This window comes from Nanorana parkeri, unplaced genomic scaffold (genome assembly GCF_000935625.1).
Source record: "Nanorana parkeri isolate BGI_ZX_2015 unplaced genomic scaffold, ASM93562v1 scaffold119, whole genome shotgun sequence".
Taxonomy (NCBI): Eukaryota; Metazoa; Chordata; class Amphibia; order Anura; family Dicroglossidae; genus Nanorana; species Nanorana parkeri.
The window spans coordinates 813,794-934,564 of NW_017306387.1; the positions used below are offsets into that span (position 1 = coordinate 813,794).

At 43.1% G+C, this 120,771-nt stretch overlaps 2 protein-coding genes across 3 annotated transcripts; one reads left to right on the forward strand and one right to left on the reverse strand.

Moving 5' to 3' along the window:
• Positions 1-3,909: 3,909 nt before the first annotated feature.
• On the reverse strand, positions 3,910-19,907 carry ACTR1A (ARP1 actin-related protein 1 homolog A, centractin alpha). The gene is made up of 11 exons (XM_018553424.1): positions 19,758-19,907; positions 16,450-16,514; positions 16,289-16,364; positions 16,059-16,184; positions 14,366-14,490; positions 12,515-12,731; positions 11,462-11,554; positions 9,596-9,770; positions 8,389-8,450; positions 6,404-6,444; positions 3,910-4,435 (listed from the first exon to the last, which is right to left on the reverse strand). Exons 1-11 carry the CDS (start codon positions 19,803-19,805, stop codon positions 4,333-4,335), a joined length of 1,131 nt encoding a protein of 376 aa, XP_018408926.1. The 5' UTR covers positions 19,806-19,907; the 3' UTR covers positions 3,910-4,332.
• Positions 19,908-22,195: 2,288 nt separating this feature from the next.
• On the forward strand, positions 22,196-58,652 carry SUFU (SUFU negative regulator of hedgehog signaling). Of its 2 annotated transcripts, none has more exons than XM_018553405.1 (12): positions 22,196-22,532; positions 28,541-28,675; positions 37,921-38,057; positions 42,740-42,882; positions 43,813-43,898; positions 44,223-44,295; positions 46,255-46,411; positions 47,546-47,657; positions 49,666-49,800; positions 52,543-52,681; positions 55,393-55,461; positions 58,345-58,652. In XM_018553405.1, the coding sequence occupies exons 1-12, from the start codon at positions 22,390-22,392 to the stop codon at positions 58,432-58,434; spliced, it is 1,419 nt and encodes a 472-aa protein (XP_018408907.1). In that variant the 5' UTR covers positions 22,196-22,389; the 3' UTR covers positions 58,435-58,652. The 2 variants fall into 2 exon arrangements, with proteins under 2 accessions (XP_018408907.1, XP_018408908.1); XM_018553406.1 differs by having other exon boundaries at positions 46,258-46,411.
• Positions 58,653-120,771: the final 62,119 nt, after the last annotated feature.

Below are 120,771 nucleotides of genomic sequence, written 5' to 3' on the forward strand. Positions count from 1 at the left end.
TTTTTTTTTTTTTTTTTTTAAATGGCAATGCCCAAACCCTTTGGCCTGTTCTTTTATTTTCCCAGTTATAGGCATATTTGTGTATTTCTGAATTAATTACACCTGCTCCTTGTGAAGGAATAACAATGGTAAGATTAATAGAGTACTTTGTGCGAGAGATTATTATATTATACAGGATTTATATAGCGCCAACAGTTTGCACAGCGCTTTACAATAGACAGATACATGAGATAGAAAAGGTGTCAAATACTGTCCATGTCTCTCCTCCATCAAGCTGCTCAGAATACCAGTCTTGGCCAAAGCTAGCTGCCATAGTAACACCAGCACAAAAAGGCACGGGCCAAGCCTCTATGCACAGCTAATAAGTTTATTCATGTATTGCTATGCAGTGCTTTGAGGGCAGGTTCACACCATTTTCCGGACCAGATCTGGTTCTGAAAATGGTGTGAACCTGCCCGCAGTTCCAGTGCACTCTAGACCAGAGATAATGACTTGTGCAGTATTTTTCTGGTCTGGAATGGACTGCACTGGTGTGAACAGAGGCCAGAAATACCACAGGGATACATTAGGATGCATTTTGGGCCCAGAAACAATCTGGTCTGGAAATTATGTGGTGTGAATGGGCCCTAAAGGAGACTGTTCACTTTGAATGGGTCTTGAACAAGCCTCAATACACACACACAAAAAAAAAATCACTACTGCACTATATTTGGACATGACATCTGTGCATTGGGGTGTGCGGTAATGCCACTAAATGTTTTGACATAGTATATGTGTACTTAGGAGCATATACAGCTCATTGCAGCAATGTGCAAAGATACCCTCTGTGCCACCAAATGTTGCATATCGTTTTGTGACCTAATATAGCAGATATTGAAGGGGTAGGCAACCTCAGCACTCCAGCTGTTATGGAACTACAAGTCCCATGAGGCATTGCAAGACTGACAGCCACAGGTATGACATTGAGACAGATGCATCATGGGATTTGTAGTTTCACCATAGGTGGAATGCTGAGGCTGCCTACCCCCGTAGGATTGGAATATTATCATCCTGTACGGATGTCATCTTACTTCCAAATCTGTTACCGCACAGACAAAGGTGCAGATCCACCCTTAACCTTCCACAATCTCTATCTTAAGCTAGCCATACACCTAGTTTTTTTCCATCAGCCTATGAGCAGATGGAAAAAGTGCAACAGATTCCTCCATCTAAACTAAACTGTGTGGCTGGAGGAATCTCCCCCTGGGCCAAGCTTCAGTATCTTGCTAGTCGGCCCCGCTGGCTGTCAAAAATACCTGAGCAATCTGATTGGATGCAGGCATAATTCAGGGCCGACTAGCAAAATACTGAAGCTTGGCCCAGGTGGAGATTCCTCCATCCACACAGTTTAATGTAAATGGAGGAATCTGTTGTACTTTTTCCATCTGATCAGAGGCCGATAGATTTTCTATAGATTTTTTTTTTCTATTAGGTGTATGGCCAGCTTTGGACTGGGGTCAGAGATAGAAAGTCCCGTATAAGCTGTTACCAGACAAATGAAAACACCATTTAGCATTATAGCTTCAATTACCCAATTAGTATAGCAATATAATGACACTGCAATAAACAATCCACTATACAGTTGAGTTAAAGGTATCATTTAGTGTTGAATCATTAAAGCAGTAGTTAATAAATACAAAAGACAAATCATATGCAGCTGTAGACCAGAGAAGAAAGGGATAGTTCTGAACCCAGGTTTTCAGCCTCTGATGTAGCAGCATTTTGGTTTCTATAAACAGTGGTAAAAGTGTCAATTCCTATGTGACCAGGACCAGCGATCAAATAAGCATAAATATGTTTCTGCAATTATTCTTGTACTGATGGTAGATTTACCGGTCTCCATGCAAGTGATTATGGGTGGAAGAAAAGTGTAGATATTACTTACCACTGCTACCTCTATCTGCAAACTTAAAGCATCTTGTACTCTTGTGTGGTATATACAGAGGTAAGTATATATACCTCTTAAGTGTATTACATTTATTCAGTAAGACAATGCAACAAGCAAGAATGATATGCAACGTGAGCAGAACCATAGTGATCAATCGGCTTTCTGGGTATGGGAGCGAGATCAGCTGGAGATGGCTGAGGATGCTTTTGGTTACTACAGATACTAACATTATTTTGCTTGTTGTTTTTTTTATAGGTTTGAATTGTAAATCCGATTAATACACACAATAGGTGGAGTGCTCACTATAACTGCAGTGGAGATAAGCAATATTTACATATCAGTTAAAGACCCCTCCCCAAAAAACACACTTGGATGGAGTTCTCCTTTTAAAAAAAAAAATGATTGAACAAACCATTAAAAAGGGACTGCTACAGACATTTTACGTTTTGGACATGTCTCAAGAGCACTTATAAATACAAGCTGTTAAGCATTCAGAAAATGGAGAGCAACGTATACTAAAAAGATCTACTAAGAATCCCAATGGGTGACACTTCTAGCAGGTAAGATACATGCCGACTAGGAAAGAAGCTGGGGCCAATGCAAACCATGTCTGTATAAAGCTGTTCTACCTCTTACCTAGTACGATATTAAACTATGTTAGAATTACACCACACATGTGGCTCCCATATAATAAACAGGTGTCCACAACAAGTTTAAAGTGGGGACAATCCTTTAGGAATCCCCTCTCTGCAACTGTATAAAAAAAAAAATAATAATATCAGCACACAACTCAAGTGAACAAAATAATACAAAAGTAGACACATATATACCGAGACAGAAATGTTAGACTTTATGTAGTTTTGCTTCAATTTATAGTGGTATTCAATGTCATTTCCTTTGTAGGGTAGGCAAAAAAAATGTAAGAACAGAAACTAAGTTAGGACTATGACAATTGGCTCCTGATCCCAGGTATACAAAAGATGTAGAGACAGGGTTACCTAGTTGCCCCCTTCCCCCTCAGATATACAGTGACCCAAGGATAGAGGGTTACCTGGTTAGCTCCTTCTCCCAGTTATACAAAGACCCAATGATGGGGAGACAGGGTTACCTAGTTGCTCTTTCCTCCCAAATATTTAAGGATCCAAGGATGGAGAGGCAGGGTTACCTAGTCGCTCCTTTCTCCCGATTATTCAAGGATCCAATGATGGGGAGACAGGGTTGCTTAGTTGCTCCTTTCTCCAAGGTATACAAGGACCCAAGGATGGAGAGGCGGGGTTTCCTAGTTGGTCCCTCCTCACAGTTATACAGTGAAGCAAGGATGGAGAGGCAGGGTTACCTAATTTATCTTTCCTCTCAGGTATACAAGGGCTCAAGGATGGAGAGGCAAGGTTTCCTTGTTAGTCCCACCTCCCAATTGTACAAGGATCCTATGATGGGAGGATTACCTAGTTGCACCCTCTCCCAAGTATACAAGGACACAAGGATGGAGAGGCAGGGCTACCTAGCTGGCCCCTGTTCCCAGCTATACAAGGACCCAATGATGGAGAGACAGGGTTTCCTAGTTGCTCCTTCCTCCCAGGTATACAAGGATGGAGAGGCAGGGTTTTCTAGTTGGTCCCTCCTTCCAGGTTAACAAGGCTGATGAAACAGGGTTACCTAGCTGGCCCCTCTTCCCAGGTGTACAAGGACCCAAAGATTGAGACAGGGCTACTTAGTCCCCTTAGTTTCTGCATATAAAATATAAAACACAGAGCAGACATTACAGGTTACCAGACTAATAAATCCTATAGGTGAACATCCTGGAACCTACACTGACCTGCAGACAGGCTTTGTCACAGGGATACTTTACCAAAAAGAAATAAAAATATTCCAGATGTCCAACTATATAACTATACTGTTCTTTTATTATCATGCAATAGAAACATTTCCAAAATCCATGTCTTTAAACTAGTCTGACATATTACAGGTTCAAGAAACGTTTTTTGTTGACTCAAGTAAACGTAATTCTGAAGGCCTGTGTGGCGAAGAAGTGCGGGGGTCACATACGTCACTGAACAGTTCATTATGTGCTGCCAGCTAGGTTTTTTGTCTTTATACTTTATGTACGGTAATCTGTTAAGGATAAATAGGCTATAATGCGATAAAATATTTTCGCAACAGACCATTTACAGACCCTGGTGCAACGTAACACATAAATAGGAATGGGATAAAGGCTTTCCTCTCCGATGGGTTTATTCGGCTGCCCTCTTCTGCCCTCGTTTAACCACTTCTTGGCATGCTGGAGAGCGCATACAGACACATACATTCACACCCACCCACCAGTCACCTCCCAACCACACTCTCATACTCAAAAAGCGAGTTTTAAACTGAAGTGGACTGATACAGAGACTTGGTCTTTTGGGACGTTAGAAAGTTTTCCTGTGGATAGCTCGGGGCCCGTCTTCTTCATATTCCTTCTTGGAGACCCACATTTTCTTGAAGGTGTCCAAAGAAGCCAAAATAGATCCACTGAAAAGGTAAAACATGTGTATTTGAAACTGAATCAAATGGGGATCCCTGTAGTAGCAATGGTTACATCTATTTGCCATTTCCCTCCAGAGTCCTCTAGTATTGTTACAATGTATTGCTGCTACTAAGATGTATTCATTTTCTATGATCCTCAGCTCCATCTAGAGGCCATAATGCAGTATTTTCCTGATTCACCCAACGAATTAACCTTTTTTTTCATATTTGATCATCAACTATTCAATTTGCCCCATCCTCACAGAACAAACGAACCTACAGTTTCACTGAATAGCTATGCAATTTTTTTTTTTTTAATACCCTTACTTGTAATGTTGTCAGGCATTTGGCTGGTTTGTCAGATGCTACTTAAAGGGTATTTCAGCTACAGTCCATTGGGTTGAATAACATCACTTTGTCTCCCCATGTCTAGCCACTAATAAAATGTATTTTCTCATTTGCATTAGAGGGAAAATACTACTTGTGTTTAAAGCTAAGCTCCGGGCAACGCACTAAATACAGATGAAATACGTACACGAGAAGAGTTTGGCTAACCAAAGGATTATTATTCATGTCCATAAAGGGGGGGGGGGGCCTTTCACTTACAGGTTCCCTTCCCAATCTGTGACTAGACTGTTAAAAGGAGAAGGTGCAGACACTATAAAGCGCATCTCTCTGTCACTCTGCTCTCCCCTACTATGCACTACAGCACACCTAATTGGCTCTTTAAGCTGCTTCTACATCCTCCTGCTGTCCAGTCCACTGCAAGAGGGAGATACCAAGTCAAATTCAGGTACTTCCACTGTCTGCATTTTATAACTGCCTGGGAGTTCAGCTTTAAAGTCTGATAGAGGTGGAGAAATCCTATCACTGAAGTAGCCAAAAATACACGAAGCCAGTGTGTAATTCTACCCAACAGCATTCATTTCAAGAGGTATTAAATCAACTAAATACAAAATCAAGGTGCATCAAGACAACAGACGTGCAAAGAATTACAGTTCACTTTGTTTAGAAAGCAGCCACTGCCTAAAAAGAATTGCCTGGCCCCTGCTAGCCTGGTCTCTCTGCAGAGGTCGGAAATGCTGACTGATGAATCAGACCTATAGATCTGCAATCAGCAAAGTTCATGCTCTCTGTTGACAGAGAAAGCTCTAGCTCTGACTTGGCAAAGGGTTGCAGAGAGACCACTGCCCCCATTCAGAGAGCAAGGGTCCTTCTCACCAGCCTGCTGGCAGGGAACAGGCTTTTCTAATCAGGCTGTGACTGCTTTCTATGAACTGGGAGGCTTTGCTTTGTTTTCTTGATGCACCCGACTGTTTTTAAGCTAATATTACACATGCGATCATGATGTTGGAGAGTTACCACTAGAAATTGCTTATTAGTTTTTATGGAATGACTCCTTTTCTAGCTGGGGCAGTAAGATGTCCCTCCCTCGCTAGCCAGGAAGATTCAGAGTGTTCTTGGCCAGCATGTGAGCGATTTCAGAGAGGTAACTAGAATACTATCATGTCTCTCGGCGGCAGGGTCCCCCAGGTGACATCACCTTTATATTAAAAGTTCAACTGGGCTTTTTAAACATATTGGGAACTCATATATGGTTCTTTTATGTCAGCAAGGGTGGCACCTGCTAATGTTCCTTTCTATTTCAAAATCTACCTGCCAGTAGTAAGTCAAAAGCAAAAGGCATAGTGCTAATGTTTTGAATCCATGGGACAGAAAGGACTGCACCTGCCCACATATATTGTACAAGAGTAGCAATATATGTGCAACAATTCAATTAGCTGATCTCCATTAATCATTTATTCTTCATGTACGCAATGAAAAGACAACAAATTCAAGGTAAACCTGTCACAACACCTGAGCAGTATAAACTGAGCATATGCCTAATTAATGTATTACCAGGAGGAACCTCTCCTTCTTTAAATCAAAGTCGTATTTATGTTAAAAAAAAAAAAAAAAATCTGGGTTACTTACCCAATCCATGTAGAATATAATCGTTCTTGAGGAGCAGATATCTAGACAGAAAAATAAATATTGTAACACATTAAAAGCAAATCCTTAAATGATCATCTAACCTTGAATACCACTTTCGTGGTACCCTCTCCATTGTTCAAAGGTTTTCCAAACAATCCATTACTAAATCTAAAAAACTGATATCCAGGTTACAAATCATTTACTAAACTTTCCACCCCTCATGATAAATGTACCTCTCATCTCATCTGGAGAACCCTGTAGGGCACATGTACCAATGGTCTATAACCTATGCTGTGCGATCCAAAGCCGGTCCTTAAAAGTCTGACCCCAAACAAAAGTATTTCTTTTTATTTTAGGGCTTGTTCCACCATCTGTGGTGACCTGCATTCATTTGCACAGATCAATGCAGGCTCACAATTGTTTTCTAGGTGCCGTATTGACACAAGGCTGCACTGAGGTGGGTTGTGGTGTGAAAAAATGCCGACATGCTTTTTTTCAGCAATGCACCTCCTCATGTGACACCTGCCAGTGCTGATCACCGTTCTACAGCTCCTGGGTGAAATGTGATTTGTGACATTTCAGTTAAGTTAAACAGTGCCTGGCTTTGTAACAGCACAAGGCATTGCCGCTTCACACCAGACAGCAGGCTAAAACGGATTGTGAACGAACCCTTAAATTTAAAGAGGGTGGTAAAAGATAAAGAATTAGGCCAGGCTTTATTTGTACCAAGGCAGATTTCTTCTCTCTTCCTCCGTGGTCATTATTAAGGAGAACTATGGGGTTAAGGCTTTACCCCATTAGTTCTCCTTAGGGTAACGGGAGGAGACAAACTAGCGTCCTCCCGTCACCCTAGGCTCAGTATACCGCGAGCTGTAGCTCGCGGTATACTGAGACGCCGCAGCTGAAGCGGATCCCGACAATTATGTCTGGATCCGCCCAGCTGCGTGACTGACAGCTGGCTCTGCCTATCTAGAGGCAGAGCCAGCTGTACCCGCCCCCTCCCGGTCTGCCAGTCAGCGCTGGCGGATCGGAGCGGGGGGAATCCAGCCCCTCCGGTCACGGCAGAGAGCCATGACAGGATCGAGAGGTGAGCGAATGCCGGTATGTGTTCGCTCACCTCCCGATCTACTGAGCCGACCTGTGACAGTCTCATTGTCACAGGTCGTCTAGAACAAGGAGGTGAGTGAAAAGCACTCACCTCATAGTTCTCCTTTAAGGAAGCAAGGAGATCACAGATAGCAGGAAAATCAGAGCCTTTATTGCCATTCCTATATTTGTTGGAGAGATTCACTTTCTGTCCCAATAACCGCACAGCAGGTGAGGAGGAATCTCCCCAGTGGGGTCACAAACAGCAATTTAAACAAGACAGGAAATTAGAAGATAAAGATGGGGATCCCTGTAGTAGCAATGGTTACATCTATTTGCCATTTCCCTCCAGAGTCCTCTAGTATTGTTACAATGTATTGCTGCTACTAAGATGTATTCATTTTCTATGATCCTCAGCTCCATCTAGAGGCCATAATGCAGTATTTTCCTGATTCACCCAACGAATTAACCTTTTTTTTTCATATTTGATCATCAACTATTCAATTTGCCCCATCCTCACAGAACAAACGAACCTACAGTTTCACTGAATAGCTATGCAATTTTTTTTTTTTAATAAATAGACCCCTATGTAAATACACGCTAATTTACTAACTTTGAATCATAAACCTATACATGAGCCTACTAACAGTGCATGTCACTAATGTCTAGGTTGACTAATCTGCATCCTGTAATGTTAACTACCCGTGTGGATACCTGTGAGGAAAACTTATATGTTCCCACTGATGAGATTTACCCTCATTTTCTATCCAAGTAGCTGAATCTCCCCAAAGTGGATACAAACAGCAAACAAAAACCCATGAGCTAACATTTCTCCACTTTACAAAAAACAAAATGATGCAGACAAAAACAATTAATAAATGAAAGAAAAAGAAACATACCCTTATTTTTACATCTTTTGGTGCTAATTTTTTTACTTCACTCAGAAGTCTGTCCCCAAATCCTGGAAGAAGATGACACATGGTTACAGAGCAGTCCGAGTACAGTGAATAACAGTAAGTGGTCTCAGTGACCTTCAGTATTAATGCAGTGTTCATCATATAAACAATAAATGCAAAATCTGAGTTGGAAACTGCACATGAATGCCCCATATGAACTTGGAGAATTTAGGTTGCACTGTTTGTAGGGTCTGTGTTAGGCTGACAGTACCAAGGTTCCTACTACCCATCCTTCCTCTGAAGAACACTGTAGTGCATGTGTTACTATGCAGGAAAGCCAGATGATGAAAGGTCTGTGTTAGGCAGGCGGACACTACCAAAGTTCCAACCACCCATCCTTCCATGTAGAACACTGTACTGCATGTGTTACCATGCAGGAAAGCCAGATGATGTAAAGTCTGTGTAAAAGGTGCCCATACACTGCACGATTCTCGTATGAGAATCGCGGGAAATGGAAGGCGTGCGACCGTTTCTACTGTACGGTCGCACGTCTTCCGTCGTGCCAGCAGGCTAGAAAACCCGCCGGGAATCGTGCAGCATGGACAGCGAGGCGAGAGGTTTTAGTTTTGTCTAGGAATACAGTTATAGTTAAACTTAAAAATACTTTTAAATAAGATTTAAAAAGTAAAATGATAATATGTAAACCTTGGCACCAGCACTTACTGTATAGTGACCAGTCCCCCCTGCCTGCCTCAGACCACTCTCTCATCAGACAGCAGTCTGAACAATTTCAAATGATAGAAGCCACATCCTTGTCTGTATTCATATACCACATCCTTGTCTGTATTCATATACAGGGAATGAGTAGAGTGCATGGTTGTAACACCTGTTTTACTTACACCAGGGCCTCGGCTGATCACCTTCAGAGAACACCGCTACATACAGAGAACCAACTACTGTGACGCCACCATGGTAAGTAAAAATAGACTTTATACATCAAATCCAATCTGACACTGAATTTTCTCATATTAGGTGAGAAGTGCTTTAAGGATACCAGCAGTAACAAATGAATATACTATAAAGAACATATGATTTAGATTTGCCATTGCAAAGTATGACTAATGATTTGGTTACCGTACTTTGAAAATCCACGTGGGATGCACCCAAGCTTTCTAATGCAGCAGAAAAAAACAATGATATTAGTCAGCACCTTTAAATAAGGTGGATCCTCCAGAGAGCACTATGTTGGAGAACAAGGTCCGCCTTAGGTCCATGTCTGACTTCTGAATGGCGAATACTAACACCTCGTGAATTCCTTCACACTCCTCTCCAATAAGGTCTGGTCGGAACAGCAGCTCAGGTGCCCGGAATCGGGCTGGGCCAATCTACATAGAAGAAGAAACATCTGTAAGATTAACAAGACAACAGAAGGTGCAACATCTGAAACTTCAGAAATGTTGGCACTACTTGTCTACCACACCCAGAGATCACACACGGGTGAGTCACTCGGCACAGCCATCCCAGAATGCCTTATGATCTGTATAAAGGACAATGCAGAGCTAAATCAGGAGGTCTATGTAGTCCAGGAATGAATACCCTTACTGTGCTGTTATGGCATCTTGAACACATTCGTATTAGGTTTTTGAGGATGTCCAATTAAAAAAGAAATATGAACATAATGGTCATATGAAAGGCTTGGCTTTCTTCCAAAAGGGAAAAATAAGCAACTATAAATATATTTTTCAAAATGTTCTGGCTGGGCAAAAATATTGACTTTAGATGTACTGTATTCCTTACTAGTATGTGTTAGGGCTCATACATACCATGTGGGGTGACCTATATTACTCTGCACAGATCAATGCAGGCTCACCGCATAAGGCACAGAGAGAACTGCTCCTCATTCACACCACAACGCTGCCTTCAGGTGGGTTGCAGTATGTTGCATAAAAATGCAGACATGCATTTTCCCATAATACATCGCAGCCCACCTGAAGTCATGATTCATTGGCGGTGAATAGAAATTAATAAAATGTCATTTTGTGACATTTCAATAAAGTTTAAAAAAAAAAAAAAAGGTAAATAGTGCCTTGTGTTGTAAGTAGCACAAATCGACAACCACTGCAGGGCACAAAACACATTAGAGCCATACCCTCATTGACTCAGTGACCACACAGAAATAATCTATCCAACCAGGACCCAGACGGGGATTAAAAGGCATGTTAAAAAAGTCTATCATTGCATTTTATCCAAAAGAACATAAAGTGCAGCGTCAGCCAGAGTTTAACAGCTCTATTGCTTTGCACACCTCTCAGTAACACTGTAACCATGTCTACAGGAGGAGGGAGCAGAGGGATGACCTCATCAATATTCAGCTACTCATGCTTTCTCCAGAGACATGAAGGGTGGGTCCTGGGCCAAGCTGTACCGTTTCACTATATTATGAATTTCAAGGAGGTCCAGAAACTGGTTGTGCCTTCTAGGAAGGTAGCTTGGAATGTAAGACTAGCTGAACAGAGATACAAATACTTTGACAGTCACAACAGCTGACTGTAATTGAATCCTGTATTTAGCTATTTGCCCTGCATCCAAGCATTAATGCCAATTTTAAGTGTACCTTTAAAAGGAGAATCCACAAAACATTTAGGAGGTTCACACTGACTTGGTATACATAACTTTTGACATGAGCTATCCTTGGGAACTTCACAAATGCTATAAAACTAAATTCTGTGCATCTAAAGCATTAACAAAAACATAACCTATATGCAGAGTAACAAATATGTGAAACTCTTCAGTGAGACAAATACAGCATTTTAATTACGCTGTAAAAAGAATGAAAGTCACCAATAAAAAAACCTAATATATAGTAAAGCAGTCACACCCAAAGAGTTAAGGATACTTGTCATTGAAGCATTGCAGCAGCCCTACTACTGCTATTACTCATATTACAGCTGCCATGTCATTTATGTGTACTAGCGCCCTGTCTAGACTTTCCAAGCAGTAGTTTCCTATTTCCCAAAGGCCTGAGTTAGTCAATGCACACTGACATGTCTATACAGTCCACTGCTTGAGTACATACCTCAATGGTGCTTCCGTCAGGTAAGTAATACTGGGCCTTCTCTGTCTCCAACGTCTCATCTTTTTGTGGATTTATGGACAGGTAACATGCACGCTACACAGAACAAGAGAGAACATTTGTAAAAAGCTCACAGAGTGCAGTGAAATCACAGTAAGCCGCTTCAGTAAAGGAAAGGAGCCAGTACAACTGTACAAGAGTGAAGATAAGACTGGGGTTCAGCTTTAACATGTAATAAGAAATTTGTTTTAAATATGATTTGCTAGATGGACACATTTTCTATCCATCATACAGTCTATAAAAATGATATCTGATCAGGTAGACCCTTACAATATGCAGTGGGAGCAAATCAAACCTGAACCACAATCTGACTGCACATGGCCAACTATAATTACATCTGGGAATCTGCCCACAGACATGACCATCTGGCTGAACCAATCATTTGTGTTCAGGAGGATGTCCCACCATTGCAATGTTTGATGGTGGTCAGATCATGCATGCCTATCCACCCACCTTATGACTTCAATTAGGATTGCACAGATACCAAGTACAGTACTCGGTACAAGTACGAGTACATGTACCGATACTTTTGCGCTCCAAGACTAGACTAGAGAAAAATTCAGAAGTTAGGAGGCAGCTGTCATTTGTAAGGAGCACACGGAGCTCCTGGGATTTGTACATCTGTTTTAATGTACGATTTTGTTTTTATAAATATAAATAAAGGGATGCACAGATACCAGTTTTGCGAGTACGAGTACTGGTACTTGCCGAGTACTTACAAGTACGAGTACCGATACATTTTTGTTTATTGTCATGTGACAGTTTTTCTAAAACAATACAGGACTAATGATTTCAGGACAGTGGTGGAGTGCCAGAGCCAAGTCCCAGCTGCAACCGCTGCAACCTTGGTAGTTCTTGTGAAAATGCCAGGTATCTGCACTGGTACTCGAAAAGTATCTGTGCATCCCTAACTTTAATGCCACTTTAGCTGTGTTTTAAACCCATACTCCACGTTTTACCACTTTTGTACACCTCAGAAATAAAAGCACTACAAACCTCCTTAATGGTTTTGACAATTTCAAACTCAGCTGAGGTATGGAAGTCATAGCCCTCTTTCCGCAAATAAAGCCGGAGGAAGCGGGAGACATCTCGGCCAGCAATGTCAATCCTCATGATGGAGTGAGGCATGGCAAAGCCTTCATAGATGGGCACTGCGTGTGTTACTCCATCTCCGGAGTCCAGGACAACCCCCGTTGTTCTCCCTGTGGCATAGCTGGATGGAGGAAGAGAAGATATTTATTCATTCTTTTATTGAATATAGAGAGAGATTTTTTTAGTGAAAATCACAGCAATAAACACCAGTCTGAGATTGTAAAAAAAAAAGAATAATCATAAAATATATATCTATAGCTTGCCTCTTGGATAAACTCTTAAGCCTGACCCACAAAACAAGCAGCAGTACACAGTGTAGTTTCAAACACCCTCATAATATTTTAAACTTGTATATTACATCTCCTCCACTGAACAGCAGGCTATGCCACATACCAGACCTTTCACTCTGGATGCTGAATGGTTAGCAAGGAGACAGACAAGGGGGGCTTACTACGGATCAGTATATTCAAGTGCTGGATTTGACCATTCACTTATTACAATGACATTGTAATAAGTCTGAGCGGACACCGTGCTGACATTTTTCCAAGAGGATTAAAAACTACCAGAGCATAATTTTCTCTTTGATATGGCCCAAGCATTGTGTATGCACACAGTTATTGTGCAGAGCCTCCGTTGTACATTCTCAGCTCTCTATGGGGGCATATCCGTCAACTGCCTACCAGGACAGTAGACCAAGATCCTTCTATCTAATATAGGATGCTACGGGGACTCTTCCACCTAGGGTGCTGTGCTGGAACCCCACCCGATTTCAGCTATGATTACATCTCTTTAACCTCTTCCTGCTGGCTGTATGCATATTTATGTGGCAGCAAGGTCTTGAGTTCTGACGCCAGGTTACCACATATATGCGTACAGCAGGCACTCCCTGACTGTCACTGACAGCTCTGGGTCACTGTTTATGTTCAACAGCCAGTGGGAAAAGCTCCCAATTAGGTGACCACTGTGTCAGCCAATCACAGTGATCCCCTGTTTGAAGTCCCTCTGGTGTTCAAAGCATAATAAAAAGGTAAGCTCCCGCTGGCTGCAAGAGGTTGAGCGGACTGCAGAAATGGATCTGCATTTGAAGCGGATCCGCTGCCTCAAGGTTTAGGGCATGATCACACGATTTTCCGGTCCAGATCTGGTGCAGATCTGCAGACGCAGTGCCATGCGTGCAGTGCGTTTTGACGCTTTTGTGCCTTTCCGGACAAAAATGTGACATGCAGTATTTTCTCTGTCCGGACCAGAACGGACTGCGCACGCAAGAACTGTAGACCATAAAACACATAGGGATACATTGGCATGCATTAGCGCACGGTTCTGGTCCGGACACAATCCGGACGTCGTGTGAACAAGCCCTTAATCAACTCTATTAAGAAAGTATATCAGTCCAGAAGGCCCAGGCACTCATACAGATGAGCCTTTAGTTATACACCTATTAAATCAAGATAGTTCATAACTAGGAATAAATTAATCCTGCGTGTGCAATTGCAATCTTCAAAAACCATGGACAAAAGATTAAAGCAAAGGAATATCCAAGGAACAGAAATGAAACTCATGTATGAATGTATAAATAAATAAATGATGTGGAAGGGCCGCCTACAGCATCTAATCAGATTCCAGCTGAAATGTAGTTTGCAGATTAAGAAAAAAAAAGAAAAGCAATTCACTTTTACACAGGAAGCCTGAAGTCAATAAGAAAATCAATAGAAAAGTAGCACAGAAAACCATACAGACATATAGTGAGACACTCACAGGCTCAGCACAGCTTGCATGGAAATGAACAGTGCTGGAACATTAAAAGTCTCAAAGAAAACTTCTGCCGCTCGTTCGCGATTTTTCCGGGGATTCAAGGGCGCTTCTGTTAGCAAGACGGGATGCTGTGGAAAAGAATTAAAGATTATCAAGCCAATCTATATTGAATGTCAGTGTTTTAATACTTTGCCCTAAAAAAAGGGGTTAATATCCGTGGTATTTGCTTAGCAGAGTCGAAAGCTTTTAAAAAAATAATAATTTAAAGGGTTAGTTCACCTTCCACAAAATTACAATGCAGTCAAATGGCCTTAGTTTAAAAATCATAGTGCTAGTTCCAAAGAGGGAGTGGTTATAATTCCATACCTCTCAGCCAACCGCATCTTCTGAAAAGCCTGGTCAAAAAAGTAGCCTCCCGAGCAGTCCATGCTGTCCTACGTATAGGCTAGGATGAAAGGCCCTATCTGAGCTCAGCGGAGGTGGAGCACAATGCACATATGCGGATTTGTAGATGAGGAAGAAACTCGTTCCTGGGATGATGGTGGTGTTCTCAACAGACGCAGCGTGGCGCGGATAGCTCAGAATGCTTTTTTTTTTTTTACAAGGCTTTGCGGAAGCCTGCAGGTATGGAATTTAAACAATGCTCAATTTTAAAAAAAAAATCACCATGACTGTAATCTAATGGGGCCCCTTGACTGCGCTGTAATTTTCAGTATAAAGGTGAACTATCCCTTTAATTTGAATGTTGTACATGCAGGGTGCCTCCAAAGGCTACCAATACAGGGCATGTTGGGCTTTCAACATAGAAAGCTCAAAAACAGGCAAATCGATTTCAGGCACCCAGGCCAGGCATCAGTTCTAAAATGAGAAGAGAAAGGACACAGAGGTGCTGTTTGTGTGACAGCTTTCCAGATCTATTTATAAATGTTTTCACTCAGGGCTGGTTCAGATTTCGGCAATCTTGGGACCGTGCGAGCGTGTGCGGGTGCATACAGCAGTTACCACGCAGCCCCATTGATTTCAACGAGGTTTGTACATCGTACAAAAAAACAAAAAGGGTACAAGTTTGGCGACATGCACCGCGCAGTTTTTTAACCCGCGATCGTGTGCAACTGCACAGGCGGTATCTCAGTGGGAAACCGCGGAAAATGCCTGGGGCGACTGGAGTGCCATTAAATAAAATAATTTCGTGCACAATTGCTGCACGGTCACGGATCGCCCAGGTGTGAACCTGGCCTCGGGAATCACACATTTGAAGGTGTTATCTGCTTTCTTTTTGCCATCAGAAAAGCAATATGCTACACATAGGGGTTCATTTATCAATGTTTTCCTACAATAAGCACACAACTTTCACCCAAGATTCACACATTTTCCTACGAGAATTTAATTAGAAAATGTGTGAATCCTGCGTGAAGCTATAAAACAAACCCCTATGTGTAGCATGTTGTTAATAAAATGATTTAAAGTGTGTGGCTTTCCAATGCCACCAAAAAAGCAGAAAACAGCTTCAGTTGTGTCCCACATGGACAACAGACATCGCATTTGCGGCACAGCTTTAGCCTTGAAAGCCTAATGCAGGCAAACAGCTGATTGTCAGAAGAAAACTGACTACACCGTTTAGCATATGGGCACTCCCAAACAGGTTTCCTATTTTCTTTCAAAGTGGACAAGCCCTTTAAGGATAACTCCACCGTACCTCTTCAGAAAACGTCTGAAGCTGATCTTTTGAATAGACATACTGCCAGATGCGTTCCATGTCATTCCAGTCCTTCACAATGCCGTGTTCCATGGGGTATCGGATAGATAGTAAGCCTCTGTGTTCCTAGAAGGAAAATGTTACAATATGTCAGTATTACATTGGAATATATCCCCCACAGGTTAAACACTTCAGGAAATATTCAGTGGCTACTTTACAAAGAGCCTTACCTCTGCCTTTGGTCCAATAAATAGATCTCCTTCTAAGGCACCAGCCATGACTCGAATATGCTTTGGCCGCCCCACACTAAACAGAAACACAACAGAAGGTTACAAGCTTCACCTTGTACAGCAGCAACATAACAGTTCATCAATAAAGGAGGCGCACTTACTAGTTAGGAAAGCAATACTTTGGGATCTGATCACCAGCAAAGCCAGCTTTAATGACTCCAGAGCCCTAATGGGAGAAAAGGTACAATGTCATAACAGTAACTATATTAATATAGCCGTACAATGTATAATACCAGAAGGCGGGGGGGGGACGACACAATGGGATTTTTCAGTTAGATTTTTGCATTTCTAATCCCCGGCTGTTCACAATTCCAGCAGCCTTCAGTTAAAGAGGTTCTCCAGTTTTCATTTCTTGCAAAGATTGTTAAGCACTAGTCACCACTTCTACAGAAATACCCCCTATACCCAAGTGGTAGATGACCCTACCCAAACACAACCTCTGTGCAGCAAGTCTTCTAGGATCTTGCTGGGTAACCACCGCCAAGGTACCTCACTACTATAGCGAAGCTCTCAGGTCTCTATTCCTAGGAATATAAACATCACTGACCCTGCTGGACTGGATGAGGCTTCTTGTGTTCCATCTCAGAACACAGGAGATAAAGCCATAGCTGGCAAGTGAAGCCAATTCCTAGGAATGCCCAATCCCCTCCCGGCATCTCACAAAAAGAGCTACACATGCTTTTCCGTGCATTGTTGGCCTGTTGATCTGCACTGACGCACAGTGTACCCTTTGGTAATGGTCCTCGCATTGCCACTGATGGCTGTCAAAGTCTGCTGGGGACAGCGGATGTAAAGATCTGATTCTCACAGATGTTTAAGGTTACCCATAGGTGGATGCTGGGTGATGGGCTTATCTTAAGGCCAGGTTCACATCATTTTCCAGTACAGATCTGAAACACGGAGCGGATTTTTTTTACCTAACATGGGCTTTCCGGTGCATTTGCATGCGTTCTTCATGTGGTCTCCATGTGTTCCAGTACAGACCAGAGAAAATGAGACAAGCTGTATTTTTTTTTTTTTAGTCTGGTCCGGAACAGTCTGCGCTGGTGTGAACAGAGCCCAGAAATACTATAGGGATACATTGAGATGCTTTGTTGGTCTGGGAACAAACTGTTGTGGTCTGGACATGATGCGGACCTGGTGTGCACAAGCCCTAAAAGGCAGACTGGAGCCGGAATGCCAAGTGTGCCACACTAATGGAAGCAAACCTGCTCTGATCAATCTGTACACAGATTACTAAGTGAGTAGTGACAAACTAACCAAGACCACCATGACAGATTGCAGGATATGCAGCCACTGCAAACATCACTGGTGACAACTGCTTGCTGCACGGGTTACTGTAGAAGGCAAGGATGTACATGCAAAACTAACAAAGCATTTAGCAAGGATATTCCTTTACTGAAAATCCACGGGTGATCGGTCATTGGTAAGCGTGGTCACATGACTGCACGGGCCGATAAGAATCTCCTTTCTTCAAGGTCGCCATACCAGAAGGATAAAATGCTCTATAGAAATTCACGTGACCGTGCGGACCAATGACAGCTCGCCATTGCAAGAATGATGTTGCTACACAGCCTCCAGGACTGTGTAGTGAAGTTTTCAAGTATCAGGACCATTATTTGGTCTGATATGAGCAGAGGGAGATAATCTTCCTTGTTGCTAAGTGCAGTGGATATTGGGGGGGGGGGCTAGTCTGGTGTTGGGGAACATGGTGTGAGTTTGTTCATCTTATTTTTTTTTTATAATGAACCAATCCTTTAAACTTTTCATACTAGAAATCCAGGTGATAATGGATAGAAAATCCTTTGTATCTGATGGAATACATGGCATGTATATGCTTATTGTACAGAGCACACCACTATGGTGGACAACCATCTGGGGTCATGGAGTATGTTCCTCTTGCAAACCATATGCCAGAATTTTCCATATGGTTAAAAGGCTGACTATGGTCCTGACTGGTCAGCATGTATCACATGAATAAGATCATGGACCTTATTTGATCAATGACTTTGACCTAATATGACCATATAAGGCCAAATTATGTCACCAGCCTCCCGCCCCTTTGTTTACATGCAGCTGCAGGAAATGCCCGGCCACAGCTGATTGGACCGGGTTCCGGTTCGGCCTGAACCCAAGTTGATACCTAATCAGCACTCCAACAAGTTTGTATCAAAGTGCAAAACTCTTGTTTATTGAATGATCACATAGAAAAACTATTGCTTCATCTGCCACAGCACAGGGTGGGGGGCACTGACAGCTTTGCCTTGAATGCCAGAGCACCCTATCCTGGCACCAATTGGGAGACCAACGTCTGCATCCCAAGAGATCTGCCAGGCTGGGAACTTTGATCTGAAAGTGCTGGCAGATCATGGATGACCAGCATGATGCTGAACATCGGATGTACTGAAACTATTAGATCTCGGTGTAATTGTGTCATTTTCAGCCTCATCTGGGGTCTGTGTGATCACTGATTGGGAAGAAGAGCACATCATTGGGTTTTAAAGGATAACTGTACTGTAAAAGCTACCATTGCTGACCTCATCTGAAAATGCCAATTCCCTGGCTATGTTGGTCGAAGCACTCCAGTACATTTGCAGATCAGGATTTCTGACTTGTTCCAAGTCTGTGACTTGACCTGGTGCAAGGCAACTAGCATTTTCCAAGGAAGGCCTGCAATGGCAGCCCAGCCATCGACTGGAGGTAAGAGCCTCACTCTGCCCCCACAACACAGAGCACGGATAGGGATTGTGCATCGCCGTTCTCTGTTTGCTATGAATGCTCAGCTGTTCTACAATCACCGCCACACTTCACTGTGTTATCACATCCTACCCAATCTAAAGCCAACCTAACCCACATAATGGGCCAGCCCCCTCCCCACCGCTCCGCACCCAATCGACAAACCCCGCCCTTTCACAATGGCTCCAAACAGAAATCCAACAGCAGCTGCCAATCAAGCTAAGGCCCAATCAGAACTGCGGACAAGGGACGCCATTCATCCCCGCCTATTATCTGCTAGCTGAGCGGCGGCGATCTTGCCCAATGGGAATGCAGGTCCCGTCGGTTTACCACGCCTACCTGGACCCCAAGGCGTGTTCTGTGGCAGCAGCAAGTTAGATTGACTGCTCGCAGCCCCATCGCCCCCAAACACCTAATTGAAAAATAAAAAATCCACAGTCCCCATCTATAGCGGCTTCCCCTGTCACAGTCCGTGCGCATAGTGTGCAGGCCCGCAGCGCCGCTGAATATTGTAGCGGTGCTGTCAGTGTGGCAGGAGGGCGCGGTTGCAATAATGACAAAGGGAAAATGTAATGGCAGCACCGCTTCCACCCTCGTTTGCTGTACAAACCCCCGGCCTAGCGAGACATAAGGGAGCTGTGTGCAAATGCCTACTGTGTGCAGCGCTACTTACATTATCAATCACCACAGGCTGGTTCGCGATCACATCGTATGACTCCATGGCTGCTTCCTCCTGTCCAGGAGATGACGGGCCGGCTACAGCTGCGCCTGCGCAGACCACTAAGGGACGGTACGGCGCTCAGCCTCCTTTGCGCATGCGTGAAGGCCGGCCGTATTTTGCACATGCGCAAATAGGGGAATGGGCGTGGGCAGGATGTAGACGAGACAAGCCAAGTGAGGCTGCGCTGGCGAAGGCAGCAGTACATGGAAAGTGTGATCTCATCAGATGTCACTACTTATACTCTACATGAAGAGCCAGGCAGGGTACAGAAGACTCAGACAAAGCCTAGACATACATAGGCAGGCTTTGTTTCAGGCTTCATCTCAGACATCAACTTTAAATTTAATTTGTAGCTGCTGGTAAATTCTGTCCATCTGACAGATACAATTTGTATCAAAATCAGGCAAAAATCAGTGATCCCAAAAATGCGGCACAATGGCTAAAAGTGGCCATTTACGGTACTTGCCTTCAACTGACCCTTGGGGCGCTGTTATTCCCACTGATGTCAACAGTGCGATACTATTCCTCCTGCTAACATCAGTGATGGGGCACGTTTCCTTCTATTGACACCAACAACAGGGCACTACTCCTCCCGCTGACACCAAAAACAGGGCACTATTCCTTTCCTTCCACTGACACTAACGATGGGGCACTTTTCCTCCTGCTGACACCAACCATGGGGCGCTATTCTTTCCATCGATACTAGCAATGGGCCACTATTCCTACCACTGACACCAGCAATGGGCCACTATTCCTTCCACTGACACCAGCAATGGCCCACTATTCCTCCCACTGACACCAGCAATAGCCCACTATTCCTCCCACTGACACCAGCAATGGGCCACTATTCCTCCCACTGACACCAGCAATGGCCCACTATTCCTCCCACTGACACCAGCAATGGGCCACTATTCCTCCCACTGACACCAGCAATGGGCCACTATTCCTCCCACTGACACCAGCAATGGGCCACTATTCCTCCCACTGACACCAGCAATGGGCCACTATTCCTCCCACTGACACCAGCAATGGGCCACTATTCCTCCCACTGACACCAGCAATGGGCCACTATTCCTCCCACTGACACCAGCAATGGGCCACTATTCCTCCCACTGACACCAGCAATGGGGCGCTATTCCTTCCACTGACACCAGCAATGGCCCACTATTCCTCCCACTGACACCAGCAATGGGGAGCTATTCCTTCCACTGACACCAGCAATGGGGAGCTATTCCTTCCACTGACACCAGCAATGGGGAACTTTTCCTCCCACTGGTACCAATGACAGGGCACTATTCCTTCCACTGGTACCAATGACAGGGCACTATTCCTTCCACTGGTACCAATGACAGGGCACTATTCCTCCCAATGGTACCAATGACAGGGCGCTATTCCTAACACTTGTACCAACAATGGGGCACTATTCCCCCCACTGGTACCAATGACAAGACACTATTCTTCCCACTGACACGGCACTATTCCTCCCACTGAACTGTGAACTGTGTCAATTAAAAACAATGGCTTTCATCTGATCATTATGTTAGTTCTGCATTGAGCAACACAGCCCAATGCACATGGTGAGCCCTTGAAGGGCAAACAAAAAAAAGGACTCTTACAGTTGGGCTTTCTCTGCACTGCAAGGGCTAGCTAATTGTTCCCTTTTGTTCAGGGGGCCGAAGTAAAGCAGATTTACTTACCTGATCTGCACTTTCGGCGGCTCCCTCCAGACTGTTAGACTAGTACCCTCAACCTTTTCCTCCCTGGGCTTCAGTGGTGTATATACCACTGACATCATCACATCTAATGCAGAATTCATAGACCTACCTTAGACATGAGGATGTCTAGCGACATTACACCAGGTAGAGTGAAGGGAGTGAAGAGGAGGTCGCTGACCGCCAGGAGCGAGCATCAGGAATGTAAATCTACTTTACTCCAGCCCCTGAGAAAAATGAACAGCTATCTTTTTCACTGTGAGCATACTTATTTATTTGTCCAGATATGGGCTTTAAGAATGAGTGGCAACACTCCTGATAATGTATGCAAAGTTCTACCATGGTGAATGTGATGTACAAAAGACGCCTACAAATGTGTGCATGGGACTTAAGTAGTCATTTTTTATTAATTTGCATTTCTACTAAGCAGATATCGTTACAACACTCCTTTTACATTTATTATGTTTTATTTGTCACACAAAAATGGGGAAAGGAAACTAACCATATACTACACACATAAAAAAACCCTAAATGTATCCAACCAAAAACATGGCGGAGCCTCGTTACTGGCGACATTCTTTTTCCGCTCGACGATTGGGTGAGACACTAGCCACTGAGTTACTTGGAGAGGGACCCTGTGGTTACGGCACTCGGCCATTGGTTGGCTCGGTAGCCAATGGGACCAGACTGCTAAAAGCACCATCTACACTCCAGCAGCGAGCTGTGTGGCCGCCTCTCCAGAGATTTCTCTCAGGGGTTGCCGGGAAGGAGGGGAGGAGAGAGCTCCGCCGACTTCGTGTGAGAAGCGGACTTTTCCCAGCGGTGGCCCGGGCGTCCGCCGAGCTTCTTAGCGCTGAGAGTGTGCGGAGGGGATGGAAGAGATGAGGCCTAGCAGCGTACCCCAGCCCTTCCCGTCCATCTTCCCCCCGGGGCTGCATGCCATCTACGGCGAGTGTCGGCGGCTGTACCCGGAGCAGCCCAACCCCCTCCAGGTCACCGCTATAGTCAAGTACTGGTAAGCCTCCATTAGGCCGCACTGCACTCATACCTGCTATAGGTATATATATCATGTCAAGGGAGTGAGGGGGGACCGTCCTCGGTACTCCTCACCCCCCATAGTCCGCTTTACTTCACACATACTGAAGAGGAGGAGGCGGCTCTTCATATGACTAGAGGAAGCTGAGGTAGTGAAGTACAGCATGCTATAGAGAAATGAATGTTGTTTGCTGTGTTTCCAGGGACCGGCTATGCACAGTAAAGCTGGCCACACATGGGGTCTGGTTCCTGGTGATTCGGTCCGTGCGTCCCTGTCAGAACACCCCCCGGCTAAACGGTGACTGCAGCCAATCAGATGTCGGTGCTGTGCAGTATGAAGCAGCCGCAGGCACTCTGATTGCTGAATACAATGGCCCGCCGGGGGAAGAATTGAACTTTTTGTTCTTGTTTCTCTCATCCCTGCGGGCTAGAGGACGAGTGTGTGTCAAGCATGACTATCGTGTTACGGTGTGCTGCATCTGAGGTATGGGGCTGGAGTTTTATGTTTGTGCTTTCTGATGCATTGAAATGAATGGACTGTCTATGGGTGCTATCAGACGGATGTACTACTGTAACGCAGGATCTTCATGGCCAAAGCTGGAAGAAAGCTCCTGTGTCAAACATTGTGCTATGTTTACATGCGTACATGGACCCATTTAGCTGTTGCTGCTGAGGGCCATTGTGCCAATATCAACAGTGTGTAGCCAGTGGTGATGCTGCCTCTGCTGATAGCATGTCACTAATGCAGAGTGACCTCCACCGATTATGAATGACTGAAGGCTTGAGGTCACCCTTTGCATCCGCCGCCTCATCAATGACTAGTGTGTGATCAGCAGAGGCAGCGCTGCTGGATACACATTGTCAATATTGACATGTCAGCCCTGAGCGGGAGCCAATAGGCTCCATGTACACTGTACATATGTAAACATTTGTACGTTACATGTGTACTGTACTGCGTTTTATCACAACTGTGTGAATGAGCTCTGAAAGTGTGTCGAGTCAAAAAAACTTTTTTAGTTTTCAGATGTGGAAGCATTAGAAAGCCTCATGGGTTTGTATTAATGCTCCGTGAGAGAGCCTTCCCCTCACTTCCTGTCCTGCTGACAACAATTTACAAAACAGGAAATGAGACAAAATCTGCAACAGGGACACAGACAGAGATATGAATGTGATTTCTGCTGGTGCAGAACCTCTGTGCTCCATCCTGAATGGAGGATCCACATACATAGGAGCTGCCTGATCAGATCTTATTACACGTAGTCAGCTTCTTCATCTATGGTGGTTTTGTGGTATTCATAGACCAGACGTTGTTCACTGGTTGTTCACCTGTGGTCTGTTAATGAGTGTATACATATTCCTGTACGGTTGGAGTTCATTAGTCTCTGCTCATCCCCTTGAATAAGGAGGCTCCCCGCTCCCTGGAAACGTTGGTGTTATGTTCTGATATGGAACGTCAGTAAACTATCTGGATTGTAAGTTGGAATGTTGGCTTTTTGTACATTTAGATTTATATGGTAGTCCCATCTAGCCGGGCGGAATGGTTATAAATCTAATCCTTCCTTTATTCTTGTAGAAAATCGTTTCTAATGTCAAGGTCTTGTATTGCTGCTAGAGAATTCTTTTCACTTCCTGTCTGGTGAAATGTTGTCAGCAGGACAGGAAGTGTGGGTAAATCTCTAATAGAGCCCTAAATAGCACTAAAACCTGGCAGGGGTTCTAACCCTTCCCTGCCCTACCAAACACTAAAGAAAACCTTCGGCTGCACATACTGTACACTTTAACCTTTTTTATCCCATAGTTCTCTTTAGGGCCTCAGGAGGACATATACTAACCTCCTCCTGTGACCCAAAACTCGGTATATTGTGAGCTATTGCCCTGCTATATATTGAGAGATCTGCAGCCGGGACAGATCCCAACAATAATGTTGAGATCTACCCTGCTGGCTGTTTGACAACGGGCTCCCTCCCCTGTCCGTCCCTTCAGTCAGCGCTGGAGGAGAGGGGAGGAGGGAATCCCTGTGGGAAGCGATGACTGACAGTCACCACTCTCTGCAGGGAGATGATCGGGGAGTGGCGAGCGACGGTATGTGTTCGCTCACTTCCCGATCTATTGAGCCGACGTGTGACAGTCTCACTGTCACACGTCGGCTCTAACTTTGGGATGGGTGGTGTTCACTCCCCCTATTGTTCTCCTTTAAGGGCCAGTGAACACTGTTGCACTGCAGTAATGCACATGTGTCAACTCAATGCACTGCTATTCATTTCCTAGGGCACTATGTGTGCTGCAGTGCACCATAATGTACTACCATGCCTGGTGTTGCTATGCATAGCTAAACTTCTTAGGACATTTGATCTGAAACTCATTCCTCTCAGTGGGCTGCCTTAATGCAGCACGTTAACACTAAGGAAAAAAGTGCATCAGCATAACTCACTAGGACAACAAGGTGTGAATGGTCCCTCAGCCAACATGATAACGGACACTTTGCTCTATGTACTGATTTATAGACCAGTGATGTATAGGTGACTGCAGTGGACAACATTGGGACAATGCTGTTGTACTGTCTATTCTGCTATATTGTGACTGTAAAAATAAGATCAGTTGTGCAGATTACTGCGACAGGCTGTCTGTACATGCTTGTGCCGTTCTTTGGTATTCCAGCTTTGTATTGTATAGACTTGAACGCTGCATGTAGTTTGTATTGTACTCTTTATTGATTTAGGGTGTACTCACACCAGGGTGTAGGAATCCTGTCCAAGCACATTTGACCCTTTAAAGTCCAGTTCATTTGTGTAGTGTGAATGCTTCGGACAGTACTTAGTTCAGGATTGGACAAATCCCAGGAGTCAGGTAGCCCATGCGCCTTAGAAAGTACTGCTGACAACTAACTTTTGAGGTTTTCTCTAGTTGTCCATGGAGCTGGTTTCTGGGGGGGAAATCCTGCTACCCGCTGGATTGGACAGGCTGGCTCATGAATTCCATATTTATTTGTCCACCGCTGGACACCGTTCAGCCCACCACTTGTGCACTGTTCACCATACCATACCCTGGCCCCGCCCCCTGGGGACACACATGGTTCAGTTGGACTCAGGCAGTTTATGCATATCTGTGATCGCAGAACTTGAACACTGGAGCAGATTGGATCCATTTGTGCCCACTCAGATAGTGAAGGGTATATATGACGTAACTGAGTACAAGGTGTAAGGCGACTGTGCCTAGTGTGAATACACCCTTAAATTGCTTCACAATTAGATCACCTCTTAAGGCAGTGGATGTTCTTCTTCATCCAGCACCCATGTGAGCCTATGCTTAGTAACTACTATTGATTTCTTGTAATATCCTGCACGGTAGGGCTGGGACTGAGATGAGGAGGAAAGCATTCTGATCAGTTATGGTGCTGTCAGTCTAACACTAGGACCTTGCTGACAGGCAAAGGGAGTAAAGTTTAGTCAGGAGGCTGATTGCGGTTGAGTGAGTAAGCTATATCACAAGACTGAATAATATTACAGGTTAGCAGGTGGAAACATATATTCCGATGGTTTAAGCCGTTTTACTCCTTTTTAAATATAACTTTATCTCTGTAATGAAATGCATTTTCAAGACCTTGCAGATGCCTTTTTTTTCTTTTTTTCTTAATGCTCTTAATGTGCATTGCAGCGTGTTGGAACGCACGGAGTATAAATGCCACATGTCTTATTATTTTTCAGTGCACAGCAATGAAGCGCAGTTGTACATAGGACAGCTTAGAACATGAGGATATTTGTCTTGTCCTTACATTGGGCAACACAGCCCAACAGAGATGGTGTGAAGGAGCCCTTGACGTAGTTGCTGTGTTTGCAGATATCATCAGATTAATGGACCGTGTCCATGTTGGATCATTCTCTATGTGTGGTCACCTATAATCCCTTCCTCTGGCTTTCTTTAAACTTCTTCTAGAGGCGCTGTCAGTCCTGAAGCACTTAAATTTTACACCATAACAACAGTTGTCACAAATAGAGATTAAACAATGTTATTACCCAACACTAGAGCTCGTGCACACAATGTCCGTTGTAAAACACACTAGGGCACTTTTATGCACCACAAAGCAGCTCATTGCATGACACACTTCTGTACTTGGAGGTGAATCTGATGTCATTTTGTGACATTTCAATAAAGTTTCAAGAAAAAAGGTAAACTGTGTGATACATTGTAACATCGCATCTCACTGCCCCTACAGAATGCACACTTGTGCGTAGGTGGAGCATAACGCATGTAGGCTGGTGTCAACAAGCCCTTACGCAACAGGCTTAAATATCTGGTCACATGACTGACACTGGGTCAATAATAAAATCATACTGCAAGAGATGAGCCCTTATACTCTACTCTCTAGTGGCCTGTGTCTTCTACCTCCCCTTTGTTCCAACATATCAAGGTTTCGGGGGGTGTCAGACGTCTGTGCCCCTGCTGCGTGCTGTGGTTCCTTCTCCATCCTCATTCTTGCTGTGTCCCTGTAGTGACGTGAGAGTCGGAGGAAAGAGACACAGCACAAGGCAGAGAACACGGACATCTGACATTCTGGAATTGTATGATGCCAAAGAAACTGATGGAGGCCACAGCGCTGGAACTGACACAAGCTGTTGGAGAGGTGAGTATCGGGGTTCTTCTCTTGCAGGGTACTGCGGGTACGATTTTGTTTATTAGAGGCTGACATTGGCTGTTCTGTTAGCGGATATTTAAGCCTTTTCATCAAGTGTTGGGTAATAAGATTGTTTAATTTCTATTTGTGACAACTGTTGTTAAGGGATGAAATGGAAGTGCTCTCCTTATCAGTACAGATTAACATTGTTTAGCAATAATGAAGTGTAAGAGAAAACACAATCACTCTATGAAGTTGTGTAATAGGTTTTGTAGCCTTTTTTGTTTTGCCTCTTAAGTCTTATTGTGCAGGAACAGGTATTCACGTGTGCCATGCTTTGAACTGTAAATGTGTAACAAGGGATCATACGTGATTACAATGGGTACTGTGACCCAGCAATCCCTGCCATGGCCAGTACTATCTACCTCTGGTGTGGGCACTGCTGCCCCCGGAGTGCCACTCAGCTCTAGAGCTCAAAGTTATAAGTGGCCGGTGTCTTTACATCAGGGGTGGACCAATTGTTATGGAATTAAGGAGGCAAAAATAATTTTGGAAGCCATTGACAACTAGAACAAAACCCATAAGTTAGGTGTCGGCTGTAATTTTTAAGGCGCATTCAGTCCTAATTTACCTGACTGGTATTGTAATGGCATCAAATAAAAATATTTTGCAGGGAGAAGGGTAACATTACCAAACCTTGTACCCAGAATAGGTTTTCCCTGATGGATAACTAGTTATAAGTACTCACAAATGATATTTCAGTTTTTGACAGATGTAGGTAACTTAATTCTTACACCAGCTTCTTTTTTTTCTTCCTCTGGGACTGTGGTGCCAATATCTCCCCCGTCATAGTTCTCAACTCTGTCCTTTCCTCAACTACATTTTTAACATCTCTCTGGTGGCTTAAAAAAAAATCTTCTGCCTGCCAGTCTGGAGCTGTCTCCCTCAGTACCTCATTTCCCAGCCACAAAATGTCCTCAGTCCTCCGTGTTGAATGATGCTGTGCGTACTGACCATGTATTGACGCAGAAAGTGGTGCTGATGTTGTCTGTACCACTCTCTGCATCATTGAAGACCACCAGGACAAGATGGAAGGGACCCTATGTGTCATATTACTGGCCTGAAGACTTCTGGTGTGTGTATCCAACAAGGAGAGTAAAGGCTCTTATAGTGACATTTGTGGGTTGGAGAACTTGGCAGTTTAAGTACGGAGGTTTAGCCAATGGACCTCCAAAAATAATGAATCAGATTGGTATTGTACCGCAATGTGCCTAAAATGGGAAAATACATTTTGGTAGGACTCTAAAGGCCAGGCACTATGAATGTTGTTCATTTCTTTTTATTTCTATTGATGTATATATGTTCTTCCCCTTTAGGTTGGGTGGACCAGACCCCCTAGATTATGTGAGCATGTACAGAAATCTTGGCGATTCGTCACTTGGTGTTACTGAACACTGGCATTACGTCAGCTTTGGACTCAGCGATTTGTATGGAGACAACAGAGTACACGAGTAAGTGTTTAATGTTTCTGTCAATTAGAGTCAGTACACTAATTTGTAGCAGATATTTGTAGGCTGAACTACAAGGAGAAATAAAAAGACGCCCATCAACATTTATTCCTTACTTTTTTTGTTCTGTTTTCCCCATGCAACAGTGTAAGTATCTTAATTGACTTGGTATCACTTATGGCAATCTCTACACAGCAGGGCTCAGATTTGGGGAGGAGATGCAGCACAAGGATCAGCTGTGAAGTCTAAGGGCCTGTTCACATTATATCAGGTCCTGATCAGGTGCGGATCTGCAGATGCGGTGCTACTGATGCAGTGCGTTTTTGACGCGTTTTGCATTTCTGGACCGGACAAAATGTGACATGCAGTATTTTTTCTGTCGTAACCTGAACGGACTGCGCACGTGAGAACTGTAGCCCATAAAACACATAGGGATACATTGGGATGCATTTTTAGTGCAGGAGCGTACGGATCAGGTCAGCACAGAAAACGGACGTCGTGTGAACAGGCCCTAAGGGTCATGCTGAAGGGAAGAGAGAGCAGAGTGAGAGGGAAATAAACTCATTATTTTGCGGCTTCTCCTTTTGCTGTCAAGTTCTACTGATCTGATGTATAAAAAAAGACGTCTTCTGACCTGCCATGCTGGGTTGTGCAGTGTGACAGCTGTGCAAGTCTCAGATGGACAGAAATTCTCATCCTGTGGCAGGTAAAACCTCTACCTTGTATATATCTGTCATTTATAGCTGGAGGTCGGCTTTAACACCATTCATCACTTTATATTAGGGATACACCGATACCAATATTGGTATTGGTGCCGATACCAAGTATTTGGGCGAGTACTCGCCCTAATGCTCCGATACCAGAACTTCCAGTCAGAGGAAGATATCCCACTGACCCGCAGTGCCGAGGGAGCATGGAGCCGCTCTTCCTTTCCAATCAGGAAGCCGGGCGGTGTGTTATGACCTGCCTCTAGGAAGCCGGCTTCACTTGTTGCTAGGCAGCTTGGCTTCCTAACGAATCAGGAAGCCGGACGGCACGTAATGACCTGGCTTCCTGATTTTAAAAAAAACTGTATCGGTGCATCCCTACTTTATATCATTTAGGGCTGCAACCAACTAATCGATTAATAATGATAATAGATGTAAACTATTCTCATCGATTAGTTGGTTGAATCCCTTAGCTCTCAACACCAACAACCATATCCAGCCTGCTATTGGCTATTGCAATTTGAAATGGCCAATAGCAGGCTGGCTATTGCACCAACCCACTACCTGCCGTATTTACATTCAGCTGCCGTCTTCGGAATCTTGCCACCGGCAGCTGTCATTCCCTGGCTGAAGCTATTCAAGCGTCATGTGCTTACAACTAAAAATAAATAAATTATAAAAGGTGGGAAAAGTAATTTTTGGTTTTGGCCTGACAAATTCTGCTGCGGGAGGGGTGCATTTATTTCAATGACACCACAAACGGGCCTTCCACCCACAGTGTGATCGCCCGCACTGGAACGCACAGCACCACAATGCGGTGTGATTGCAAAAATAATTGTGCATTCAGTTTTATTCTGACATAAACATTGTTTATAACACTGCATTTGTGTATTTTACTTTAAATTAAGGATGACACTAAATTTTTTTGTCTGATCGAAAAAATAATCGGCTAACTAATCGATTATGAAAATAACCAGTTGCAGCCGTAATATCATTATTATTATTTTCTGTCACAGAGTGGTCAACGTTCCACACACAAATATCACATCGGTGTGGGATTTGGTTTTGTATGAAATCATGTTTTCAGACTTTTATATACCGTGTTTCCCCGAAAGTAAGACCTACCCCGAAAGTAAGACCTAGCACTATCTTCAGTGATTTCTGTAATATAAGACCTACCCGGAAAATAAGACCTAGTTCGGTGATAGGTCTTATATTACAGAAATCCGCTAGGTCTTTCTTTCGGGGTAGCTGCACATAAACTGAATTTTAAATGTAAAGACCGGCCGCAGTTCCCGCCCTGCCCACACGCCAGCCTGCCGTAGCCCCCGCCCACATGCCCGCCCACACACCAGCCGGCCGCTGCTCCCCCCCGCCGGTCGCAGCTCACGCCCGCACGATGGAAGCGACATGTCATCCGCCGAAACCGGGACCGGCAACAGCACGCCGCCTTCCGGGACCTTGTCCAGTCCTCCCCCAGCCAGGTAAGACATCCCCCGAAAATAAGACCTGAAATTCAAGTGATCCATGCTCTAATTCCCTTTGTATATTGGAAATGTAAAAAGTAGCAAATAATGCACTTTGATCAAATCCAACATTGTTTATGATTTAGTAAATGTTCCTCATTGTCCTCCTATTACTTGTTTGTTGGTATAGAGTGTTTAATAGTCAGCAAACTCCCTTGTGGGTGGAGTGGCTACTTAGAGATGTGGAATGTTGGCACTTTGTGTACACAATTAAGCAGGATAGGAGTCTGCAAACATTTTGTGTTTATGTTTAATAAGCTCTCACCACCTGTCAGTGTAGGGAGGGTGAGGAGGAGCCGCTGCAGTGTTGGAAAGTCTCATACTGACAGCATTTTGAGAGGGAATGGTGTGTCCGCTAAGGCCTCATGCACACAGGGCCTTTCTGTGCATCTGGGGATTCTTGTGGTAGGAGTCCCTGGTGGGTCAGTACAGATGTGACCGCTGTGTTTAGTAATAAGGCATGGTAGCAGTCCAGACAGCCCTTCAGCATGATTTCATTTAGTGCAGATGTATCCAGTCCAGCAGTAAGCTGGTTTAGGTCACATACTAGGGGACATTATCTTAAAACTTCTACACAAATGTAGTTCCATTTATTAACATTTCTACTCTCTCAGATCACATGGCATGATTATCATCTGGCCTCCCTGGTTGATTCTAGCCTGTGTTCGGGCTCCTTGCACATGTTCTCCTCAAGTTGGCAGCAATGCAGTCATGTCAGCAGATCCAGCTGCTGGTCTGCCAAGTGTTGTATAGTGCTTTGAGGCTCTGTAGGGGATTGTATGAGGGCTCGCCAATTCTAGGCCTTTTATTCATACAAGACCTGGACTGCTCTGTGTACATCTTGCTCTGTAGGAGACCTAATGTTTCTGTGCCAAGAAATGTTATGCAATGTTCTTCATATACATACAATCCATTCTAGTGTTAGCACTGCTCTATATGTTGGGTTATCTTACTTGGTCACGATATTTATATACTGTATATATACTGACTTTATATTTCATTATGTTATATGAAACCCAACTCGCCTAAAAAAAACAACCATGTAAGCACTGCTTGTAACATCCTTTAGAAAAAAGTCCAAAAAATACCCGTAAATCTGACCAGAAATCCAGTGAGCTCCTAATTTCCTGTAGTGAACTGGTAACGCTGCTTCGTCTGCACTGAAATCTCAAGCGGTGTTGTTGTCTCTGCCTGAGTTCTTTTCAGCGGGACTACAGAACACCTCCCCATGACGGAGATGAGAGGCATAGGTGTTCTGTAGTGTAGAAGAGAAAAATGGGGCAAGGATGACAAGTATTCCTTGGATATCAGTACAGCAAAGGCAGCTTTGTCAGCTCAGTTAATGAACACACACACCAGGAAAATAGAAGTCTATGTTGCAGATATTTTATTTTCAGATCAGAAGAATCCTTTTCTTAGTATTCATATGATTGTCACAAATGTTTATGCAGTTGTGGAATCCTGTGCTCATGGCTGATAATGAAAGACTGATGCCTGAGCCAAGAACATTGGGGGCGGCCTTTTGGTTCTGCTCCAGAAATGGAATGCCGGGGAAGATGGAATAAATGAAATCGAATGTATCTGTATAAACACCTCTTTTAGAATGCAGAGGAACCTGTACTTTGCCCATCTGATAGAACATTATCAAATCACATTATTTTGATTGAAAAACATGTTTTTTCTTTCCTTGGATAACAATTCTGGCCGATCCCTCATCCTAAGAAGCCTAGACAAAAGATAACTGGGTCCCTAGCTGCTGGGAGCATTGAGCGTGTTTTCAGCTGCAGAGTCTGCTTTTGATAAAAGCCAATGAGAAAAGACGGCGTCCTCCTTTTATACATTGATAAATACTGAATATGAATACAAGATTTAAAGGCTGAACTCCAGGCTAAATACAGATCTAATGTAAAGCCTTCTATATCCCAGAACTGGATTTGTCATCCTGTGTGGCTAGTTAGGTGATGTAGGCACCCCTGTTATACCTCCTCTACAATAGCAATACAATCTTGGTTTCATTACATGGATCCTAAGCACTCCTCCAGTTTAAGTGGACCGTAAAGGAGCAGCAGTACATGTACATGGTCATCACCCTGTTCTCTTCTTCTGTCAGTATGTTCACTGTCGGCACAGCAGAGGGGATTTTTTTCCGAGCTTATATGAAGGCAAATGCAGGTGGCCACACTAGTGGCATCAAAAAATACTGCATTCATTTGATGGGTTATTTTTATCGAAAGGGGTCTGTTTTATAAATGTTTTAATCGAAGAGTCACATTTTTCCCAATGGAATCAAATTAGAAAATGAGGGAATCTTGGGTTAAAGTTGTGTAAATCTTAGGTGGGAAAATGTGAAATTGACCTCCTAAAGTGTGTTTCTAGCTAAACCTTCTTTTTTGTGTGTGTTTAGGTTGGAGCAGGGAATAGGAAGAACCTCTGTCAGGTGTTTATTGAAGTCTCTTTGCCCTAGTTAGCTCTGGAGAACACCGCCTCATAGGCCACATTCACACTTCTGATCACATGAGTCTCTCAGATTCCTCAATGAGACGTATGATCAGCTGCGAGCAGGAGGCTCTGTACAATACAGTAACAGCTGCCACAGCCATTCGCAGGCCGGCCGTATGTGATCGCAGCATAGAGGAATTTGTGAGACTCATGCGATCAGTCCTTTGCACAAGTGTGAATGGGGACTTAGCCCTTTTGCATGATCTTGAGTCTCGTATCGCTGTATCTGCTGCATGTGGCCTCATGTCCCCTGCTGCGTGTTCTTCATTTTAAAATCTAACAAAGGGAAGAATAACATTGTACGTTCCAGCTGACTGGTACTTTAGTATTCACCTGTTTAAACATTCGGCCCTGACAATCCTCAGCTGCTGCTCTGTATAATAAACAATGTGATACTGAAAAGACATTGAAAGGCCAGTATATAATACAGAATTGCAGGCTGCGTCTAATGTGTGGTCTCACTGCAGGCGTATTCAATGATATAGATCAGGGTCTGTCAGCTAGTGCTGTGCATCCCTCTAGGGCTACTACTACCGCAAGGCAGACATTGAAAAATCCTATAGAGCAGCATTAGGAAGTGCTTGCAACAGCGTGAGGCAACCGTTGGAAGATTATTCTTGGCGCAGGCAAAGTGGAGAAAAAACACCCAGCAATTTCATGATCGGCTTGTTTTTGCCTTTTCAGTCTTTTGATGGAATAGCATAGGAAACTTTCCACAAACATATCAGGGTCATGTGAGGCTAGAGATCAGACACAGACGAAGGGTTAAGCAATTTGTGGCATTCAAGGCACCCATGGAAATTGGATGTCCGTTCTCTTATGAGCTGGATTTCTGTAGGTATCAGACTATTTATTTTGGGGTCACTGGAAAGGAGTGCCTGGAAATCCTACAGCCCAGAGAGCTTGTTCAGGCCTTTTTTCTGCCACCTTTGTGCTGGTGTCTGGTCCCAAGTTGAGGTGTGTCCTTAGTGTTTCTGAAATCTGAGTATACAATGCTTCATTCCCTTTCCTCTACACTTTATTTATTACAGGAATTTATATAGCACCGACAATTTACGCAGTGCTTTACATAGTTGCACATTCACATCAGTCCCTGCGTTCAAGGAGCTTACAATCTAAGGTCCCTATCTCACATACATACAGGGCCAATTTAGACAGGAGCCAATAAACCTACCAGCATGTCTTGGGAGTGTGGGAGGAAACCGGAGTACCCGGGGGAAACCCACGTAAGCACAGGGAGAACATGCAAAATCCTTTGCAGCTCGTGATCTGGCCGGGATGCTAATTCATTAAAACTGCTGGCCAGTGGAACCCCCTAGGCAGTCAGGACATAGGGAAGATTGTGGCACAACAAGGCAGGAGGGTTGTTGCCTGAGGTGCTCAGTGATTTCCCTGGAACCCAACCCTTCTGCTGCCAGAAACATTTTGAACCTTAGGATTTTTGATATGTACAATTGTGTTTGTGTCTTTGTACCTGAATACCGCAGACCTTCTAAACTGATTCATTTGATGTGGGCCAGTTGATTAGGAAAAATTGGAGCATGCAGCATTTTCCGCTGCTTCTAAAGTTGCCTGTTAAATGAGGTCCTTCAGAATACATCAGAGACACCCATAACCCAACACTTGCGTTTTCCAAACCTTTGAATGTGCATGAAACCCGATGACATGTAATATGCAGCTGACAGTAATTGCTTCCAGTGCTTTAGAGGTATTGGAGGGGCTTTGTGTTCTATTCGGCATTGTTGAGGGTGCTGCTGGAGGAGAGTTGGCCTTGTTTAACTTGTGAGAGTATTTCATCAATAAACCCGGAGTAAATGAATTCTTTATCTCAGGAAGAGCTGGGGGGGCCCGGCAATGGGGAGCTGCTGTCTGTGTGCTGGAGGTAGACCTCCCCTGAAGAAATAGCTAACATATGGAAACCTTTTCCTACAGCGTATTTGGTTTCAGATTGTGATTTGTTTGAGCTAGTTAACACCATCAATAACACAGGAACACGGAGGCCACCAACAGAGCCAGGCTGGCTTTCTATTCAGCAACAAGCTCTAATCTCAAAGGATAACACTCGCTCAGTGTATACACCAGGCACATTTTTCTGCTGATCACAGATTCACAAATCTTGAGTTATTTCATTAGTTTAACATTAATGACGAGGCCTGCACTTTTATTTCCATTTTTGTTACCAGCGCCACTGTCATATTGGTGAGAAGGGTGATCATGCAGCTTTTGTATCGGCAAGAAATGTCCATAATGACTCATTTTTCTAAAATTATATTCAGCGACACTTTGTTGATGAGCTGGATTATGTGGGCTCGTTACTCATGATTGTATATGTTAGAAATCTGCTAAATAATTGCCGATTGACCTTTTATTATTTACCTTAAATGCCAATAGGAAATCCTGAAAAGAAATTGCATTTGATGTGGAAAATAAGAGACTATTTTACAGTTTGTTTCTGGGGCAAATCTCCAGGAATCATGGCGATTGTGAGAGATATATCTACATAATATATATAATTTAATGTTTTTAATAAAGCTTCATATTGGCCATATAAGAGATTACTGTGGTCTCTTACCAGTAGAAACTTTGGAAAGAAGGGTTTGATAAGGTATAATTCACTACTGATGAGTGATGCATTTTTGTGTGTAATTGTTCAGCTTGAGCTACTGATGTCTGTACAATTGAGCTTCAGATAAAGCGCCACCCCCTGGCTAATAAAGAGAATGCACAATATGTACATTCACTGGAAGTATGTAAGGAAAAAAAAAAGATCGAGGGGAGAGTTTTCTCTTCCCTTTCATGCTCGTTCCTTTTTCTGTTTCTCCTCTAATGGGACCACACACATTGATCCTTTAGCTAGCTGTTAAGCTTTAGGGGTGGATCTATATTTCTATAGCATAAAGTGGTCTGGCCTTGGTGGCCTTTAATGTTGTAATTGTTACTAAAGGAAAAAGTTATTATGTAAATAACCTCTGTTAGTGTTCAATAGATTGTGAACTCTGATATTTAAAGGCTTTTTTTCTATGCAGAATATTGTTTTAGGAAGTCTGGACCAGCTTATAGTTTAGAGCCTTGGTTCTCAACTGGTGGGTCGTGACCCAAAAGTGGCTCACGGCATGCTTTCCACTTTTCTAGTTTCTAATTTCCAGTTCTCATAATGTAGGGAGTCTGGGTGGATCTTAGAAATAAAAAAAGAAATACATTTTTTTTTTTGGAGTGTGTTAATGTGTGTGTGAGTTTGTGGTTGTGTGTATCGGTCAGCGTTTTTGAAGGCCCGTTCACACTAGTACAGTGCATTAAATGAACAGTCCTGTGCCATTAACGCGCACTGTACCACGCAATCGCACCTACTATGCATTCTGGTGTGGAAGGTGCACTGCCATTCATTCCCACCTCACGCCCACAGTTCAATTGGCCGCACTGCACGGTACCACAACGCTGTGCATTCATTGCAGTGCGTCTTGGGACGCAACTTGATGACCATGGACAAATATGGGTCCTGAGGTTACACAGTTTGAGAACCACTGGTTTAGAGGACAGTTAGCTGGACCTTTGAGCCAGTAGATTGGAGAAGTTGTGCTAGGTTCATTGCCTGGATGCTGGGATTTGTGTAGCACTGCCTGCCTCTGGTCTTTTTAGGTGATGGTTGGATGGGAACTCTTATCTGACCATGAAAACTTTGGAGGGCTCTGCCACCAAACAGACAGTGTTGTGGAATGAAAGGGGAGAAACAGACCTTGAGTAAAAATGGTGATCCCTGCTTATCTGAGCAGAAATTGAGATAAGGCCGACTCTCATCCTCCCTGACTGAGGGTGACCTAGAACAATTCAGGACAAGTGTCTGTCATGCCATGTCTGGGTAGCTGTAGGCTTCATAGATACAGATGGTGGGTGGTGAATGCATTCAACACCCGTGTGACAGAAGAAATAAAAAAATGTTTTATCCTCGGTTTTGGATGCACATGTTCTCTGGTAAAGCTGTAGATAATTGTGGATTCCAGCATCAGTGTGACACAGGTGTCGTACATGTCATCTACTTCATGGCTTTCTTAAAAGATATGTGCACTTCTCCTTTCTGCACATTTGCCATGACCTAAGCGAACACATTCCTTTCCCTCTCCAAATGCATACTTTCCTCCTTATGACTGCCATGGCCTCCAGTGATTGTTTACATCTTGACCATACCGCCATAGACTTCTATTGAGCCATCTCCCTTCGTCTCCAGGTAAACAAACATCGGAGGCCAGGGCATGCCGTGTCTAGGCAAGTATGTATCTTTGGAGGGGGAGGGTGGGTTTCATTAGATCAGGGCAGAGGCATAAAGGAGTAGTTCCTTCTTTTCTTAAAGTGCACTTATCCTTTAAGAGTATTCATTCAATATACACTTTTTTTGCAGTGGACGGCAAGAAGAGCTAATTGAGCATCAGCATTACCCGCTGCGTGCTATTAATGTCTGAGTTTACAAAGCTTTTTTAGTGAGAAACAGTCATGTGCTGATTTGCAATGTTTCTTTTCACAGATACACAGGGGTTGATGGACCCAGTGGGTTTGGTTTTGAACTCTCCTTCAGACTGAAAAGGGAACCAGAGGAATCTGCACCACCAACATGGCCAGCAGAGTTGATGCAGGGACTTGCTAGATATGTTTTCCAATCAGGTAAATACACAAAGAAAAACATAAATACACGATATATCTATTCCATTGAAAGACACAAATGTTGTAATTCTTACCCATTTGGACACTGGCAAAAAAATAAATAAGCCGGCCCTTGTATACCCCATCTCCAACCATCAAGTCCGTTTTTTGGGAATTTCCTAAGATCGGCACCATTTTCTTGAGTTCTGCTGAAATTAGGTCTAACTATAATTTTGTGCTGGCTTTTTCTACTATTTCTTAAATACAGATACTTTATACACCATATATTTTTTTTCTTTCTTCAGTGACTTTAAAAAAAAAAAAAAGCTGCTTGTCTGCTAGTCTCTGCACAGCGGTTATCAGGATTGGTGTATAGATTTGGAGGCCGTACCTGAACCCCACTGGAGTGGAAGATTGCAGGGCAAACCTGGATTGTGACCTTTGGGCACTGGGCTTTGCATTGCCTGTAGAGCTGCAGCTAACGATTATTTTCAAAATCGATTAGTTAGCCGATTATTAAGTTCGATTAATCGGATATGTTGGGCTCAAGCACTGAGAGCCACCTCACAGTGGGTACCGCAGGGGGGCATTTTAAAATGGCTGCCATCATACATCGGTAATATTTAGGGGTAGAATTGATGTCATCCGCTAAGTGGAGTATTGCACATGATCTACGCTCTTGCTTCTCCCATTCAGCTTAGTGGAGGCACCATGCCCCGCTGCTTCTGTTTTTGAACTTATAGGCGAGCAGTCTACCTCCCACCTCAACTAACACATCTCAAAGCCAGAAGTCCTCTGTCTCCTCTGCTCAGCCCTCTGCATAAAGGTACTCCTCCAGTTCTGCAAGTGGATGTTGTGTTTTACCTCCTTGCAGTTTGGATGCTCAGGCTTCCCCTCATAGCACTAGACGTTCTGATTCCTCCTCTCATAGTACCCTTGAGAATGCTATCCCATTCATTGTCGCACTCCTCTTTACAGGGAAATCCTTTTCCATTGCAGATAGTTACACCCCTTACAGTGCTGGACTCTTCAACCCTCTCCTCAGGGTTCTTGTGGTTTGTAAGATTGCAGGGATCAGTTCCTGCTGCTCCTTTACATTGTAAGGACCTGACTCTTCAGTGTCCTCCAGTGGGGTCTGAGCCCTACCCAGGGCACTGACCCTTATGTACACTCTTTTGTGAAGTTTTTCTGGTGTCCCCATTGTGGAATGCTCAGATCTTCACTTAAGTCAGTGTCCAAGTTTCTTGTACGTCAAGCTTAGCTGAGGGTCCTATCATCTACACTGCCCCTGGAACTTTCTCCCTTGCTTCTTAGGGGGTTTATAGAAACCTCTGTTAATTCTATTTAACATAGACCCTCTTCTCGTGCTGTCCCTTAATCCTGTTTAGATATTTTTTTTTTCTTTTTTTCTTCCCCTGAGTTAGAGAATCTGGAATGGTGGCAGGCACCAAGGTGGTCCTTTGGACCAGAAAGACCCGCTATTTGCCATGTTCTGACCATTGTCAGAATGATCCCTTTCCCCTAATGCATGTATCGGCTTGCCTACTCCTTTGGTCCGGTTTTATGGAACAGACAGGATCCCAAGCCAATGGGGAATCCCTTTGTTGGTCAGTCTTTTATTATGCCCTCTGCTGTTAGAGGTTCCAAGAACTTCAGCTCCAGAATAATTTGGAAATCCCCCCTGTATCTGACTGGGTGACCTATTACCCTATGCTGGACAGTCTTCGGTATGTAATTCATTACCACACTGGTGTTTTTGTTTTTTTCCCCTGTAGTTGGTATTAGCTTCCAGATCACCGCATCTGTTGCTCCCCACTTTGAGGAGTGAGGGTTCTGCATGTGAGTGTGCCTCCCTTCTTCCTTGCTAGGAGGTATCCATTGCTAATGTGTCATGTCATTTATTGGAGGCTCAGCAGGCAAGACACTGTTACCCTGCTGTAGTATTCCCATAGATAGGATAGTGCAAGTCTGGAGGCCTTTTGTGGGACCTGGTTACTGGAAGATTGGCCTGCTTCTATGACCGGGCTGTGGTCTACTAAGGAAGTCTCCTTACAATTCTCCTCCTCTTCCCTATTAGGATAATATTACTAGTGTTTGCACTATGATTTCTACCTCATGGCTCCTCTATGGAGGATTCAGGGCAAAGTTTATGATTCCTAGAATTATATATTTCATAATTGGTCAGACAGGTTTGCAGTGTGGTTATCACACTGCGGCTATCATTTGGAAGGACTCGTTCTCATCTTTCTGGTCCTGATCTCCTTTTTTGCCAGTTTGTGTTACGGCATATGCTGACCCCTGCCTACACTTATTTTATACAGGTTTGGTCCATCACCCACCCTCTTTCTACTTTAACAGGATTCAGGGTTTCAACCTTTTCTATTTTAAGGGTTGCTTTTTCAGCTTGCCTTCTTGTATTCTCTGCTGAGAGGTCTCTCACAGCAATGGTAGTCTGTCTCTGCTGAGAGGTCTCTCACAGCAATGGTAGTCTGTCTCTGCTGAGAGGGCTCTCACAGCAATGGTAGTCTGTCTGTGGATAATTGAGGCCCATCATTCTTCAGGTAGCGGATTCCCATTACAGTCCTAGTCTGGAGTTCTAGGTTGCTCCTCTGTTCCCTCCCCCAGGACATGGCAGTTTGCATATTTGATTGGCCCTCCTTCATCTAGCCTTCGTTTAGGTGTTGATTCCCTTCAGATAGTGTTTGTAATATAATTTCAACAGTTGTTGGATCTCTCAGTAGCTATTGTTCAGCCTTCAGGTTTTGGACATCCTGAATGTCTTAAGAATTACTAAATTCCCGTGTCCCTCAATGGACGATAAAGAACATAAGATTTTTGTAGTTTGTACGGTAACATTTTTTTTCATCAAGTCTATTGGGGGGCACAGGTCTCGCCTCTCTGTGTTTTGACCTTATGTATTGCTTACTCACAAAACTGAGTGATGGCCGGAGGTGAAATTATACAGGGGATGGCTTAACGCTTTTTATTGGCCAGTATCTGAACCTCTAACCCGAATGTCTTAGAATTAGTAAATTCCTGTGTCCCTTAATGGACTTCAAGAAAAAGTTTACAGAAAGTACGAAAATCTTATTTTATATCATTGTGTGTTTGCATGTGTACTGTATACATTGTGCTTTAACCTAACTGAAACCTAGAAGGAATATTTTACTCTTCAGTGTACCCGTCACTCATGTACCCTTCAGGCAGCTATGTTATGGGCTGAACTAACATTTAGCTGGTCTAGTCCCTACAGGTAGTTGACATTGCATAGTGTTGCACCAGTGATTTTACTTCCGGGTGACAACGTAGGAAGAATTTTGGTTTGCCCTACTAATGGCAGCGGTGTTCAAGCAACTTATTGACCTTAACCCCTTCATGACTGAGGCCTTTTTTTCATTTTTTGCACCCATGTTATATTCCACATTTTTGGCCTGAAAATGACTTAAAACCTCCAAACACATTATATATTTTCTGAATGCCAAGACCCTATAGAATAAAATGGTGGTAGTTGCAAATTTTTATGTTGCATAATATTAGCGCAACTCCTTATTAAACCCCAACATTTAGTGAAAAATTTAATTAAATGCCCAAAAACACAACAAAATACCAATTTTCTTAATGAATATAAAAGATGCGGTTACGACGAGTAAAACGATACCCAACATGCCCAGGTTACAAATTGCGTGCGTCCGTGAAACGGCGAAAAACTGCAGTACCCCAAAAAGTCCATAGAAGAAGCCGACAGTGCATTCCTCGTCACATCACGTTTGCAATGGGCATCAGCCGATTATTGGAGCAAGCTGCACTCCTCTGGCTCGTTGCTACTTAATAGAATGTGATGTGCCTGGGAGCCATTGACAGTCTAAGACCATACCTTAAGTATTAAACTCTTGTTGAGCATGTAGAAAATATGTTCTGTTACTAATGGATGTTTTATAGTGTAGACTGTAGCGGACTATAATCTCTGGTACATGAGTTTTCATGGCATGGTTGATTAACGAGTCCCATGAAAGGGCATCCTCTATGCAACTCCATAGGAATCCACAACTGCAGCATCTATATACTATATACTTGGTTCTCTCAGGACATTTGCCTTGATGTGACTGTAATGTTTGATTACTTTCAAATCCTTTTTTATTTTTTCCTTCCCTCAGCCAGGTACTTTTTTTATAAATTCTTTATTTAAATTCTTTTTTTTTTATATACAAAAAGAAACAGTTTCCCAAAGGGACATCCAGATATGCAGTACATACTTAGCATCAGTAGCTCTAAATTAACCTCAGTTCTGGACGAGGGGTGAGGACAATACAGGTAAAACATACAGTCAAACAAAGAGAGAAGCATGTGTCGGGATCCAGATCCAGCCCGTGGCACAGGGGCGAAGATGCGAGACTTCCAGCGTCAGTCTCCAGTGTGCTAGGGTTTGGGGCAATATCAGGCATGGGGGTGGGACACCCAAGGCCCTCAGGAGGGAGCCAGGTACTTACTGGCCCCTAAAACCCGTGTAAAAACATGGCCTGCCTACCACCAGTAGCTCTTTCTCTGATGGCCCACCGGGCAGCTAGGCCTGATTGCTAGAGGCAGCAACAATACTTCTCCCTTTTAAGCCACCAATAAACAAGGTTGATTCTTACAGCTGACTAGATATATAGTAAGGATATTGGTGAAGGTATTTACCTGATCACTTGTATGGCTAATTACAGAGAACACCTTCTGCAGCGGCGATCATGTGTCATGGCACAGTCCACTGGACAACAGCGAGTCCCGTATTCAGCATATGCTTCTGACAGAAGACCCCCAAATGCAGCCAGTGCAGACGCCGTTTGGTATTGTGTCCTTTTTACAGGTGAGTGAACTACAGGATTTACTGTCTGTCAGATGTTTCATTTCTCCATATACTTGCCCAGGATAGTGCATATGAAAGAGTTAAAGTGATTGACAGATGGTGTATAAAACTATTCAGATCTCAGCAGAAAATAAAATGCGACTCATTTAAAAAGATCATCAGGCATCATCTATGTTGTCAATCACCCCATAACCCTTGTACAGGTCGTGTACCTAATCATTAATAGTCAGTCATCAATGTGTGGAGGAATGAAAACATCTCCACCTGTCATACACATTATTAGTGTGGTAGGCACAGCCTACCTCTCCTACATATTCCCACTGAACCCTGTCATGAGCAATGTTTAGCAGCTGCTGCTGTTGAAAATGCTAGTTACCTGGCTGTTGTGCCAATAGGCTTTCGTTCAAGCAGGTCTTGTATTTCTATACAAGTATATGGTGCAGGTCAAAGGCACTTGTCCATGAGTTCTGATCATCTGACAAGTGTCTCAAACTGATGCCATTGACCCAAAGCCTGCCAACACAGGCTTTAAACACTGAAGTGTTTCGGGGTTGTTCCAAATTCCAGTCGGATCACTACCTGCATGGAGTTTGCATGTTCTCCCTGTGCTTGTGTAGGTTTCCTCCCACACTCCAAATGCTTGAAGGGTAATTGGCTGCTGTCTAAATCAGCCCTGAATATATGAATGTTAGATGGGGACCATAGATTGTAAGCTCCTTGAGGGCAGGGACTGTTGTGATTGTGCTACTATGTGAAGCGCTGCGTAAAGTTGTAGCCGCTGTGTAAATACCAATCGTAAATAAATAAGCGTTTTCATGTGGGAGCTCACCTCTATGATGTGATTGCATTGTTTGCAGGTGCCGGAGGATGTATGGCCAGTCTTTGTGTTCGGCATTTGTATAACCTTTCGTATTGCTTTTTTTCTGTTAGATAGTTGGTGTTTGCACTGAGGAATTGCATGCAGCTCAGCAATGGAACGGACAGGGAATACTAGAACTCCTTCGAACAATACCAGTGTAAGTAAGATTGTTTTGCAAGTCTGCAGTAAAACAGGACTCCTAAGTGTTTTGTGTGATAAGTTAAACATACACGTTACACATATACAAGTGTGGTGAGCTTTACAACAACATATATTGCATACATTTAACTCGTATATACTGTTCTCTCTCTCGTTCTCTCTCTCTCGTTCTCTCTCTCTCGTTCTCTCTCTCTCGTTCTCTCTCTCTCTCGATGGGTGGTGGTGCGTGTTTTTACTTTAGGCCCACTTTAACTTTTGATTTTGTCCTTTTATCTGCTTTATTATGTAATAGACACGTCCAATAAAATATTTCTTTACTCAGATCGGGTGGACCTTGGCTAATAACGGATATGAGAAGAGGAGAGACCATTTTTGAAATTGACCCTCATTTGCAGGTATGTCTAAATATGAAGGTCACAAAAAATGAGTGATGGTGTACGCTAAATGTTTAATGCATTTGTATGTATGGACTAAGCAGAGGTACTCCGACCATTGACAGCTGATGTCTGAAGCTCTGCAAGTATACAAATGTAAGGTGCAAGTTTGGATGCACCGACTGATATTTATTAAAGTGTTTGCATTAGACAAGCTCTTAATTCACGTTCATATCACGTGTGTAATGCCCCTTGCCCCTTAGAGACTAATCAGACCATCAAATGGTAATTGTCTTTTCATCCACCATTTATTAAAGCTTCCCTGTTATAAAGTGTCCACTGTAGCGCTCGCTAGTCCTTATCACTGACCACTGTGTCCTATAGTGATGGGGGGGAGGGGGGGAGATCGACACTCCCAAAAGTTTGGATTTTTAGAAGAAGCTTGATCTGTCTGTTCCTCTTGATCAAAGCAACATGGGCGGAAGGAGAGGTAAATATTTGGCTTTTTTTTGCAGGGATTTCATTAGAAATTGCAGCGGTGCTTTAACACTTTACATAGGAGAACCCCACGGCAATGGCTTAAAGAACTGGCACTCTCAGAACACGTTTTTGGTCCATTACAGGAAACTTGTGCTGAGGGAAACACAAGGGCTTCCATTACATTTCTAAAAATGCTATTTTCCTGACTGCTGCATCCTGAAGCTCTGGATATCACTCCACAGTTCTTTCCTCTTCACACATTCCTGGCCTTAGAATGCAGCTATGATACAGGGAGGTAGGCCAGGGTAGGTCTCTTCTTGCTTTTTAATGACCAACTGCATAGTTAGGGTGTGCAGAGGGTGTACACAACTGGGCTGCAACATGAGGTATCCAAGGCTTTAGGCTGTTACAGGCCAGGTGGTTCTAGCTGTTTACACTAAAGCTGGCTGGATATACCAGAGAGCAGTGGAACATATGGATTCTGTCTGACAGCATCTAGGCACCTTTCCCAGCCTCTGCTTTCTTAAACATAAATGGTCACGTTGGGCAACTGTTGTGTTTTTACTTGCAGAGTAGATGCACAGGAAGTGCTCTGAAGACAACTCTGGTGTTGTCTTATCAGGAGAAACTTCTATTCCTCCTGATGAGCCTTGGCCGTCAGTGTATTCAATTTCAGAAAATAGTTTCCCAATCCTGCCATTGTCAGGAGTTCTGCAGTGTGTTAGACGTTCACTTCTCCCTTATCCGTGCTGCAGATCCAGGGCTGATGGAAGTGGCAAGTCTGTGAAATGTATGTATGGATCCTAAGGACCTGTTCACATGATATCAGGTCCTGATCAGGTGCGGATCTGCAGACTGATGCAGTGCGTTTTTGCCGCGTTTTTGATGCGTTCAAGTAAAAAAAAAAAAATATATATATTATTTTTTTTATTTTTTTTTTGCTGGAGTGGTGCTGTTAGTATGTTAGCTGCAGTGCAGTGCGTTTTTGATGTGTTTTGGACGCGTTTGCGTTTCCTGACCATTTCCGGACCTGACAAAATGTGACATGCAGTATTTTTTCTGTCGTAAGCTGAACGGACTGCGCACGTGAGAACTGGAGCCCATAAAACACATAGGGATACATTGGGATGCATTTTGAGTGCAGCAGCGTACGGAGCCGGTCAGCACACAAAACGGACGTCGTGTGAACAGGCCCTAAAACTGAATCCACACAAATGTGATGAAATGCATTACAGTTTCATTAACAGATAAAGTGACATTAATCTTTGTGTGCAGGTTTATAAATGGACATTTATATCTTTATCACTAAAGGAAACGGTATTTTTGTTTTTTCCATTTTTATTTTTAACCTTTCATTTCTTTTGTGTGTTTTTCTTTTTTACAAACGTGTCCTCTGTGATGAGCGTCCCCAAATCACCATCAAGGAATTCCATGATTTAGACGCCTCTGATTTTCGAGAATACAATTACAAAGGAATTTTTTTTCTCTTAAACTTTCAAGCAGGAGAGTGTTGATAAGGGGATTGAAACGGAAGGGTCGAACCTCAGCGGAGTCAGTGCCAAATGTGCATGGGACGATTTGAGTCGACCACCGGAAGATGAGGAAGACAGTAGGAGTATATGTATTGGAACGCAACAAAGACGGTTATCTGGCAAAGGTCTTTACTTGCTTGCACCCTATTAAATACCAGTGCTTGTTTACTATATACAGTTAAGGAGTTGACAACGGAAATGTGCCTGCAGAAAATACTGTTTTGGATGTACGTGTCAATCAGAATCCTATCTTGTAATGTAGTATGGGACAAAGGGAACTGGCAGCTGGAGCGATGAAAACCGTAGCTTTTCAGACGCCTTCTGAGGTCCATTGCCTTTTAAAAGAGAAGAAGCAATGGCTTCTGAAATCAGATCCCCGATCTCTGTGTAAATCTTCATTTATATGTTCCTGTTCTATATTTTCTATCAGCATAAAGGCATGCAAGGTGTTAATCCAGCCATCAAACTAGCGGCCTTCACTGAATGTATATTCATGAGATGATAGACGGGTCAAAGTTTATGGGTACCTGGCAGGTTTCCAGCTGGGCTCTGTTGTATAGAGATTTCCTTACGCTCTGTTCTGATGAAAATGAGGGCAAACTCTGCCACAGGGACATTAATGGCAATAAAAAGCCGACTTTGTTCTAACCTGTTCTTCCACTTCTCCAAACTTCCTGTTTGGTAAAATAATTTTCACCAGCACAGAACAAACCTTATTAGAGGAACCAGATAGCAGTAAAAAACAAAGCAGATTCTAACCCTTCCCCACTCTAGCTCAAAATAAAAAAACACGTTTTGGCTGAATAAACTTTAAATGACTCGGTAACCCAGGAAAACTCCTGCTGGTAGCTTTTTGGGATCATAACAATTTCTGTCTCTTTAGGGTATGTGACAAATATAAGATGCTTAATACCGCACGGGAAGAATTCCCAACTTGTGTGCGAGGCTGAGCCCATCGCTCTTCTATGGAGGGGAGTGAAGGGTCAGAACAACCACACATGGGCTGCTTTTGTCATCAGAGCAAGTCTTGCAGCAGGTCCTGTACTAGCACAGCTCATTGGAGGGTGGCCAGATACCTCCCTGCTTGTCTTTGTCCAGTAGATATTGGGCTGTCTATGGCCACCATAACACATGCTCATTTCCTGTCTTCCAGTCTTTAGACATAAGAACCACTGTGTTCTAATAAACAGGCTGCAGTCTAACGTTTGTTCAGACTTATACTGTGTAGTAAATGTAACTCCTTTTCTGTGTTCTTTTAGATACCGAGCAAATCCGAGAGGCTTTACGAAGAGGCCTTGAAATCAACAGTAAACCTATCCTACCTCCAATCAGTATGCAGCGTCAGAATGGCATGAACCACGATCGAGCGCCGTAAGTATTTATTTTGGGAAAATCTAATGTTATGGAAATCTTTTCAAGGTAGTTCTAGTTGGAATGATCAAAGAAGAATTCTACTTGGATCTTTTTCCTGCTAAACTGACCATGCAACCAAATCCCAGCGCACTTTTTATTTATTTTTTTAAAGAAAAAAAGGATGTAAGGACAGATGCCAAATTGCTGTAACAAAGCATTCATTGCATTACATGAGATCACACAAAGATAACATTATAAGAATAAACCCGGGACATTCTGTCATATGTAGAAACAGAGGACATTGCATAGTCATAAGTCTCTGAGCCTTTTATATTTATGCTCTGTAGTTATGTGGCGGTAGCCAGAGTCCCAGGGTGAGTGATGGGAATTGTTTTCTAGTTTAATGTTTAATTGCAACAGGCAGGTTAACCACATTCCTCAATCTTTCACCTTGATATTCCAAGGAGCCAGTAAGATCCTCCATTTGTTTCATTTCATTCATTTGAGATGGGGGGGGAAGACATTTTTTTTCTAAAGGGCGCTGAAGCATATCCCGGCTGCATGCCGTAGGACTATTAAAGTGTTTAAAATGGTACGGCAAAATAAAAATGGACCCCTATCCATAGGCCCCTCTCACACGTGCTGATCAGGAGGGGATCCGTGCACGGATCACAGCAGTACAGAGTGAATGTCAAGGCTGTGACATCCGTCTCCGTACAGTTTTTTACTGAAACTACCGGGCCCCATGCCCATCTATGGGGAATCGGATGTAAGCAGACAAGTCCGTTTACATCAGATTACCCCGTTCCGGCACAAACCACTCTGGCGAAATTGATCTCTGATCCTTTGTTTTTTCGGAACCATGCTGGAGTTGGGGTCAACTGTGTGTAAACTGACGCCCGGCCATTTACACACAGCTGCCCATAGACTAACATTGGGCTACCTGAAAAACTGACAGGCGGACCCGATTGGACTGCCCATGTGAAAGGGGCTTTGTTTATTGTTGGCACTAGGACAGAATATAGCTGGTCATCTCTGTATATGTAACATTAAGTAGCAGGTTACCCTCTGTTCATTTGGTGGCATTCTGAATGTGAATAACGGGCTCTATGTAAATTGCACTTACCCGTTTCTTAGACATATTCCGAGTGTCTCTGCCTCCAGCTCTGTCTGCACAGGCCGAGTGGCTCCGTTACTGCCGCCGGCAATGCATGTCACAATGGTCTCTTTCAGACTTTCACATTGCTGGCTGCAGTGGGAAGCTGTGCCTGGTTCTGTTCATCACTAATTACTAAGATCCTGTAACAGAGGAAATATACAGAAGTAGAGTCAGTGTTGGTTAGTAGTTGCCATTTCCTTATGCAAGTTATAAAGTGCTTGTACAGTAGTCAGACTAGCCATGTCTGGCACATCAATCCGTTTCTCTCACCAGTCAGGTAGAAGGGGCAGTATAATGGCTCCGTGGAAAGCACCAGGTACTTGCAGTGCTGTGGTCCTGGCTTCTTCTCCCGTCAGGGTACCATCTGTTTGAAGTTTATATTTGTGTTCACATTGAAATTCTTTTAGGTGGTTTCTGTTCTTCCCACAATCCTAAAACATATCTGGGATTATTAGTAAACCTGTGCAAGGTATAAACCGTCTCTCTTTCTTTAGAGCTGAATATCTGCACTTGGAACCAGTCAGACAATGAAGTATAAACCTGGTTGCTGTATAGCAGCATTGGCTGGGGCAGTTCTATCCTCAGGGACTTTTGGAAGTTCCTGGGCTTCTGGATAAATTGACCATAGTGTGTGGTTGGGGACATTGTATTGTAAGCTCAGCTGGGGCAGGTGCTAAGTTCTCTGTAAATATCTGTCCCATACAATTGATTGATTGGTGTCAGCGGTATCTATGTATCCTCTATCAAGGCGATGACCACGTTTGCCTGTGCATGGGATCATTAGGCTTCCCTCCTGATCTTTTGCCTTGTGATTACCTGACAGACACTCTCTATAATGTGTTTTTCCTTTTTCCTCTATTTTCGAAGGAGCCGCAAAGACAGTCTAGAAAGTGAAAGTTCCTCGGCCATCATTCCTCATGAGTTAGTACGTACACGACAACTGGAAAGTGTCCATCTCAAGTTTAACCAGGAGTCCGGCACACTCATTCCACTTTGTTTAAGGTGAGAACGTGTATGGCAAAGGAGATCTTCATCTAAGGGCAAACAATCTCCTATCGCGCTAAGGCCCAAGATTAATATCAAGAAAACCTCCAGGCAGGAATATTCCTAACCCTTGCAGTGGCGCTAGTTTTTGTGTAAGGATGCAAATAAAGAACGTTCTATTCACCTGAACCTCTGTGCTGGCTGTTAGATGGTCCCTGCAGCCTCCGCCCCCCCGTTGTCCTCATTTCCTATACACTGCATAGCATGTGATGACTCCCAGAACCTTGGACCACCAGAGTGGAGGAGATGCAGGGACCAGTTTAGCAGCCAACCAGCGCTAACGTTCATGTGAGTACTTTTTTTTTTTTTTAATCCCTAGATGAAAACGAGCAATTAACCCTTGCAGTGTGGGGGTAGCCTGACTGGAAGGGTTAAGAATATTTCTGCCCAGAGTTGTTCTTTAAGGACTGGGATGCAGTCCATGTACATTGCTGTAGTTGGATAGAATGAGGGATGATGTGTATAAAGCAGGGGTGGCCAAACTCCGGACCCTCCAGCTGTGGCGGAACTACAAATCCCATGAGCCATTGCAAGATTCTCAGACATGACTCCCGGAGAGAGATGCATCATGGGATTTGTAGTTTCACCACAGCTGGAGGGCTGGAGTTTGGCCACCCCTGGTATAAAGTGATGGATGTCATTCTTCCTGGCACATTAATGATTTGTTTCTCTGGAGGGATACCCGTGTGGTTGCAGGTCCTATTGTTGGCAGGGAAAAATATACATTGCACATTTGTCAGTAACTACGAAGTAAACAAATTGGGGGATGGTTGTCAAACCAGTGCAGCATTGAAGCTGGTCAGTTAGCGTCATTTACTGAAAATATGTATTTGGGAATGTATTTGCATATAAAGTGTGCAGTTGTGCGTAAAAAAACCAATGTACTAAGAGCAGATGTGGTGTAGGGTTCAGGTAGGGTTCAGGTAGGGTTCAGGCTATGCTAGTTCTATAGGTGCCCTCCTACTTCAGACTTAGTTTTTTTTTTTACTTTTGTACATACTCTTCCCCATTTCAGCAAGGTTCTCTTGATTGGAGCCAGAGGGACCTCTGCTGGTCACGGTCAGTAGTGTTCTGAGGCCAAGTGTTAAAGGATTTGTATAGGCATGACCCAAGTAACATGTCCCAGCTTATTTTTCTTGTTCTTTTACCCTGTAGTGGGAAACAGATTGTATTACTCCCTGGCTGCTGGGAGCTCGGTTCCTATCAATGAGGGCATGCCATGTAACTATATCTGCCGAGATCCCTTTCCCTATTCGCAGTGTTTTGAGCATCATTGCAGTATCATTGTGCTGCTGAGGAAAAAGATCAAGTAGGGCAAATAGAGGGGAGAACATGGAGTTCTGGAGTTCAGCAGGCAGTGTTGACAATGCTTGTTGGGATTTCAGTGCTGAAGCTCTGTGTTGTCAGTTTAGACAGGAAGTTATGAGCATGCTGCATTCCTGGCAGATCAACAGGTATCTTTCTATACTTTGCACTTTCAGCTTTTTAAATGGGATGAAATGGGGAGATGTATTTTTTTTTTCTTTCTTGACAATGCTTTAAATACATTTGAGAAGATCAATGATCAAAATATGTCGGCTCCGTGTGCTGTTTTTAGAGGCAAACTCCACTGCGCAGTGAGTCACAGACCTGTAAGAAGTTTCCAGGTAGACGGAACTCCATCCTCCATGCTTGTGTCATGTCACTAACTCTGTAGTTAATAAAGTAGGGATCAGGATGATAATCCTGAGTGTAAAAGCAGCAGTAACCAAAGCCAGTAGTCACAGCTTCACTTTATAAGTATCTCTGTTCAGAGACCTCGGCTCACCTCCATACAAACACGTCTCACCAGTTGGCTGTTTTTACTCCCTGGTCTGGGAGCTATTAGCCCCTTCGTGACTGACGACGTACAGTGTACGTTGCCAGCATCGGGGCTGTTTAAACAGACTCCCGGCGACTTTTGCCGCCAGGAGTCTGTTTAAATTTGTAGAGCCGACTGTCAGCTTTACAACAGAAGCGATCCTGGCGACTTACCTGTCACCAGATCGCTTCTGTGTCCCGAAGAAGACTACTATCACAAGTCACAAGCCCCCCCATGTGATAGCAGTCAAAGTAAAGTAAAAAAAAAAAACAGTTTTTAAAATGAAATAAAATAAATCTAATAATAATAAAAAAAATGTAAAAGTCCCCCGCGAGCACGCGCGTCGCCACGTAAACACACGTCGGGTGCGCCTACGCATGAAAACGACGAACGCGCTACACATGTTGGGTATCGCCGCGCACGCCGGAGTGAGAGCAATAATTCTAGGGCCAGTATTTTGGGGTATAATAAGGAGCTGCGCTAATATTGCGCAACATAAACATTTTCAACTACCACCATTTTATTCTATAGGGTCTTGGCATTCAGAAAATATATAATGTTGGGGGGTTTTACATAATTTTCAGGCCTAAAATGTGGAATATAACATGGGTGCAAAAAATGAAAAAAGGGCCTCAGTCATGAAGGGGTTAACCCGCCCATTCTGCAGCTTCAGTAGATAGACATTGTTGGGTTCTCTGCCATGCAGTTAGAGGAAGGTTCTGGAAACCGAGTCCTGAAGTGGCTTCAGCTGTGAACTTACACTTTCGGTTTATATCTAATGAAGAACAATTGATGATTTCATATCTTTCTGTATCATCTGTAACGTTCTTGTCATTATTTCTTTTTCTCCTCCTGTCCAGGGGTAGACTGTTACACGGACGGCACTTTACTTATAAAAGTATTACTGGTGACACGGCCATCACTTTTGTTTCTACGGGGGTCGAAGGAGCATTTGCTACAGAAGAGCATCCGTATGCAGCACATGGGCCTTGGCTGCAAGTAAGTAAATCCATTCCTAATAGCTCCCTAGACTAAATCCTGATATCTAAGCAGAGCTGCAATCTCCTAGTCATAGTGCAGAGTGCAAAGGGTGACTTTTATTGTATGGTCACTACTGCACATCCTTTTATTGAGAAGACACTTTCTCCTGTATCAAGAGCTCCCAATGTAAGCTCAGTTTGTCACCTCATGGCCATTTGGGTGCTAAGCATGCTGGGAGTGCCAGGAGGGTTCCAATGTACATGTACTCATGTTCTGTGCCATATATTGAGTTGGTAAGACTCCTAAAAGTTTACATCCAACTTGCTCCTTGCAACTTTATTAAAGGTAAATGACGGGAGAAACCATACAACCTTAAAGCTGAACTCCAGGGAGCAGTAATGACACAAGCACAACTTCCTTCCTGATTATGAACCTTCTTCAATTCAGAGGAAACTTCCACCAGAAAATTCCTGTGATGTTAGTCATAAAAGTTCCTCTTCTCGGTACCAGCTGGGGATAGGTCTACATGGCTGTGTGTCCTTCAGAGTATCTTCACACAGGCATTCTGATCAGGTCCATCTGTCCGTTTTTCAGTCCAGTGTTAGTCTATGGGACGCCACATCAGAATGAACGTGCGTCCGTTTACATCCTATTACCCTCGGCTCCAGCCTGGTTTGGAAGAGCAAACGGTACAGAGTTCCCTTTTGGGCAGACCTGATCCTGGCGGATCTGTTTACATTCGACTCCCCATAGACCAACATGTGGAGTCGATTTTTTTTTTTTTTTTCTCCATTGCAAGATGGAGGGAAAAACATGGATGGATATGGATGTCACAATGGTGACATCTGTTCTGAACTGCTCCAATCGTGGATCCCCTGCTGATCAGAAATGAAGAAAGGGGCTTTAGACATGCCCTGTAAGATTACATATCCCTTCTGCGTCCATACAGAGGACCGTATCTAGGGTGTGAACTTGGCTGTGTTGTGAGCGGTGATAGGGAACGCATGTAGTGTACGCATACCAGCGTTGCTGGTTCTTAATCAGTGACGTGTGATGTGTTCATACTGTAACACTGCACATTTCTGACAGCTGAGCAGTAAAGTGGGGCAAAGTAGGTGAAACCTCCACTGTCAGGAGGGTGCAGAGGCTTTTCTCACTCGGCCTTTACTCATCCGCTGTCAGATGTAGGCAAAGTTTTCATAGCAGCAATCTCAGCAGTCTCACAATTCCAACAGTCTGTTAGAATCACATTTAGCACCTTGTACTGGTGAAGAGCAGTAAAGCCTCTGTCAGCATCTCTTCCCTGCGTCACTGGAATCTCAGCACCTTGCTGGCAGCAGAGGTTTCACCTTTTCAACTCATCAGCTATCACAGTGTGCAGATGCTACATAGTTGGGGAAAGGGGGGTACTGTGCAGTAGGCAGGGACAGGCAGAAAACATCCCGTCTTGCTCTGGAGAGGAGCTCCTAGTATAGGCAGTGATTGCACAGAACTTCTAGGGGCAGTACTGCAACGGTTCGTCTGAGCATAGGCAGCCCGCTGGGGTGACTGGTTGTCATAACAGGAAGTGCCTTGATGCTGGCAATTTCCAGCCCCGTGTTGTGCTCCTATTACAAGCAGTAAAGCAGAAGTGAAGTGGGGTAAAAAAAAAGGGTTAACTTACCTTGTAAAGTGATCCCCTCCAGTGCAGCACTCTCTGCTCTCCCCTCTAGCACCGGTGCTTCCACCTTCTTCCAGGTTCGGCATCTTTGACCTCTTAAAGTTAACATTTCTGATGGCAGTCAGGTAGGAGATTTTTAGCAGAAGAGACTTACACAATCTCTTCTGCCAAAACTGAGCTGCCTGTCGGGAATTGTTTTCATCTTTCACTTTACTTTAAAAAGAGATATAGTAATAATAGACTTCAGATTAACGTATATTTGCAGCTACACACACACCCTCACGCACACACACACACACACCCCCTGGAGTTCAGCTTTAAATACATACGTGCTGTTCCTGCACATGCCTAATATGCTGCAATGCACAAGCAACAAGTCAGCTTTAAGGAGACATTGTCACCTTCCCATGCAGGGAAAGGTGACCGTGTCTGTCTCTGAAAAGGTGCTCCATGATCCCCCGTATACTCTCCTTAGCAGCGTCAGTGACCCAGAACAGTGGTGACATCACTCCTGGTCATGTGACAGTGTTTAGGCCCAGTGATTGACTGCTAGGCCCAGACACTGTCACAGGTCATATGCTCCTCCATACATGGATGTGCTGGGTATTCTTGCTGGCTGTGGAGGGGAAAGAAGCTGCGTGGGAGCACTGGCAAGGCGAGTACAAGGTAACTAGGTAGGCTCTTTGCAGAAACACTGTCACTTTTCCTTCCATGGGCAAGGTGACGATGTCTCTTTAAATTTGAATGCATGCTCTGAGAGCCATTGTGTGCACACAGCAGTAGCAGACATGCTAAGGGGTCATATAATGATATCCTGCAGCATTTTGAGCTAAATTGGCTGCAGGCTCCTTATTGCTGAATGGCACAAAATGGCCTTTGTTTGTCAGAACTCTGAGAATGCTCCGTGATGTATCCACAGAACCATATTCTAATTGGCAGAGTCTAGCAGCATTTTGGAGTTTTGTGCAGATAGGTTTATGTCCTCCCTTGCTGCTGAACCTCAGATCAAATAGTTGCCAATTACATAGAAACCTGAGAATAAAAGGCTGAAACTGTTTTATCTCTCCAGATTTTGTTGACAGAGGAGCTGGTGGAAAGGATGCTGGAAGACTTAGAAGATTTAAGCTCTCCAGAGGAAGTAAGCTCTCATTTGTCTAAGTGAGGGGGAGGAAAGGCTTCTCTAAACCGCCAGCCTTTCTGCAGTCACTGCAGCCCCAGGCCTTTTCTTCAAACATGGGAACTTGCTGGAGTGTGCCGTTTCTCCTGTTCAGTAAAAGGGTCACGCATTCGTAATTATTCATTTATTAACCCGTGTTAAAGACTCGTAAGCCTGCAAGCTGAATACATAACAAAGTAGTAATATCACTGGAAGGTTTGATGCCTGCTATGTAATGGAGCCTCATTTGCTCTATTAAAGAAATTAGAACTTAGAAAAATGATGTTGCTGCTAAGGGTATTAATATCACTGCTGATCTGCAATGAATTGAATTACAGAACGCTCTGAGGGTTCGCACTTGTGTCAGCGGCATCCACTCCTATCAGAGAACACTCGTGGTTTGTCTGTCCCGAGGATGGTGGGGGTTTAAAGACAATGCAGAATAGGTGCATTATGCAATGAGAGGGGGACAAATGTGCTCACAGTTGCGGTGAGGTTCCCTCTAGTGGTCAGAGATGGCACTGCGTCTGTAATGCATGAAACAAAAGAAGATGATCACCCTGGAGAAAGTGAATTAAAGGCTACAAATATGCTGATTAATATCTATACAAACATATAGTAAAGCTTTCTGGCCCCAAAGATGAATTGCACAACGCTTTAACCACTTGCTGGCCAGGCCATTTTTCAGTATTCAGCGCTGCGGTACTTTGACTGACGTTTATTCCGTCATGCAACGCTGTACTGAAACAAATTTTATACAATTTTTTGGGGGACAGATAGAGCTTTCTTTTGGTGGTATTTAATCACCACGGGGGTTTTATTTTTTACTATATTTAGAAAACATTACTGAAAATTTTGGGGGAAAAAGTGTTTTTTTACATTGTTAGGAAACATTCATTATTACCCAATTTTCTTGTAAAATATAAAAGACGGGGTCAAGTCGGGTAAATAGACAGCAAACATGTCAAGCTTTAAAATTGCGCGCACCCGCGAAATCGCAAAAACTACCATACTCAAAATGCTACTACATCCAGGGAGCTCCCGGCCGGCTGTTTTTTTACAACGGCCGGCCGGGAAGCGGTTAAAAGATAAGTTCAACTTTTGCAAAAATTAAAGAAATGCATAATAATATATGATAAAATCTGCATTTCTTTAATATTGGCATTCAAGCCTGAAAAGCATTGCAATAGTGATCACCTGATCCCAGCTGCAAAGCTCAGGCTTCTGCACATTCTCTCCCAGGCAGAGCTCCATACTGAGGTACAGAGTTTCAGTTAGGAGAGATGGGGAAAAGGACGGCTGGACTTCAAACTGCATTACGTCACCTCACACAGCGTCCAAGCGTCCTCCGTCTAGGTAGAGCTGCCCATATTCCCGCATCTACCTGGACCGAGGACGCTTGGCGCCGTATGAGGTGATGTAATGCAGTTTGAAGTCCAGCCGTCCTTTTCCCCATCTCTCCTAACTGAAACTCTGTACCTCAGTATGGAGCTCTGCCTGGGAGAGAATGTGCAGAAGCCTGAGCTGAGTGATCACTATTGCAATGCTTTCCAGGCTTGAATGCAAATATTAGAGAAATGCAGATTTTTTTATATAATAATTTTGCATTTCTTTAATTTTTGCAAAAGGTGAACTTCTCCTTTTAAGGACTAGAGAATATATACATTACAGATTTGTTGTATAAACATTTTCAGTAAAGGCCTACAATCTGTTCCTATGTTTGTAAACCTCCCTCAATATGTAAATATATTTTCATAAATAAAACACAATTGTTATGTTGGTGTGATAAATACAACACGATTTGTCACTTTGGATTTTTTTTAGTTGCAACAATTGCATATAAAATATACACGGACTATGGAATATTATACAGTATTTCAAAAGGGGGAAGGGGGGGTTGCAACTCAAAATTAATGCCCATGGTTTTGTAATGGGATGTCTAACAAACTCATATTGTTGTGATGGACAGGTTGACCATATAGTATATAAGGAACTGTAAGAAAGGCTAGTTTTTTTTAGTTTGGATTAGACTTGTGCGCCGTCAAAAAATGTGTTTTGTTTCCGAATATCCGTTATTTCGTATTTCGTAATTCGTGTCCTAAACTCAATTCGCATTCGTACGAATTTTCGTTAGTTTTGGCACATTTTCATAACTTTACGAACATTCGTTATGATGAAGGCAAAAAGCAAAAATACCATTGTTAATATTTGAGTCGATGGTAGTTGTTTTTTTTAACCAAAATACGAAATTCCGTTAGCGGATTTCGGATCCGAATTTCGTATTTCGTATAAAAAAAAACTACTATCAAGGCATCAACTCCAATATTAACAAAGGTATTTTGCTTTTTAACTTCATCATAACGAATGTTCGTAACGGAACGAAATTCGTAACGTAACAGTTCAGTTTATTTCCTGTGCTGTCAGTTTGCATGCTCTTTGTGATCTCCCCTTTTACCACTTACCCATAACTGCTGCGCTGAAATGTCCCAAGGGGTGCCAACTGATTCCTGTTATACACAAAAGCGTTGGCATGGAGATAATGGATCATGACCGTAGGTGTCGCAACTCTTGCATTCATTTAAGAAGGTGTCTGAAGGAAGATGCACCAGTCTGCGCTTCCTCAAGGCAACCAATCACATAATTGCTTTTGTTCTCCAGCACTGTAAAGAGAGAATCTGGATGTTTATGGGGAACTGATTATCGGGGACAAGTTCTAGATGCTGTAAAGGAACCTTGGCCATGGGATAAGAGGGCACATGTTCTGCGGTGGCACTAATGTATTATTTGCTTTATGAAATTCTCTTCCTCCCCCCCCCCCAGTTTGAAAATTGGTATCTGACTGCTTTTAATGTTCTCACCTCCCAGATGAAATTGCCCAAGGAATATAGCTGGCCAGAGAAGAAGCTGAAGATTTCCATTGTCCCAGACTCTGTATTTGATAACCCGCTACATTGAGGGAAAGGTCAAGACTGGCCGTGAAGGAGAAACACGATGAACTCTGCCGCTTTCAGCACCGTTTCTGGCTGTAAACCAAAGGAAAGCAGTTACTGCACAATCATCACTAGAAGAGACCGAGAACACAACACTTGTGATATTTCCCAGCTGATCCTGTCTAGAGGAAGTGCCGGGACTGTATCCTTACCTGCGTGACATGCTGAATCCATACAACACTCTTCTGTCAGTGCATGGCTTCTTGTGACGGTAGCCCTCACTTAACAAGTTAGTGTTTAGCTAATGCTGAGTACATTGATTCTTGTATGACACTGGAACCTGCAAGTGGTCACAATGCTGGCTACAGGATTGTTCCTTCGACTGACTTTCCACAATCGCAGTGTTACTTTTCAGTAGTTAAATATTGATTGTGTGATCCAGATAATATATACAGAAATGACTGACTTGTGGGGGACTTTATCAGTATTCTGATTTGTTTTATTGTGACTTGATTATATATTTAATACACATATCTCCTTCTCTAGTATGTGGAGAGGTCATTTTCTTTCCCAACACGTCCTTTTTTTTATCTGGTCTTACAGTTATGATTCATATTCATTGTATAAGATCAAAGTATGGAGCAGGATATGGAAGATTGTGATCCGTGACCGGTTGCCTCATAAAAGCCTGGAATACTTTATCTGTTAATGAGACCGCAGTGGACCTCTGTGTAGTGCTGAGCCATGGAAATGTCCTATTTGCCTCTTAAACCATTACGTTCCAGTGCCTAATGGAGCAAGTCTGTGGAGCTGGGTGAAATGGCTTGTTAATCTTTCACTCATCGCTTCACATCGGGAAACCTTGAGGTTTGTCTTCAGTGCCTACAGTTATATGCTCAGATTCTATAGGGTCGGTGTTGGGGAGTGCTGCTGTACATATATCGCTGCCCCAGTTTAGCTTATATTCCTTTATTTAAGGCAAAGAGCAGGAAGCTATAGCAGCTGCCAGGATCTGAAGACATTTCGGTCACTAGTTACTAAGCGTTGCTGCCCTTTTGTCTTGGTGGATGAGCCTGATGGCTTCAATTCTGAATAAACAAATCAATATATTGGGGTAACCAGAGCTGGAACAGATGGCCCCAGTAAGGACGAGTGGGCTGTAACTGTCTGAAGGAAGGAATGTCTTGCAGGTATTTCTTTGTTCTCACAGCAGTATAAGTGAATGGAAGGGAGACCCTTGTACAAGCCTTCTACACACCCTTTGGTAAAGTGCTTCAAATGCATAAGAGGGACTGAACTTGGATACATCATAAGATGGTTAATAAACCAGAACTCCAGCCAAAACATTTCCATTTTTTGGATAGAGTGGGAGATCATTAGATGTTTTGTCTGTGCTCATGTTAGAGATTTCCCCTCACTTCCTATCAGAGGCACAGGAAGTTGTGAAATGTATTCAATGTGTAAAAAGACATCAACATTAGTGAGGAAGGGATAGACATGACAGTGGCTTTTAATATTCCATCCATGTCGGGCATTTTCCCTTCACTTCCTGTCCTAGTGATTTGGGTGTAGGGATAGATTTAACCTGAACTCCACAATAAGTAAATATTGTCTAAATACAAGACACACATTTATTCCTCAATCTTGGTGAGCTTTGTGTGTTTCTTCCAGATTTCTATAGTAATCCAGTGGGAAATTCTGCCTCTGCTGCTCTCTCTGTGCAGGGTGACTGGTCTTGTATCCACCCCCTTTTGTAGTTTTCTGCAGGCAGGCTGTAGTGGGTGGGGCCTACTGGGTCCCTCCCACAGCACTGCTCTCTGTACAGTGATGATGTCACTGCTACTTGTATCTGGTTATCTGGGTTTGTCAATGTATTTGGTGCAGACACGGTGGATTTCTATCCTCTGTGGTTATTCAGGAGTATATTTAAGTGAACATTTTTGTGCCCGGAGATAAGAGCACTCAGATCATGGCGGCGGGTATTTGTGGCAAATTGTTCTTCCCACCACACACCTCATTGAGTGAGGATGCAGCTGCCCTACTGTGTGTAGGGGATGGATAGACGTTGAGGATATAAAATATTAACCTTGTGCAGCTCTTGGTGGTAACCTCCTAATGCCCACAGTGCACAGAGTAATATATTACTGGAAATGGGTTACGCCTGCTGACTTTGTGATTGATCTTCAATAAGCTCAAATCCCACAACTGAACTTTTCAATCACGGGCTATAAAAGTACATTGTTCACTATTGCAGAGCGAGAGAGGAATGTCAAACTGTTAAATAGTAAAGGATTAACTCCCAAGTAATAAATGGCCCATTTAGTCAGCATTATGGGATGCAATCCAGTTGATGATCATGGCTGTGTATGAGCTGTGAAGACTAGCATGCATCTCCAATGCTGACCCAAGTACATCTCTCATCATGTAGCATGTGGTTATAAAAGGGATTTGTGTGTTCAGTGGTGGTATTCAGGTATACTTCACTGATCCACTCATCTGTTGAAGCCCTCAGAAGTACCAAGCGCTTCTGGGTAAGGGGACCTTCTTCCCAGGATGCATTGCTCAGGCCTGGCTTGATTACTCACACATAGCGGAGGGAGCCAGTCATTAACCCTGTGCATGTTGTGACTGAGCCAACACCAAGCATACAGAAGAATTGCACTCCGGGCTCCAACAGGCACATGGAGCAGTGGCGAAGGTGAGAATACACCGGGGTGAAAAATTGCAGATACATGGGCGTCTCCATCTGTAGGACCCCCAACATCAGATCTGCTCCAGTAAGCTGTTTTAAACAGTTTTTCAAAGCTTTACCAAACAGCACCAAACATTCTAGCAGCCACCAGGCAATACTCATCAACTTAAAGAGCAACTAAGACAGAACGTCCATTGTCACTGGGACAGGAAGTAAGTGGAAATCCTCCCCAATGTAAACACAGACAGAAGACCTAACCCTTCTCCATCCAAAGCAAAGACATGCTGTCTAGAGTTTCACTTTAAGACCATTTAATGGCAGTGACCTAACTACAATACAGTCACTGTTCAGGGAAAGCAAAGTTTGATGAATCGTCTGCCTATAAATTGTGTAAGTCTGCTGAAATATGAGTTGAGGCCATCAGTAGCTGTGACAACATGATCTGTAACTAAAGGGTGAAGAGTTTGGAGAAGGCAGGAGAAGTGAACAATCTAGGACAACATTGCTGAGCTGGAAAGTGAGCTGAATGGAGAATTTTTCCTAATCAGCTATGTTGTCCTAGATTGTTCACTTCTCCAAACTCTTCACCCATTTGTGAATACCCCTGTGTCAGCTGACTGTAAACCAGTAAAATCATTCCCCAGCTGGATTCCCTTGATATGGCTTCTCCAGTGCACAGACATATGGGGAATGGTACTTGGACTGTATGCCGGCCTCTACTGATCATTGGGGAGAAGCATTCTAATAATGGCCTTTATAGCTCACTTTACATTTGCTCTGAGCTGTAATTTCGGTGATCAGTTCAGGAGAATGTAAGTGTTACTAATAAATACATCTTGACTGAAAACCATTGTTTTTTACATACTTCTGTACCCTAAAAGTCACTTGTGCCCAGTTTTTGACGGGTAAGGTCTGAACTGACCCAATGTGCTCTAGACGCTAAGGACACATTTGCTGAAATATTCGTGAATGGTATTAATGCCTACTTTGCATACATACATAGTTCTGGTCATGGCAGGATTACTGCAGGCCTTCTAGGGGTTAAATCGCAGGAAAATAAATGTTCTATTTCACATACAAGTTCTCTAGAAACATTTCAGATACATTAAGTGAGGCTAAACTCCAACTATCTAATGAGGTTGAGTGATGTGCAGCATTATGTAACCCACAGCAACCCATCAACGTTCACTGACCCAATGACAGGAAACTGAACTCTGATGGGCTGCTGTGGGGAATCCCACTTTGCAGTCATTTGCTTTGCAGCACCTTGAACTGAATAACGCTGAAAGACTTTGTACGGTATATCATATAGTCTGACTATGCATACTCATGGTGTTCAGTAAATCCTGTTTTGTATACACCAGTAGAAAATAAATGGGCATAATGTAAAGATCTCAAATCTTTTAGCATATCGAATTTTGTAACTTATCTTTTTGGTTTTGCTTTTTTTATTTTGTATCTTTTGTTTGTTTACTGTAGTTTGTATTGTACATTCTCACTGGTTAGGATTGCAGGTAGTTGAGCTTGTGAATTACTTATTTGTAATTTGCAAACCACTAAATCTCTTTGTCTTTACCTAAAATGCATTAAAATGTATTTGTACAAAAGAGCCGTGGTTGTGAAATGTGTTTGGATGCTCCGTGTGTTGCAATATAATACCGTACGTGATTCTGCTGCTAAAAATTCTCGTCCTCTGTATGAAATAAGAAAAAATGCAGTTGTCCAGCGTTGGTCCCCGGACTCGTGGTGCTGTTCCTCTTCCGGGCTAAATGATGGCCAGCGTCATGCGAGTCTTTTCCTGTGACAACCTCAGGGTGCAGCTACACTGTGTGTCTGTGTCTGGCCGGATTATTATGACCACATGACATTTGTAGGCAAATTAGCTATAATTTTGCGCTGAAGTTGCCAGAGGGCCAGACCATTATAAATTTTTTTTTTCTGAAGATACGGGGAAACAACGCAATTTAACGGCCTTTGAACGTGGGATGATGGTTGGCACTCGGAGCCATGGAGCGAGTATCAGCAAAACAGCGAATTGTGGCCGTCAGTGACTAATCAATGTTAGGGCAGAACGGAGAATGGCAAGACTGGTACAAGACAACAGAAGGGCAACAGCGCATCAAATTACTGTAGATCTTAATCAGGGATCCTCTCAAATGATCTCTGAACGCACAGTTCGCCGTACACTGCATCGTATGGGATATGGAAGCGGAAGGCCTGTTCGAACACCTTTTGTTGTCTGCCGTTAACAAGATAAAACGTCTCCAATTCGCACAGGAACACAAGGATTGGACAGTCGAGCATTGGAAAAAAGCGATGAATCACGTTTCCAGTTGCATCATGCAGATGGCAGAGTGAGAATTTGGTGGGAACAGCATGAAAGCATGCACCCCACATGCATGAGTACAACCCTTCAAGCTGGTGGGGGCAGTGTTATGGTTTGGGGCATGATTTGGGCCCTTTAAGTCGTGTGGAACAACGTCTGAATAGCACAACATTGTTTCCCTAGTATTACGGCCTCAAAGCTTTGTACCTTGATCAACGTGTCAACAATGGCAGCTACCTTTTCTGTCCTCACAGGCTCACTTGAAGACCAGGGCAGTTGGTCCTGAGAGGGGGGATAATGAGAGTTTAGACTAACTGATCCTTGGCTAAATCTTGTGACCAAGAGGCTAGGCTTTCAGACAGATGGTGGCCACTGGAGGGAGCCTGGAGCTGCACTTTCCTCCAGGAAAGCAAAATCATTCCATTCTTCTATTACTCCTTGTTTACTCATCCCATCCAGACAGTTCACATTGCTTTATGTATGGGGAAATCTGATAAAATAGTTACATTGATCCTGGCATTGTCACATTGGATTTATAGAACCTTTTGTACTCTGTGACCGGGAAAGAGCTCTTCCAGTTTCTCCCTGGACTGTGGGATTCAGCATGGATACTGAGATGCCCTATGAAGCACAGGTATAGAGCAATCTGTCACCATGCTGATGTAACACACCACTGACTGGGAAATCCAATGTGTTACAGTGTAACCATTTCTAACAGCCTGGACAGTATAGTGTGATGTCACATTTCATCTGAATACATTAATCGTATTGCTCTGTATTTTAGCAGGCCGTGCATATACACTATAATCCAGGATGAATGTCTAATATACAGATTTACTATATAAATGTCTTTAATCCTTTCTTTGTAATAAATAGCAAGTACTTGCGGCTCCGCTCTCATTCTACAGCAATCATTAAATCATTTGTCCAACAGCCAATAAATGCCATATAATTGTTCATGCAGAATGCATTCCCTGCTAATTCATGCATGCAGTGACTGCTGATTGCCAGTGAGTGTTTCATTAAGTGTGCCGGAATGTGCGTATTCTCCTGTATAATGATGACATATAGTATATAGAATTTCCCATCAGGTACTGCCAAATAATGAGAAAAACCCCCTCCAGTCCTGGCCGCAAATGGAACCTGCAACACCAATGACTTCACTTCTGGTAAATGAAATGAAAGTGGATTCTTGGAAAAATGACTCCAGCATTCCATGCACGAGCTGCAACCAAGAGATTTCAATATCGTGGGCTTGATTAGGACCCCAGTGACTTCGTACGGGGAAGTACTTCTTAAACAGTCTGGGATTCTTCCTAATCTACAAATTCAATTTCCCCTTTGAGGGCTAGACGTTTATTTTTATTCATTTCTACCTGGTGCTATGAAAAAAAAAATCACCCCCTTAATCTGGAGCTGGTCCCTGCAGTGCATTGGCAACAACATGTCCTCAGTCAGTTGAATGAAGCCCAGTGTAACTCAAACTGGAAGACTGAGGACACCCGGTGTCATAGTCCTGCCCCTTGAGGGGACATCACAGCACCCTTCTTCCACAGTGCACACCGATGTCATGAGGTCCGTGCAGCTCTCTGTAGCAGTAAGCACTGCCAAGTCTGGAGAGGAAGTGAAGACGGAGAGGACACCGGTGTGAAGTGACTGGGCCTGAAGACATTAGGAAAAGGAAGTATTCAAAAACAACCAAAACTAAAAAATACGAGCCAGTGGGAGCACAGAATTGGGCTTTTAGATTTTGATAGGTGAGATTTGCCCTCTGCCTGGTGACCATTGTCTCCAGGAGAGAAGGGAAAGTCAATATGGGGACACTTGTTTCAGTGATGTCTATCTAAGAGATGATTTGATCTCACGTCCTTGTCTGCAGTACAAGAAGTAAAGGGAAATCTCCCCAATGACACATTTACAACAACAAAAAACTTGTCAGAGGTTCTTCTAACCATTCTGTAGTACTAGCAGTTACAGAATAAAGCTCCAAACCGAGGTGGTCATTGTATGCTCCCAGTGCCCCCTAAGCACTCCCCAGATGCTGCTCCTAAACTTGTATTATGGTGTAAGGCCGGGTGCTCAGGCGTGCTGATTAATACTTCCTCTGCACACTGATCCTATGTCTGGTGTGTCAATGTTTTCTGTATCCCCCTTAGTTCACCTGGACAGGAAGTGAGGTGAAATCTCCCCAGTGGGGATACAAACAGAAATAAAACGCCATCTCCTTGTAAATTGTATTTACTGTTTTCTGAAGTATCACTACTGGATAGAATGGCTGCATTTGCTTCTATTGTATTGGACAAAAGCATTGCCTGCTGCTTCTAAGAAAGATTAAGATTGCTGTGGTAGTTATTTCCCATGTGTGATGCCATGGAGGTGTCTGGAAAATTGATTACCAATACTTAATGTAATGTTCCTTTCCTGACCTATCTCCATGGCATCACACAAGCACAGCCAAGGTAGTTACACCCTGATAGGATGGGAGGGTTAAGAAGGGAGTCGAGTCAACCCGTGTGTGATACCATGGAGATAGTCAGGAAAGGAAAATTACGTTAAGTATTGGTAACGAATTTTCCATTTTATTGTTGGCTGTGTTCCCAATATGAAGAGTGTCGCTGACTTCCTGTTCTGACATCTTTTAGATACAAGGTGAACAAGGACCTCCCAACTTTCTGAGATGAGAAAGAAGGACACCTTATAGTACAAAGTGACGCGGGTCACAAAGATTTAATACACAAAGACTGATTAGCTAAATCTACAGGCGCTTCTTCTCCACCACTGATTTGCCTTTATACCAGCCTTTTATAATAACACACTTACATCTCAACCCGAACTGGACCGCATTTACTGCACTGTGCTGCACATCATGAACCATTACTATTTTTTTCATAGAATATTGTTTTCACCACTTTTCTAGGGTTATAGCGTCTCCGTACTGCTGTTCTCCTTCAGCCTGTTTTAGTCACTTCTTGTGTACTTGCATTCCAACATCAGCGGCACATCATTGCTCAGGACTGGCTTCCTAATAGTGATAACTAGGGATGTGCTACACATAACAAAGGGGCATGGAAAGCCCCAACCGCAGCTGATTGGGCCAGGAGAGCAATGTGTCCGAGACAGTTTTGCGTGAGCTTGGGCAAACTCGGTTCACAACAGGCCTACACATCCCTAGTGACAAGCAGTACCCGGCAGGCTATTACCACAACAGCACCCGGCAGGCTATTACCACAACAGCACCCGGCAGGCTATTACCACAACAGCACACAGCAGAATATTACCACATTACCCAGCAGGCTATTACCACAACAGTAGCCATCAGAATATTACCATAACAGTATCCCACAGACTATTACCACAACGGTAGCCAGCAAAATATTACCACAACGGTAGCCAGCAGACTATTACCACAACGGTAGCCAGCAGACTATTACCACAACGGTAGCCAGCAGAATATTACCACAACTGCACCCAGCAGAATATTACCACAGCAGTACGCCAAAGATTATCACTACAGCAGTGCTCCACAGATTATTACATCAACAATGGGGGAAGCAGCAATTTTCTCGGGCGGGGGGGTTCGCTACCCCTTTGTCCCCCTGTATCCGCCACTGTGTTCTCTGCCCCACCAGCCAGCGCCCTCCCATCTCTGGGGCAGCCACACCTTTATACAACCCCCCGTTTGTTACACTACAGCTTGGTGGTGTCAGGGGGCGTATAGAGGCCGGCCGTGTAGTTGGTCACCCAGCACACAGAGCGGTCAGACGATGTAACTCAGATCCTACTCAGGATGATGGTGGACACCAGCGGTTTGGTCTTCCTTCACACATCATCCTTAACGGCCTCCAATAGAGCCTGCCAGCACCTCGTATGCTCCCACTGCCACTTCTGGCCCTTAGCAGACAGACACAGGGTGTCACAGCGAGCCATGGGGGAGCGGCCAATCCAAGACTGAACCCTCTCAGTGCCCTGCTCAGAGCAGGCCATCAGGCATAGTGGGCCAGGCCGAACACAATCAGGCTGATAGTGTTTGGGCTGGCCTGGCTCGGCCCACTGGCACTCAGGATGACACATGTGGATCATTGTTCATACCAGTGGGGTCCTACTGGGCACATCATCCAACCCCAGCTGCCTGCCTCTAATAGAGCCTGCTAGGACCCCCTCCGCCGTACACAGACCCAGACAGCATGCTCAATGCAGAGTAACCCCTCCCTCTCACTGCCCTTCTCGGAGCAGGCAGATATACAGCGTTGGTCCTTCGAAGCAGGCTGATACATAGCATCGGGCAGGCCAGTGCCAGACGCAATGCATCAGGTATAGCGGGCCTAACCAAACACAATCAGGCAAGTTCCCAGTATGCCCTAGGGCCAGTCCGACCCTGGTGACAATAATGGATCATGGGTGAGCAATGTGTGTGGATATGACTGCTTGTAGTCTCCATCGGGTCGCATGTGACAATGTAGGCAAATCCAAGATTCTGAAACAATTGTTGCCATATAAAAGGAGGAGGCGGTACAAGCGCCTAAATGGCAGATCCCCAGGTATTATTTTAATGAATGCTACTGGTTTCAGAAGATTACGGTTCCATTCACACTGGTGCGATGCGTTAATCACAGAGTTCTCTCCGATGAACACACCATACCGTACAACGTAGCTACTATGCGTCAACAGTGTGGGAGGTGCTTTGCCATTCATTTGAATGGAACCCCAATGGACCTCCCACCCGCATTGCACTTGATCGTGAGTACTGAGCATTGCGATGCAATTTAAAAAAGTAGTGCATGCACTACTTTTTTTTTATCACAGCGCACAGTATTGCGGTACTGCGCATTGTTGTGCATGCACTACTTTTTAAAACAATCCCACCGCAGTTGTGGGCAGAAGGTGCATTTGGGGTGCCATTCAAATGAATGCTCTTACCCTGTGTTAAGAGTGCCACCCTGTGGTGCCAGCTCCAGCACTGTTAACATACAGTAGGTGTATTAACCACACAGAACCCTGTGATTAACGCATCGCACCAGTGTGAATGGACACTAAAACTACATGAACATGTTGAACCTAGTAAGAGAGTCAGTGCGTTTAAAGCTAAAGAAGTGGCTAGAAAATAGGCCATGTGCCCACTGGGTTCCCTGGGTGTGCTATGCAGTCCACCGGATATTTATGTATGTCTAGAGATAACTGCAAAGCATTACATATGTATAAAGTGATACAACCATAACCACATGGTATTGTGCACATTGTAAATGTGAGAGGAATAGAGCTGTAACACACAGGCTGTACAGAATGATTCATTATATGTTGGTTCTTTTCAGACATAGGTTTAATGTGCTATTCTGTACCGATGACAGGTGCACTTTAAAGCCTGCAGATTATGCAGTACAGGATCAAAAGTGAAATTAGGTCTGACCTGCTGCCGCATCCGAGAGCAGAGCTCCTGTTTCCTACTGATAACAATTGTGAATGAAAAAAAAATGCACTGCATGTATTTATTGTCGTTATCACTGTAACTATTCATAGATGACATCATGAGGGAGTTGCTTCCTGCTCTTTGTCTCATGTGACTGATAGATCAATATAGATTAGCTAACATTCTGCTTGAAATTTGAACTCTGGAGGTAGTAATGAGATTGCCAGGATGATGCTGTCACTATCACAAAATGGAAGCAGTGAATGAACAGAAGAGGTACACAATGAACAGAAAGAGAAATGGCGATGGCTCTTCTACGATCCATCTGCTGAGAAGTGACAAACTGATGGTAAAGTATAGGAAACACACTTCCTATGGTGGATCTGTTCGGCCAACAATTTTAGGCCTGGCTCCCTCAACAAAAGTCAATTGAAAAAGATTGACTTATGTTGAATGGGGTGGTGCTGACGGGGCCACCCACAGCTCGAGATTAATCCGGAAGTCTGGCTGCTATTGGAAACAAAGGCCCTTTGATCTTATTGAGATAAAGAACACACAAGAAATGTTCATCTTTTCCCTTCTCTGTCTTCTGTAGGCTGTACATGGCACAAATTTTTCTTGAAGAACCGGCCGAAATTCACACAGTGGGTACCCCCTGTCAGCACCCTTTCGCCTGGCATCCCTCGATCAGCTGATTGAAGGAGCAGGTTGGAAAATCTTTGGCCTAAGGGAGCTTGCAGCCAATCAGCTACAAGCTTCATTCAGGTATTCTGATAGCAGACAGCAGCTGCAGTCAGAATACAAAGCAAACAGCAGGGGATTCCTCCATCAATACTCATAAGCGCTGATGGAGGAATCTGTTTATTTTTTTCGTTCAGCCCACAGGTTGAATGAAGAACATATAACCGTGTATACTCGGCTTTAACCTGCAACTGGAACAAAGGGGAAGATGTTGGTGCTGCAAATAAATGGGATGCTAATTTAAGACCTGATCACACACAAGGCCTCTGGTTTGGTGCAGTACTCTGTTCCAGCATATCATTCTATGGTGTACACCTTCATTCTCCTTTATGATTATGATATCTTGATCAAAATTAGAAGGAAGAACTGTTCCTTATAGCCCACAGCAGCAAAATATAATGTGGTATTCAATAAAACAGAGCAAGGTGCAGTAGTTGCATCAATCAGTGAGACCCACAACTCCATCTTGTATTGTTCTGATGTAAAACAGAATAAAGGATAAGTTCGCCTTTTCACACCAACCAAGAAAAAACCTCCCCAACCGATCAATCAAAAATCATCTTCACTAGTCTAACTCCAGTACTGCTGCACTTTACACATCATCCTTTCATGACAGCTATTTAGGAACAACAGATGGATCCATCTATGTTGCATGTGACTGCTAGTTTGTGTCGGTAACACACAAACAAAATATATCTACTGACTGGGACATAACTACCGATCATGAGGCCCCAAAGCAAAAATGTGATGGGGCCCCCCTACTTATTATTATACAGGATTTATATAGCGCCAACAGTGTGCACAGCGCTTTACAACATAAGGAAGACATTATAATCACAATACAATTCACAATGGTAAAAAGGGCCCTGCCCCTGAGGGCTTACAATCTAAAAGGGAGGGGCCAATGATACATGAGGAGGTAGCTGTGTCGGAATTATTTGTTTGAGGAATAATTCAGTGGTTAGGTTGAGGTGGGATAGGCTTCCCTGAAGAGATGAGTCTTTAGTGATCGCCTAAAGTCAGTCAGAGTGGGAGATAGTCAGACAGGTTGGGGTAAAGAGTTCCAAAGAATGGGAGAGACTCTAGAGAAGTCCTGGAGGCAAGCATGGGAGGAGTTAACGAGGGAGCTGGAAAGCAGGAGGTCTTGGGAGGAGCGGAGGGGACGGTTAGGGTGATACTTTGAGACAAGGTTGGAGGTTGGGGCAAAGTTGTGGATGACTTTGTAAGTGGTTGTTAAAATTTTGAATTTTATCCTTTGGGCATGATGACCTCTCTCTGAATGCACAAGCTCCGCTTGTGCATCTGAAGTCGTCTACACTGCAGACTTTCCAGGGGATTAGAGTTCTTGTCAATTGCAACCACTCCAATAATTAATAATACAGTAGTGTATTATCTTCACATGTTCTATGTTTAATTTGCCTCAACAACCTAATGGAGCCCCCTTCCACTCCCAGGCCCCATAGCACCCGCCTGGGCTGCTATGGCTATAGTTACGCCACTGTGTACCAATGAAACACATATATGGGAGCCGTTTTACCTGCAAAGTATTTGTATTTCTGTCCATATAGTCCTAACATGTACACAGTCTTAACAGTCAGCATCACTACATTGGTGACCTGACCTTTCTCTACTGCAGTTAAGCAATTCAGCATGGTCACCTGCCTCCAGCCTGTTTAGGAGCAGCAGTACAGTGGTGAGTCATCTCTCTGTTCACTCTGCTCTCTCTTCCTGTCAGAATGATCCTTGTCAACTTATGTGCAGAACAACTGATTGCTGGTGCTGCCTCTCCAGCTCCCTCTCCTAGTGCTGCTGTGCAGAAGATGAGAGGCTAATACCAATTCAACATGAAGTACTTACAACAGTTGTATTTAAAAATACATTCAACATTTTTAAGAAACTGAATTAAGGCTGAATTGCATTAAAGCACTACCACCCCCTGCACTGCAAGGGTTAAATGCTCATTAAAGTAGAACGGAAGCCAAACATATGTGTAAGGGAGTAAGGGAGGGTTATAACCTCTGTCAGCTTTTTTTTTTTTTTACACCTGTGTCCCATTGGAGGGATTTTCCTTCACTTTCTATCTGATAGCCAAACTGGCAGGAAGTAAGAGGAAATCCCTCCAAAGTGAGATAAATCCCTAGTGGTCAGCAGGGTAACCGGAAATATTGTCCCCAACAGAGGGTTTCCCATCTATTGCTGTGTGATTGTCTTTCACTTTCAGTGATAACGGTCACCAGGACAAACGGAAGGGTGGAATCTTCCCAATGGGGACACATACAGCAATAAAAACCTGACAGGGGTTCTCATTTCTCTTCATTCTATCCAAAACTAAGTTTTGGCTTCAGTTGCACTTTAAAGGGACACTAAACGCAGGAGTTAAATCTCAAAAATGCATTCAGGTATCTTAACTATTCACACAATTGTATCTTATGTGTGTATCACTCGGCTGTAGATCCTCAAATCATCTCTGAATTGGTGCGGACACTGTCCTTCCTTCTGGAGGGTGGCTACTTTTGTTCCCCATGGTCCCTGTGTGTGTTGTAAAGTAGTCACCGCTTCAAGCTCACTCCTGTGATGGACTACAATCTTACATTTAGTTGACTAATTTTTATTGAGATTGTAGTCCATCACAGGAGCAAGCTTGGAGCGGTGACTACTCTAAAACACACACAGGGACCATGGGGAACAGAAGTAGCCACCCTCCAGAAGGAAGGACAGTGTCAGCACCAATTCAGAGATGATTTGAGGATCTACAGCCGAGTGATACATGAATAAGATACATTTTTGTCACTAGTTGGGGTTATTTGAATGCATTTGTAAAATTTAACTCCTGAGTTTAGTGTCACTTTATGTCTACGGGTGAAGGTGAGTATAATGATTACCTTATTCCTCGCTCTGGCTCTCCCCTCTTCTCTCTGATAATCTAGTATGTCAGGGGACCCTTGCCATCCTTACTTACAATGCAGGACTTTTGGCCCTGCATTTATGTAATGATCTCAGGATGCGACCGTCAGCTAGGGTGTCTTAGAGAGAGGTTTTTTTTGGGGGGGGGGCTACAGATGCAGGGAGCCTGCTGGAGCGAGGAGAAAGGTAAATAATACACCTTATTCCGCTATCCGTAGTGGGGGGAGTACGGTAAATAATACACCTTATTCCTCTATCTGTAGAGGGGGGAGTAAGGTAAATAATACACCTTATTCCTCTATCTGTAGAGGGGGGAGTAAGGTAAATAATACCCCTTATTCCTCTATCCGTAGAGGGGGGAGTACGGTAAATAATACACCTTATTCCGCTATCCGTAGTGGGGGGAGTACGGTAAATAATACACCTTATTCCGCTATCCGTAGTGGGGGGAGTACGGTAAATAATACACCTTATTCCGCTATCCGTAGTGGGGGGAGTACGGTAAATAATACACCTTATTCCGCTATCCGTAGTGGGGGGAGTACGGTAAATAATACACCTTATTCCGCTATCCGTAGTGGGGGGAGTACGGTAAATAATACACCTTATTCCGCTATCCGTAGTGGGGGGAGTACGGTAAATAATACACCTTATTCCGCTATCCGTAGTGGGGGGAGTACGGTAAATAATACACCTTATTCCGCTATCCGTAGTGGGGGGAGTACGGTAAATAATACACCTTATTCCGCTATCCGTAGTGGGGGGAGTACGGTAAATAATACACCTTATTCCGCTATCCGTAGTGGGGGGAGTACGGTAAATAATACACCTTATTCCGCTATCCGTAGTGGGGGGAGTACGGTAAATAATACACCTTATTCCGCTATCCGTAGTGGGGGGAGTACGGTAAATAATACACCTTATTCCGCTATCCGTAGTGGGGGGAGTACGGTAAATAATACACCTTATTCCGCTATCCGTAGTGGGGGGAGTACGGTAAATAATACACCTTATTCCGCTATCCGTAGTGGGGGGAGTACGGTAAATAATACACCTTATTCCGCTATCCGTAGTGGGGGGAGTACGGTAAATAATACACCTTATTCCGCTATCCGTAGTGGGGGGAGTACGGTAAATAATACACCTTATTCCGCTATCCGTAGTGGGGGGAGTACGGTAAATAATACACCTTATTCCGCTATCCGTAGTGGGGGGAGTACGGTAAATAATACACCTTATTCCGCTATCCGTAGTGGGGGGAGTACGGTAAATAATACACCTTATTCCGCTATCCGTAGTGGGGGGAGTACGGTAAATAATACACCTTATTCCGCTATCCGTAGTGGGGGGAGTACGGTAAATAATACACCTTATTCCGCTATCCGTAGTGGGGGGAGTACGGTAAATAATACACCTTATTCCGCTATCCGTAGTGGGGGGAGTACGGTAAATAATACACCTTATTCCGCTATCCGTAGTGGGGGGAGTACGGTAAATAATACACCTTATTCCGCTATCCGTAGTGGGGGGAGTACGGTAAATAATACACCTTATTCCGCTATCCGTAGTGGGGGGAGTACGGTAAATAATACACCTTATTCCGCTATCCGTAGTGGGGGGAGTACGGTAAATAATACACCTTATTCCGCTATCCGTAGTGGGGGGAGTACGGTAAATAATACACCTTATTCCGCTATCCGTAGTGGGGGGAGTACGGTAAATAATACACCTTATTCCGCTATCCGTAGTGGGGGGAGTACGGTAAATAATACACCTTATTCCGCTATCCGTAGTGGGGGGAGTACGGTAAATAATACACCTTATTCCGCTATCCGTAGTGGGGGGAGTACGGTAAATAATACACCTTATTCCGCTATCCGTAGTGGGGGGAGTACGGTAAATAATACACCTTATTCCGCTATCCGTAGTGGGGGGAGTACGGTAAATAATACACCTTATTCCGCTATCCGTAGTGGGGGGAGTACGGTAAATAATACACCTTATTCCGCTATCCGTAGTGGGGGGAGTACGGTAAATAATACACCTTATTCCGCTATCCGTAGTGGGGGGAGTACGGTAAATAATACACCTTATTCCGCTATCCGTAGTGGGGGGAGTACGGTAAATAATACACCTTATTCCGCTATCCGTAGTGGGGGGAGTACGGTAAATAATACACCTTATTCCGCTATCCGTAGTGGGGGGAGTACGGTAAATAATACACCTTATTCCGCTATCCGTAGTGGGGGGAGTACGGTAAATAATACACCTTATTCCGCTATCCGTAGTGGGGGGAGTACGGTAAATAATACACCTTATTCCGCTATCCGTAGTGGGGGGAGTACGGTAAATAATACACCTTATTCCGCTATCCGTAGTGGGGGGAGTACGGTAAATAATACACCTTATTCCGCTATCCGTAGTGGGGGGAGTACGGTAAATAATACACCTTATTCCGCTATCCGTAGTGGGGGGAGTACGGTAAATAATACACCTTATTCCGCTATCCGTAGTGGGGGGAGTACGGTAAATAATACACCTTATTCCGCTATCCGTAGTGGGGGGAGTACGGTAAATAATACACCTTATTCCGCTATCCGTAGTGGGGGGAGTACGGTAAATAATACACCTTATTCCGCTATCCGTAGTGGGGGGAGTACGGTAAATAATACACCTTATTCCGCTATCCGTAGTGGGGGGAGTACGGTAAATAATACACCTTATTCCGCTATCCGTAGTGGGGGGAGTACGGTAAATAATACACCTTATTCCGCTATCCGTAGTGGGGGGAGTACGGTAAATAATACACCTTATTCCGCTATCCGTAGTGGGGGGAGTACGGTAAATAATACACCTTATTCCGCTATCCGTAGTGGGGGGAGTACGGTAAATAATACACCTTATTCCGCTATCCGTAGTGGGGGGAGTACGGTAAATAATACACCTTATTCCGCTATCCGTAGTGGGGGGAGTACGGTAAATAATACACCTTATTCCGCTATCCGTAGTGGGGGGAGTACGGTAAATAATACACCTTATTCCGCTATCCGTAGTGGGGGGAGTACGGTAAATAATACACCTTATTCCGCTATCCGTAGTGGGGGGAGTACGGTAAATAATACACCTTATTCCGCTATCCGTAGTGGGGGGAGTACGGTAAATAATACACCTTATTCCGCTATCCGTAGTGGGGGGAGTACGGTAAATAATACACCTTATTCCGCTATCCGTAGTGGGGGGAGTACGGTAAATAATACACCTTATTCCGCTATCCGTAGTGGGGGGAGTACGGTAAATAATACACCTTATTCCGCTATCCGTAGTGGGGGGAGTACGGTAAATAATACACCTTATTCCGCTATCCGTAGTGGGGGGAGTACGGTAAATAATACACCTTATTCCGCTATCCGTAGTGGGGGGAGTACGGTAAATAATACACCTTATTCCGCTATCCGTAGTGGGGGGAGTACGGTAAATAATACACCTTATTCCGCTATCCGTAGTGGGGGGAGTACGGTAAATAATACACCTTATTCCGCTATCCGTAGTGGGGGGAGTACGGTAAATAATACACCTTATTCCGCTATCCGTAGTGGGGGGAGTACGGTAAATAATACACCTTATTCCGCTATCCGTAGTGGGGGGAGTACGGTAAATAATACACCTTATTCCGCTATCCGTAGTGGGGGGAGTACGGTAAATAATACACCTTATTCCGCTATCCGTAGTGGGGGGAGTACGGTAAATAATACACCTTATTCCGCTATCCGTAGTGGGGGGAGTACGGTAAATAATACACCTTATTCCGCTATCCGTAGTGGGGGGAGTACGGTAAATAATACACCTTATTCCGCTATCCGTAGTGGGGGGAGTACGGTAAATAATACACCTTATTCCGCTATCCGTAGTGGGGGGAGTACGGTAAATAATACACCTTATTCCGCTATCCGTAGTGGGGGGAGTACGGTAAATAATACACCTTATTCCGCTATCCGTAGTGGGGGGAGTACGGTAAATAATACACCTTATTCCGCTATCCGTAGTGGGGGGAGTACGGTAAATAATACACCTTATTCCGCTATCCGTAGTGGGGGGAGTACGGTAAATAATACACCTTATTCCGCTATCCGTAGTGGGGGGAGTACGGTAAATAATACACCTTATTCCGCTATCCGTAGTGGGGGGAGTACGGTAAATAATACACCTTATTCCGCTATCCGTAGTGGGGGGAGTACGGTAAATAATACACCTTATTCCGCTATCCGTAGTGGGGGGAGTACGGTAAATAATACACCTTATTCCTCTATCCGTAGAGGGGGGAGTACGGTAAATAATACACTTTATTCCTCTATCCGTAGAGGCGGGAGTAAGGTAAATAATACACCTTATTCCTCTATCCGTAGAGGGGGGAGTACGGTAAATAATACACCTTATTCCTCTATCCGTAGAGGAGGGAGTAAGGTAAATAATACACCTTATTCCTCTATCCGTAGAAGGGGGAGAAAGGTAAATAATACACCTTATTCCTCTATCCGTAGACATTTAAGCCCACTGCAAGGGCAGTTTTTTCCTAATACCGGAGTTCAACTTTAATTGGTGCATTTTTACATCTGCCTAACGGTCAGCTTAATTTCCTGCCACAGGCCCAAATTCCTAGTCTAGTATTGACTGTATGCCTTACCTTTTTTTTAAAATGGTGCTGAAGGGCATTGCTTAATCCTGTTTATACAGTCACTAAGCACTGAGGACCTGCATAGGGTCAAGGGAAGATGACACAAAAAGTCCTTCAGCAAGTTGGAACACTGCTGGGGACAGTCAGAGCTGCAGAGAAACAAAATGAAGAAATGTCAAGAATTGTTTGAAGACAGATGGGAAAGGAGCCAGAGGACAAAGCAGAGTGAGAGGTAGGTGAAAATTGGTATAAAGGCAGCCAAGAGGAATTTAATTAGGTGATAAGGGAAAATCAGTAATACCCATATTTTGTCCTTCCATTTCTTGTTCCTTGAACTCTTGCCACGGAGTGCAGTCTAGAATATGAATGTCCTCCTTAACAAAGGCATTCACTGGGTAAATGTAACAGAAAATCAGTAGGCTGAATTCTCTTCTAGCCTAAATCCCAGTTTGTGGGTGCTGGGCCACATAGTGGTGTCAGTTCCTTACTTGTCATGCCTTTGGCAATCTGGAAGCTCATGCATATGATAATTAATATCGAATCTCCTTAATCAAATTAATGCACAAAACATGACTACGTAATTGTCATTTTAATCACATGAATGCTCAAAATATGTCAGGGGAATTATGTAAATGATATTAAGATTTATTGTTGGTGAACACAAATGTCTTGTAAGATTTTCAAGTTAAAACTCAAAAGGAGGTTTATAGTAATGTGGACTTTTTGCTGGTTGTGCTTTTTGGGTGTGCAGATTAAAAAAAAAAAAAAGCAATGCAGTATTTTGCTAGTAAAGCTCCATGATGCTTTTGTTTGTGAAATTAGCATATCGAAACCTGGATTTGCATATTTTGCCCTAGGCTGTGTTTATCATGCCACTTTTTGAATTGCCAACCTCAGACACCTCCCTTCTGCTTAATATTCATGGCATCTCTAGCCAAGCTAAGTTTAAAGGGGTTTTCCATAAATTAGGACCTCAAAAGGTGACAACAACCTCTCCTTATTGAATGGATGTCCATCCTGGATCCCTAAATTCACCAGTGGTTGGCACTGAAGTGGAAATCTGAAACGGAAGCTTCTGGATCAATGAAAATCTGGAAGCTAAGAAGTACTGATTTACTCTAAATTTGGGTTTAGTAGTTAATTCACTAAACTTTCCAAACAGTTCAGCTATGCAAGCCCTTCCTTTTTCACCCAAGCTACTTCCTGACTTCCAGACCTGACTAAGTTAGCATTCATTAAAGCTGAACTCTGTGCAGATATAAAAGACACAAATGAATGCAGCTCTGTAATCATGAATACATTATTACAATAATCATTAACCAATCATTACACATATTCTTTAATACAAGATGTGTACATAGAATTACCTGAATATGACCTGGTATCAGCTTCTCGTAGTCCCTGTATAGCAATGTGAGGGCTCATTCACACTAATTAGATCAATCGCAAAGTGTCATAGCGTGTTAACACGTATGCTTTAACACGCATTGCACTACCGCGGCATGTTCCTTATAAATGGGCTTCCAATGCACCACAATGGATGAAAAAAGTGCATGACCCATGTTTTCAAAACGCAGAGCACCACAACACACGGTATATGTGTTGTGGTGTGCTGCTGTGTGTTGTACTCTACTGTAAAATGTGTTGGAGTGCCAGTTACAATGAATGGTACCGCAATGCACCGAACATAGAGCTGGAGTGCGTCCAGGGCAACCTGGGCTCAACGAAAGTGGGTTGAATGACGTTAGCCATCAAACTGAGGACATCTAGTGGCAGAATATAAACTACTGCAAGGGAAATGTTTGAATGGGAGCTGAATATTACAGCAAAAGCTGGTTTTCGTATTTTATCTTTTAATGCTCTATTTACGTTTTCTTATTATTTTGGCTGAAGATCTGCTTTCAGTTTAATGCAAGATCCCTCAGAAAGCCAAATTAATCTCGAAGCACCTTATTTATCAAAGTAAGATACCCGTATTGCTCACAGTAACTAATCTAATAATAAAATGATTACTTAGTAAGGAACTTCAAAATGCAGCCGATCAGTTGCAGTAAAAACAAGCATTCTGATTTGTTGTTCTGGTTTACTGGCCTTGGTCATTGAACCTCATTGGCCTTTGTACCGCCTTACTGAATATACTGTATGTATAATTCTTGGGTTGAAATGTAAAAGCTAAAATAGTAAAAAAAATTTAAAAAAGTCATTATAGGTAATAAGGACTTATTTCCTTTCATAGGCCTCTTTCGCACAGGAAAAAAGAGGTCCGGCTGTGGGTTACTGCAGCAAGAATCCACAGATTCCTGCATCTGTGGCCTCTCAGCCTGTACAAAGCAGTAACAGACTGACAGCAGTTGTCTGCCATTGTTCACATGTCATGGAGCGATGACTTGCTGGTTACCCCTTAAGGATCAATGACGGAATTATTCTGTCATGGTTGTCCGTGCCACAAGGACCCATAACAGAATAATTCCGTCATGGGTCCTTAAGGGTTTAAGCTTCCGTCATGCGCTAAATGAGAACCTAAATATGCATATGTCAAATCAAATTAAAGCCCCTTTTGTCCTTTATAAAACGGTATATAATGTGTGTTGGTGCAATAAATGAAAAAGATGGAAATTGTGGTTGAACACACACAACAAAAATTGGATTTGGTCCTTAAATGAAATACAAGCATCTGAAGCTTGGTCCTTAAGGGGCTAAGGGCAGATGATCACCCCTGGACACTTTGTACCGGCTAAGCGGCCGCCTATGATTCCTGCCACACGAATCTGCAGCCAAACCTCTTACCCTGCGTGGATGAGGTTTTCCTACAAAAAAAAAGAGATTCCTCTCCTGACTAGAGTTCTCCTTTAAAAGCTGCAGACACTTTTTGTACTGTCTTATACCCTCCAATTTGTATATGCCGCAGAACAAATTTCAATTGTAGAAAACGTCTGGAGATGTTCACAGGGTAATTAAAAGCAAACGCCGGATTATTTGGACTGTAAGATTTTTGTTCATCTGATGCGAGTTATTACCCAAAGGGTTACCGGAGTTTTGGAAGGTCACATAATAATAATATTGATTTTCTTGAAATGTCACACAGTAATGACTTGACAAAAATGTATGCTTTGCCTATTATATTAAGCACTGGTAATTATTAAGAATGCAAATGAGTGCAAGCCTGGAAACAGGCCCAAGGGTAAACTATCAATATTTTCCTTTTATTTGCTGTATTTTTATTGCATTAATTAGTGAGAACAGAAGCTGCAATCTAAATGTGCTGATGTAAAATCGCTATCTTCGTGTCATTAATAAGGAAGGCATGGGTGACATTTTGTTCTGTGTATTACTGAGCCCCGAGTGTTGACACTGGCGGAGATGACCATAGCAGCCAATCAAATGCCAGCTGGGAGTCATGGCTCCTCCCTTGTTTAGTAGTCCTTTATAGCCACAGGGGCACAGGTAGATCAATGTATGGGGACTAATACAATCTCTGCATTAGGGCACCTAAAAGCCCATAGTTACCATACCCATGTTGTTAATTCTGAAATGACCATACAAGACGTTCAGATAATAGAGAGATGCTATTTATAACTATTTACTTATATTTACTTGTGTTGTCACAGAATGCACATTTGATCCCCTAGTGCTGAATAATTTGCAAGGACACAGTTAGGGGTTTCTGAGTTGGTCTCTTGGCTGTCTGCTGAACAAAGTCTAGACTCGTGTTCCACTGCTAGGCTTCCCTACATTTGCACGCACTTGGTATACAGTCATGAGAAAAAGTAAGTACACCACTATGGAAATGTTTGTCTTTTTAGCATATTTGAATAGACAAGCATTAACAGGGTTATTCACTCAGCTGCCAAAGGCAGCCGAGTAAATAACCCAGCCAAAGTGAAGTGAGCCGAACAACGTTCAGCTATTCACTACAGCTCAGTACAGCTGATTTCAGCCGGACATCAGCTGCCTTTTGGTCAGCCGAACATGCAGTGACAGCTAGCTCCGCCCAATTGTTTCCTATTGGCCGGCTGATCTGTCATTACAACTGGGTGGAGCCAGCCGTGAGATCACAGCTGTCATTTGCAGGGCGAAAGACAGGCCTTCAGCAGGTCGTTAGCCCCACTTCAGCTGTCATTTCGGCTCAGTCGAGCCGAAGCATATGCTTTCGGCTTGGCTGAGCCACTCAGCTGCCTTCGGCTGCTGTACGGCATATAGTGAATACTGAATAGCCCGTACAGCAGCCCTTCGGTTCGACTGAACCGAAGGGCTCTGGCGGCCGAAGAGAGCCGAAGAATCAGCCGAAGAATCAGCCAAAGCTACGGCTGGCTCCTTCGTCAATAACCCCCTAAATCCTCACTGACACAGTGCCTACAGATAAAGGTGATATACTTGAACCAATGGCACATGAAATTGGCATAGTATATTTATTCTCTTATTATCTAAATTAACGAAAATGCAGATCTCTCACATTAAAAAAAGTAAGTACACCCCTATATTTTCCATCAAATCCATGAAAATAGAATCAGGTGTTTCAGATTAGGTGCCAACAATCAAAACCTTCTTATTGAGTATGCAAATTGAACCTTTAATCCTCAATTATCTAGGGTCTTGTATTTTCTTTGCTATTGATGTGGGTGGTGCCATCATTACAAGATCAAAAGAGCTCTCAGAATGAAGGCTGTGGATTCCTATGAGTCTAGCAAGGGATTTAAAAAGGTTCCCAGGTTATTTGGAATCAATCACTCCACTGTAAGGAAAATTGGTGCAGATTTAAAATGAATGATAATTTGTCCAGGACTGGCAGGCCCAGCAAAAAAGAGCTGATCGTTTGATGCTAAAAGCAGTCTCCAAGAACTCCAAAATTTAATTGCAGGATCTGCAGGTAACTCTTGCAACATCTAATGTACAAGTGCATGCATCTACATTCAGAATAAGATTGTACTAGTCTGACCCGCATGGGAGGTGTACCAGGAAAGAGCTTTTGTTGTCCAAAAAGGACATTAGAGCAGGACTACAGTTTGCTTTTAAACATATAGGCAAAGCCCAGCCCTTTTGGAACAATGTTTTGTGAACTAATGAGTTAAAGATATAGTTGTTTAGTTACAGTAACTGCGGACATGTTTGGCACAAACTGAAGACAGCATTTCAGGAGAAGAACTTTATACCAATTGTGAAGCATGGTTGTGAAAATGGTATGGTTTGAGGTTGCTCTACTGCTTTAGGGCCAAGACAGCTTACAGTCATCTACTATAAAATCTGAATCATATCAAAGTCGGCTTCATGATAATATGAGGCCACCTGAAAGTTGAAGATAAGCTGGAAATAGATCTTTCAATACTAGAATGAGTGTGGCCCAGAAGAAGAGATGGAGAGTTATAGACTGGTCTTGTGAAAACTCTGATTTCATCTCTATTGAAATGTTGTAAGGGGATTTGAAACAGGCAGTTCATGCAAAGAAACCCACAAACAGCTTGAAAACGATGGAATGTGGCATGGAGGGGCTAGTCAAAAAAACCTCAAAGATTCAATATCAGGGACTGGTGAGCAGCAGTGCAAAATGCCTGTGAGAAGTAATTCCTGCTATAGGATAAAATACCAGCTTCTGAGGCCAAGGGTGTACTTAGTTTTTCCATAGTACACCATTACATCTATTGATATTTGTGTTGAATAAAGTATTGAAAATCCAATTTTCCTTGTGTTTTATTTGAGTATATCACCGTTATCTGTAGGCACTGTTTGAATGAAAATCTAATGTTTGTCAAATATGTTGAAAACGTCACAAAATGTCCATGGGGTGCACTTACTTTTTTCACATGACTATATGTGACTGTTTTAAAGAAAAACTCAGCGGCATTACAGAAATCAAAATCCATCTTGTACTGTACAGGACTGACTTCATCAGAGTAAATTCTGATTGGTTGCTGGTCACTTGAATCTGAGCATGTGCTGAATAGATGCACCAGCAGACAATGGGGGGAGTTTATCAAAATGGAGCAGACAAAATCTGGAGTAGTTGTTCATGGCAACCAATCAGCTTCTCTCTTCAGTTTGGTCAGTTAAGATTTGAAAATGAAAGAGAGAAGCTGATTGGTTGCCATGCACAGCTCCTCCGGATTTTGTCTGCTCCAGTTTTGATAAATCCCCCTCAATATGTTTAAATTTGCAATTTTGATGAGTTATCGACTGCTTTAGTTCCCAGATAGAAGAATATATTTTCTTAATAACAGTCTAAAAATGCTGATTAAATTACACTGGTTTACCCTTGACACAACATCCCCCATCCATCCTGTTCAGTTGACCTTGAACCAAAAGGTGATAAACCTTGGGCTAATGGACAGCAGCTATTATTTCTGTACCCTGCAACAGTCTGATGAATATACTGTATGTGCAGATGCGCAAGCTCCATCCATCTTAGTTCAGGGGGGTGTATATATGCCTATAATTTCAGGCATATATAATGGTAGCCTATAGATACCATTCTTATCTGATGTCTGAAAAGTCTAAACTCCCATCCTAAATACTTGTTCTGGGCCAGTCACTCCATAGCCAATGAAGCCATAATTGGAATGATATCCACAGAGCTTACACCTTTAGGGCCGGTTCACACCATATCCAGTCCGTTCCGGCATGGCTAGTAGCCAAACCACACTGGATTGCATAATTAAAGGAGAACTATGAGGTGAGTGATTTCCATTCTATCTTCGTAGTTCGAGCCGACCTGTGACTAAGAGGCTAACACAGGTCGGCTCTATTGATCGGGAAGTGAGCGAACACATAACGTTGCTCGCTCACTTTCCAATCATTACCCTGCAGAGAGCGGTGACTGTCCCTCCCTGCTCCAATCCTCCAGCGCTGACTGGAGGGATGGGCAGGGGAGAGGGGGAGCACAGCTGGCTCAGCCTCTAGATAGGTAGAGCCAGCTGTCACTCACGCAGCTGGGTGAATTCAGACAGTATTTTCGGGATCCGTCCCGGCTGTGGCGCTCTCAGTATATCGCAGGATACTGAGCTTTGGGTTACGGGAGGTCCTCCCATGACCCTTAAGAGAACTATGGGGAAAAACACATATCCCACAGTTCTCTTTTAAAACCTCCCAATTTTGGGATGGGAGTGGGTATGGTGGTGCCATTCATGTCAATGGCACTGGAGACACACCTCCCACCTACAGTGCGATCGCCCGCACTAGAACGCCACTAACTGCGCCGGAACACACTGCATATGTTGTGAACCGGCCCTCACTCTGTAAAGGTGAGAATGTATCATTCTGTCCAGCCCAATTTTGTCATTCACCTCTTCTGGACAGCACAACCAGCAGAACCCGGAAGGTGACAACACTGTGTTTGAGTTAATTAATACAATGGTGTCACCTCCCAACCCCCAGCCTGTTGATTGGAAAGTGGAGGAATAGCAACACACTGAGAAGTTTTTAACACTATCCTTTCATTAGCATGTTCCCTGTTAGTGGATGTGTTTGCAGCAGAGCCTGATTACCTCCTAGTGCTGACACTACGCCTTCAGTATGAGTACTGCTATACAAGATATAATAGGAGGCTGATATAAAGACAGCCAAGTGCTTATGCCACTTGTATGTAAAATTATATTTAAATATTTATTATTATTATTATTATTATTTATGTAATATACAGCATATTTTATTGTTATAATAAAAAATATTTATTTTGAACGGATTACAAACCTGTATTGAATGATGTATTTATGCCTGGAGTTCAGTTTGTAGTGTCAGACTAACAAATAAGTTCCAGACAGTGTAAAGTCTGGGTATCTCATCAATCTTTGCTGTAGAAAAATTGTACTGGCAGTTGTAGTTGGTGACTGGCAGAGGTTGCTTTGCATTGCGCTTTGTCATATTAAAACCAAGACTGCAACACCATGGAAGCTATTGTAGTCCCCATTCACTGGAATTGTTCAGATCAGCAAACCCCCCTCCCCCCTTCCCTCTACTGGAATGTGAGGATGCGCATCATGGGTGCTGAAAGTGTGTATAGATACAGCACCATGTGTACATAGTCTTACATAACATTTTAGATATAATTGGTGCTTAATGGGGTTCTTCTTTAACATCATATTACTAAATAGTACCCTTATAGGACATAGAAACACACGGCATATCTCTGCTACACAGATTATAAAATGCTGATGGTATGTATGCTACATAATCTATTCTAAACCAGCTCAGTGTGAGCAAGGACAAATCATACCTCACTCGCTCAACAATGCTGCATTAATCAGACTGCTGAATAAAAATGATATTTATAATGATACACAGATGCATCATTTGTATGTAAAAATACAGAGATTATTCAAGAATAAAATAAAAATTGCTTAACATATTCCATTTAAAAAGAATCAGGAACACAATTTACAATTCAGGTTGGGAAAAAAATATATTACAACCCTTGAAAGTTGAATAGTTCTTAAATGGCTTTCAGCAGATATTGAGATAGAGAGCAGCTTACCCCGACTGTCATTAGCCTGCCATGGAAACGTACACACCTAGCAGCCAATTATGAACAGAAGGGAGAGGTGTTAGAGCTTGATTAATTATACATCGTTCCTCCTAAAATGGGGCAGCGATGTAAAAATAGACATTGACTGGAGACACACAATCTGTTTTTCTTTCGCTCCTGTGGAACTACAAGTCATAAAGTGAATCTATTATTTTGGATCAGGCTGTGATGCAGAGGAGACAGGGTAGGGAAGATCTACAGGGGGTTTTAGAGCACACTGAATGGGTAAAGGGCAACCATCCATACATTAGTCTTGGGTGAGGTCCTGTTGGCTTCTTTTATCCCTTGAAGGCTCCATTGTTGAAATATTGCAGCTGGATTCCCCAATTATTGTATTATGATGGCGGATTCTTTGAAGGAGAGTGACAATACCAATAGGCTGTGCAGTGGCTCTGGTAGTAGAGCAGGGTGGGTTTTAGGTGAAGTTAAAACCTCCTCTCCTGTCTAAATTGTTCCTCATACATACGCTTGTGAACACGGGCTTGTGACCCACGTTTGGGTCAGGACCCACTAGTTGAGAACCAAGGCTTTAAAGTATATCTAAAGCCAACACTTTTTTTCATAGTTTTGGATAGAGTAAAGAATGGTTAATATTTCTTGTTATTTTTTAATGCTGCCTGTTGGAGATGTTTTCTTTGACTTTCTGTCTTGAGACACAACAAGAAGTGAGAGGAGATGCCTCCAAATAAAGGAAAATGGGAGTGATCCCATTGGATGACTTCCTCTCCATTGCTGTTTCACTGGCAACTCAAGTGTTTAGATTTTCCCTTATTTTTAGTACCGGTGACAATGGATACAAAGACAAATTGAGAGTTTTAAACTCAGTGGCGGCACAGACAGAAACAAAAATCTAACAGAGGGTTCCAACTAGGAATGCACCGAGATTTCGGCAGCAGAAACAGATCGGCCGAAAATGGCACTTTTGCCGAAGGTGCCCTCTTTTGGCCGAAATTGCGGTAAATGCCCGATTTCTCTCCTCCCTCTGGGTGCTGCTCTGTGTCCCCTCTGACACAGCGCAGCGTCCAGTGGGGAGGAGAGAAACTGTCAGAGGAGGCCGAGCAGTGCGGGGAGGAGAGCGCTGTGAGTCGGGATGTCATACGAGGCCGAGCTCTCCTCCCGCACCACCCCTCTTAGCCTCTGCTGACCAATCAGGAAGGCCGTTAAAAATCAGAAAAAAAATGTCAATATAAAAACAAAGTTTATAAAAAATAAAAATAAAATATCTTTAAAAAGGTTAGAAAAAAATTATTTATTTCGGCCTGACATTTTTTTTAATTTTCTGTTTCAGTTTAAAATTTTCATTACGGTGCATCTCTAGTTCCAACCCTTCCCCGCTCAGAAATACTAGGTTAGGACTGGCAGATACTTGACAGCATCAGTTTCTTTAGAGAGGCTGGACCAGTGAGGGCACCTTGGCCAAACCAGCAAGGTAACAACACCAAAGAAACAACAAGATAACTATATTAATAGGTCTAAAGCTGATCACAAGCAAAGCAATATCCTTGCAAATTCAATCACTTTAACCCACTTGTGCTAACAGAAATGATGTAACAGATGAAGGGAACCTACCGCTAACAATGTATGTATTTCTATTCATTTGTCAGGAGTACTGGTAAGTTGCCTCGATCTGATCAATAGTTTTGGATCTGAATTTAGTTAAAGTGGCCATACTGTGTTATATTTTTTGTTAAGCCCACAGGTTAAATGAAAGAAATATAATAGATTCCTCCATCAATGTTAAACAGCATTCATAGATGAATCTCCCACTGTGTCCTTTGTATTCTGACAGCAACGGTGTGCCATTGTCAGGATACCTGAAGAGTAACAGCAGACGTCTGGCTGCCGTCACTGTTCACCTGAAAATTTTCCCTTGTGATGGAAGGATGGCGGATGGAAGAATTCCAACAGGGACATCCACTGTGAGAAATTTGCACAGTGCATGGCCAGCTTTACGTGTCTGAACTTGAATTTCATGTGTGCATGGCCAACATTATCTGGTAATGTTAACAGGCAAAGAGCATGAAGGCACACTTCATTAGTGCAGGCCTGAAATACAATAATTCCGAAACACACTGAAACCTTCATTAATGGAAAAAGTAATTACAACATCGACCTTCCTCTCCTCCTTCACAGTGTTATGTTTTTCCTGTTATTTCATGCATACAAAGTAATGTGCAAGTGTCACATAAACAGACCAATCTTATGTCTCCCGGAGATCACAGTACTCTTCCTGACAATGGCTTTCATCCTCTACAGAAGACTGTCACCATATTTATTCTGGCATCATCCAGAGTCAGAATCTACAGTACTTCCTGGACTGAAATCCCTAGATGTCACTGTCCTGCAAATCCTGGTGCCTGTGTAGTGGTCTTTATGTTTTGGGCTATATATACTCAAATTTGTTCACACAAATCAGACCCCTACTGCTGTCTCTCACCGTGTGATTTACAAAGTTGCAGTGCTACAGTCTGGGTGAGCACCGAGAGAGAGGGGACTGAGGATATATTTTCTCCTGCTTGCAGCAGACTGATGACATCATGGCAGCCTGGAATTCAATGACAGTCTATTAAGATAAAAGGTATGCCTAAAGTGTTGCTGTGTATTGCGTCACACATCAGGAATTTATTCTTGCAGACTTGAAGTTAATTACAGGTTCACTTTAAAGTCTTGCCTGTAAGGGCCCAGTCACACCATCAAGAGTGTGTTCCAGTGCGTTCAGCTTCTGGAACGCACTGGAATGTAACCCGGCCGGCTCACTTTGTTTTGGGGCTGGAGGGGGCGTGGCAGTGCATTTAACTCAATGGCACCACAGCCATGCCCCTTGTAAACCTTTCCCTGCAATCGTTTTTTTTTTTGTTTTTTTTTATTCTGACATCGGAGCCCCGGCCATCCTAAGTCAGAAAAAAAAAACACCATTGGAATGAATAGCTAGATTGCTATTGGCTATTTCACTGTCCAATAGCCAATAGCAAACCAGCTATTGCACCCACCCACTGTTGCTGTCAATCAGCAGAGGGGGACCTGCAGTTCTCCATCAGGTCCCCATCTAGTGATTGACAACAGCAGAGGGCGTGTGCAATAGCAAGTTTGCTATTGCCTATTGCAAAGTGAAATAGCCAATAGGAATCTAGCTATGCATTCCAATAGTGTTTTTTTTTCTATTCTGATGGTGTATGGCACAATAAGGCTGCAACTGTTTAACTACCTTACGTCCATGGCCGTTTGTGAACGGCCAGATGGACGTCTGCTCAGAGCGGGAGGGCGTCTTAAGACGTCCTGCCCCTCCCCCCTCTCGTGTCCGCGCTGAGCGCCGCACACGAGAGGGAAAACCGTCAGCATGTAAACAGCCAGCGATGGCTGTTTACATACAAGCGGTCAGGCGTCTCTAGAGACGCCCGATCGCTTGCAGGATCTGCGGGTGTGCGCCGCCCCCCAATAAAAGTGGGTTGTAGTTATTAATAAAAATATGAAAAAGTAATATAAAAAGTATGAAGTGGACTGAAAACACAAAGCGCACAGCTCACCCCTATCATGCGTCCCCGCAATCCACATTCGGTGCATGGATGACTCTCTTCCGGAGTAATAGGCTCAAAAACTGTGGAACCAGCAGACGATGATCTTCCAAAGAAATTCAAACTTTATTGCACATGCATCTGTACAAAGCACAACTGATGACGCGTTTCTGCCTTACTCGGCTTTAGTCATAGCTATGACTAAGGCCGAGTAAGGCAGAAACGTGTCAGCGGTTGTGCTTTGTACAGATGCATGTGGAATAAAGTTTGAATTTCTTTGGAAGATTATTGTGTGTTGGTTCCACAGTTTTTGAAAGTATGAAGTGCCTTCCTATACAGGAGCATTTTGTTTTTTAGCGCCAGGTTTAGTTTAAATAAGGTTCTTCAGCTGACATATTTCTACAACATATACGTACAGTAAGTACATCACTTCTCCATTGCAGTTGCCGGTGTAAGAATAGTATTAATGGATTATTGTAATTTTGGTGAAGTTCTTTGTGTTTGCTTTCAGAGAACATTAGCTAGGAATTCTCACTACAGCCTGTCAGAGCTTCCTCCCACCTCGTTCAGATCAGCTGGTAATGTATTGCTCTGCAATGTGCCGCTTGGTTCTGCTGTTACACCACAGGAGATCATAATCTGCATTACATAACCAATCTAATGTATTCTGAAGAATCACAACAGGACAGTATTTGTAACTCAGAGACGCTCACAATTCTGTGACCTCTGCAGATCAAAATGGTAACATCTAAGACCAACGGGGCTCAGCTGGTGATCTGGGAGCTGCCTGTTGCCTTCCAATATTATCCAGGCTGCCAGAATGACTTTGGGAAATAAATAATAGAGTTCATTTTTTTTTCTCTTGACATAGATTTTAGGAAAGGAGGAGAGAGGAAGAAGAAGAAGAAAAGGATCTGCAGTAGTACACTCTGCACATATTAGAGGGTATTGTGGCGGACACTCTTGGTTCATGTGATAATGGCTGGTAATAAACATCCTGAATATTGGAGGTTTGAGAAGTACCTGTGGTCAGGCTACGGACATTATTACATATTCTTAATTAGAAGTGAGTTTTAAAATAAGCCCTTGCTGAGCTCTGCATGTTCTGTACAACAATTCATCCTCAAAGTTCAAAGCAGATCACTGAAGTCATTGAAGCCATTCCTTCAGATTGTTCAGCTTCTCCTACACCCCACTCCCACCTCCCAGCAGTGATTTAGCCGCTTGGCTCACCCAGCTCCCCCCTCTCAGCAGTGACACTTCGGCCTTTGAGCTTTCTAATCCTATATGTAAACACAGAGTGGGAGCTGGGTAAGCTGAGCTGTCAGAAAATTACTTGAACAATTTTGGTGCTTCTGTTGTAAACCTAGAGGAAGAATTGTTCCACAGTGCCTAACAGAGGTCAGTTAGGGCTTGTTAGATCATTTATTGCTTGATTAATAATATATAAATACTTGCATGTCCATGGCTTAGCCACAGATTCGATATAAAGTAACCGGTCAGTACCTAAACCTATGTTCAGCATTAAAGATACAATGGTACCCTCTTATGCAAATTTCTACTTTTACAGAAAAACTGGCTCCCTATTTGTCCTTCAGCAAGATACACACCCTCAATTACAAACAAAGGTGTGAGGGGCACAACGTCACCAAATTCTCTCTGGAAAAGTTGAGATTTGTCATTCTGAACACTATGGGGGGAATTTATCAAAACTGGAGCAGAGAGAATCTGGAGCAGTTGCCCATAGTAACCAATCAGCATCTCTATTCAGTTTGCTCAGGTAAGATTTGAAAATGAGACAGAAAAGCTGACTGGTTGCAGTGCAAATTTGCTCCAGATTTTGTCTGCTCCAGCTTTGATAAATTCCACCCACCTGAGTTTTAGTGGTTTTGGGGTGCTGGACAAGTTATCTGCAGGAGCCTGCAATATAAAATAAATATTATAGATGATTCACAGCAGAGACATCCCCAAATACAGTGGGACATTGACATTATTTATATTATTTAAATACTGTCAAGTTCAAGTTTTATTACACTTCAAAGAAGATCACAAACCAGCAGCATCACAAAGTGGACGTGGCATTAACATGACCAACCCCCACTTTTCAGATAAATATAAAATGTAAAAGAGTGCCTAAAAAGCAGCATTAGAAGAAAACATTACAAATACTGTACTTGCCTTCCCCTCGACTTCCTGGAGGTGACGGTTATGTCACCATGCACCATCACTGCCTCCCTTGAATGATGGGTGCTCGAAATCTCTCGATAAAGTGCTCCTGCAATTTGTAAAGATGTCATTGAGAATGACAATATCTCTGTATGGCTTTTCAGCCACTTGTGCGGTGGTATTGATTGAGAGTCCACTTAATAATTGGTAGATTCAGCTAAACTGGCTACATGAATGAAATGCAGGCTGCTAGAGATGGTTAATTTCACAAGCACCCAGGAGACCTGAAATACGGGGAGCTCCAACATTCAAACTCAAACACTACTTGGTTAAATCAAGAGCTGGCTAACCTCCTTTTATCCCCCTCACCTTCCTATTCTCCACTGAGGTCTCTAACTTCAGTGATGAGCCAACAATGAGGTGTGGGAAGGAGCAGGTCAAATTTCACTAGAAAACATTTTTAATAATGGAGAACCCTATATTGTGGAGCACCTGGGGGGCTGATGCTGATGGGGAGCAATACAGGCAGACCTTATTGGTGAAAGCAGAGAATGGTACATACTTGGGGGTCTTCATTCAGTTGTGCCAAGTGAGTCTAGGCTTCTGGTATGTTGCTGCAGTTTTAATGAGGTTGGGACTTCGGTCAAGCACGCTTGCAATGTATTCACTGCTTATGTCCCAGGTTTGAAGCTCAGGTAGTTTAGAGTTAGGAACCACACTTTGCCAAGGCATGTGTGTTCACATATACCTACAAAATGTATGCAACTAATTTATCTGTAATGACCTAAATGTTTAATCGGGTATTTCTGTGCTGTCTAGTTGGAGTGTCCTGAAGAATTTTTGTATAGATCCTACTGTAGATACATTGGGTTGATTTATGTAAGAAAAAAATAGGCTATTTACTTTGCAAGGTGTTCCCACATTGCAAGGGAATGTTTCCATAGCCTAGTGAATGAGGTGAAGCTCTGCTGACTTCCATCATTCAAACATATGCAAGGAAAAACATTGTTTTATATCTTTTTCCTGCAAAGTGATTTTTCACCACATTCACACAGCTAAGGGAAAATGTCCTTTCAAAGTGAACGACCTGTTTGCCTTTAGTAAACCGACCACCTAGATGAAAAAGGATGACTTTGCTATATTGATTCTCTGAGACAAACTGTATATGGATGTAATTTGGCAGGGGTTGCCTAGACATAGAGCTAGCAGTGAAAACCTTCATTCCTTGTTCCCTAGTCATTGGCTGGAGCTGGGAGCTGAGTGGTTGAGTTCCAGGATCAGGTTAGGCAGGGGAACAGAAACAGTCCACTGTTGAATCATTTTGTGAGCTAGTTTGACCATAACGTGACACAGGAGCAGGAAATGAGTCACTGGCCGCAGCAGCTGCCTTTTCGTTTGCATAGAAAGAGACCAATAATACGAGAGGCACAAACACCATTTCTAATTAGCCAGAGCATCAGTCTTGCACATATCAATCTTTTCATATAAACTAAGTTCTTGCAGGAGATGAGGGACTCCTAGAAACTGTCTGAAAGGACGTTGTTGCCTCTAGTAACATCAAATCTGCCTTTTACTTTACTTCAGAGCACAGTCACGTCATCAGCATTCATATTTCATGAAAACCGAAATCAGATGTGGTGCCAATGATTTTAGCACCTTGCACATCATCAATATACTTTGCACTGTTTTAATCCCAATAGATTTCTTATGTGGCAGTTTTTGTTTCTATTTTCTTAAAGAGAATATGTATTAACGTTTTAAAATCAAGATTTTCTGTAGATATCAGTTATGCATGTGTGTATGTGAGCCTGCTTTCTGCACGGTGGTTGTGCTTTACGGATCCTTCTCATTCAAGTATTTGAGCTGACTGACTTATTAAAGCGGAAATAAACCCATTAAATAAAAACAAAAAAGGTAGAAGAGGCATACAAAGTCTATTTTACAAGAAAATGTTTCCCTCTTTCTATTAGCATTTATTTTAGCATATTTTGTGTGCACACTGCATAGTGCATCTGTAAAATTCAGAGAATGGAGCCAGGTGTCAGAGATGAAGTAAATCCTGTGAACATGCACAAAAGTTACATCATCAGTGGCCGCACAGAAGCCAAAGAGAAGTGATGCGGGTTGGCCCGGTAGTCACAGAAGATGGATCAGTGACTGCGAGTCTGGACCTGCCATTGCTTGAGAAGGGTATTTGAGTGAGCCATACTTGCACATTTTGGTAAGAGCCCCCCACCCAGTGGGCATAAGTTCTGCTTTATGAATTTCCTACATGGCCCATATGTTAGCACAACAATTGATACGAGAAAGGTAATTGCACTTTGTATTTAATACAATAAAAAATGGAATATCACGCCTGTAAAAAAGTGAATGTCACTTTGCTTTTAGGAAACACAAGATCTAATAGATAGGCAAAATTGCCCTTATACACCTACATTATTGAGGAAACTGTGGACCCAGTGGAGGTAGGTTAACAATCTAGGACAACATAGCTGAGGTGGAAAGTGAGCTGAATTGGAGAATTTTTCCAAATCAGCTATATTGGCCTAAATTGTTCACTTCTCCTGCCTTCTCCAAACTCTTCACCCTTTTGTGAATAACCCTGTCAGTGTTTACTAGAGCTCTATGTTGTAACATTACACACGCAGCTCTTTAGGAATATTTATAAATAATTGTATTTATTTTGATATAAGTATTTTGTAAAACACTAGAGATGTGATGATTGCCGTTTACAATATCTACCTGTAAAGGTTAGGTAATATAAAACACTACAACTACATGTTTTTCTGTTTCGCCTATAAGAGCCTTGCAATTTTCAGGTTTGGTTATGAAGAGATATGACTCTGGTCTGTTCTTGACCTCCAGGCTGCTGTTTCACGAGTTATATAAACTAGTCCAGATCCAGAAGATAAGTTGTCCGCCCACCATTCTGCTTCGGAATGTCATCTTTATTATCATTCTTTTAGCATGACATGTGAATGCAACGTTTCGGAGCCTCACAGGACCCCTTCGTCAGGCAATGTGTCCAGATCTGGGTCCTGGGGGATACACGGTTAGCTGCACGGAGCCCCAAAAGGAAAGGGCCACATAAGACAGTCTTTTTTTCTATTGCTGGGCTTTTGGAGCTGAGCACAGACACCCTATTGTGCATGGGACTAGGTCCTTTGAAACTTGTTATGCCATTGGGATGTAATAAATATAGTGGTGAGTGGTGGTGCCAGTGAGGAGTGCTGCAGTTAATTAGTGGATGGTAAGATTTGGATGGCAGCAAGGGCAAGACTGACCTATCCTCTTACAAGCTCAGCTTACTTTAGACACTAGGTGAATTTTTTACAGACACAGACTGAATCTGGATGGCACAATGGCAAGAACAGCACTGAACAGTAATGAGGATTAAAAGGGGAACCATCATGTCTCCATGAAGATCTGGCCCTTAGCAGACTATGCCAACCATTGCCTGAGTCACAATAAAGGTTATTTGCCATGTCTTAGCCAACCAGCATTACCAACTTGGACAATAAATAATTTCAAGGTGTGCTGAAGGAAGAACCTTCAGAAAAATGATATAGTCCTAGGTGAGCTCATGTCATTTCTTGGTATTGACTAGATAATTTCTTTAGGGACTGGCATCTGTTCATCTCACAGCCAAGTAATTTAATTGTCAGGGAAGTAATCCTTTCAGTGGTGATAAAGTCTCCCAAGGTTTGTTTGCTAATGCAATATAGGTAAAGCAGTCTGATTACTGTTTTATAGTGGGTCTCATTAAGAATGCATAACACAACTGAATAGGCCTAGACTGGCAATCAGGCACCTCTGATGTATGCCAAAGGCACTCATGAGTCCTAGAGTGGTTGTACCATTTTATAACTATTGTCAGATGATAACAGAAACAAACATGGAAAAGGAGTCTAACTATGAAGTATGAAAGAACAATAACAAACATAGCTGAACAGCTGAGTCCTGTAAAATGAATATTAAGTTGATTGCCAGTTAGCAGCATGCATCAACTATAAAAGAGGTGTGTCAAGAATTTTTTAAGTAGCATTACACAGAGTTCCAGAGGTATGGCCAAATTGCAGGTGCATCAGTGAAAATAATGTTATTTACCTCTGAGTTCTTTTCTGTCACCTCTTCACATGTATATGGCCCTTTGTGGATGTTTGGAGGCTTGGCCCGTGCCTGTCAATGCCAGTGCAGTATGGTAACTCTAGCGCTGAACCTGCACTCTAATACCAGATGGTCTACATAGATCCCTGTTCTCCTTGCCAGTTCCTTTGCTGTCTCTATAGACACTGGGCCCCAGACCTTTGTTCCTGGTCTGCTCTGGATATACACATACATGTAACACACAAAAACTCCAGTTTTGAGCAAACCAATCCACAGATACTTACCTAAGGAGGACAAAACCTGGATCCCTAAGCAATAGAAAAATGTAATATGGTCCAGTGAGTTGTATTTTCTTACATCAGAATGGGTTTACCTTTGGAGAAAGCCAAATGATGCCTACAGCTTAGCTTGGGACATTAGGGCTGGTGATGTCTCTTTATGGATGTTTGCATGACCAAGTGCACCCTATGGTGCAGACAACAGTCCCTCATGATATTCCCATATCCCAGGATGAAAACATCACTGCTTTGGAAATTCAAGATTTCCAGTGAAATACCTTACATTACCTTCTTAATTACAAGATTGTAAAACAGTGAATGTTGGAAGTTCTGAGGTAAAGCTAATCTTCCATTTCATATTTTTTTTTATATTTTGGTGTTTTTTTTTGTAGGAGTGTGATTTGTTTGTACAAATGGCACATCCATATTCCCCAAATATAAGGCATCAAATCAGCACTAATAAAATATAAAATATAAGATATCAGATTTTAGTGGATATTTTTTTTCTGACGATCAGCCAGGCAGACTCCATGTGCTTTGGAGCAGATTACTAGAAGGCAGAGCGAGGTAGTTTGGTGTGTCTGTGATGAAGGTGGGGGAGGAGGGTGCAGTGTGTGTGTGCGCGAGGGTTACATTTAACCAGCCAAGCTATCCCCTTGGGGTCTCCAGCTGCCTTTGTATTTTATTATCACTCCTTCACAAATTTTGATGGAGAAGGGATTGTCCCTCTTTAAGCCCTTTTATTTTATTTCTCATTACACTCATGAACCTGCGTGTTAACAGCACTGACTTCCCCTTGAAAAGACCCGAGGCCATTGTGTCAACATTGGGCAGGGCTTTTGGATTCTACCTTACAATGGCTGAAGCTTCTCTTTTTTTGTAACATTGCCTAATGGGCAATTCCTTATCCAACCTAATATGTAGGCAAAGGTCAAATATATTTTCCTTCCTTTCTGCCCTCTTTTCCTGATTCTTTGCCTCCTCAATTGTAATTTCCTTCTTCCTCCCTGCTTCCTTTATTTGTCTTTTTTTTCCTTATTCCCCTCTCCACCCCACCCGACTACCACCTTCCTCCCTCCCATCTTCTTTCTTCCTCCACACTCACTCCCACTTGCTTTCTTTCATCATTCCTTCTTCTCCCACCATCCTTCTCCTCCAAATCTCCTTTTTCTCTTCCCGCCTTTTAGATGAAATAGGGACTGAATGATCTATACATATTTATGTAGTTAGGGGTGCCAGCTGCATTAGAAATAGTTCTGGATGCATCAGTGATGTGCTTAACATTTCAGATGGCATGAATAATTGTGCAGTTGTCATTGTATATAATTACACGTTTTGAGGAAGTCTCTGCTTGCACGGCTTGGCTGCATGGGTCACATACCTAGAGCATAACTGCGGGGTACATGCACAGCACATGTGGCAGTGTGGCCATGCACCGTGTTTAGTCATTGCCTTCATTAATAATCCACCAATCACACATGATGTATGCTCGTTTGACATGCCCTTGAATAACATAAACTTTCTAAGACTTAATGCTCTCTAAGGAATCTTCCACCACAGCATATACTACCTATACCAAATAGACCAGAAATAATAAGATACAGTTAGTGAATCAGACAACCATGGTCATGCATCATTATAACAATGTATATGGTAGAACTGTTGAGCCTATATGCCCATGAAGTGTAACTCCCATTATTTCTAAGATTTTCAAGAACCTACCCCATATATATGTCCTGCTTAAAGCTGCAAGACTCACCCTAAAATTATGGTAATGATACTCAAGTGATGGTGACTATACAAAAGTGTTCTGCTCATTTAGTCACCTAACTTTCCCCAGTCTGTAAATGGACAGTAAAGAAGCAGCAGCACACCGATCAGGTCATCCCTGAGGTCTCCTCCTCACATCAGCATATTCAGTATAAGGCTGATGACAATCAATGTGCAAAGCAGCAGAGTGCTGAGTAGCTGAGAGTGCTCCCCCTCCTCTCCCATTCTGAGTGCAGCTGTTCTGGACATAAAAAATGGCTGATATGAAGAAAGATCCAGGCACAAATGCCGACTGTGTGTAAAAATACATTTCATTATTTTGTTAATGAATACATCAATAGATGGAATAGTATTGTTTATATTTTCCCAGAGTTAAATTATAAGCTGATCATAGAGATCTGAGGACAGCTGGATGTGCAAGGAAGATCCGATCATCTGGAGAAGCCTTTAGGTTCAGCTTCAGGCATAAACATGAGCGTTTAGTTTGCAATAGCAGGTAACAAAAGCAGTCAGACAAGGTTCCTAATCTGTCCACTTGTTGTTTCCCACAGATCTCATAGCCGGCGCCAGTGTATGCAGGGGACCAGAGATAAAGGATTCTGCTCTTGGAGATTATTTGAAATTCTCCCCACTAAAAAGAAGCAGCCATCGGTTTTTATTGATCTGATGATTCTACATAATAATGCCATCCTATGTTCTTGGCAGGTCAGTCTATCTATCTATCTATCTATCTATCTATCTATCTATCTATCTATCTATCTATAATAAAATGAATACAATCTACTTTCAAAACTACAGCTGCTTTATTTACTGAAGGGAACCCATGTAAAAAAACACACCAACAAACATGTTTCATAAGATGAAGTACATGTAGCCGAGACCAAGCAGCAACTTCTTTTGTTTATCTAATCATAGTAAACTGCAATATGCTTTGGTTTCTGTGGCTTTGTTCATACATCATCACTGCTCTGCAGGTCTTGCATAAGTGTGAATGTATGAAAGTGTATGTAAAGCCATGTCCTCATGGAGAAGAGGGCATATCTAGGATATCTCTTTTATTTGGAGAAATCTTTTCTTAGGGCCTGTTCACACCATCCAGTGTGTTCATCGCACAGTCCCGTGGCATTAACGCACTGCATACACTATTTTTTGCAATCGAACCGCAATGGAACGCAGTGTGCAGTACCACGCTTTCCCGCGGGCAGGAGGCGTGTCTGCTGTACCCCAAGCCCCATCCCGCCCCAGACCGTGGGGAGGCTTTGTTTTAGTCGATCCAGTGCATTCATGCCACGGGACGGGACGGATGGTGTGAATGGGCCCTTACTTCCTGCTGTTTCTCTGGAACAGAAAGTAAAGGGAAATTTCCCTGACGGGACCCAAGTTTTGGATTAACATACTACTTTTACATTAAACCCAAATAAGGTATGTCATGAAAATATAAACATTTCATTTAAAAATATTATTAGCATGTTGATGAAGGGGGGAGGGAGGGGGGGGTTTGGAGGAACCATGGAAGGCAAAATATAAGCAAATTAAACTTCAGATTTCCTGCTCATTTTAGCTTTAGATATGCTGATGTTTGACCAGATTTCTCCATAATAGTGCCAAACCTACCTCCACATCAGTGGTGGACCAAAGTAACAATGCCCCCCCCGGCTCTTACAATGCCCGCACTGCCCATCTGACAGCCCCACTGACCACCTGAAAGCCCGCACTGGCCCCTAAGATCCTGCACTGACCACCTGAGAGCCCACACTGACCACCTGGTTGCCCCACTGACCACCTGAGAGCCCGCACCGGCCACCTGAGAGCAAGACAAAAAGCTGAGGGCTCCCACTGATTCTGCATTATGGTGACATGTATAATTATTTCATTATATATTACAATGTAATAATAATAATAGAAATAAAGACGTGCACAATAAATGTGCTTAAAATATCCCGAAACCATCCCCCACAACCAATATTTTATACAGCAGTGCAGAATGGCACCAGCTATAGAAGACTACAATACCCAGTAATACTTTATACAGAAATGCACAATGGTAATGCTATAGAGGAATACAACTCCTGTAGAGGATTACTGTATGAAGCAATACTTTACACAGAAATGCAGATTAATTCCATCAGTTATAGAGGACTACAAACATGTCACAGAACACACAGAACACATAGATGAAAGCATCACCTTATCTGACTGTCGTCCCGGCGGGAACACCATGCTGCAGGGAGAGACCGCGGGCTCTGTATTCAGGTGACTGCTCGCTGGGTGGGCTGCTCTGCAGTACAATTATGTACTTTCGCCTCGCGGTTCCCTCCTGGCTCCTTCCTCACTGCCTGGGCGGACGGCGCCCGATGCCTCCACCTTCTTTTGCCCTATCCTGCCACTGGACTCATGCCTGGGGCTACTGGGCCCCCCCGCCTGGGCTCTGGTGCAGCCACACTGGCTGCACCGGCGGTAGTTCTGTCCCTGCTCCACATCAACATAGCAGTTTTCATCTGTGGGAGATACCTATTACAAACAGTGTGTAGTACCATCTTTTGCAGTTAGTGTGCTGGGAGGTTTGTAGGACCACCTTCTCCAGTTAGTGCCTTCGGAGGTCTTTAAGATCACCTTCTGCAGTTAGTGTGCCGAGAGGTTTGTAGGACCACCTTCTGCAGTTAGTGTGCCGAGAGGTTTGTAGGACCACCTTCTCTAGTTAGTTTACCAACCAACGAAACCACAAAACTATTCATCCACTCACTTATTATCTCTCGTCTCAACTACTGTAACTGCCTCCTCATTGGCCTACATAACCACTTAAAAAGCCATCCACAACTCTGCCCCCAGCTATATCTCCAAATTTGTCTCAAAGTATCACCCTAACCGTCCTCTCCGCTTCTCAAAAGGCCTCCTACTGTCTAACTCCCTCGTCAACTCCTCCCATGTTCACCTCCGGGACTTCTCTAAAGTTCTCCCCATCGTCTGTAGCTCCCTATCCCAACCTGTCCAGCTATTTCCTACTCTGTCTGCTTTTAGGTGATCCCTCATCTCTTCAGGAAAGCCTATCCCACTGCTACCTAACTGCTGAACTATTACTCTCTCAAACAACTCTTAACCACACAACTGGCACTTTTTGTATCACTTTCCCTTCATTTTAAATTGTAAGCTCTCACGAGCAGGGCCCTCCTACCCAACTTGTCTTGAATTTTCTTGTAACTGTAATGTATTCCTTATATTGTAAAGCGCTGCACAAACTGTTGGCGCTGTATAAATCCAGTATAATAATAATAATACATTTTAAAGAATGCCTTCTCTAGTTAGTATACCAAAGCGTTTGTAAGACTGCCTTCTCCAGTTAGCGTGTCAAGCCATAAGAAGGACTATCATCTTTGGAATGTTGTACTAAAGTAAGCCCCACTGTACTCAGTCATCCTGCAATAATTCTTCTTTCCTTGAAACTGTGTATTTGCCAACATGCTACACTGCTGTGCTCCTGTTATAAGGCATTTTGAAGCAGTAAAGATCAAACCCTTTCTGTGAGTCATTTCCTTGTAAAGGGGCATGGATAAATGTCACTGAAGTTGGTAGCGGGATAACGCAAAGCTGGCCCAGGTCCTAAATAACCTGCCATTACAGAAACATCAAAAGGAAGTTATATCGGTGATTGCAGGTAGTATAAACTGTGATATGTACAGAAAGATTTGACTTGAAAGAAAATGCATATATGGGCACCTGCATTTGGACACAGAAAGTACTGGGAGCTCTGGGGGTCCCTGAGCAGGACATACTATAGGAGCCATGGAGTCCTGAGCATGACATACTATAGGACCCTGAGGGTCACCGAGCAGGACATACTATAGGAGCCATGTGGGTCCTGAGCAGGACATACTATAGGACCCTGGGGGTCACTGAGCACGACATACTATAGGACCCGGGGGTCACTGACCAAGACATACTCTTTCCAGTTTGGTTATGACAAGGGCACATGCACAAAGCTGTAGCTACAATCCTGTGGCATGGAGCATGTCCACAAATCACTTTGTTAAAATGTCTGTGTGTATTGGACCTCAGCATAACTCCTGCAGTGGTTTGGACCATATCATCTAGCATTCATCTTAAAATCGCATTTATGTAACAATTTTACCATTCGCCATATGGTTGATTACATTTCCTATTGCCCGTCTCTTTGAAACATTATATTCTAACATGCCTTCCTCCCACTTATCCTGAAATAACCTGTGGTCACCCAACTATGCACTTTATGTCAATGAGCTTTACAGTTAGGCAGGTTGATATGTGATACTATAGTTTGCCTATAGTATTCTATAGTATGTTATTTGTGGTGGGGCCTGAAACCTCGAATCTAGCATATGCAGACTGTCCAACTTTAACCCATGGCTGCATAAACAAACCAGCCATTTACAGATATGATTTGGCGGTTTTACATGTTATACATTTTTTATGTTATACAATTTACACAGTGTGTTTTAGTAGCTCTTCAGACCTTTTCTTAGTATATCTTTTTACCTCCCTATATGGTATATGTTTACCATGTACCTTCTTTTCTAAAATGTGACTCTGGCTGCAAAGCAAATTTCATTTTCTAACCTGTTTATAGCATGTAGGCCAATGAAAAATTATTTCTGATTGGCTGCTCTAGGCCAAAGGTTTTTGTTCAATTTCTCTTCTTCGAAAGCTTAAGGTCACTGTAAACGTGCATGAACACAACAATCACTCTTGAATTCTGTTTTTCAAGTAAACGGTCAAGTAAAAGATTAGTCCATTCAGAACGAATATTTTGGTTTTTGGTGTACACTGGGGCGTTAAACCCGACAGTTTCCTATATGTCTCTAGACTCTGCTATAGAGATCTCTGTACTTGAATTTCTGGATCTGTTGTGGCAATTATAAGGGGGACCCACTTTTCCTGCTCCATTTTTAAAATGCATTTTATAATATAAAAGAATGCAACAGGAGGAGCTTGAACGCACAAAGGTGGCCAGGAACAGTGAAATCAGGAAAGTCAGGAATATAGCCATGAGACCTTGCTGTTGAGGTTTCCTGCAGACATGTTTAATGTGTAAAATATGGTGAGTCAGGGTCAGCATGCTTGAGTTTATAGAGAATGATACTTTTTCATTTTAAGATAAAGGAAGCACAGCGAGACAGCAGTTCACAAACCTGGATGTTCTCATTTTACCCCTCAGATAATTGACAGGTATGATCAGGAGTGGAGATGGGGAGCTGTATATCTTCTTTTCCAGTAGCCCATCCTAATAATCAGAGGACACAAGCATTCCCTTTATTGATCACCTCAGTATCTTCATTCTGTACACAATAAATCAATGTTTCTCTTTCCTACCTTTTCCTCTACCTTATCTGCTGTTTAATGCTTGGAAAGTTCAAGTTTTACCCAGTTTTATTTAAACTTATCAAGGACAGAACAGGACAGCAGGATCTGTGTGTTTTTTCTGCATGAGATACGACGGCCTCTGGGTTAAATATAGCTTTAGAGCTATGTGCTTTTTATGTACAAAAGGCTATTTGTGCTGTATCCAAACCTAAAAATGTCAGTCCGCCCAAATCGAAATTTTTGCTTTTAGGATAAGTAATTTTTAAGACTCATTAGCTTCTTTAAAATATCCCGGCAACTGTAGTATATACAGTACACAAATATAATCTTTAACCTTTTACCTCCCTTTATAACACTCAATAAAGAGCTGTTATCAGTGGCCCAGACAGTACGTATATGAACAAGGCCCATCAGCCTCCCCTTGATTGGGCATGATTCTAAGGCTTTATTCCCATTGGTAAGAGCAGTATTGGGCCGCTCCCGGGAAGGACAGGTGCTGCATGTGATTGTACGCAGCAGTCTGTTCTTCTCTACGGGAGTACGCCGCTGTACGCTCACCCGAACTGCACATTCGTGCGGGTGTCCCTGCTCAGACGCAGACAGGATCTATCCTGTCTGCGTACGAGTACGGACACCCCCTTGAATGTGCAGTTTGGGTGAGCGCATGGCCGCGTACTATGTGTATTGTATATAACTCATCATATTATGGCTTCTTATGTTAAATGCATTGGATCAAACCGCTACTGTAAGTGGCACAATATAGCATTCACATTTGAATTATATCACAATTGTGCACTTATCTGTAACCACTTCCACACTACAGATGTCTTATTCATGCCCATAGTACTTTGGCCTGGAGTCTATTTTGCGATTTTATTTTGTTCCACTTATAACTAAGTTACAAAGTTCTTCAGCACATTGTAGCAAGAGGCAGAGGAAAGCAACATTTTATGCCAAAGTGGTAGCACGCTAACATTACTTTTGTCATGCAATTGCTGTGAAATGGCAGCTGAGAACCTAAATGATCCAGGCTTATGTATCCATGTTCATGCATACTTCTGCAGTTGCACTAGCATACAGGAACGCCCATGGGATTGTGCACGGGCACAAAAGGGCAGAGAGGAATATATCTAGTTTACAGTGCATTAATGTGCTGCCTATTAGAATGTAAATTTACTTCCTGTGGATTAAGATACATTCTGCTTAGATTAATTATGCACATGGCTTTTACATCTTCAAAGATTTCCTCACTGATATTCCTAGCTCATTCCCCTTCCTATTACGGATTCTCAGTCCTCCTGCATTCCTAATAATGTCAAACAAGCAAATAGTATCTTTTCTTGAATTAGTAACTTGAAATGCTGAATGCAAAAAAACATTAGCACTGGACAAAAAGCTTGCCAAACCTGCAAAAATCCACCCAAAAATGAGGCCCATACTGAACTGTTTAAAGGTGGCCATACACTGTACAACCATCGTATTCTGTTGCTTCTCCTTTCAATGTCCAGGCTCAAGGTGGGGGAGGGACAAGACCGGTAAGTGTTACTGAACCACGCAGCAGAGAAAACAGGTCTCCTGCCCTGTCGGAGGGGGCTGTATTGTGTGTTAAGGTGGCCATACACTGTACAACCATCGCAAGACCTTAGTCTTGCGATGGTTGTAAAGTGATTAAAAAAAACGTACGATCTGCCCATCTTGGACAAGCAGATCGTAGTCTCGATCATCGCAAACCCGCCTCCCTGAGGGGTGGGCTTCCGATGACCGCAATGCTGAACGGGCAGTGTGCGCGTGCGCACACCGGCCTGTTCGGCATTTGTCTCCCGAGCACCATTCAAACCAGCCGAAAATCGTACGATTTTCGGCTGGTTTTCTAGCGTGCTCCTTAGACACAAGACGTGCGACCGTACAGTAGAAACGGTCGCACGTCTTCGTTCACACTGCTCAATTCTCATACGATTGCGGGATTTCCCGCGATTCTCGTACGAGAATCGAGCAGTGTATGGGCACCTTAAGGAATCTCACTCTCTCTTTGTACAGTTAGGGTGTAAACTTGTGCAAGTTTGCACCCTGACAGTGACTAGAATAGGGTCAATCAGACCAATATATATATTTCTTAAGGGGAACTTCCCTAAAAACTGAAGACCTTTAAGAATTTTGATCTCACGCAGCCTTGTAGCCTAATTCCAGGCTGTAAGGCTCATTTGCCTCCCCGCAGTCTTAAAAGAAAGCCTTTATACATACCTTTTTTTTTTCCAGGTGTCTTTAGACACATCAGTGTCTAAAGACACTCTTTGAGCCACTTTCTGTGTGCATGCACTCGCCGTAGTATCTGCTGCACATCATTCCTCTGCAGTGGCACAGCTGCTTACAGTCTCTACTAGGGCTGTATGTCAGATGGTGACAACATAGGAGCACATTTAGGGGAAGTTGTCCCCCTATGACAGGACGTACCTGAACAAGGACCTTTATCACAGGTATTTTCTAAAAAAAACTTGAATAGATCTAAAACTTTTTTCAAATTAAATTAACAAAATTGAATTTATACAAGATTTTAGTGATTGGTATCTATTTTAATGATTGGAATAATAAAGGCATGAATGCTATGCAAAGAACAGGGCTTTTCAAGGATTCCTCTGCGGGAATCTGTTCAGGGATCTTGAGGACAGGACTACATTAGGGGAGACAAGAAAGCACAAAAACAAATAAATGGTAAATATATTGAGGGGAGTTTATAAAAACTGGAGCAGACAAAATCTGGAGCAGCTGTGCATGGCAACCACTCAGCATCCACCTTTCATTTTCAAAGCGTTACTGAACAGACTGAAGCGAGAAGCTGCATGGTTTCCATAGGCAACTGCTCCAGATTTTGTTTGCTCCAGGTTTGATCAATTCCCCAAATTGATTAACAGTGTGTGTAAAATTAACATGAAAATAGTGCTCTGCAATAACACTGGTAAACAAGTGAAGTGTGATTAGCAAGCAACCGAGCAATCAGTGTTACAGTAACTCTAGTGCATAACACAAACAAAACTAGAAACATGGGGAACTGAGATAGTGGTCATATCTAGCAGGAACATTGTACGTATCCTGGAAACAACCAAGAACTAGGATACAAATTCTCAGAATTCTAGGCACAGTGGCATCATCCTGCATTACAGGAATACTAAATATCAGGGTACATAGGGCCAGATCAAAAGCACAGGCGGCTGAGCAAAATGCTAAAGCACCTGGCTAATAGAGGGTGTTTTCCTTGTGAGGTGTTTTTTTTAACATGCCACGCTAAAATCTATACGTACGTGCCTTTTATGGCAATGCGTTCAAAATATTGCATGCTGTATGTTAATGCAGTTTTCCCTTCCAAAGGGGTGAATGGTAAAGCAAGTAAGCAATAAACAGATGTCCTGCTGCACTCCTTACCGGATATCCCAAAGAACAATATCCTGGGGGGTGCTAGAAGTGACCGCGGATAGCGCCGCTTTCAACAGATCTGGATAAGGATGTCACCAGCACACCAATGTAAAGTGTCAAAACGTCTATTTATTGACGCATACTGTCACATACTCAAGCGCTTTCGGGGCCACGCAGGGTCCCCTTCATCAGGTTTAGGAATGTGTGGCATCTAAAACATGCCACAATGAAGTTGTAATGTAGCCACAAGCAAAGTCTGGAAAGCAGAAGGGAGACGCCGGCTGGTGACCTCTAGAAGCACACCCCCTACAGCAGTACGGTGCCACCATATGCTCAAACAATGTAACCGCAGCTTCATTACAGGCACATATGGTTTTCCACCTAGGGCAGGGGTAGGCAAACTCCAGCCCTCCAGCTCTGGGGCAACTACAATCCCATCATGCAACTGCCTCTGGGAGTCATGCCTGTGGCTGCTAGAGTCTTGCAATGCCTAATTGGATTTTGTAGTTGCACTGCAGTTGGAAGGCCAGAGTTTGCCTACCCCTGATCTAGGACATAAGTGTAAACAATAGGAGCAACAAGTTAAAATGTTTACAAACTAGGTTGATCGTCAATTTCTGCTTTGTTTGGACACCTTGGGACACTTGTGGATAAATCCTGAAGCAGGAGTGGAAGATGCCAGGTCTAAGGAGACAAAGAAATGTCTGTAGCTGTAATAATGTACACCCATCTTTATCCTCTGCAGACACTTGTGCATGGTACAGACCAGCTATTGGCAAGTTGAGCTGCCTCCCATTGCACATTTTTTGGCATGATAATAGTTTTCACAATAATCATGTATCATAGCTGGTCATAGAAAGAGAGGAGCCTCATTGTCCACGTATGCCTATGCATCCTAATCAGATACTACCCAGACATTGAAATCTCCATTATCTGGAAGGAAATGACTAAACATTTTAACCTGAATGATAATAACAGGTAAAAAAACTAGCAGATAGCAAAACGCAGGCCAAAATCAGCACTCAAAGATTATACAGACAACCTTAATTTGGTTCTGTTTTCAAGGGCTGTCCGTGAATTTCTGAATGGTTAGCAAGCATGGACTAAAAAAATGGGGCACGGTGATAGAAATCTATGGTGAGGGTTTGGATCTCTGCTACACAACAAACTGCATGAGACATGAAAGCCAGAGAGCGGGCTGAATACAGAGAAACATTGACAGCATGTTCAGCAATTTCCTCACATTAATTTCTTCATGGAGAATAAATGAGGAAGGCAGACTCTATGTCAGCCAGTGATGATAAGCTGTGAGTGGCAGTTGAAAGTTACAGTGTGGGCCTCTGGGGACGTCTTCCGTTGCTAATGTGCTCAACAAAGAAAGTGTGGATGTAACACAGAGAACCCGCTTGAAGTTTTTCTTCTTCAAAGTTGATGTACTGGAAAATTCCTGCTAAAATGTAAGGATCTTCGGTATGACACAGGGCAAGACATGTGCAGAACTGCAAATGACATTTACAATGATTTCAAATATCGGGTGCCAAATAATATTTACTGTAAACCTATTCAGAACGGCATACTTACAGTGGGCACTTAGAGTGCGGAAAATCAGAAGCTTGACATGATTGGGGATACATACAGTATGAACCTGTAGTGTCCTGGTAATGGGTTACTGAGTATGAAAGGCGCTAAACTAATTTAGTCTGTTTTATAGATACTCTGCATGTCACTGATTGGTGCATATGCCTGGAAGGAGCATTCGTTTACAACACCGCTATTTTGTGTTAAAGGCCAATTAAGCTTTCCGTATAAATCAGCTATAATACATTCCAGGTGCATCAAAATAAAAGGTGTGCAAAATTATACCGTTCATTTCATTCAGAAAGCAGCCACAGCCTGAGCAGAAAAGCCTGTCCACTGCCAGCATGCTGCAGAGGGAGACCCTTGCTCTCAGTGTGGAAGCAGAAGTCTCTCTGCAGTGGTCTGACACGCCTCCTCTTGAGTCAGAGCTTAAACTCTGTAATCAGCAGAAAGCATGAGCTTAGTTCATTGCAGTCATAGGTCTGATTCAGCAGGGGGTGCATTGGACCCCAAGAGAGAGACCACTGCTTTCAGACAGAGAGAAAGAGTCCTTATTAGAGTTGCAAGATCCTTATTGCAGTTGTCAATTACTTTGAGCAGAGCTGCTGTGGAGATATGAGGGGAAGGTTATGTAGACACTAGAAGGTGCCTTAGACAGGGTGGAGGGGTGGTAGTTGAGAATAACTTTGTTCTGATAGGTTTACTTTCAGACCTCGTTCACACCAGATGCAGTGCATTCTGGCTTGATTCTGGCCAGAACGCACTGCATCGCATAGTGGCCGGCTCACTATGTTGTGGGACAGGAGGGTCCGATCACAATAGTGCTTGCAGCATTTTGTTCGGACTGGACCGTAGGCATAATGTGCCTTGCGATCCCGTGTGGCCCTCTCCTACCGCACAACATAGTGAGCTGGCAATGCGATGCAGTGCGTTCTGTCCAGAATCGGGCCGGAACGTACTGCATCTGGTGTGGACGAGGCCTTAAGGTTCTCTATTGCTTTTATATGTTAGCAAAGGTATTACGCTCAAATCACAAAGCTAACTAGAATAAGGGAAAAGGCAACAGTTATTACAATAAGTCCAATGAGATCTCAAAATTACAGCCACATGGCTAAAATAAATACCCCCATCCTTGTGAGCCTCCAGTATCTTATACTTTTATAATGATCCAATTCAATACTGTGATAATGGCAACTATCTTCTTGTGTGTCATATCTAATATTACTATTGAAATGCTGAAATGACTAAACTTCTTGTGGGACTTCTGTGATAATGAATAATGCAACTCTTTCACCCTCTTCCAAAAGCGTCCAAGGTTACACATGTGCTTCATGTCTTCTCAAGGACATGACCATGAGAGGTTTTATTTTTGTTGTTGACACATAGACACATATTTCATCATAATAAGCTCTAAATACCAAGGACATCATAATTCAGTGCAGCAACATGAACCAGGAGGAATAACACCAGGGCATTGTTCCTTAAAACAACATATGGTACATTCACAAAAATACAATCAATTAGGAAACCCAGAGTCATTTCCAGGGGCGCAGTGAAGTATTCATAGTACTTGTGGCTGGGGATCTAATGAGAAAGTTAACAATTGGCATGTCTGTATATTGTGTACATTTATCCATTTCTAATCTACAGTACATTATCCATGTTGGCTGATATAAATCACTACAAATAAACAGACCGTTTTATTTATGCTTTTTCATTCCTTGCAAGGTATTGGTGGCATTTGAAGTAGAAATTAAAGCACCCTCTTTATATAGCTTGTTCTATACAGGAGTTCGATGAGACAAGATGCATTGTCAGGGCTGTTAACAGAAGAGTACAAAAGAGGTCTGTGGGAGGAAGTGCAAATTCTCCTTCACGTCTGGTTCACTAGGCTCCTCTGTGAATTCTATGCAAAACCAGTCCTGTCATTTCTAATTGTAGAGCTGTTTGGATGTCTTAATGCATCATATAAAACTGTCTGTCCCAGCATTATGCAAAAGAAAATTGTCACATACCTTGATGGGGAGCATAGGAAATCGAGGGGGGCCTTTCTTACTGCTCCACTTCAAGCACCAATATGGCAGATTGGAACTTAGTGCAGGGATCAACAAATTGTGTGTAACAAAATACTACAGTGGCAGGTAGAAACTGTAGTTGGGTAACAAGCCAGGGTCAGCAAAGGAGCGGGTAAGCAGACAGAAGAGAATCACAACACAATCAGAGAACAAGCCAGGCCATTAGCAGAGATCAGAACAGGTGCAGAATTGCAAGTCACAGAAGTACAGCTGAAGATCTGAATCTTGCAGGTCTCAGCCTCAAATAACCAGCTTAGTGCCACTATGTGCATTCAATGTGCTTGCTTGCCTGCTCACATGCCACAAGACAGGCCTGCATGCAGATGTGCAAATGCCATGCTGGCTCGATCTTCCTGACAGAGATGATCTGATAAAGCAGAATATCTTGTCTATACCCTTCCTTCTCCAGTAGGAGTCACATGTCTATGCTCACTCCTGACAGCTATGATATGATACAGCAGGTTTAATTAAAGTTTTTTTAAAGCCAAAATGTGTTTATTTTTTGTTTTGGATAATGCTGGGAATCCCTGACATGTTATTTTTTTACCTGTCTATGTACTGTTGCGGAAGGTTTCCTTCACTTCCTGTGCTAGAGATGCAACAGGAAGTGAGAGGAGATCTTCCAAAAAGAAGCGAGTTCCTCTTTTAGACACCTGTCATAATGTCCCCATTGGTAGATTCCCCCAACTTTTGTTTTAAAGACAACTCTTACATTTTGGGTTTTCCATCACTTGGTGACAGTGGTCACCAATACACACAGAGGGGTGAATGTCCCCAATGGGAAGACTTGACAGATGGGCTAACCCCTCTCTATTCTATTCAAAACTAAAAATAAAGTGCTGAATCAATTACCAAGTAGCAATACGGCCACGTGGGTGGAAGGGCAGTGAATCAAACTCCACCCACACCCATTATTTCTCTTCTCTCCAGGAACCTGAACTTAGTGGCAATGGAATGAAGGGAAGGGTATGTGAAGCTGGAAAGGGCAAAAATGAAGTGAACCTGCTTTTATTTTTTCCCTGAATGGGCACAGCCTAGGTTCACTTTAAATGAGCGTTTACCAGCAATTCAGATTGACTGAAACAGGTCCCCTTGAAGACACCATAATAATTAGGCTCACTCTACATTTAAAGTGACATGTTTTACAGTCATGAGTAAAACATGGCGGATGCCTGAACTCTCCTTCTGATAATGCTATTTGCCTGGTTGCCTGGTTGCCAAGCTGACCCTCTGGCTTCAATACTTTGAGTCACTGAAGTAACAGGTATGCAGATTAGAACTCCTTTTCTGATTTGCATACCAGTGCTAGGTGTATGGCATCAAAGCTACTAGGTTAGAATAACAAGCAGCTCTCACTTTTACTGCGAGTAAGCCAACTGTAACACAGGTCAAATGGAAAATGTCCCGGTACTTAACAAGCAAGAAACTTTCAGCTGTATCAATTCAATACAATTAACACCCTGGATAATGCACTACATGCCCCCTGACTTTGATTGGACATTGCTGACTATTTATGAAGTCAAAGAATAGTGTAGTCTTGTGATCAGGTCTTCTTGGGCACCTCCCTTCTTTCCCCTCCCCTTGCGTCCCCTCTTCCCTACTTCGCTCTGCAGCTCCTTCTATCTTTCCTTTTCTTGATCACTCAACTGGTATAACCAGTCCTTTCTTTGTACGTAGGTGATAAATACAGAATACGGGTTCTTAGCACTGTATAGAAATAATAAGCTTTCATCTGCATACTGTGACTGCATTAGAGGTAAAAGCAATTCTGACTGTACCCCTGTAATCCGCTACATACACTGAATAGCCAGTTTATTATGACCACATGACGTTTGTAGGCAAATTAGCTATAATTTCACGCTGAAGTTGCTAGAGGGCCAGACCATTATAAATAGGGAAGCAGGTTGTTTACCAGGACAGTAGAAGTGATTTTTTTCTGAAGATATGGGTAAACAACGCGATTTAACAGCCTTTGAAAGTGGGATGATTGTTGGCGTTCGGAGCCATGGAGCGAGTATCAGCAAAACAGCAGAATTCGTTAAATGTTCAAGAGCAGCTGTTGTTAAAGTGTTTAAAGACTGGACTGTCAGCCGAAAATCTGGGTCTGAACGTGCGAATTGTGGCCGTCAGCGACTAGTCAATGTTAGGGCAGAACGGAGAGTGGCAAGACTGGTACAAGACAACAGAAGGGCAACATTGCAGTGTCAGATTCCTCGCATCACCTTTCAACATCCTGTGGAGTCACGAGGCGGCCCAACGAAGTAATCTCGTGGAGTCATCTCGTGGCCCAACGAAGTACTGATAGGGTGGTCATAATAATTACCTGTAATACCTGTAATAAAATAAAAATAAAATAAATATGGAACTGATTGTTACTATTTGCCTGTACTGCTCCTTCGATCATTAGTTGTAACCTATTCTTTGTAGTCGCTGCTATACTTAAAGTGATTAAAGTCAAAAAAAAATTTCCCTCCCCCTATGTTAATGTTAGCACTTACCTTAAAGGAGAACTATGGGGTCAGGGCTTTTCCCCATAGTTCTCCTTAGGGTAACGGGAGGACACAAACTAGCATTCCACAGTCACATTGTCACAGGTCGGCTAGAACTATGAGGTGAGTGAGAGGCACTCACCTCATAGTTCTCCTTTAAATTATGTCTCTTAATCCGATCTTCTTCTTTCCCCATGTTTTCATCTGTCCTCCAGCGGTGCGGTGGCTCTCCGATCCAGCGCTGACTCCTCTCTGCATGCAGGCACTTCCGATCCAGCGGTGTCTGCATGCGGGTGCACGCGTCCATAGACTTACCTTGCGTCTCTGCTCGTCTCCCGGCCGAGAATCCGAACTGCGCATGCGCCCGCCCCAAGATCCTTTGTGGCCGCATGAGCAGTTCCGGATTCTCGGCGTGGGCCCGCGCAGCGATAACAAGGTAGGTTTAAACCGCTCAAAAATTAGTTTTCGGAGCGTTCATTTAACTTTCTCATAGTTAATGGGGTTAAATCGCTGATCAATTTCAATCATATTGATAAGAAAAGAAAAAAAAAATTGAAAGAGCAGGATGGAAAATCTTCTATGTCCATCAAGTCCAACCCATATAGGTCCCCGCATCATCCCATTCTTAGGAATACTTGTATTCCATGCTTTGCTGGAACTTGTACTTTGACGCGTTTTTGATGTGTTCCAGTTAAAAAATATATATAATTATTTTTTTTGGGTTGGAGTTGTTAGTATGTTAGCTGCAGTGCAGTGCGTTTTTGTTGCGTTTTTGACGCGTTCGTGCATTTCCGTACCGGACAAAATGTGACATGCAGTATTTTTTCTGTCCGGAACGGACTGCGCTCGTGAGAACTGTAGCCCATAAAACACATAGGGATATATTGGGATGCATTTTGGGTGCATGAGCACACAGATCTGGTCCGGACAAAATCCGGACGTCGTGTGAACAAGCCCTTAGTGAACACAGCTGCCTGGTAGAGAAGGGGAAGTGTTTTCACCTTCAGCCCAGAATGCTTCCACTAGGCCTTGTATTGCAGCAGGTACAGTGCATGTTGTAAAAGTAACAAGCTCTGGTTATAATATGCTTGATGTTGATTATTAACAAATGACTGATCCATTCAGTGTGCATGAAAGTACCTCAGTCACTTGATAGCAGCCAGCCTTTGTTCTTTTTCCTCCACATTTCAGGAACTGGTAGAACAGGCTGCAATGCATCAATATGGAGTTGTAGGAGATGGGTAGTTTTCAGCCCGATTCAGCTGGTAATCCTAGGACAACACTCCGATCACATTTCAGCCACAAATTTACTTATTTATGCTGATTATATATATATGTTTTCTGAGCCTGTTAAAGTCTAACTGAAGACCATCTTTTTGCTGCCTTGGATTTTTTGTTGTTTTTTTTGATAGAGTGGGATGTGTTTAAAGGGATATTTATAAAACCTATTATATGCTGGTTACAGGGAAAAAAAGGGCAATAAACACATTCTCAGAAGACCTAATCTTACAAAAAAATGTATTTTATCTATGTTCTCGTTGAAGAGATGAAAATCAGGAAGGGTCACCAGCACTTCAATAATGACGCAAGCGCGTCTTTCATTGACACATGTTCACATGATCACATAATCAGCAAAACAACATTTACGGGGCCACACAGAGTCCCTTCATCAGGTGACCATGCAGAGACCCTTCATGATTTTCACTGTCTACAAATACTGTGCTAACCGCTTGTCAGTGCTGCACCTGACATATTGGGACTTTTTGGCAGCCATGAGTGTGATGGGATACATACAATAATTCTCTTTGAAGAGACTTCCCTTTTTTCCCAGTCATGACAGGAAGTGAGGTGAAATATCCTCACTAGTGACAGAGACAGCAATAAAAACATGAACATGGGTTTAACCCTTCCCCAAACCATCCAACACTAAAAACCATAAATGTGGGCTTTAAAAAAACAATAGATGTAACCCCTAACTGAGTCTGCGCACATTTAATTTGATAAAGCAATGAATATAACACATAACTGCAATGGTTTTTGTTTTCATAAAATGCTGTTTTAACCCTTGTTCATCTTTTTTCGCATCTTGGTGCTAATGATCTCCTTCAGCCTCTCTCTACTACATCCTGTTTACCTGCATGCCCTCCAGCATCAGCTGCACATCATTGCTCTGGACTGGCTTTCTGATACTGAAAACAGTGGACCAACCTGTGCAATGTATCAGTACATCTGATAGTAGCCTTCACTGGGGGTGCATTTTGTGACATGGTGACCAGAACATGGTGACCAGAACAAGGACCTACATCACTTAAAGCCCATCTCTGGGAAAATGGTAACCCCTCCTAACCATCCAAACCCTCTTGCTGGCTTAAAAAAAAAAATGAAATGTCCTTATTACTTACACTCCCGTCCCAAGTCTTCTCCCCCTTTAGTTTACATAAGGTGGGGTCCTTTTTCGGGTATCCATGTCACTGCCTGTGTGATGTGCACACTTCTTATTGGCTGTCCAGCATCGGGGCCCTCTGAGGATCCAGAAAAGCTGTGATGTCAGTGTGAGGAGATTGGAGGGAACTGTCCTTTTCTGGAGCATCAGCAGCACTAGATTAGAGGTGCCCTGCATCCTTAAATGACGCTAGCGAGAGACACAGATGGCGTACCTAGGTGAGTATAACTTGCTTCACAGGGTAATAATAAAAAAAAAAACTGTGCAGGATGGGTTAGAGGGGTTAATATTTCCCTGGAGAGGGGCCCTACACACTAAAATCTGATAGTAGAACATCTGTACAATCACCTATCGATTTACCAACAAATGCATAGTTTGAAGGCCTACCTAAACAAACTAGTCAATGTATACCCAATCAGGTAGAAACAACTGGTTTCTTATTATATCATCCACATCCTCAGTGTTCTTTGTGGTGTTTTATTGAGTAAGTCTGTAAACATTTCATTGCGTATTAATCTATCAGTGGGCTGGAATTTGTATGGCATATCCTAGCCCTCCTCCAGAAATTCTGCTTCCTCTTTTTGTCCATCTCCTGTTTCTTGATACTGTCCTCATATGAACTCCTTTTTTTAGCCAGCTGGGTGGGGACAGAAGTATGTTTCCATGCTGCCACTCCTCAAAAATTCAACTGGCATGACTTCCAAGTAACTTTGACCCATACTGTGGTAGATAGTCTACTGTGCATTCAGTTTGTTTATTGTACTTTAAATTGACTCTTTATATCTTATCATTCCGCAACAATCATTATTTGTGTTAATATTAATTTGAGTGCAAACTGGAATTTTTGTTATTTTCATGAGATGAAACAAGTGTAGCATTTGGACAAAATCAGATTCAGCATTAGAGATGATTCGAGTGCTTTTGGCAAAATTAAATTTACCTTTGGCACAATTTTGCCGAAGCAAGAAGCATTAAATGTTGCCCCTTAGGCCCCTTTCACATGGGCGCCTGTCAGTTCCGATCAGCAGGGAATCCGTCCACGGATCCCCTGCAGAATGGAGCAGCTTGGAAAGAATGCCACCAGTGTAACATCCAGGTCCATCCAGTTTTTGTGCTCCAATTTGCAAAAAAGGAAAAAAATGAACTTACCGGACCCATGTTAGGACTAAGGGGGGTCAGATGTAAACACACATGTGTCTGTTTACATCAGATTACCCCCGATCTGTCACGATCAGGCCCTCCAAGATAGAACTCTGTTCTGTTTGGTTTTCCGGACGGGGCAGAGTTGGGGGTAATCAGATGTAAATGGACATCATCTGTTTAGATATGGCTGTTCATAGGCTAATATTGGGCTTCTGATTGGATCCTCCTGAAAAACTGACAGGCGAACTTGATCGGGCTACTAAGGGGAAATTTGTTTGAATAGAAAAATCTTTGAATCCTGCACGGCCACTACATTTAAATGTATAAGGTATTTTTGGTAAGTATATTGTTATTGCTAAATTTTTTTTTTTACACATTTTGATAATATGCTTGCTTGCTTTCCTGGTCACATGTCATACACAGACTTGCACGTGTGCCCCCCTAGTGGATTATTGTATATTAGACAGTGGAGAGAGCATCCTTGCTAAACTACTAAATAACATTTCAGTACTGGATTAATAAAAATTGATCAATTGCTCTATAAGCTTTCTCAAAGAAAATACTTTATTCTAGGATGTTTTTGAATTAAAAACGACACTAAACTCAGGAATTTAATCTTAAAAATGCATTCAAGTCCATTTATCAATTATAAAAGTATCTTATTTGTGTATCACTCGGCTGTAGATCCTCAAATCATCTTTGAATTCATGCTGACACTTTCCTTCCTTCTGGAGGGTGGCTACTTCTGTTCCCCATGGTCCCTGTGTGTATTGCAAAGTAGCCACCACTGCAAGCTCGCTCCTGTGATGGACTACAATCTTAATACAAATCAGTAAACTAAACATGAGATTGTAGTCCATTATGGGAGCGAGCTTGGAGCAGTGACTACTTTGCAATACACACATGGACCATGGGGAACAGAAGTAGCCACCCTCCAGAAGGAAGGACAGTGTCAGCACAAATTCAGAGTTGATTTGAGGATCTACAGCTGAGTGATAAACAAATAAAAAAAATTTTTTTTTTTTTATAATTAAGGTACTTGAATGCATTTTTATGATTTAATTCCCGAGTTTAGTGTCACTTTAGGGAAATTTCCCTATAGTTCTCCTTAGGGTAACGGGAGGACACAACCAGCAGCGTCCTCCCGTCACCCTAGGCTACAGCTCGCGGTATAGACTCCGGGCACGAGCGCGCATGGGTGCCTCCATTAGCCGATGGAGGCACCCGTACAGGAGGCAGGGGGGAAGAACGTTGCGGGGACCCACTTGAAAACGGGGATTTAAGACCCCATTCACACTGAGCGACATGGAAATCGCGCGACTTTGAGCGACATTGAGCGATGAGCGACATTGAGCGACGTGTCGCGCAATGGGCTGTATGCAATCAGGAGCAATATCGCTCAAAATCGCTCTAAAAAAGGGTCATGTAGGAGCGACAAGCTACCAGCGACGAGCTACAAGCGATATTGAGCGATATTGAGCGACGAGATGTGAACAGCTACATTGAAATGTATTGGTGAAGCTACATAGAGCGATATCGCGCGGAAATATGAGCGATATCGCTGCCAAAATCGCTCCATAAATCGCTCAGTGTGAATGGGGCCTAAGAGATTTTAAAGAAAAAGAACAAAAGCCTCAGGCAAACGTGTACATCCCTATAGCAAATATAAAAAAAAAAATTTTTTAAAAATTAAATATCGCTTTAAGTGTCACTTTAATCTGAACAGATTTTGTTTAGGGCAACTCCACCTTCATTCCATTAATCACTACTGTATGATATTTATAGATCTGAATTGATCAATAGACAGTAGATGAGTTTTCTGCTGATTCTGTTATTTCACCGATAAGGTCTGCCTGATAGAAAACAACACTGTATGCAGTCTCTAATAATGTCAGACAGCCACAATGTGCCTGTTAACTGTGTCATCTTTGCCCAGACTGTGAGATGATTGATCTCAGAGCAGGGTTTCTTATTAAAGCAGACCTTGCAATAAAATATTCACTGTGGGCCCCTTCCTATCTAAAATATTGCACACAAAAAAGTTAGGAAATATACTTACCTTACCCCAGCTTCTGCCCTTCAGAGCCTATGTTACCATCCTGCCGGTGAGATCTTGGGGAATGTCAAGTAGCCCAAACCTTGTGAGAAGTCACTTTTCCACTGTGCTGGATTGTCATCACGTAACATTTGGGGTACTCAGTTTTCCCCAGGATCTTGTTGGAAGGACAGTGACATCACTCCTCGGAGTGAAGAAGCCGGTGTTGATGTACCCAGATGGCAAGGATAACTTGCTACAAACTTGTGGCAGGGAGAAATTGTAATTCTTGTTAACTTGCTGCACATATTCCTGGCAAGTCGTAGACTTGCAGAACACTTGCAGCACAAGTTCTAGTTGACACTTTTTGAATTTGTAGCAAATTTGCTTGGCAAGTCTACAGCAAGAGTCCTGCGGGTCTTAGCAAGAACTCTGCAAGCTCGCTGGTCTGGAGACTTGCAATGCAGGCTTGCTGTAATTGTGTAACAAAATTGTGAAGCTTGGCAAGTCTGCAATAGTTTAGCAAGTCATTTTCAAACTTGCAGCTCAACTGCTTGCTATCTGGGTAAGCATATTAAGTAACTTTTTTTGCCTTGCAGGTTTTTATTTATATTTTTGTGCAGCGTTATGAGATGAGGGGGGACCAATGAATAAGTGGACCGTGCTTGGAGAGCGAGGTCTGCTTTAATGGCAAGACCAAGGTACTGCAGGGGTTTGACATGAGGGGAGCCCAATGAATAAGTGGACCTTGCTTGGAGAGCGAGTTCTTCTTTAATGGCAAGACCAATGTACTGCAGGGGTATGAGATGAGGGGGGCCCAATGAATAAGTGGACCTTGCTTGGAGAGCGAGGTCTGTTTTAATGGCAAGACCAAGGTACTGCAGGGGTATGAAATGAGGGTGGCCAATGAATAAGTGCACCTTGCTTGGAGAGCGAGGTCTGCTTTAATGGCAAGACCAAGGTACTGCAGGGGTATGAGATGAGGGGGGCCCAATGAATAAGTGGACCTTGCTTGGAGAGCGAGGTCTGTTTTAATGGCATGGTACTTTTTTTTCTTATAAATATGTTATTTGGTTCCACTTTAACCAGTTGACATCCGCGGTGTTAAACCCCCTTCCCATCCAGGCCATTTTTCAGTATTCAGCGCTGCGGTACTTTGACTGACATTTATTCCGTCATGCAGCGCTGTACTGAAATGAATTTTATACCCTTTTTTGGGGACAGATAGAGCTTTCTTTTGGTGGTATTTATTCACCACTGGGGGTTTTATTTTTTTACTATATTAAGGAAAAATTACCGAAATTTAAAAAAAAAAACAGTTTCCCCTATATTAAATGATAAAACATTTATTATTACCCAATTTTTTGGTAAAATATAAAAGACGGGGTCACGTCGGGTAAAAAGACACCAAACATGTCAAGCCTTAAAATTGCGTGCGCGCGCGAAACCTCAAAAAACGATAATACCCAAAATTGGCCATAGGCGACGCTTTAAAAGCTTTTACCGCTCATCAGTTTAGTGTTATCAGTGATTGATGGCCCTAAAATGATTGCTCTCACTGCGACGTTCGCGGCGATATGTAACATGTGTAGCGCAATTGTCATTTTTGCGCGCTGGGGCTCCGGACTCGTATTTACGTTTATAGGCGCGTAAACGTGGGGGTGGGGGAGTTAAACATTTTGGGGTTTTTTTTCCCCTTTTTTTACATGTGACTTTTATTTTATTTTACTTTTTTATATGTTACTTTTATTTTTTTTATTTATATTTATTTTTTTTGCACTTATTGTTATTGCTATTATATAGGGGGATAACAATCCCCCTATATAATAGCAAAGGCACACTGACAGGTCCTCTTTATGGAGACATTAGGGGTCTCTAGGACCCCTAATGTCACCTGTGGACCCCAAAAGAAGCTGATGAAGCAGGAAACCCGGCGCCGGCGGCTGCGCGTGGGGGGGAGGGGGAGGGAACGAGCACATATAGACGATCGGCGGGCTATGGAGCCGCTAATCGCCTATATGTGAAACACCCGGTAACGGGTGTGTGCAATGGTCGGGGCTTTTCTGTCCGTGCGTGCCCGCTAGGGGGCGCGCGCGCGAGCAGAAAAAAATTGCCGTCTGGAGACGGCAACCCGCAAATGCTGCAGTGCCATCCGTCCGTTTTTTTACTACGGGCGGACGGCAAGTGGTTAAACATTGTAAACATTATAATTTAGAACCATGGTGTAGCTGGCTACAAAAAAAAATCAGAAGTCAGTTTATAATGCAAAAGGATGAGAGCATTTATTTGCAGTGTAACTCACCTTTGTTGCTGCATGTGCATAGATGTAGATGGGACTTTAGTCCTGGAAATCTCTATTTAATAAATAACATAAAGGAAAGGTTACTAACTAACAAATATTTGAAAACAGAGTAAGTCATAACTCTGTTACAGTGGCTACATTGATCGGTACTCTGTGATCCTGGGATTCAGTTCCCTAGGGCTCCCTGTCTACTGTGTTTCCCCCTGTATTTGTGTGGTTTTCCTCTGTGCGATTACGTTTCCTCCCACAACCCAGGTATATACTCGTCGGGTAAAGGAACTATATGCTACTTTTGTATATATCTTAATTTATAAATATGGCCAGGACTGAAAAAATGATTAAGTAAATATAAACGCAATAACTAAAATCACATATGTTAGCTTTAATTTTCTTGTTTATGGGGCCAGACTTACTATAAAAAAACTTACTTTTATTCACTTTTTTTTTTTCATTCTCTAGTGGTATCTAGAC

Bases quoted from the DNA above. Each gene is read 5' to 3' on its own strand.
- ACTR1A (XM_018553424.1), bottom strand. From the start codon at position 19,805: ATGGAGTCATACGATGTGATCGCGAACCAGCCTGTGGTGATTGATAAT. The intron at 16,365-16,449 runs GTAAGTGCGCCT...GTTTCTGTTTAG, and splicing joins AAGTATTGCTTTCCTAACTA to TGTGGGGCGGCCAAAGCATA. The intron at 14,491-16,058 runs GTACGGTGGAGT...TCTTTTCCACAG, and splicing joins TTCAGACGTTTTCTGAAGAG to CATCCCGTCTTGCTAACAGA.
- SUFU (XM_018553405.1), top strand. From the start codon at position 22,390: ATGGAAGAGATGAGGCCTAGCAGCGTACCCCAGCCCTTCCCGTCCATC. The intron at 28,676-37,920 runs GTAAGTGTTTAA...TTCTTTTCACAG, and splicing joins GGAGACAACAGAGTACACGA to ATACACAGGGGTTGATGGAC. The intron at 38,058-42,739 runs GTAAATACACAA...GGCTAATTACAG, and splicing joins TAGATATGTTTTCCAATCAG to AGAACACCTTCTGCAGCGGC.